The sequence below is a fragment of the Hemitrygon akajei genome, chromosome 5, assembly GCF_048418815.1.
Source record: "Hemitrygon akajei chromosome 5, sHemAka1.3, whole genome shotgun sequence".
Classification (NCBI taxonomy): domain Eukaryota; kingdom Metazoa; phylum Chordata; class Chondrichthyes; order Myliobatiformes; family Dasyatidae; genus Hemitrygon; species Hemitrygon akajei.
The window spans coordinates 36,441,446-36,585,624 of NC_133128.1; the positions used below are offsets into that span (position 1 = coordinate 36,441,446).

The 144,179-nt window shown below is 42.7% G+C and overlaps 1 protein-coding gene across 1 annotated transcript; it reads left to right on the forward strand.

The window, feature by feature from the left end:
- The first annotated feature begins 12,393 nt into the window (after positions 1–12,393).
- Positions 12,394–83,438, forward strand: LOC140727196 (NXPE family member 3-like). The gene is given in 15 exon segments (XM_073044464.1): positions 12,394–12,493; positions 18,336–18,413; positions 18,416–19,049; positions 21,132–21,205; positions 22,571–22,780; positions 42,948–43,496; positions 62,332–62,424; positions 66,856–67,080; positions 68,938–69,104; positions 75,279–75,440; positions 76,854–76,944; positions 77,268–77,309; positions 82,742–83,038; positions 83,137–83,205; positions 83,362–83,438. Coding segments are annotated over 15 exon segments (2,868 nt in total).
- Positions 83,439–144,179: the final 60,741 nt, after the last annotated feature.

Consider the following 144,179-nt stretch of genomic DNA (forward strand, 5'->3'; position numbering starts at 1 on the left):
TATCCACAACACCCCAACCTTTGTGTCATCAGCAGATTTACTAACCCATCCCTCCACTTCCTCATCCAGGTCATTTATAAAAATCATGAAGAGAAGGGGTACCATAGAACCATCGAACACTGCAGCACAGTACAGGCCCTTCAGCCCTCCATGTTGTGCTGACCCATATAATCTTTTAAAAAGTACTAAACCCACACTACCCCATAACCCTCCATTTTTCTTTCATCCATGTGCCTGTCCAACAGGCTCTTAAATACCCCTAATGTTTTAGCCTCCACCACCATCCCTGGCAAGTCATTCCAGGCACTCACAACACTCTGTGTAAAAAACTTACCCCTGATGTCTCCCCTAAACTTCCCTCCCTTAATTTTGTACATATGCCCTCTGGTGTTTGCTATTTGTGCCCTGGGAAACAGGTACTGACTATCTACCCTATCTATGCCTCTCATAATTTTGTAGACCTCTATCAAGTCCCCTCTCATTCTTTTACGCTCCAATGAAAAAAGTCCCAGCTCTGCTAACCTTGCTTCATATGACTTGTTCTCCAAACCAGGCAACATCCTGTAAATCTCCTCTGCACCTTCTCCATAGCTTCCACATCCTTCCTATAGTGAGGTGACCAGAATTGAACACAATACTCTAAGTGCAGTCTCACCAGAGATTTGTAGAATTACAACATGACCTCTCTACTCTTGAACTCAATCCCCCTGTTAATGAAGCCTAGCATCCCATAGGCCTTCTTAACTAGCCTATCAACCTGTGCAGTGACCTTGAGGGATGTATGGATTTGAACCCCAAAGTCCCTTTTTTCATCCACACTCTTAAGTAACTGACCATTAATCCTGTACTCAGTCTTCTGGTTTGTCCTTCCAAATTGCATCACCTCACAGTTGTCTGGTGTGAACTCCATCTGTCATTATTCTGCCCAACTTTACACCCTGTCTATATCCTCTTGTAACCTTCGACAACCTACAGCTCCATTCACAACTCCTCCAATCTTCGTGTCATCCGCAAACTTACTCACCCATCCTTCCACCTCTACATCCAGGTCATTTATAAAAATCACAAATAGCAGGGGTCCCAGAACAGATCCCTGCGGCACTCCACTAGTCACCAACTTCCAGGCAGAATACTTTCCTTCCACAACTACCCTCTGCTTTCTTCCCTTAAGCCAATTTTTTATCCAAATAACCAAGGTTCCACTTATCCCATGCCTCGTGACTTTCTGGATGAATCTCTCGTGAGGGACCTTGTCAAATGCTTTGCTGAAGTTCATGTAGAACACATCCACTGCTATACCCTCATCAATTTCTTTTGTTACCTCTTCAAAAAACTCAATCAGACTCGTGAGGCATGATCTTCCCTTCACAAAGCCATGTTGACTATCCATGAGTAGACTGTACTTCTCCAAATGCTCTATCCTTCAGAATCCTTTCCAGTAGTTTGCAGACCACCGATGTAAGACTCAATGGTCTATAGTTCCCAGGTTTCTCCCTATTACCTTTTTTAAACAAGGGAACTACATTTGCCATTCTCCAGTCCTCCGGCACTTCCCCTGTAGCCAAAGAGGATTCAAAGATAATAGGTAATGCTCCTGCGATCTCTTCTCTCAATTCCCACAACAACCTGGGGTGTATCATATCCGGCCCTGGGGATTTATCAAACTTAATGTTTTTAAGAAGATCCAGCACTTCTTCTTCCTTAATCTCCACACTGTCCAGCACACAGGCCCGCTCTACTTCAACCTCATCCTGATCATGATCCTTTTCACTTGTGAATACTGAATCAAAGTACCAGAATAGATCCCTGAGGCACACCACTGCTCACTGCCCTCCATGCAGAATATAGCCTGTCTACAACCACTTCTGTGGGCAGGCCATTTCTGGATCCACAAAGCATGGTCCCCTTGGATCCCATGCCTCCTTACTATCTCAATAAGCCTTGCATGGAGTACCTTATCAAATGCCTTACTGAAATCCATTTACACTACATCTACTGTTCTACCTTCATCAATGTGTTTAGTCACATCCTCAAAAAATTCAGTCAGGCTCGTAAGGCATGACCTGCCCTTGACAAAGCCATGCTGACTATTCCTAATCATATTATACCTCTCTAAACATTCATAAATCCTGCCTCTCATGATCTTTTCCATCAATTTACTAACCATTGAAGACTCACTGGTCTATAATTTTCTGGGCTATCTCTACTCCCTTTCTTGAATAAGGGAATAACATCTGCAACCCTCCAATACACTGGAACCTCTCCTGTCCCCATTGCTGATGCAAAAATCATTGCCGGAGGCTCAGCAATCTACTGTCTCACCTCCCACAGTAGCCTGGGCTACATCTTGTCCCATATTGGTGACTTATCCAACTTGAGGCTTCCAATAGCTCCAGCACATCCTGTTTCATAATGTCGAAATGCTCAAGCTTTTCAATCTGTTGTAAGTCATCGCTTCAATTGCCAGGATCCTTTCCTGTAGTGAATGCTGAAGCAGCTGATCTGAAAGCTTCTGGGGACAGAGTTCCTAGGTACCCATAATTAATGCTGGGAATTCTGACTCTGAGTACACAACCCCTCCAACTATTGACAGATCAGTTATGTGATGTGCTATGTGATGGTATCAATCTGGTCTGCAAGCTTCCTTTCTAAGCAAATTCCTTGTCTGGTTCGATCCAAGTTCAATTAGTACAACATCATTGACTTCCACTACATCTAGCCCAGTTCTGGGGGCCAGCATCCTGTGTTCGATAGACAGTGCTGTTTTATTTCGAAAGTAGTCCTTTTAACTTCAAACCAATTATTGCTTGATACTTACTTCAAAAACCAAAGACAGGTTCTTGTTTAAGACATGAAGCTGTACAATGAATATTGGTTAGAAATTTAACATACTCAGAACAACTCTTTGATCTCTAGAAGCTCACAGCTGCAAGGTTAGAAAGCTGAAGTTGGCAAAAAGGCTGACTGGCCCTGGACAGTGATTATACATCACAAAACAATGTCACTTTATATGCATACAGTCTATGTATATAACAGCACTTGTACATTATGTTTACCGGATTGTTTTTATTTTTATATATCATGTCTTTTAGTTTGTTATTTTTGTGTTCTTTATGTTTTTTATGCTGCATTAGATCCAGAGTAATGATCATTTCATTCTCCTTTACATTTGTGTACTCAGGAATGACACTAAACATTCTTGGATCTTAAATCTTCCGTCTGATGGAAGAGGGGAGAAGAGAAATTACTTGGGCTGTGTGGGGTCTTTGATAATGCTGGCTGCTTTACCGTGGCAGCAAAGTGTACAGAGAGAGTCAGTGGAGGGGAGGCTGGTTTATATGTTGTGCTGAGCTGCATCCACATCTCTGTAGCTTCTTGTTGTTATGGGCAGAGCAAATGCCCCATTGTGCATCCATATAGGATGTTTCTCGTGGGGTTAATTGATAAGGGCTGATGGGGATGTGTCAAATTCCTCTTGCTTCTTGAGGATATCAAGGAATTGTTGAGCTTTCTTGGCCATGGTGTCTACATGGTTGATTCAGGACAGGCCATTTGTGATATTCACTCTCTGGAATCTGAAACTCTCCACCCACTTGACACCACTGATATAGGTAGAACTTCGGTCACTTCCCCCTTCCTAAAGTCAATGACCAACTCTTTTGTTTTGCTGACACTACAGGAAAGATCATTGTCAGGACACCATGTCACTAAACACTATACCTCCTTCCTGTACTCCAACTCTTTGCTATTTGAGATACAACCCACTATGGTGGTATCATCTGCAAATTTGTCAATGAAGTTAGAAAAGAACCTGGCCATAGAGTCATGTATGCACAGGGAGTAAAATAAGGGGCTGAGGACACAACCTTAAGGAGCAACAGTGTTTAGAATAATTGTGGTAGAGATGTGTCTGCCTATCCTTACTAATTGCGGTCTGTTGGTCAGGAAGTCAAAGATCCATTTGCAGGGGTAAATGTTGACCCCAGAATTCAGAGTTTGCAGATGTGTTTGCTTGGAGTTATAGTACTGAAGGTGGAGCAGTAGTTAATAAGCTACAATCTGACAAAGGTGTTTTTATTGCCCAGATACTCCTGAGATGAATGTAGGATAGGAGATGTTATCCACTGTTAACCTGTGTTGGCAGTGGGTAAATTGTAATGGGTTGAGGTTGTAGGGAAAGCTTGACTTAATAAATACCATGACCAGCCTCTCAGAGCATCTATGATAGTGGATATTAGAATTACTGAGTGGTAGTTATTAAGCATATTGCCATGTATTTCTTGGACTCATGGTTGATAATGGCCTTCTTAAAGCAGATGGGAACAACAGAAAGAAGCAGGGAGAGGTTAAAAATGTTTGCAAATACCCCCACCAGCTGTCTGCACAGGATCTAAGTACACATCCAGGGACACCATCTGGGCCAAATGCTTTCCACAGGTTCACTCTCCAGGTGGCTAATCTAATACCTGCAATGGTGAATGTGGGTTCAGCAGCACTGTCAAGATGTGTGGTGACGTACTCATTCCCTTCTGTCCAAAACAAGCACAGAATGTGTTCTAAACACATCAGGAAGGGAAATGCTGTTGTCGGCAATGCTGTCCGATCTAATTTTGTTGCCTTTTAAGCATGTAAGCCCTGCCATAATTGACAGCTGTGTTGGAACTCAATTTTTGTCTGGTGCAGTTACTTGTCATCTTTAATAGCTTTTCAGAGGTCATATTTTGGTTTCTTGTAAAGGTCAGGTTTAGTTGATTTGAATGTGGCAGAGCTGAACTTTAGTAGGGTTGGATCTCCCAGTTCATTTGTGGATTTTGGTTTATCCTTTTTGGTACAATCCTTAACATGGTGTGTGAAGGAAGAGAAGCTGGTGCAGTTACTATTACAAGAGAGAAGGTGCTCAAAATGCTAAAAGACTTAAAGGTACATAAGTAACTCGGACCAGATGAACTGCACCCTAGGCCTCAAAAGCAGCATTAGAGATTGTTATGGCATTAGAAATGATCTTTCAAAAATCATTGGACTCTGGCATAGTGCCAGAGGATTGGAAAATTGCAAATGTCACTCTGCTCTTTAAGAAAGGGGGAAGGCAGCAGAAAGGAAATTATAGACCAGTTAGCCTGACCTCAGTAGTTGGGATGATGTTAGAGTCAATTGTCAAGGATGAGGTACTGGAGTACTTGGTGACACAGGACAAGATAAGACAAAGTCAGCATAGTTTCCTTCAGGGAAAATCCTGCCAGATGAACTAGATGGAATTCTTTGAGGAGATTACAAGTAGGATAGATAAAGGGGATGCAATGGATGTTGTATACTTCGACTTTCAGAAGGCCTTTGATAAGGTGCCACACATGAGGCTGCTTACCAAGTTAGGAGCCCATGGTATTATAGGGAAGTTACTAAGATGGGTAGAGCATTGGCTGATTAGAAGAAGGCAGTGAGTGGGAATAAAAGGACCCTTGTCTGGTTGGTTACCAGTGACTAGTGGTGTTCCACAGGGGTCGGTGTTGAGTCCACTTCTTTTTATGCCGTATATTCTGTATATAAATGATTTAGATGATGAAATAGAAGGCTTTGTTGCCAAGTTTGCAGATGATATGAAGATTTGTGGAGGGGCAGATAGTGTTGAGGAAACAGGCAGGATGCAGAAGGACTTAGACAGACTAGGAGAATGGACAAGGAAGTGGCAAATGAAATATAATGTTGGAAAATGTATGGTCGTGCCCTTTAGCAGTAGAAATAGATGCACAGACTATTTTCTAAATGGGGAGAAAATCCAAAAATCTGAGATGCAAGAGGCCTTGGGAGTCCTTGTGCAGAACACCCTAAAGATTAACCTGCAGCTTGTGTTAGTGGTGAGGAAGGCAAATGCAACATTAATATTCATTTCAAGAGCTCTAGAATACAAGAGTAGGGATGTGATGCTGAGGCTTTATAAGGCACTGGTGAGGCCTCACGAGTATTGTGAACAGTTTTGGGCTTCTTACCTTGGAAGAGATGTGCTGGCATTGGAGAGGGTCCAGAGGAGGTTCACAATGATTATTCCAGGATACGAGGAATGCTTGATGGCTCTGGGTCTGTACTCACTGGAATTTAGAAGGATGAGGGGTGATCTCATTGGAACCTTTCAAATGTTGAAAGGACTAGACAGAGTAGATGTGGAAAGGATGTTTTCATTGGTGGGAGAGTCTAGGACAAGAGGAAACAGCCTCAGGATAGAGAGCCACGTCCATTCTAAACAGAGATGCAAAGAAATTTCTTTGGCCAGAAGGTGGTGAATTTGTGGAATTTGTTTCCACGTGCAGCTGCAGAGGCCAGGTTGTTGGGTGTATTTAAGGCAGAGATTGATAGGTTCTTGATTGGACATAGCATCGAAGGTTGCGGGGAAATGGCATTGAGGACGAGAGGAAAAGGATCAGCTATGATTAAATGGTGGATCAGACTCGATGGGCCAAATGGCCTAATTCTGCTCCTATTTCTTAAGGTCTTAAGGACCGGTTATGCAACTATCTATGTTCTCCTCTGCACTTGGGCCCACCTGGTCTATGTCTCTCCTGGTAGTTCATTAGTTAACGGTACAGAAGATTTCCATAGCTTCCCCAGCCCAATGATAGATTGGCCTATTGTGCGGCTTGTGTGCTCCCATTATGTTGACAAGCTACTATGATGCCACTAGCAGGACCACGTGATCTACTGACTTTCTCACTTGTGGTGTTTCTAGTCTCACTGAAGCTGAAGTGGGTCCTGGTTTGTTAAAGGTTACTTTCATTGTAGTGTTCTTGCAACAGTTGATCAAAATGTGAATGGAGAGTGACCGTCTCCAGATGCGGTTCTGAGCTCAGTGTTTGAACAAGTCGAGGATACTCAGCAGCAAATGGAAGCAGGAATTCTCAGTGTTCCATACCATGTAACTGAGATGAGTAGTGTCCACCTACACTTCTTCATAGGATTCATCCCAAATGTGGTGCACCCCCTTTCCCACACCATACTGAGGTGTAGACTTGCGTTAGACACCTGGGCCAAATTGGTAAAATTAATTAATTAGATCAGCTGAGCCTCCTGAAAAACAACCATAGTTCTCAATCCATACAGGCGTTTGAGAAGACAAATGCTCACCTCATCCCTGCTAGGAATCCTTGGGCCCTATCTCAGCCTTTTCTTCTCTCTAAGCAAGGATCATCCATCTGAAGTCTTCCAGTCATTTGCTGGCCAAATGCTTTGTGATTTTAAAGGTCGGGTAACTATATCCTGCTAACCTTAGGAATATCTTGTTTGGCCACTGTCATGCTGTCGTCACCGATCATTTGAAATTAGGAGTATGTCCCTGGTGCCACTGCTAGTTGGCCAAATGCTAATACAGCTGCAGAGAGATAATATCAAACCAGTTCCTGGGATTACATCTAAGATAGAAAAACAGTGAGATTTGTTGACAAGATAATGCAAGTGCCTTTATGATGCAAAAGAGATTCAAAGCTTGAAAGGGAATACTGCAAATACAAACAACACACTCAAAATGCTGGTGGAGCACAGCAGGCCAGGCAGCATCTATAAGGACGAAGTATACCATACCAGCCGACTCACCAGTCCGGTGCTCCCGGCCTGGCCTTTTATATATTGGTGAGACTCGACGCAGACTGGGAGACCGTTTCGCTGAAAACCTATGCTCGGTCCGCCAGAGAAAGCAGGATCTCCCAGTGGCCACGCATTTTAATTCCACATCCCATTCCCACTCTGATGTATCTAACCATGGCCTCCTCTACCGTCAAAATGAATCCAAACTCAGGTTGGAGGAACAACACCGTATATACCGGCTGGGTAGCCTCCAACCTGATGGCATGAACATTCACTTCTCTAACTTCCGTTAATGCCCCTCCTCTCCTTCTTACCCCATCCCTGACATAATTAGTTGTTTGCCTGTTCTCCATCTCCCTCTGGTGCTTCCCACCCTCCCCCCACTTTCTTTCTCCCAAGGCCTCCCGTCCCATGATCCTTTCCCTTCTCCAGCTCTGTATCACTTTCGCCAATCACCTTTCCAGCTCTTGGCTTCATCCCACCCCCTCCGGTCTTTTCCTATCATTTCACATTTCCCCCTTCCCCCACTACTTTCAAATCTCTTACTGTCTTTCCTTTCAGTTAGTCCTGACGAAGGGTCTCGGCCCGAAACTTCGACAGTGTCTCTCCTTATAGATGCTGCCTGGCCTGCTGTGTTCCAACGGCATTTTGTGTGTGTTGTTTGAATTTACAGCATCTGCAGATTTCCTTGTGTTTGCACTGCAATTACAAACATACTTCTGGCTGTGACAACAAAGGATATGGAGACTTTGGAAAGGGTGGAGAAGAATTTCACCACAATGTTATCTGGACAAACTTGAAATGTTTACTCTGAAACGTCAGATTTTGAAGGGTGATCTGATAAAGGTTTTAGAAAAACATAAAAAGGATAGATAAGGTAGACACACCGAACTTTATCCACAGAATGGAAATGTCAATTTGTAAGCTTTAACATAAGGGGTAGGAAAGTTGAAAGGAGATTTGAGGGCGAGGTTTTCTATAAACAGAGTGGTAGGTGCCTGGAACGTGCTTCCAGAGGAGGTAGTGGAAGCAGATACAATAGCAATGCTTAAGAGGCATTTAGACAGATACAGAAGTAAGACAGAGATCAGAGGGATAGAGTACAAGAAAAGAGGATTAATTAACTGGCCCCATAGGCAGTGCAGACCTGATAAGTCTAAGGTGTGTTCCTGTATAGAGGAGAGGAGTTAACGACAAATTATAATTTGAACCGACGAAGTATGGCAGCCCAATCTTTGTTTGTGTTTTCTAGCTTAGTTATTTTTTGGTTTGGGGTTTTTCTTTCTCTTTTTTTCTTTTTATAATTTCTTTTTAATGGTTAATTACTAAGAGTCTGGGAGGTTAGACTCCATTTGCTACTTGGAATATGTGTTTTTACATCTTATTAAAGTATTCCTGATCTCTATGTTCCATTATCAATATTGATATGTTTGTTAATGGGAAACTTAATAAAAATATTAAAAAGAAAGAAAGGAAGGCAAATGCAATGTTAGCATTCATTTCAAGAGCTCTAAATATAAGAGCAGGGATGTGATGCTGAGGTTTTATAAGGCACTGGTGAGGCCTCACTTGAGTACTGTGAACAGTTTTGGGCTCCTCATCTTGGAAGAGATGTGCTGGCATTGGAGAGGGTCCAGAGGAGGTTCACAACGATTATTCCAGGATACGAGGAATGCTTGATGGCTCTGGGTCTGTACTCACTGAATTTTGAAGGATGAGGGGTGATCTCATTGAAAGCTTTCAAACGTTTGAAGGACTAGACAGATTAGATGTGGAAAGGATGTTTCCATTGGTGGGAGAGTCTAGGACAAGAGGACACAGCCTCAGGATAGAGAGGCACATCCATTGAAAACAGAGATGCAAAGAAATTTCTTTGGACAGAGGATGGTGAATTTGTGGAATTTGTTGCCACATGCAGCTGTGGAGGCCAGGTTGTTGGGTGTATTTAAGGCAGGGATTGATAGGTTCTTGATTGGATATAGCATCAAAGATTACGGGGAGAAGGCGGGGAAATGGCATTGAGGAGGAGAGAAAAAGGATTAGCTATGATTAAATGGCGGATGATACTCGATGGGCCAAATGGCCTAATTCTGCTCCTATTTCTTAAGGTCTTAAAAATCGGTTATGGAACTGTCTATGTCCTCTGCACTTGGGCCCATTTGACACAATATTTAGATAAGCCTACGAGAGGAGAGGCTGTACTTGATCTGGCATTTGGAAATGAACCTGGTTAGGTGTCAGATCTCTCAGTGGTAGAGCATTTTGAAGATAGTGATTATAATTCTATCTCCTTTAGCACAGCATTGGAGAGAGATAGGAACAGACAAGTTAGGAAAGCATTTAATTGGAAGTAACGAGCAATATGAGACTATCAGGAAAGAACTTGGAAGCATAAATTGGGAACAGGTGTTCTCTGGGAAATACATGGAAGAAACGTGGCAAATGTTCAGGGGATATTTGCGTAGAGTTCTGCACAGGTACGTTCCAATGAGACAGGGAAAGGATGGTAGGGTACAGGAACCGTAGTGTACAAAGGCTATTGTAAATCTTGTCAAGATGAAAAGAAGAGCTTACAAAAGGTTCAAAAAACTAGGCAATGATAGAGATCTAGAAGATTATAAGGCTAGCAGGAAGGAGCTTAAGAAAGAAATTAGGAGAGCCAGAAGGGGTCATAAGAAGGCCTTGGCGGACAGGATTAAGGAAAACCCCAAGACATTCTACAAGGATGTGAAGAGCAAGAGGACAAGATGTGAGAGAATAGGAGTGACAATCAAGAGTGACAGTGGAAAAGTGTGTATGGAACTGGAAGAGATAGTAGAGGTACTTAAAGAATACTTTGCTTCAGTATTCACTAAGGAAAAGAATCTTGGTGATTGTAGGGATGACTTACAGTGGACTGAAAAGCTTGAGCATGTAGGTATTAAGAAAGAGGATGTGCTGGAGCATTTGGAAAGCATCAAGTTGGATATGTCACCAGGACTTGATGAGATGTACCCCAGGCTACTGTGGGAGGCAAGGGAGGAGATTCCTGAGCCTCTGACGATGATCTTTGCATCATCAATGGGGATGGGAGAGGTTCCACAGGATTGGAGGGTTGCAGGTGTTGTTCTATTATTCAAGAAAGGGAGTAGTAATAGCCCAGGAAATTAAAGACCAGTGATTCGTACCTCAGTGGTAGGTAAGTTGATGGAGAAGATCCTGAGAGGCAAGATTTATGAACATTTGGAGAGGCATAATATGCTTAGGAATAGTCAGCATGGCTGTGTCAAAGGCAGGTTGTACCTTATGAGCCTGATTGAATTTTCTGAGGATGTGACTAAACACACTGATGAAGGTAGAGCAGTAGATGTAGTGTATATGGATTTCAGCTAGGCATTTGATAAGGTACCCCATGCAAGGCTTATTGAGAAAGTAAGGAGGCGTGGGATCCAAGGGGATCTTGCTTTGTGAATCCAGAACTGGCTTGCCCACAGGAGGCAAAGGGTGGTTGTAGATGGGTCATATTCTGCATGGAAGTCAGTGACCAATGCTGTGCCTCAGGGATCTGTCTTGGGACCCCTACTCTTTGTGATTTTTATACATGACCTGGAAAAGAAAGTGGAGGGATTGGTTAGTAAATTTGCTGATGACACAAAGATTGGGGGTGTTGTGAGTAATGTGGACGGCTGTCAGAGTTTACAGCGGGACATCAATAGGATGCACACTGGACTGAGAAGTGGCAGATGGAGATCAACCCAGATAAGTGTGAGGTGGTTTATTTTAGGAGGTCAAATATGATGGCAAAATATAGTATTAATGGTAAGACTCTTGGCAGTGTAGAGGATCAGAGGGATCTTGGTGTCCGAGTCCATAGGACACTCAAAGCTGCTGCACAAGTTGACTCTGTGGTTAAGAAAGCATACGTAGCTTTGGCCTGCATCAATTGTGGGATTGAATTTAGGAGCTGAGAGGTAATGTTGCAGCTGTATAGGACCCTGGTCAGACCCCACTTGGGGTACTGTGCTCAGTTCTGGTCACCTCACTATAGAAAGGATGTGGAAACCATAGAAAGGGTGCAGAGAAGATTTACAAGGACATTGCCTGAATTGGGGGCATGCCTTATGAGAATAGTTTGAGTGAACTTGGCCATTTTTCCTTGGAGCAACGGAGGATGAGAGGTGACCTGATAGAGGTGTATCAGGTGATGAGAGGCATTGATCGTGTGGATAGTCAGAGGCTTTTTCCCAGGGCTGAAATGGCTAGCACGAGAGGGCACAGTTTTAAGTTGCTTGGAAGTAGGTACAGAGGGGTAGGTTTTTTACGGAGAGAGTCGTGAGTGCATTGAATGGGCTGCCGGTGACAGTGATGGAGGCAGATATGATAGGGTCTTTTAAGAGACTCCTGGACAGGTACATGGAGCTTAGAAAAATAGAGGGCTATGGGTAACCCTAGGTAATTTCTAAGGTAAGGACATGTTCGGCACAGCTTTGTGGGCCGGAGGGCCTGTATTGTGCTGCAGGTTTTCTATGTTTCTATGTTTCTAAGCCTTGGTTAGTAAGTTTGCAGATGACACTAAAATGTGTGTTATCATGGATAGTGAAGATAGCTATTTAGAATTAGATGGTATCTTGGTCAGCTGGGTAAGCAGGCTGGGGAATGGCAAATGGTTTAGTTCAGATAGGTGAAAAATATTGTCTTTTGCAAGTACAAAGGAGGGGATGACTCTCACAATGAATGGTAAAGCCTTCAGGAGTGTAGTAGAACAAAGAGTCCTCGGATTACAAGTACATGATTCACTAAAAGCAGTATCTCAGGTGGGCAGGATGGTGAAAAAGAGCATTTAGCATGATAGCTTTCATTGGCTCGAACATTGAGTATGGAAGCCAGGATGTTATATTGCAGTTGTGTACTGTATTGCTGCCCCAAAATAAACTTCACAGCGTAGGTGAGTGATAAACATAGTTTTCATTCTGATTTGGAATAATGCTTTTAAATGTGGTCCCCCTGCTATAGGAGAGATGGTATTGATCTGAAAAGGGTGCAGGGAAGATGTACAAGGATGTTGTCAGGATTTGTGTGACTGACATAGAGAGAGCTTGAGCAGGCTAGGACTTTATTCTCTGAAGTGTAAAAGAATGTGGGGTGATCTTCCAGAGGTATATATAGTCATGAGGGCATAGAGAGGATGAATGCATATAATCTTTTACTCTAGGTTAGTGAATCAAGACATACAGGACATAGATTTAAGGAGAAAGGGTAACACACACAAAATGCTCGAGGAACTCAGCAGGCCAGGCAGCATCTATGAAAATAAAATACAGTCGGCGTTTCGGGCTGCGGCCCTTCAGCAGGTTTTGGGTGTCAGCCCAATGTGTCAACTGTATTTTTTCTCCATAGACACTGCCTGCCCTGCTATGTTCCTCCAGCATTTTGTGTGTGTTGCTTGGATTTCCAGCATCTGCAGATTTTCTCTTGTTTGTGATAGGAGAAAGGGTATCTAGGCTGAATTGATGTATCTGAGACAAAGTGCTTGCTTCCTTTTGTATGAGTCTGTTTCTGTGATCTTATTTTTACTACAGCCATCTATCCATCTACATCTCTTCCCTGTAATATGATGTTACATATATACTCTGAGATAACTTTCTAAGTTCAGTTCTTTCCTTCATTTTTGACCTTCTATCTTCCCATCTGGCAAGATTCTGAACAACTCCCTTAGGGTATTAAAATCCCTGCATTTTCTGAGGCTTCAATTTGGTAAGTTAAGAAGATGAACCTTATGTACAAATATAGTTATTTTACTAAAATATTCCTTTCTACAGTTTGGAGATGAAACAGATGGAACATGGAAGAAATATCCAGATCCAAAGTTTAAGCTGTTATGATCCCAGCCCCCTCCTTCCTGAGAATCGCAAGATCACTATTAATTCGGGTCTGGGACCCAGGAAATGAGAGCGAATCCTCAGAAAGGCAACACCACGGATTTTGACCATTGTTTCTTGGAGAAACCTTTGTCGATTGCGACCCTATGCTACGTGCCAGCTATCAGGGCTATGTGGACACCCTCGGGCAATGTGGGGTGGGGATTGTATCACCCACCTTGATTGACATCTACAACTCTGCAAGTCAAGATAAAAAGGGGCTGCAGGAGGCAGTCCCCTAGCGACGCACCAGAAGAAGACAACATCGCTCATCGCTCCCGTGATAACGGGAAGCTATTCAGAAGCCACGTGTGGTTCGTTTCCCCTTGCCTGGGGAACGGGTGGCTGATAACACCGAAAAGGACTTTGAACTAACAACGGGGAACCCACGTTCCCGATTCAACGGTTTGCGCCCAAAAGACTGGCAAGTTTCTTTTCTCACCAAAAATCTCTCTCTCTCCAACAATTGAAACCCAGCGGTCCCCAAATGGCTAAAAGCCTGCACGAACTTGAAAGACGTTTATCTTTCCATCGGACAATATTTTTACCCCTAGACAAAACGATAGAGCTACTTCTTATTGATGGTTATCACTATACCCGCGCTTTAGATTGAGTATTGACGACGTATATTATCTGAATGTTTGTATTAACCTTACTTTTGTGCCCCTTTATAAATAAAAACGTTTAAAAATAGCACCATCAGACTTCAACGGACCTCTCTATCTTTGCTGGTAAGTGACCCAGTTACGGGGTTCGTAACAACGTGGGGCCTCGTCTCGAGATTTGATACCAAATTGGAGGGCCAGTGAATCGGGCTTAAGTCCAAACGTGGGTCTGGTTGCGCGGGTAGCCAGACGGGAAACCAGCAAAGATGGACATGGAGAAAATTATGGGACACTCAACTCTGGGGGCGCTAGAGACGGCCACCAAATCAGACTTGGTAAATTTGGTGAAGGGGTTAAGCCTCACAGAGGTGAGGTCGTCAATGAAAAAGCGGGAGGTGCAAAAGGCCATAACTCAGTATTACATTGAGAAGAAGGTGTTTACAGCTGAGGATTTGGAAAATATCCCTGAAAAGGTACTAGCGATTGGGACGGATCAGTTAGAGTTGGAGAAATTAAGGTTGGAACATGAAATCAAAGTAAAGCAGCTGGAAGCAGCTGAAAAAGAGAAACAGAGGGCTGAGAGAGAAAGGGAGCAGGTGTTCCAACTAAAGGAGTTAGAGGTGAAACGGGATCATGAGCTCCAGCTAAAGGGGCTGGAAGCAGCTGAAAAAGAGAAAGAAAGAGCCGAGAAGGAGAGAGAGTATGAGGAGGCAGAGAAACAGAGGAAACATGACTTGGAGATGGAGAAGTTAAGGCAAGAGCGAAGAGATCAAGGGTCAGACCGAGAGGAGCGGTTTAATGTTAGTCGGGAGTTAAGGTTAGTACCTCCGTTCGAGGAGACGGATGTTGATAGTTATTTCTTGCTTTTTGAAAAGGTGGCAGTGAATCAGAAGTGGCCCAAAGAGCAGTGGGTGGCGTTGTTACAAAGTGTGTTAAAAGGGAAGGCACAACGAACATATGCGGCGTTGTCCATGGAGGAGGGGGAAGCGGAGAATTATCCCAAAGTAAAGGAGGCCATTCTCCGGAAGTATGAGCTAGTACCTGAAGCATATAGACAAAGGTTCAGAAATTTACAGAAAGGGTGGAATCAGACGTATACCAAGTTTGCCCATGAGAAGGGGGTGCTCTTGGACCGTTGGTGCACCGCAGAAACGGTGGGCGAGGATGGGCGTCTCAGGGAGTTATTTTTGATTGAGGAATTTAAAGGTTGTGTTCCGGAGGAGATCCGGATGTATTTGAATGAGAAGCCGAATAAGTCCATCTCAGAAATTGCTAGGTTCGCAGATGAATATGCCCTAACCCACAAGACAAAGTTTCCCTCGAATAAAAGTACCCCGAGAGACCGTGGGAACGATCGAGAAAGTCCGCCGGCTGAGGCAGAGGTCCCGCCGGGAGCTAGTGGTAAAATTGAGGAGGAGAGGCAAGACGGCAGGAGAGGTCCTGGCTTGACCTGTTTTAATTGTGGAAAGGTGGGTCATATTGCATCTAAGTGCTTTGCTCCGAGGAAGGAGCCAGAAAAGGGGAAAGCAGCGGTCCCTATTGGGTGTGCAGTGGTAATCAGAAAATCGACAAGAGAGCCCCGGGTTGGCAGAGTGCGAAAAGGGTCTGAGATTTGTCTCTCACACGGAACTGTGTCTTTGAGGGAGGGGGACCCACCAATTCCCGTACGGATTTGGAGAGACACGGGGGCAGAGCTATCATTGATTAGCAGTAAAGTGTTAAAGTTCGGACCTCAGACGGGAGAGGAAGCCCTGAGAGGCATAGGAAAATGGACCGAAGTGGTTCCTTTGCATAGGGTCCTTCTAGATTGTGAGTTGGTGTCGGGACCAGTGGAACTGGGGGTCCTGCCGGAGTTGCCGGGGGAAGGCGTGGACGTCCTTCTGGGTAACGACCTAGCGGGTGGGAAGATGGGTGCAGCCATGAAGCTGACAACCCAGCCTGCGAGGGTTGAGGCCCCGCCCTCAGATCCTAAGATCTATCCTGCATGCGCGGTCACTCGCAGCCTGTCAAGAGTGGCCGCTGAGACTGAGAGCAGTTTAAATTTGGCCTGTTTTGATTTGGCCGAGATGTCTTTACCGACCCTGTGCCACGAGGGTTTAGAGGGTGGTAAAACGAGGAGTAGTAAAGTGAAAGGGGGTAAGGGAGAGGAGATAGATCCTCCCTTAGCGAAGAGGAAGGTCCTAGAGGTAGGAAATAAAGATGAGAAACAGATGAAGCTGTTAAAAGGTCCAGGGTTCGACATGGATGATCTGTCTGGGTTGGCAGACCTGTTTGAAGAAGTTGAGAGTTCTAAAAGTGTTCCCGATAATGAGATGAGGGAAGTCCTAGATGAAAAGGATGCCATTACCTTGGAGAGGTCTGCTGGGTTGGCAGATGAGGTTGTTTCAGCCCGCGGGGTTGAATTTACTCCAGAAGGGAGTTGCCCAGAGAGTAGCTGGGAGGAGCAAGGGAATTTGGAGTTTGAAAAAGGTACGGGTATTGAAAGCCTGGAAGAGGTCAATGTCCCGTTTGAGTGTGTCCAAGACAGGGATGCACGTGGTCCTGAACCTAGTCATAGAGCTCAGAAAAGGTCTGAGGTATCTGATTCAGCTGAACGAGACGGCCGTCCTTTTGGGTCAGACAGACTGGGTTCAGTGAAGACAGGGTTAACCCTGGTAATTGTGGGAAGTGAGGGTTCCCAGGTGTTTGTACTCAAAGGGGTGGTGAAACTTAAAGCGGAACTCGAACATGGGGAGATAAATATTATTATTGAAAGGAACGGAAAGTTTGTAGTTCCCAAATCGAATGAAGAAATTTTAAACCCTGCAGATCGCTTACAGAGTAAGCCGGGAGCTGCCGGGGCCCCACACACTATTGTTATTCAAGGGTGTGGTGTGAAACAGCAGAATTTGAAATGCTGTTTGAACAAAGAGGGATCGCTTGCAGATCTTAAATTGAAAACTAATAGCAGGATTGTTCCTGAAGAGAAAACTAGCCACTTGCTTAAAAATAAAGAATTGGGTGGAAATGACCTAAGTCTGGGACACGGTGTTGATAAAATAACTCCTATGAACGAGGCAGACAGGAGTTTACCTCGCCAAACTACTCGAGTTCCTCCCGTAGGAACTCACCAGAAAAAAGGTGACGGTTAATGGGAGCGCCATCTTTAAATAGAAAAACAGGCTGTACGGAATTTTGACAAAGCATGTGAATAACAAAGACAACCCCCTTGGAACCTGCCTGTTAAGTTGAAATCTGATGCTACCAGCCTTTAGTCAGGTACAAGAGGGAAAAATATTAAAGGAAGTGCCACTGTAATCGTTAACTGTTTAGATGCTGAATTAAATGTATAACTGTATAGCTCTGTAGTGTAAAGAAAAGCTTGTGTATTGTGTTAGATGCTAAAATCCTGTAAGACTCTGTACGAATCAGTTTTTAACCACTGGTAAAAACGTTTTTAAGAGGGGAGGTGTTATGATCCCAGCCCCCTCCTTCCTGAGAATTGCAAGATCGCTATTAATTCGGGTCTGGGACCCAGGAAATGAGAGACAATCCTCAGAAAGACAACGCCATGGATTTTGACCATTGTTTCTTGGAGACACCTTTGTCGATTGCGACTCTATGCTACGTGCCAGCTATCAGGGCTACGTGGACACCCTCGGGCAATGTGGGGTGGGGATTGTATCACCCCACCTTGATTGACATCTACAACTCTGCAAGTTAAGATAAAAAGGGACTGCAGGAGGCAGTCCCCTAGCGACGCACCAGAAGGAGACACCTTCGCTCATCGCTCCCGTGATAACAGGAAGCTATTCGGAAGCCATGTGTGGTTCGTTTCCCCTTGCCTGGGGAACGGGTGGCTGATAACACCGAAAAGGACTTCGAACTAATAACGGGGAACCCACGTTCCCGATTCAATGGTTTGCGCCCAAAAGACTGGCAAGTTTCTTTTCTCACCAAAAATCTCTCTCTCTCCAACAATTGAAACCCAGCGGTCCCCAAACGGCTAAAAGCCTGCATGAACTTGAAAGACATTTATCTTTCCATCGGACAATATTTTTACTCCTAGACAAAACGATAGAGCTATTTCTTATTGATGATTATCACTATACCCGCGCTTTAGATTGAGTATTGACGACGTATATTATCTGAATGTTTGTATTAACCTTACTTTTGTGCCCCTTTATAAATAAAAACGTTTAAAATAGCACCATCAGTCTTCAACGGACCTCTCTATCTTTGCTGGTAAGTGACCCAGTTACGGGGTTCGTAACAAATCACACAGCAGAGCAGCTAAAGGAGGAAACTCCATCATCTTGGATTGACAGACTTTTAAAATGTGGCTATCAAATTCACAGCTTCACCCCGAAGAAAGATCCGAGGGTGTGGCTCTGATCAAAATGGTTGAATGGCCAAAGCCTCCCAGACCTAATGTGCCTTTTCAGAAAAGCAGTGACCCATCACATGCATATTTTGTTATTCTAAATTCTGGAAAGACTTTCTATGTTGGAGATCAGTTACAAGTGATGGTGCGTATGTACGATTTTGAAGGAAATCCGAAGCAATACAGGGGTGACTATCTCCAAGCCCGGATCCACACTCCAGAGTTGAAAGCCGGTTCAGCAGGAATGGTTATAGATCACCAAAATGGAACTTATCACATCAATTTTACCTTATTCTGGCCAGGAGAAGTCCACGTGTCTGTTTCTTTGGTTCATCCCAGTGAAGGGGTTCAAGCCCTTAAAAGAATATGGAAGGAAAACCCAGACAGAGTGTATTTTAAAAGCACTTTCAAGTCGGGGAATACCTTGCAGATCACTGTGTGTAATTTCTGTTTGTCTCAAACTAAACCACTCTGTAACTTTACTGATCTCAGGACTGGGGAGCGCTGGTTCTGTTACAGACCAGAGAAGCTTCCCTGCTCATCTCGTGTCAACCATGCGATGGCAGGTTATAACAAGAAACTCTTAATTGGAAAAGAATTGCATTATTTTCAAAGGTATGGAAATCATTCTCATTAGATACTGGCATTCATTTTCTTCACATCTATAAACTGATTTCATAAACTAATCAAATTAATTTCTTTAAAAGAGCAGTGTGATTCATCTCTGTAAGCTGAAGCCATGCATCTGGCTGAAATTCTCATTGAGCTTAAGGAATACAAGGGGTGGCAGGTGCTGTAGAGATATTGATCTGTCGCTGCTGATGCAGGGTCTCGGCCTGAAACGTAGACTAGCCCTCTGCCTCCACAAATGCTGCTTGGCATGCCCACATCCTCCAGCTGTTTAGTTTTTGCTTTCTTTTATCCCTTCTGAGGATGGGAGATTATTGTTGATCCGGAAGTATAAGCACTTAAATACGGGAAACCTCCAAAACTGTTGTGGTACTGGGCATAATATCACTCAGATCACGACAATCTGCCTACCACAAAATGTTGTAGATGGTCTGTAAAAACCAATTTCTATTGAAGCCTACTAATATCTGACCTGTTGCAAGATTCATGTGGTAATCCTGTAGTCTGGAACCCAAGCAAGACTTGGTTCCATTGCCAGCCTTTGGGCATTGGTGGTCAGGTTATTCGTAAATAGATGTGTCTTAGCAGAAGTACCCATGATGCCTTTCATCACTAGTGACAATTCACAGAATAAAAAACTGACAGTGTAGTAAATCACACACATGTGATTCTGCAGATGCTGGAAATCCAGAGTAACGCACACAGAATTCTGGGAGAACACAGCAGGTCAGGCAGCATCTATGGAGTGGAGTAAACAGTCATCATTTCAGGCTGAGTCCACCTATCAGGACTTCCTATCCCTGTCCAATGCCTTGGAAAAGCTCATGAAGTTGTGGTCACTGACTCTGAATTGTTTTCCCACTGAGAGATCTCCCACCTGACCAAATCTAGTATGGCCTCCTCTACCAGCCTGTCTATATAATATGCAAGCAGTCCTTTCTGGACACATCTGACAAATTCCACCTTATCTAAAACTTTTGCACTAAGGTGCTGTCAATTAATATTAGGAAAGTTGAAATCACCCATGACAACAACCATGCTACTTTTGCAATTTTCAAAAATCTCTCTCCTGATCTAGACTTAGTGTCTGTAGTGTTATTGGATGGCCTATGAATGCTCCTAGTAGAGTGATTGCTCCCTTCATATTCCTTACTTCCACCCACACTGACTCAGTGGACATCCTCCCTTTCTGCAGCTTTGAAACTATCCTTGATTAGCAATGCCATTCCCCATCTCTTTTACCTCCCTCCCTTTTGAAACAGCTAATTTCAGGAACATTCAGTAGCCATTTCTGACCTTTTGACAGCCAAGTCTCTGTAATGGCCTTAACATTGTAGCCCCATGTATTAATCCATGCTCTAAGTTCATTACCCTTGTTCCTCATATTTCTGTCACTAAAATAGACACATTTCAACCCATCCAACAGACTGCATTAATACCCTATTCTTAATACCCTATCCTTCTTCACAATCGCTCTGCACACTGAATCTACCTTTACAACAACTACCCGATCCTCGAACTTATCATTCAGGTTTCCATCCACCTACCAAACTCGCTTCAACCTGCTCCAACTGCTCTAGCAAACCTGTCTGCAAGGATATTGGTCCTCCTCGAGTTCAGAAGTAACCTTTCCTTTTCATACAGCTCACACCTTCCCCTGAAGAGAACCCATGATCCACAAGTCTGAAACCCTGTTCCCTACACTAGTTCTTCAGCCACATACTTATTTGCCAAATCATCCTACTTTTACCCTCACTGACACATGGCAGAGGCAGCAATCTAGAGATTCTCATCCTTGAGGTCCTGCTTTTCAAGTTCTTTCTTAGCTCCTCATATTATTTCTTCAGGACCTTATCCCTTTTCTTAGTTATGTCATTGGTACCAGAACTTCTGGCTTTCACCCACCCCCTTGAATTAACAATCAGTTGTTGCTGGCTCTGTCTTTAGGTGACAATATGCTCAAATGATAAACTATCCTCTTTTATCTCTATGCTTCCTACAAAATTAAACATTTATATGTCACATTTCATGGGTGCAGTAGATTAAGAAATAATAATATATTTTCAGTCAGAAAAATATCAAGAGGCCAATATTACCCAAAGATCAAGGTTATGTAATTGTAAAGCCTTCACCTCATTCAGGTAAGATAATACTAATATACTGACCTAACAAATTAGAGATTTGTGTACGAGGGATTATGTCAGGAATGTTGGGAGTAGTTCTTCCATGCTGAAGATTCTCTTATATCCTAAACTGAATTTAATACCTTACATAGATTTTTATTAATTTTAGGAACAGATTAGAAACAAATACTGTATTTTGTTTGTTTCAACATGAATTTACTTGGTTGTTCAATACAAATAGGATTGTGTTGATGAATTTGCTTTTCTTAATGTGGAAAATTCTCAAGTGCTTGAAGCTCCACATGTTATCCTGATCCTAATTTTTAATTTAAATAAGTTGTCTGAATATCTATGCTCTCTATGAAGTATGAAGGAATACTGCACTTTTGCAGATGCTATGCATTGAACTGGGGCTGGCTCTATCTCCTCAGGCAATTTTGACATCCCAAAGCATATGTTCAAAGAAGAGGAGGGGAATGGTTGTTCAGACACTTTCAGCCAGCATTACTCTGACAGATTGTCTGGTCATTATTAGAATACATTTGTTGGTCTTTGCCAAACTAACTCCCAAATTTCTCATTTTACAATGGTGATTGCACCCTTTTTAAAGTCCCTACATTGGCTTTAGATTGCTCTGAGAGACACTGAAGTGAACATGAAAGATGCATTTGAAATTCATGTCTTTTTTTTACTACATGGACATATCAAGCACAATTTTTAAGAGCTTGTTTACTTTCTATGTTATTGCATCTAAATCATTTCATTTCATTCCCCACATGTTGCTATTGCTTATATTCCTTCTGGGTAGCCCCCAACTTGATGGTATAAAGATCGAGGTCTCGAATCTCCAGTAATTGCTCCCCCTTCACCATTCCCATTTTCTGTTTCCACTTCTCACCTTCTCACCTTGTCTCCTTACCTGCTCATCATCTCCTTCTGATGCTCCTCCCCCTTACCTTTCTTCCATAGTCTTCTATAGTCTCCTATCAGAGCCCTTTATCTCGTTCACCAATCAACTTCCCAGCTCTTCATTGCACCCCTCCCCCTCTCCTGGCTTCACCCATCACCTACCACCATGTACTTCTTCCTCCCCCCTCCCCACTTTCTTACACTGACTTCTCCACTTCATTTCTAGTCCTGAAGAAGGGTCTCAGCCTGAAACGTAGACTGTTTACTCTTTTCCATAGAAGCTGCCTGGCCTGCTGAGTTCCTCCAGAATATTGTGTGTGTGTTGGTTTGGATTTCCAGCATCTGCAGATTTTCACATGATTTTCATTACTAATTTTCTGTCTAATATTCTCTTGAAATTTGACATTAATGCTTTTAAACAGTGGATTATAAATCAAAGGCATTGTACTTAAATTTCTCTCTCCTAATTTCTAGGCAAAAATCTCAGTGAATGTCTCCCTGGCAAGCCATTCCTTTCACCAGCTGGATTTTATTATCAGGATAAATGGATATCAAAGACCTGTGGACTTCAAAACTTTGACATGCCAGCAAATGTTATCAACTGTCTTCGTGGGAAAGTTGTTTATATTTTTGGAGATTCCACTATATGCCAGTGGTTTGAGTATTTGATACGTTTTGTACCAGGTCAGGATTCCCATTTCTCATTATTCATTGTAGTCTAATGCTTTAACCTTTATATTTACTCCAATTCATAATCAAGTCTGTGTTCTTCTCGAGCAACTTACACTTTCTTGCACATGAACATTTTATGCTTCTTGAGGATGAATAGCGTTACCATTTCTCCATAAAACACCTAAGCTGCAAGGACACGTAAAATCTCTGAATAATACAAAATAGGCAATAATACTTCCACACAGAAAAAAAACCTGACAAATATTATAATAAAATCCACCAGTTAAAGGTAGACAATTGGAAACTTTGGGTGTGCCTGCAAAGACAGCTCATCATGAACCCACCAATCTCAGACTTGCACACTGGGAGGAAACGCTGTAATAATTCATGGAATTCAAAGTGCTGACAATTATGAGGTATTTTTTCAATAAAAGAAATGTCTTCAGTTTGAGCTTCTCCAAGGACAACCATATTTTTTGCCTGTCCAAATTACATCAATAGATCTTATTTGGGTCTAGCCGGGTAATAGCTCCCAGAAATACTTACAAACATCTTAATATATGATCAGTTGAGAACAATGCTTGAAACAAGTCAATTATGTTCTGCTTTCTAAATATACCAACCACAATATCTGGGCTAACAGTAACAGAAAGTAGCAAAGCCTACAAAAAAGTAGTGGAAGTAGTGGATATGGCCCAGTCCATCACATGAAATGATTTTTCACCATTGAGCACATCTACACAGAGTGCTGTTGAGGGAAAGCAGCTTCCATCATCAAGGAACCCCACCATTCAGGTCATGCACTCTTTTCACTGCTGCCATCAGGAAGAAAATACAGGAGCCTCAGGACCCACACCAACAGGTTCTGAAACAGTTCTTACTCCTCAACTTGAGAGGATAACTTAACTCAACTTCATTCACCCCATCATGGAACAGGTCCCATAACCTCTGGACTCATTTTCAAGGCCTTTACATCTCATGTTCTCAATATTTACTTCTTCTTCTTCTTCTTCTTCTTCTTCTTCTTCTTCTTCTTCTTCTTCTTCTTCTTCTTCTTCTTCTTCTTCTTCTTATTATTATTTATTTTTGCTTTCATTTGTGTTTGCACTGTTTGTTGCCTTTTGTATATTGGTTATTTGTCCGTCCTGTTAGATGCAGCCTTTCATTGATTCTATTGTGTCTCTTGTAGAGGGGTTAGTGGTGGGATGCATTTCAAGAAGATAATCCATCTCACAGTTTTCCATAGCATGAAGCTGTGACCACCTGCACATGCATCAAGAACCTACATTGGAAAATAATGTATTTATTTATTTAGTGCCTTTCCTAAATAAATTCCATGAGAGCAAATTTCCTACTGTACCTCAAAATATTGAATTGTGATTCATAAAGTCTATAAAGACAAATTTACATTATTCAAATGGTTGTAACATGGAGGTCACCTGTGTACTTGGAATTAGAAGAAGGAAAAGTGGTACAAATCATGATTGAAAGCTCTTCATCAGAATGTACGCATCATTCATAACAAGTGATTCAGCAACAGAGATTTAACTAAATGGGAACCATCTAATAACTTTTACCGGAAGATGATTGTAAAATGATCATTGTTTTTAAATATTCTATGATGCTTAACTTTGAGAGGAGAGAGGCAAAATGTTAAAGATGGAAGAACTCAGAGGAATGGAATAAAGGCAGTAGTGGCGAAAATCAGAAAATAAAGTAAATTTAGTTTTGATGGAAAAAAAAAGTGGGAGGAAACGTTTTGGGTTGAAATGTCATGAAATCCTGATGTCTCCCACAGATGCTGCTCAGACCACTAAGTTCCCCCAGCAGATAGTTTGTTGGAAATGATAATGTAGGGTATTAAATAAATTAGGAAATTGGAGACAGGAAATTGTGACAAAGTCAATACAATAGGACTTCCGGTAAGATGGCGATTGCTTAGCTGCTCCGAACTTTTGTTCCGTTACGGTCGCTACCTTTGCACTAAATGTCTCCATTTTTTAAACCTTAATTAGGAACTTTTTCGGTATCTCTTACTTGCCTGTGAACACATCTAACTTACAATGTCTAGCAAGAGTTCTAAATCCGGGAGAAAGGAAGCTACAGCTCCCTCAGACGAGACCCGGGCTGCGCTCGGACAGCTCCAAGATGAAATTTTAAAGGAATTCAAAACAGCTTTCAAACAGTTGGAAGACAAACTGGATTGGACGATAAAGTGGACAAACATGCTGAACACTTATCTCACATCGATTCGACTTCTGAAGATTTAGAAAGCCATGTTCGATACCTGGAGACTCTCTGTTCCAGCTTAGAGGGAAAATGTAACAAACTCCTTTCCAAAATGGTGGATCTCGAAAATCGCAGCAGATGCTGCAATCTTAGAATTCTTGGATTACCAGAGGCCACCGAACAGGGATCAACAGTGAAGTTTTTCGCCAAGTTTCTCTGTGAGATATTCGGGAAAGATTTGCTTCCGAACCCGCCCGAGCTCGAACGGGCACACAGAGTTTACGTTCCCCCCGGAATTCTAGGCTCCCGCCCGCGACCAGTAATTTTGTGCTTCCTTCAATACCAGGTAAAACACAGTCTGATTGTGGAGGCATGTCGCAGGGGGTCTTTTACTTTCCAGGATACAACCATTCGCTTTGTGGAAGATTTTGCACCCCAGACCTTAAAGATGCGCGCTGAGTTTAAAGGCACAATGAAAGTGCTTTTTGATCATGGTTTTAAACCCTCTCTTCGTACTCCTGCTGATCTACGAATCAAGCTTAATACTGGAAAATACAAGTGGTTTAGATCAGCGAAGGAAGCTGAAGCATTTGTGGCAAGTCTTCCGGCTATCCAGTCATCTTCAGAACCCGATCAGACCTCCTAAAACGGTGGATAAGTACTTCTCGTAGTAAAATTACTTTTTCTGGACTCAGACTTTACGTGAGTCATTCAGACATTATTCATTGAAACTCTAAGGGCTGTTGACAATCTCTCCCTGGATTTGGTGTGTGTGTAATCTATTTTATTCTTGTATAACTTTATCTACAGAGTTCTACAACTGACTCTAACTTGTTTTGGAGGTTTGAAGTCTGTAGTGAAGGTCTCCCTGTTTGTTGGTTCACAGTTTAATTGCTGATTTATTTTTCCTTTTTTTATATTTATTTATTTATTTATTTATTTATTTATTTTCTTCACCCTTTTTTCTAATCTCTGAATTTTTTTCTCTCCTCTCTGTAAATGGTTGATAAATACTCGTCTTGAATTTATAATTTTCCCTTTCTTCTTTTTTTTAACCTTTTTTTCCCTTTCTCTTACTTTATTCTTCTATAATTTTTCGCAGGTAGGTTAGTTTTAGTTTTCTCCCGATTTTCTCGGTTTTAAGTTTTATATTTCTGCAGAAGGTGTTCTAATCTGTAGTTATGTTTTCTAGTGTGTAAACTAGTTACTATTTGCTATAGTATTTATATGGAACTGCTGTTAATGACACAGATCTGGAAGTTGTATTTGGGTTATTTTTTTTGGTAGAGCTAGCTACTTGTTTTGGTAGCCATCTAGTTTTGGGTTGGGTGGGTGGGGTGGGTTTTCCAGTTCCAACATCACTCACTGTATTTATTGTTTCTCTTTATTGCTCAGGACACGTATATGTTTTGATTTTATGAATCTATGTTTACATCTCTGCTCCCAGACTGCTAAAGTACTGCTTGACTTTTTATATGCCTGCTGCCTTTTATGCATTAGTAATTGATAATGGCTAGTGCACTTAAATTCGTGAGCTGGAATGTAAAGGGATTGAATCACCCTGTTAAAAAGAGGAATTTATTCTCACATATCAAACAACTCAAAGCTGACATTGCTTTCCTTCAAGAAACTCATATTCGTTGTATTGATAACTCCCGGCTTCTGTCAAAGTGGGCGGGTCAGCATTTTCATTCATCCTTTGCGCTAAAGCTAGGGGAGTCTCCATTCTTATTAACTCAAATATTCATTTTTAGCTCCATAATAAAACTTCTGATACAAATGGCCGTTTTATTATTGTTTCTGGTAAACTATATAACACTAAAGTTGCACTAGCAAACCTGTATGCCCCCAACTTTGATGATGTTAACTTTTTTGAACGGTTTTTTTCCTCACTACCAGACTTAAACTCATACTCTCTTACACTGGATGGTGACTTCAACTGTTGGTTGGATCCTAATCTGGATCGATCGTCCTCTGTTACCAGATCACCTACTAAATCTGCCTTAGCTATCCAATCGTTTCTCTCTAATTTTGGTATCTCTGATATATGGCGTTTCCTTCATCCTACGGAGAGAGATTATTCTTTTTTCTCACATGTTCACCATACCTTCGCTAGAATTGACTATTTCTTACTCGATAACCAACTTATTCCATTTGCCCACTCTTGTGACTATCAGAGTATACTGATTTCTGACCATGCCCTAATTACTCTCTCTCTGAACTTTCCTGGTCTCCCTCAGAGGAATAAACACTGGCGGTTTGATTCAACTTTATTATCAGATGATGATTTTTAAAAATTCATTAAGGATCAGATAACCTTTTATTTTAACACCAATACATCACCTGAAGTGCCATCCCAGATTGTCTGGGATGCCATGAAAGCATATCTAAGGGGTCAAATAATCTCTTACACAGCAAATCTCAACAGAAGATCCCATGCAGATCGACTAGACCTCATTAACCAGATTAAAGAATTGGATCAAATATATGCCCAAACTAAGAACCCTGAATTATACAAGAAGCGCGTTGAACTCCAAACTAAATTTAACCTTCTGTCCACTCAACCTATCGAATGCCAACTTCTCGAAAGCAAGAGTCGCTTTTACATTCATGGGGATAAGTCTGGTAAACTCCTAGCCAATCAGCTGAGGCGTTCCAAAGCCAAACAACATATTACAAAGATCTGGAAGGAGAACGGAGACTTTACATCGGATCAGTTAGAAATTAATGACGCATTTAAAAATTTCTATTCTCGGCTTTATTCCTCTGAACCTCTGAGTGACAATATCTCTGTTGATCAATTTTTACAGAATCTGAATATCCCCTCACTTTCATCTGATTTCAAAGCCAAACTCAATGCGCCTATATCATCAGAAGAAATATCTTTTGCAATTTCTGCACTGTCCTCAGGGAAATCTCCTGGACCTGATGGGTTCCCTGTAGAATTTTATAAATCATTCTCTTCACTTCTTTCTCCTCAGTTACTTTCAGTATTATCTGACTCATTTAATTACGGCAAATTGCCACCCTCTTTCAATGAGGCATCTATTATTCTTCTTTTAAAAAAGGGCAAAGACCCAACAGAGTGTTCCTCGTATAGGCCGATCTCTCTGCTCAATGTTGATGTAAAGATCTTAGCTAAAGTTTTGGCTCATAGACTAGAAACCGTTATTCCCTCCATTATCTCTGATGACCAAACAGGCTTTATTAAAAACCGTCTCTCTTTTTTTAACATCCAGCATTTATTCAATATCTTATACTCACCACCAACTGGGATTCCTGAATGTGTTATTTCCCTCGATGCGGAGAAAGCATTTGACCGTATAGAGTGGAACTACCTTTTTGCAGTCTTAGAAAAATTTGACCTCGGCCAAAGTTTCATCTCCTGGATCCAATTGCTGTACCTGTGTCCTACTGCTTCTGTTTTAACTAATTTTCAGAAATCCCAAGTATTTAATCTCAAACGTGACACCTGTCAGGGATACCCCTTAAGTCCCTTTCTCTTTGATTTGGCTATAGAACCTCTGGCGATAGCATTTCAAAACTGTCCTGAATTGACCGGGATTTGGAGAGGGGGTGTTGAGCATAAAGTTTCTCTCTATGCTGATGACTTATTACTCTTTCTCTCAAATCCGTCTACGTCCTTACCTCTGATGTTTTCACTTCTTGACCAGTTTAGCCAGATCTCTGGCTATAAACTTAATTTACATAAGTGAACTTTTCCCAATTAATAAAGAAGCACAAGAACTAACATTCCGTGATCTCCCTTTTAAAGTAGTCCATAATCAATTTACTTATCTTGGAATTACAGTCACAAGGAAGTTTAAAGATCTCTTTCATGAAAACTTTGCCAATCTTTCATATGCTATAAAACAGAATCTGGTACAATGGTCACCTCTATCTATGTCTTTGGTAGGTCGTATTAATGTTGTTAAAATGTATGTTCTCCCCAAATTTTTATACTTATTTCAATCTATCCCAATTTTTATTCCTAAATCTTTTTTTGATTCCTTAGACTCTATTATTTTGTCATATTTGTGGCAGAATAAGCATTCTAGAATTAATAAAATACATCTACAAAAATCTAAAAAAGAGGGTGGCATGGCTTTACCTAACTTTCGCTTATGTTATTGGGCAGCTAATATACGTTGTGCTACCTTTTGGTCTTTCTTCCACGGCCAACCCGAGTGCCCTAACTGGGTGGCAATGGAGTTGAGCTCCACTAAAGAATTATCTATCTCTGCACTCCCTAGTAGTCTGCCCAGATCAATAGCTAACCCTCTCGTTAGACATACTTTGCGTATACGGGCTCAGTTCAGGAAATGCTATGGCTTCCAGGGGTTTTCCATTTCCAGCCCTGTCGCACAAAATCACCTTTTCTTACCTACTACGTACGATTCAGCATTCCATGTTTGGTATAGGAAGGGGATTAGACATTTTGAAGATCTTTTCATTGATAATTGCTTCACCTCTTTTCAGCAGCTCTCTGTTAAGTTCAATCTGCCTAATGCTCATTTTTTCAGATATCTCCAAATCCGACACTTTATTGCTCCTTTAATTCCTAACTTTCCTGAAATGCCTGCGAAAAATGCTATGGACCTATTTCTTTCCATCAATCCACTAGGTAAAGGTTTAATATCAATTATCCGAGATAAACTAGCAGCCTTACGACGGGCCCCTGTGGATAAAATTAAAATGGCCTGGGAGCAGGATTTAAATATCTCCTTATCCGAGGAGAGCTGGGACTCAGTTCTCAAATCAGTTAACTCAACCTCTCTTTGTGCTCGCCATTGCCTTTTACAGTTTAAGATTGTTCATAGAGCCCATATGTCTAAATCCAAACTATCTCAATTCTACCCTAGCATTAGTCTGCTCTGTGATAAATGCAAGAGGGGCGTGGCCTCTCTCATCCATATGTACTGGTTCTGTCCTAGTTTGGAGAAATTCTGGAAGGATGTCTTCACTACGTTATCGTGTATTCTGAATCAGCGCCTAGAACCAAACCCCTTAATTGCTCTGTTTGGTTTTTAGGGCGAGACAGATTTATGTCTGGGTCCAACCAAATGCCGAATATTATCCTTTGCCTCTCTCCTGGCTAGACGCTTGATCCTCCTTAGATGGAGAGATGTTGCCCCGCCCACTCATGCGCAATGGCTTAACGACATTATGGCCTGCTTGGACCTCGAAAAAAATCATTATTCAGTTCTGAATTCGGATCTAAAGTTCCATAAGGTCTGGGGACCTTTTATCGAGTACTTTCATAACCTTCCTCTTGACTAAGGGTTTTGTTTTTTTTTTCTTCTTTTTTTCAGTCCCTTGCTTTCAGCTCCCTTTTTTTTTCTGGTAGCAGGCATTATTATCCTCTGTTGCTAAGTGTATTCACAGTCTGGGAGTTTGACTGTTCTGACTTATACTCTCTATATTGTGTTGTGGTTGGTCTGGAGTTGTTGTTGTTTTTTCTTGTGTTGTGGAGCTTGGGGAGGATCCTAAGCTTACTTGTCTCTAATTTAGCTGTTTTTTTGTTAATTTTCTTCCTTTGTAGTATATTGTTATTGTATGCTTAATTTTGCACTGTATTAATGTTTCTCATTGGGATTTGGGGTTTTTAATTTGTAAAATGTTTTGAAAAACTGATTAAAAAACTAATTAAAAAAGAATACAATAATCATAGGCAACTTTACATATAGACTAGATTTATCAAATTAACAATATAGTATAAGGATGAATTCATAGAGTATAGAACAGATGTCTTCCCACAGCAGTGCAATAAGGAGTCAGTGAAGGAACAGAAACTTTTAAATATACTGTAACACTAAGTATCTGGTGATTCAGTAAGCAGTTTTAATGCCCTGGTTAAGATTTCTACTGCTGTGCTTTGAGGTATTTCATTTTACTATTTATCTGTAAAACTAGTATGTCCTGCTGGTAGAATGTTTTGGTTTCAGCTAAAGACAAGGAGCCATATTGTTCAACTTAGGAATGTTGTGTCAGCCAATCAGGATGGTAGGATTGGGAAAAGGTTCTAGGGAGAGCTAGAATGAGAGAGATTTGTGATGGACAGTGATGGGGTTTGTGGTCTTTTGGCGGGAGATGCAGAGAAGAGAAGATCAGGAAGAGGTGATTGGAAGGAGTGTTTTGTGAGATGGAGTCCAAGATGGGAAGCTGTACTGGTGACTGATGATGAGAGTGCAGTGCTGTGAGTAATGGTTATACCCAGCTTTTGGAAGAGATGGGCGTCAATGGTCATGTGCACATTTAGATCTGTCTAACTGTAAAGGGCCCCTTAATTTTATTCTTTATTTTCTTTTTCTTAATAGCTGTTTGATAAAGCTGAAATTGGTAACATACTTTAATATTTTATGCTAGTGTGTGATTTGTCATTTCTTGGTGATGGTTAATTCTGTATGGGCAGTATTTATGCAGTATTTGCTCATGTCAGGGTTCTGTTAATCAGAATATCCCAACTTTCCTGTTTGGTTAGGCTCCAATCATACAGACTCTAGACTTATATTGTTATAAAGGTGGCCTCTTCACTGCTGACTCACATGGCAGTTAGCAGAGTTAGTTATCACACCAAATTTGTATATGAGCCCATTGAGAGGGTTACTTTTGTGGGAGCTTGTCCAGGATTCGGTAAATTACATGTGAATGTTGTTTAAGTATTGATTAAGTGGTTTGTGTATTTAAGCCTGTGTCAGTGAAAGTGATGAAGGTACTTTATTATGGATGCCACAGGAATTAAGGTATGTTGTGATTTGGAGAGATTATCCACAAATAATACTTGTGTTCTGAGCAGTGTGGATATTCAAAGTCCTGATGAACTGCTAATTAGAGTACGGAGTTCTGTAAGAGTATTGAGGAAAGTCACATTGGTTGAATGGCAGTTAGATCAATTGGCTGGTAAGAATATCATGTTAGTCCAGACTAGTAGTGACGTAACTGAAGTTGCACTGCCTGGAGAGGGCCATCCTTACTTTTAGTGAAGTGGCCATGTAGCTGAGGGTAAAAACGTTAAAGATGAATTGTAAGTTGCTGAGAGTGAAGACTTTAAAGAAAAGTTTATCTCGTTTCTGCAAAGTGAGAGAAAGAAGTTGTCTGATGTGAAAGGTGGAATAGGTTCTTCAGCAGCTGAATTAAATTCTGAGCTGGTTTCAACAATTACTATTGATAAATGCAACACATACCTGTGGAGACTCAAAGACCATAGGTTGAGAGTGTTTTCTGGAGTTAAGCCACACAGATGGGAGTTTTGCAGGATGGAGTGAAAAAGCTGCAAGCTGAGGTTTCTTGGTTGATGTCGGCTAGTGCTGCCACCAAGCATGACAAGTCCAATAAGAAAGTGAACCCACCAGTAGGATGTACTAAGCAGAGAGCTGCTGCTGACAGGGGCTCTGGGCAAGGGAAGCGACCAGTATTTTATGTTACCACTGTGGTGAGGATGGACATTTCAAGCAGGAGAGTAAAGGACAAAAAAACCTTTGGAAAATAACTTTAAAGTTGCTTAAACAGAAAAGGAAGTCAGAAAGCTTCGGAAAGACCCAGTAAGGGAACAACCTGGCACCTCGAAGAACGGGAGTGCCTCTAGTGTTAAAGCAATGTGCGCGTTTTCCACAGTGGGGAAATCAGAGGCAAGACTATGGCAGGATAGAGCTGTGGATCATTTGGGAGCTTCTGGTTGTGCTATTCCACAGGCATATTGCAACTTAACTGCTCTGGATACAAAGCAGTTGCCTGCCTTGATTCCTCTGGAATTGGCAGCAGCCCAACCCTTGTACAGTAAAGGTGCCATTTAGTCATCTGTTGCCAAAGCGGGTATGGCCCAACTTGAAAAGACAAAACACCCTACCAATGAGGGAATGGAGCAAGCTGGAGTTGAGGAACCAAGTTTTATACAGAGTCACATCTCCTCCAGATAATCCTTGGCGTTCCCAGTGGTTTCAGGTAAAGATACGGAGCCGTGTTGTTCAACTTAGGAATGGTTAGTCAGCCAATCAGGATGGTGGGATTGGGAGAAAGTTCTAGAGAGCTGGGCAGAGAGAGATTTATGACGGACAGTGGTGGGGTTCATGGTCTTTTTGTGGGAAATGCGGAAGAGAAAGTAAGGAAGAGGCTATTGCAAGGAGAGTTTCACGAGATGGAGTCCAAGATGGGAAGTTCTGTCAGTGACTAGTGATGAGAATTCAAAGCTGTGAGTAATGGCCATACCCAGCTTTTGAAGGAGATGAGCCTCCAATGGTCTTGTGCACATTTAGACTGGTCTAACTGGAATGGGGCCTATTATTTTTGTTCTTCCTTTTCTTTCTCTCATTATCTGTTTGATAAAGCTGAAATTGGTAAGTATACTTTCTTTATAATTTTATGGTGGTGTGTCATTTCTTGGTGATGGGTAATTCTGTAAGGGCAGCATTCACTCAAATCAAGGTTCCGTTAATTGGAACATCCCAACTTTCCTGTTTTGTTGAACCTCAAATCATACTGACTCTAGATGTATATTGTTATAAAGGTGGCCTTCTCACCACTGAGTCACATGGCTGTTTACAGAGTTAGCTACTGAGCCAGGTTTGCATCTGATCCTGGTGAGAGGGTTACACAATGATCATAATATAGAATTTTATATAAAGATCGAAAGTGATTGAACACAATTGGAAGCTGTCTTCTAGCTGAATATAGCAAACTGAACAGAGTCAAGGAAATGTTGGGAAAGGGCTTCACTGACTATTACAGGTTGTCCATGGCAAGAGAAAAAGAATAAAAACAAGCGACTTTGCAAATGCTGAATATTCAGAGCAACACACACAAATGGTTGGATGAACTAGCAGGTCTATGGAGGAGAAAGCAGTCGATATTTCAGGTTGAGTCTCTTTGTCAAGACTGCAATCGAAGGGAAGAAGCCTTTTTACTGAGAAAGAATTTGCTGCAATGTCTACTTAGGCTGCAAGTAAAGTATTATTTATAAAGAAACAATGGCTAACTTTAAAAAGAATCAGAAATAGCTGACAAGTAATATACAAATATTGAGACAAATAAGCTAGGACAGTGGTAAAGCTTTGGCATGTAAAGGTAATATCGATTCAAATGAAAAGTGTACCCTGCTGAAAAGCAGTAAGTCTGAAGACTGGGGACATTTCAGAAACCTGCAGAACAATACAGATGGAAAGAAAAAGAGTGTGAGGACTTCCATGGAAAAGTAAAAATGAAAAGATTATCCAAAATATGGCTCCTTTATAAATTGAGACACAAAATATTATACCAGGCATAATGGTGAACTGTAAGGAAGTTAAATAAATATCATGAAATAATGCAAGAGTAGACTCTTTTTCATGAATTCTACAGAGCCCCAATGAGACTTCATGTGGGAAATAGTGTGCGGAGGAAGAAGATACTTGTGTGAGATGGAGTTTAGTGAAGATTCACAATTGATTTCTGGGAGCTTGGATCTGTCATAATAAGAGAGATCATGTTGATTAAACCATTCTTTTCTGAGTTTAGTAGAATGCATGGCTATGTCATGGCAACACAGAAAATTCTTAGGGACAGTCAGGGTAATTTCAGTGGAGTGTCCATAACCAGAAGTTACTGTCTCAAAACATGGGGCTGGCCATTCAGGACTGAGATGAGAAAACATTTGGTCACCTGGCAGACAGTGAATCTTTGGTTCTCACAAATAGGTTACCCAGAAGAGCTGCAACTCCTCAGATGAAGTGTGTTTTCAAGAAAAAGACCATAAGACATAGGAGCAGAATGAGGCCATTTGGCTGCTAGTGTGCCTTTCCAATCATCTTTGGCCAGCTCCCCTCTCATGCCTCTTTCATCCTTCTACTCCACTGTAATACTGATACATTCGACTTTAGCTGCTCCCTCTCAAATAGCAGGACGAATTCTATCATATTATGATTACCTTTCTTCTGAGGGCTCCTCACCTTAAGCTCCCTAAGCAAATCCAGCTCATTACGCAACACTCAGTCCAGAACAACTGATCCCCTATTGGGCTCAATCACAAACTGCTCTAAAAGCCATCTTGTAGGTATTCTACAAATTGTCAGTTGTTGCTCCTTCTCACACCTTGGGCAGTATGTTTTGCCATTTCCATAAGACCATTAGACACAGGAGCAGAATCAGGCCATTTAGCTCATCGAGTCTGCTCCACCATTCAGTCATGGCTTATCCTTTACTTTTCCTTCTTCAGCCCCACTCCCCACATTCTCCGCATAACAATAGACAATAGGTGCAGAAGTAGACCATTCGGCCCTTCGAGCCTGCACCGTCATTCTGAGATCATGGTTGATCATCTACTATCAATACCCGGTTCCTGCCTTGTCCCCATATCCCTTGATTCCCCTATCCATAGGATACCTATCTAGCTCCTTTGATGCAGTGTCCAATCAAGAACCTATGAATCTCCATCTAAAATACACCCAGTGACCTGGTCTCTACAGCTGCCTGTGGTAATAAATTCCACAAATTCATCACCCTCTGGCTAAAGAAATTTCTCTGCATCTCTGCTTTAAGTAGACACCCCTCTATCTTGAGGCTGTGTTCTGTTGTCCAAGATTGCCCCACCATCAGACAAAATCCTTTCCACATCAACTTTATCTAGGCCTTTCAACATTCTTAAGGTTTCAGTGAGATGCCCCCTCATCCTTCTAAGTTCCAGCCAGTACAGACCCAGAGCTGTCAACCATTCCTCATATGTTAACACTTTCATTCCTGGAATCATTCTTGTGAAAACCCTCTTCAATACCCTCATTCCTTTTCTTAGATGTAGAGCCCAAATCAGTTCACAATACTCAAGGAGAGGCCTTGCCAGTGCCTTATAAAGCCTCAGCATCACATCCCTGCTCTTGTATTCTAGACCTCCTGAGATGAAAACCAAAAAAAGGATGCTTTCATCCCCACCCACTGCCAATGCTCTAACCATGCCAGCAACTTTCCGATAATACCATGGTTCCTAACATGGTAAGCAGCCTCATGTGTGGCACCTTTTTAAAGGCCTTCTGAAAGTCCAAATATACAACATCTACTGCATCCCCTATATCTATCCTACTCAAAGAATTCCAACAGATTCAACAGGCAATATTTTCCCTTAGGGAAAGCATGCTGATTTTGTCCTATCTTGTCCTGTGTCACCAAGTACTCCATCCCCTCATCCTTAACAATTGACTCGAACATCATCCCAACCACTGAGGTCAGGCTAACTGGTCTATAATTTCATTCCTGCTGCCTTTGTCCTTTCTTTAAGAGTGGAGTGACATTTGCAGTTTTACAGTCCTATGGCACCATGCAATAGTCCAATGATTTTTAAAGGTCATTACTCATGCCTCCACAATCTCTACCACTACCTCTTTCAGAACCCTAGAGTGCAGTTCATCTGGTCTAGGTGATTTATGTACCCTTAGGCCTTTCAGCTTTTTGAGCCGTCGTTGTCATGACTATCCCTCGAGGTCAAGGATGATGGTCTTCGTTCCATTGATCTATCGTGGCCCACAGAGTGAAGACACCTATGCGTGTATTTGTTTAATGTGTACTTGATGTTGCACTCCAAGGAGAACACGATACTTCACAGATCAACCAACTGATTCCAATGGCATGGAAACCACGACGATTGGAGCTGATGAGTTTGTTGCAGCCTTCATCTGCCTTCACAGCCATTGAGTTCGAAATAACATCATCAGTCTGTTCCAACGTTGAGGTCTTGTTCAGATTGTTCTTTTTCAGGGACCTCACCCTTGACCTTACCGCCATGGGTGACCCTACTAGGAGCGTAGCTCCAGTCGGCATCGCTCTCAGAATCTCAGGACCACACAAACTTCTCCACCACGACAAGGTGGCAATCCACGGAGAAGCTTTTTGAGCATCTTCCCCCTTGTAATAATAACTGCAATCACTTCTCTTCCTCACCCACTTCAACATTTGGCATACTGCTAGTGTCTTTCACAGTGAAGACGGATACAAAATACTCATTTAGTTCATCTGCCATCTCCTTGTCCCCCATTATTGTTTCTCCTGTCTCATTTTCTAGCAGTCCTATATCCACTCTCATCTTTCTTTTATTTTTTACGTACAGTGGCATGTAAAAGTTTGGGAACCCCTGGTCAAAATTTCTGTCACTGTGTATAGTTAAGTGAGCAGAAGATGAACTGATCTCCAAAAGTCATAAAGGTGAAACATTCTTTTCAACATTTTAAGCAAGATTAGTGTATTATTTTTGTTTTGTACAATTTTAGAGTGAAAAAACGGAAAGGAGCACCATGCAAAAGTTTGGGCACCCCAAGAGATTTGAGCTCTCAGATAACTTATACAAAGGTCTCAGACCTTAATTAGCTTGTTAGGGCTATGGCTTGTTCACAGTCATTGTTAGGAAAGGCCAGGTGATGCAAATTTCAAAGCTTTATAAATACCCTGACTCCTCAAACCTTTTCCCAAAAAGCAGCAGACATGGGCTCCTCTAAGCAGCTGCCTAGCACTCTGAAAATTAAAATAAATGATGCCCACAAAGCAGGAGAAGGCTATAAGAAGATAGCAAAGCTTTTCAGGTAGCCGTTTCCTCAGTTCGTAATGTAATTAAGAAATGACAGTTAACAGGAACGGTGGACATCAGGTTGAGGTCTGGAAAACCAAGAAAATTTTCAGAGAGAACTGCTCGTAGGAATGCTAGAAAGACAAATCAAAACCCTTGTTTGACTGCAAAAGACCTTCAGGAAGATTTAGCAGAATCTGGAGTGGTGGTGCCATGTTCTACTGTTATTTTGAAACTGTAAAAGATGGAAATAAAAAAAGTAATCTTGCTTAAAATATTAAAGAAATGTGTCATCTTTAACTTCATGCCTTTTGAAAATCAGGTCATCTTTTACTCACTTAACTATTCACAATAACAGAAATTTTGACCGGGGTGTCCAAACTTTACATGCCACTGTACTTGAAAAAACTTTTACTATCTACTTGATCTTGTTGTTAGCTTGCTTTCAGATTTCATCTTTTCCCTCCTGATAATTCTTTTAGTTGCTCTCCGAGGTTTTTAAAAGCTTCCCACTCCTCTATCTTCTGGCTAATTGTTGCTTTGTTGTATGCCCTCTCATTTGCTTTACTTCCCTTGCCAACCACAGTTGTACTATTTTGCCATTTCAGTATATCTTCATTTTTGAAATACATCTATCCTCTTCCTTCCTCATTTTCCCCAGAAACTCACACCATTGTTGCTCTGCTGTCATCCCTGCCAGCATCTCCTTCCAATTTACTTTGGCCAACTCCTCTCTCAAACCTCTGCCACTGAAATACTGTTATGTCAGACATTACTTACTCCCTATCAAATTTCAAGTTGAACACAATCATATTGTGATCATTGTCTCCCAGGGTTCTTTTACCTTAAGTTCCCTGAGCGCCACCAGTCCATTACATAACACCTAATCTAGTATAGCTGATCCCCTAGTAGGCTCAACAACAAACTGTTCTAAAAGGCCATCTCGTAGGCAATCAACAAACTCACTCTCTTGAGATCCATTACCAACCTGATTTTCCCAATCGACCTGCATGTTAAAATCTCTTATGACTATCATAACATTGCCCTTTTGACATACCTTTTTTATTTCTCATTGTAATCTGTGGTCCACATCCCATCTACTGATGGGGTTCTTTTACCTTTGCAGTTTCTTGACTCAACCCCCAAAGACTGAACATTTTCCAATCCTACATCACACCTTTCTTCCTCTTTGATGCCGTTCTTCATCAGCAGAGCCATGCACCCCCTCTACCTACCTTCCTATCCCTCTGATACAACGTGTAACCATGGACATTCTGCTCCTGACAACAACCATCCTTCAGCCATGACTCAGTGATGGCCACAACATTATACCTGACAATTTGTAAAAGTGCAACAAGATCATCCACTTTATTTCCTATACCGTATTTGCTACCCTTTTTGATTCTGCATCCCTCATGCACTGATACTCACACTACTGGCTCCAATTTTCTCCTATGATCTGCCTGCCTTTCCAGACAGTCTGACTGTATGCTATCTTTGTTATTTCACCATCCGTCCAATCCTGAGTCCCTTCACTCTGATTCCTATTCCCCTGCCAAATTAATTTAAACACTCCCCAACAGCTGTAACAAACCTGCCCATGAGTATATTGGTCCCCCGACCCTTCAGGTGCAACCCGTCCTGTTTGTACAGCTCATACCTCTCCCAGAAGAGATCCGAATGATCCAAGAATCTGAAGCCCTGCCCCTGCACCAGCTTCTCAGCCACACATTTATCTGTCAAATCATCCTGTTTCTACCCTCACTGGTGTGTGGCACAGGCAGCAATCCAGAAATTACTACCCTGGAGGTCCTGTTTCTCAGCCTTCTGCCTAGTACTCTAAATTCTCTCTTCCGGACCTCTTCTTTTCCTTCCTATGTCATTGGTACCAAGATATCTGGCTGCTCTCCCTCCCCCTCCAAAATGCAGTGGGTGCGATCCAAGATGTCCCTGACTCTGGCACCTGGGAGGCAACATAGCATCTGGGTGTCCCGTTCACATCCACAGAATCTTCTGACTGTTCCTCTGACTATTGAGTCCCCTCTCACTACCACTCCCCTCTTCACCCTCTTTGCCTTCTGCACCACAGACACATGCACAGACCCAGTAACCTGGTCTCCATGGCATTCCTCTGGGAGGTCATCCCCCAACACATTATCCAAAACAGTATACTTATTATTGAAGGTAATGACCACAGGGGTGCCCTACACTAGCTGCCTATTCACATTTCCATTTCTCCCAACAGTCACTCAGCTACCCAGCTCCTGCAACTTAGGGGTGACTACTTCCCTATAATGATCTCCTCGATTATCTCCTCACTCTCCCGTAAAAGCCGAAGGTCATCCAGCTGCTGCTTCAGATCCGTAACATGGTCTTCAAGCAGCTGCAGCTGGATGCACTTCACACAGATGTAGTTTCCTGGGAGACTCTGGGTCTCTCAGGACTCCAACATCCGGCATGAAGAACACACAACAACCATTTACTACACTCAGTACAGTAAGAGAAAAAAAGACTATGATGTTTAGATATGAGTGGATTTGGAGATGGTACTGGAAATAGGAATTGGGGTTACCCATGATTTTATTGGATGAGAAAACAATAATATAGAGTTAAATGGCCTACTCCTGCTCACTTTCTTATTTTACGAGTTTCCTTCCAGTGGCTTGGCTGGCTCTCTGCCTCTTCTGCCACAGCAGAACACTGCAACATGACAGGATCATTATTGCTCCAGGAGAGAAGCATTGACTTGCATGATGGTCTTCATATGGATCAAACATAGTGTGAACATTGAGGGGCTCATTGCAGGGAGGAGTACCTCTCAACACAACACACAGACAAATGGCCATTTTCAGTGAGATCAGTCAAAATCTTATTGAATGTCGGAGCAGACTCAAGGTGCCAAGTGGTTGAGTCCAGCTTTGATTTATTATGTTCTTTGTTTTGTTATGAGTGATGAACAGACCTGATGGACAATGGGGTGCAGAGTTAACCATTCCCAACCCCCCCCCCCGAGAACCACGAACTATTGCTGTTGCTATGCTGCTCATGAGAGAGAGAGATAAAGCCCAGGCAAGAACATTTGCTACAGATAAGAGGGGGAGAGAGACTGTTGATTTACTGTATTATGACTCTTCCTGGATTATTTACCTTCCACTACAAGGACTTTACTTTGCTCATTAACATTCCTCAGGAGATAGCAGGAGTGGCCTGATTTGATGGACACGGTCATTCAGAGTTGATGGATAGCTGAGACCCCGTGAGTGGGGATAAAAAGACAGGTCTAGAGAGACACCTTTCAGACACACCAGTGGACACTGACTGAGTGTTGGGAACCCACAGAAAGTTGGGGGCTTTGGAGACCGAACCAGGATATCGGTCAGTAAAGCTCACAGTGTTACAGCAGGGCTGGTGGGGACTTGTGTGAGTGTCCACTCATGCCAGAGTGACGAGTCCACCACAGAAGAACGGTCTAGCTGAAGACCAGAGGGGTCATAACTGAATGACCACAACAACACGACGGATTAAGAAAGAAATAGAAGGTTTGCCTGCTGTTGCTGTTACATCTCACTCTCTCTCTCTCCAACGATTTCAATACAACAACCATAACCACCTCAGCATTTATGAACTGAACTGAACTCTATACTTTCCTATGACAATTCATTTACCCCTAGACATCGATAGAGCTTGTTTATTATTGATTATTATTATTCCTACACTTTTAGGTTTATTACTGCTAACTTGTTTTATATGTATATTTGCATTTTTGATATTGTATTGTTCAGTTTACTAATAAACACCTTTAGTTTGGTACCACCAGACTCCAATGGATTCTTTCTCTGCTGGTCAGACACCCAGTTATGGGTACGTAACAGTTTCCTGCAGGGAAGACTTCACATCACAGGGTAAATGGTTTATGCAGCAGCCTGAAGAAATAAATTAACCAGTAACTGACCTGTAGGGAGTTGATTCCTTTAAATGGTACAGGTAGAGGTCCCTTCCTCCTGTTGAGCAAGTGTTGCTCTATATGTGGTTAAAGTTTAAGCCAGAACTTGAATTTCAATTGAACAGTGCTGTAATCATGCTGGTAAATGGCATGTTCTGCTAATTCAATAAACATACTTCCAGCAGACATTCATTGCTGCTCAACAACTTCAACCTGACTGCATCTTCAGCTGTTCTGCCTGGAAATAGTTATGCTCACTGCCTCTTCCATTCTGAGAATCTAAGACCTCTCAAAAGCAGATGTAAAAATCTGAATTTTACACGACAGAATTCCATGAGATGCAAGCAAAGTTCAGCATCAAATCATTGTATTATTTCAATGCACTAAATATTACCACAAACAGAAGGTAACAAATGGTTGAAATTATTTTGAATTTGGTTCCAATTAATTACTCACTAATGACGTCCTCTGTGAAAGTTACCATGGTTGATTAGTTTTTGACAATGTATTTCACTCCATAATTCATCCTAGCCATGTCTCATCCTTGGCAATCCAACCATAGCCAGAGTACTTACAACACTGTAGTTTCTCTTTAAATAACAACTATATAATTCTATAATCTTTCATATCGCTGTCATTGACCATCTTTGTCTTCAACACGAGGTACATTGGTGAAATTTTCTGAAGAGGTGACATGAAGTTTAACATCATGAAGACCAATGCTTTCAGCCTCTCCAGTACTGGACATAGAATGAAAAGTGTACACTACTGTGCAAAAGTCTTATGCATGTATATAAAGCTAGGGAGCCTAAGATTTTTGCACAAACAGACAGACAGACAAACAAACATACTTTATTGACCCCGAGGGAAATTGTGTTTCCTTACAGCCGCGCCAACTAAAAATATTGTAGAAATATAGCAATATAAAACCATAAATAATTAAATAATAATAAGTTAATCATGCCAAGTGGAAATAAGTCCAGGACCAGCCTATTTGCTCAGTGTGTCTGACACTCTGAGGGAGGAGTTGTAAAGTTTGATGGCCACAGGCTGGAATGACTTCCTATGAGGCTCAATGTTACATCTCGGTGGAATGAGTCTCTGGCTGAATGTACTCCTGTGCCCAACCAGTAGATTATGGAGTGGATGGGAGTCATTGTCCAAGATTGCATGCAACTTGGACAGCATCCTCTTTTCAGTACAGTATACGTTGTCTTTCCAGTTACTAAATAGCACTTACTACCACTGAGCTAATATAAAAATAAGTACTCTTATCGCAGCTCTCCAACCAACCTTCTGTGTTAAACAGTATACAATACTTTGCAGAAGTCCTAGGCACCCTAGGTATATATTTAAGCCTAAGACTTTTACACAGCACTGTAGCTCTAGTTTTACACATTGATCTTTGAAAGGTTATGCTGGTAAAATATTGTTTTAGTTGTCACTTAATAAATTATTACTCAGAATTGTTTAAATCATTTTCTCTTCAGGCCTCAGAAAGTTCGATCTGGGCCACTCATTGAAAACTGGACCCCATCTTGCTCTGGATGTGGACAACAAGATCAAGATAGATTATTTTGCGCATGGGAAACCAATACGCATCCAGCCCATATCGAGTCAGGACCTGCAATTCATTCCAAATAAATTGGATGACATTCAAGGAAGAAAGAACACAGTTATATCCTTCACTATCTGGTGTCATTTTAATACTTTTCCGGTGGAGCATTACATCCCATGACTACAGAACATTCGGAGGTCAATTCTACGCTTGCTGGGTAGAAGTCCTGATACAGTAATTGTAATAAAGACAGCCAATGTCCAGGCCCTTTCACAAGGGATTAGTCTCTATAATAGTGACTGGTTCTCCTTCCAGCTTGATTTAGTGATGAGAAGGATGTTTGAGGGCATCAATGTGGCATTTGTGGATGTATGGGAGATGACTATAGCCCACTATCTGCCACATGAACTACACCCCAAGGGAATCATCATCAAGAATGAAGTATCTGTGTTCCTTTCATATGTGTGTCCTTTGAAAAAGGGTTAAATGCTACCTGAACCTTTTTCATTCTGAGAATACTATATGTTTATAATTTGAATTCCAAGAACGATTTTTTAAAAAAAAATATGTCATACAGGTATTTTAAAATAATCAAAAAATTGTAAACTCTTCCCTTTCTGTTCTGATTTTAAAATTAATCATTTTCCACATTATGATCAGGACTTAGGTGAAACAATGGGAGTATGGGACATTGTGAATCTATTGGGAAAAAGTAGCTGAATCAAGTTAATACAGAATGGAATCAGAATCAGTTTAAGGTTTATTATAACTGAATCATGATGTGAAATTTATTGTTCTGTAGCAGCAGTACAGTGCAAAGACATTATTTTATAAATTACAAAATAAATAAGTATTGTAAAAAGAATAATGAGGTTATGATCAAAGACTGGATGAGCGTGGCTCTTTCGGCTTCTGTACAGTACTGGGTAAAAAATCTTAGGCACATATATATTGCTAACTTTGCACAGTACTGTATTTCTCAATGAGGAGCATTGTTAATCTGGCGGGAGCAAAACATGTCGGGAATGGCAAAGGTGGAGTCCCACAGGAGAGGTGTGGGACAGGTGGCAGAGAAGGAGTTCCGGGGGTGTTGGTGCTGGTGCAGACACACCCAGACCTGAGACACCAGGCAAAGTCATTTGATTCCAAACAATTGTTTTATTGATCATCATAAAATGTCTTTCTGGTGCTTCCTGCTCCCTCCCTTTTCCGTTCCCTTTTTTCCAACCACGATTCCCCTCTCCCTGTCACCTTCCCACTCTCAGTCCACAGTAGAGACCCATATCAGAATCAGGTTTATCAGCATTCACATGTGTTATGATTTTTTATGTGTGGCAGCAGTAGAGTGAAATACATGAAATTACTAGAGTACTGTATAAAAGTCTTAGGCACCCTAGCAATATATAAGACCATAAAACCAAAAGATATAGGGAAAGAATTAGGCCATTTTGCCCATTGAGTCTGATCTGTTATTTCAACATGACTGATTCATTTCCCTCTTAGCCCCAATCTCCTGCTTTTTCCTTTCCTTGTATCCCTTCATGCTCTGACTAATCAAGAATCTATCAACCTTTTCCTTAAATATACCCAAAAACTTGGCCTCCACAGCCACCTGTGGCAATGAACCACAAATTCACCACCCTGTGGCTAAAGAAATTCTTCTTCATCTCCATTCTAAAAGGAAGTTCCTCTATTCTGAGACTGTCCTCTTGTCTTGGACACCCCCATCATCCTCTTCACATCCACTCTATTGAGGCCTTTTAACATTCAATGAATTTCATAGAGATCCCCCATCATTCCTCTGAATTCCAGTGAGTACATGCACAAATCCATCAAAAGCTCCTCATACAATTGGCCTTTCAATCTAGGAATCATTTTGATGAATCTTTCTTGTATATCTTCTTTCTTATATAATGGGCAAGTTAATGCTCAAACAACAAAGACAAGGTTTTCTTTTCGCTTAAACAACTTTACTTTCATCGACAACTTCCAATAGGGGTGCCATCTTTTACCCTCTTCCACCCCACAATACACCAGACCCCCACACCCCCCCCACCCCTTTTCTTCTTTCCCCCTCGTGTGCATGCCCATAACAGGGAAAGTGCACATGCCTACTTAATACTTAGATAACCGAAATGAACAGAACTGAACAATCTCCTATCTTTTTTCGTATATTCATTTTTAAAAATTAAAAACAATTTAAAGACAATTTAAAAATAATTCAAATGTCCATTAGGACATGAGATCTAGTTCTAGCCCTTGATGTTGATACAATTCTTGAGGTGCCAAATGTCTTCACTAAGTGCCTTTAATGGCACAAGAGCTGGCTCTCCCTTCTTTGTGAAACGGTCAGCAAGTTTTCCTTTGTAGTTGACTATAGTGCGTGAGAGATTTTCTGTGTTTAGACAAGTTTCTTGATGCTGCTCATCTTTTGACAAATCCTCTTTTCTGTAACTGACTGGGTGGATTTGATGGTAAAGAGTATTTGTCTATGACACAAGTTATTTGTAGACCGTCCTTTGGTTCACCATGGAAAGGCTCAGAAGAGAGTGTGGCCAGATAAACAGTATTGTTACTACCTTCAGATTTTGCGAGGGTTTCTCCTGCCAGTGTACTACTGTCCTTACAACTCTTTCAATCCTTTTTGATTGTCAACAATCTTCCCTCTTCTCCCATCAGTACAATAAAATGTCCCCTTGAGTCCCTCCATCTGGAAGACTCCCAAGCAAGGCAGCACTGAAGACAACGAGCCTCAGTGAGCTATCTTTTCCAAGCTGTTGCAACTTCAAGACTACCTTTTCAGATTGAATTCTGCACATTATTTTGTTTGCCTCATGTGAAATTTGCACTGTGGCATTTTTGTGCTGGATGTCAAGTTGCAGGCATCAAAGATGATGTCAGGTCTGCTCTGACTTGCCGCCCAAGGAATCTGACCCATTTTTGACTTAAGTTGCTTAGCTTTAGCTTCAACGTATGGCACGTGAGGATTCCATGCGGATTGTATGAAATTTCCTTCTTGGTGCAGTTGTACTGTTCTTTCATAGCAAGGCTGTCTGTCCCCACATAGCATTTCATGTTCCTCATGTCCAACCTAAAAGGCTGACTTTAGCTGAGAGATACCTGTTGTGGCAAAGTTTTCTGAGCCTCCCCATATGAAGTTATCTATATGACAGGCAAGTACTCCAATCACATGACATTCTGAATCCCAACACTAAAAACCAGCTAGATCTACTTGTGGCATCCTTCCTCCTGTTTTCAACATTATTTCCTTGATCTTTTAATACAAGCAGAGTGACGAATCTGCTAGACCATATACACACTTTTTGAGTTTCCACAGTGTTCTTTCACTTCTGGCTTCACGTAGGGGTTGAATGTAAATATCATTTGACAGACCGTTCCCTATAAGAATGCAGATTCTATGTCCATGCAATGGGGTTGCCAATGCTTTTGATGTATCACTGAGAGAAGTACACGGAGAGACTCTGTTGCACATGTCTGTGAGTCTTTTCAGAGTTCTTTTATGTTCAGTTCCTCAAAACCACTAGCCACCAAGCTAGTGTAATTCCTGTTGGATTCACTATCAGGGTGCACACCCATCTTGTAGACATTGTCTTTTGAATCTGGTCTCCTCAAATACTCCATTACTTCTGAAACAACTGATTTCATCCTGTTTTGCAGATTCAAGCAACAGCTCATTAGTGCATGCAGTGCTGAAGTATGTTTCCCAACCTATTCACTCCCTGTAGGGCCCTCTAGAGTAGGTGGCCTGTCAACCAGTACAGTGGGAACATTACTGCAAGAACTGTATGCTATTGTTGTCTTTGTTTCAATGTTAAAGTTCTCTGCTGTATTTCTGTATTCAACATTGTTAAATTCACCGCTGTTATCACTAAATACTTTCCAAGTGGGCCTTGCACACTTGTCCAAGAATGGCTGAAGTTTTTTAAACTATATCTGAGCTCTCTTTGTGCTTACAATGCTACCAGCACTGAAACGTGTGAACTCATCAATGATGTGGAGATACTACACTCCCTGCTCCAGTTCATGTAGGTCTATGGCTCCTGTTTCATCGTATTCAGATGCTGGTGGCAGACCAACCTCAGACTTGATCTTTCCAAACTTTTGGCATGTCTGATAGCTTTAGAATGGAAACATGATCTGCATTTTTGTCCCCTGAACTCTTAAGCAGTTCCTGAAGTCCAGCTTGTGTGTGTCCAAACTGCTTGTGAAGTTTGAGAACAGTTTATATTTCTCATTTACGTTCATGTTTTCTGTGACAGTACTTCATTCTCACATTGATTCTCAGTAATGTCTTTATCTTGAATGATCACACAGTAATGTCCAGGGCTGGTGAGCTCAAGAGACACTGGTTGTTAAGTCTCTTCAGTTTGCCAGACCTGGCCATTACTTGTTTGCTCATTCTCCATACCCAGGATTGCCCCTGCTTTCTTTGGGGAGGATTTACTCAAGAATAATAGAATGTTCATTGTTACCACCTTTGTTTGGATGTAACATTTTGTCTGCCTTATTTTTGTGTGAATTTTCGCTCTTTCGCTGGAATGTATATTCTTTCCATCTCTAAATTTGAATGCTTTGATACTAAGTGTATCTGTGTTCAACAGTTTCTGCACTTCATTCTGGTTTAGTTCACTTACATAGTTTTCAAGCCATTTTTCTCCACACACTGTGCATGCGTATGCAGTATCAATATTAGTGACTCTATCATCAAAATCTCTGCCTCAGATTTCTCTGCATTAGTAAGTGATTCCTTTGTGATCTGGCACTCTTCTACATCTTCACATTTGCTATTTTCTTCAGCTAGCCTAAGTTGTCTATCCTGTGCAGAGAGTTTCTTGCCCAGTGGTAAATACTTTGATATACCACACATTTTGATCTTCTGCCGTACTTGTTTATTAGACTTGTGCCAGAATTAGAATGGCGCCCTTGTCTGGTCCCTCTGAGACCTACTCTTGCTATACTCTCGCTTCTATTGAGTGAAGTATGTCGTTTCCTGACTCAAACTAATTCTGACTGTTGTCTTGGCAGCCTTTTCTCCAAAAAAATCCTCTTCAATGCCGACTTCAGAGATAAAACTACAAGTTCTGTACATGCAGTTAACCCTTTCTGTCCATTATGTCTATGTATGCAGTATCCAACAATTTAAAAGGAACACAGTATCAGGAAGTTCCATTTATGTTTACACATGCAACTGGACTTCAGTTCAAAATCAATAATATAATCAGTCATATTTTTAGAATTGTCTCTGTAAGTTGTGTTGAAGTCTAGATATGACTCATAAATCTGATCCTTTCCTTGCTTCAAAAAAACATAGTCGAGTATATTTATTAGCATATTCATACCATCATCTTTGTTCAAGTCTTCCACCAAAATTCTCATCCTGGTCTCTTTTGTTCTTCCCAAAAGCAACAGCACAATGGTAAGGGCCTGCTTGTTCTTTTTGAGCTTCGTAACAAGAGTCCATATTCCAATTTCATTTCTCCAGCTTTCGAAAGGCTTGCTCTCTTCGAATTCTGGCAGGATCCTAGAATTGGAAACCATCCTCTGCTACCACTGTTAACACTCAAACAACAAAGACAAGGTTTTCTTTCACTTAAACAACTTACTGTCATCGACAACTATTGGGTTTTGACTATTGACTTTTATGACTTTTGGCTTGTTGTTATTGGGTAGTCTGGGTGTGTTAATGTCGAGTTACACAGTGTTGAAAAAACACTTAGAGCACATTATGCATGGAAGCATTCTGGGTACTTGTATAGTTTAAACTGTCCTTCAAAAATGTGTTAGATTTAGATCTCTCTCTCTCACACACACACACACACACACACACACACACACACACACACACACACACACACACACACACACACACACACACACACACACACACACACACACACACACACACACACACACACAGACACACACACCTCTGTCTTTGATATATTTTTACAGGAGAAATAATCTTTAACAAGTTACACAGCTGATAAACAGTTTCACAAGTTGAAGTATCTTTGTTTTGCCAACATTCATTCTGTGATCTGCTTGGTAGGATATCAAACAGTCCCCTCTGCTGGACAAACAGGATATAAGATAATACAACTGAAGCTTTTACCATTCTTTTATACTTTCCTTTTAAGTTTGAGCTCCCAAGTGAAACACTTGGAGTCATACAGGCACTTGTCATAGAAAGAGGTCCTTCTTCCTCTGGTCTATACTTACCCAGACTGGCCTGGATTTAGCCTTATCCCTCTAAACCATTCTTATCCATGTACTTGCCCAGGTCCCTATTAAATGTTGTTATTGTGCCTGCCCCGACCACTTCTTCTGGCAGCTCATTCCATAAACTGACTGCATTTCGGGTGAAAAAAAAGTTACACATCAGATTCCTATTAAATCTTTCCCCTTTCATTTTAAACACAAATCCTCCAGTTCTGGATTCCACAATTTCTTCAGGGTGTTAGGTTCTAATTTGAAGGATACGACGTCCAGGGTTCTGATCTCAGGATTGATACCCATAGACCATAAGACCATAAGACAAAGGAGCAGAAGTTGGCCATTCAGCACATCGAGTCTGCGCCGCCATTTCATCATGAGCTGATCCAATCTCCCCTTTAGTCCCATTCCCCCGTCCTCCTACCATAACCCTTGATGCCCCGACTACTCAGATACCTATCAATCTCTGCCTTAAATACATCCAATGACTTGACCTCCACAGCCGCCCATAGCAACAAATTCCATACATTCACCACCCTTTGGCTAAAAAAAATATTTCGCATCTCTGTTCTGAATGGGCACCCTGCAATCCTCAAGTCATGTCCTCTCGTACTAGACTCCCCCACCACGGGAAACAACTTTGCAACATCCACTCTGTCCATGCCTTTCAACATTCGAAATGTTTCTATGAGGTCCCCCCCTCATTCTTCTAAACTCCAAGGAGTACAGTCCTGCCCCAACCATACTACCCATGCTACCTATGGCCTGAAGTAGAAAGATAATACAGTTTAACATGTTGCTAAAGAGATAGTGCAGTCGTGAGGATCATTGGACTCTCTTCCTGGGAAGGTGGGACCTGTAGAGATGTTGCAGGCTGCACAGCAAACTGAAGGGTAACTAATATCCTTGCTGAAAGGTTTGCTAGTGTTGCTCCAGCGGGGCTGAAACTAGAGTTACAGGGGATCGGAACCAGAGTGCTGGAGCAGATAGTGAAGTGATTGTGAGAAAAGATGTTATTAAACCTATATGCAAAGGCAGGAATTAAAAAGTTAAGCATGGTGGGAATAATGTTCTGAGTTTCATTACAAGGAGTACTGTAGGTGAGGCAGATGAGCTTAGAGAAAGGATCAGCACACAAGATTGTGATATTGTAGACATTGGTGAGAATTGGTTGCAGGAGGGACAAGACTGTTTCAGGGTTCCATTGTTTACGATGTTACGATCTTGAAGTTCTATAAGATGTTGATAAAGCCTAATTTGGAGTATTGTGTGCAGTTCTAGTCACTAGGAGCAGCCTGTGGAATATTCCGTCAGTCCCCGGGGAGTTACCGTCCTAATGTATTTTAACAACTCCAATACCTCCTCTCCCTTAATATCAACATGCTCCAGAGCATCAGCCTCACTCATACTGTCCTCACCATCATCAAGTTCCCTCTCATTTGTGAATACTGAAGAGAAGTATTCATTGAGGACCTCACTCACTTCCACAGCCTCAAGGCACATCTTCCCAACTTTATCTCTAATCGGTCCTACCTTCACTCCTGTCATCCTTTTCTTCTTCACATAATTGAAGAATGCCTTGGGGTTTTCCCTTACCCTACTCACCAAGGCCTTCTCATGCCCCCTTCTTGCTCTTATCAGCCCCTTCTTAAGCTCCTTCCTTGCTACCCTATATTCCTCAATAGACCCATCTGATCCTTGCTTCCTAATCCTCATGTATGCTGCCTTCTTCCACCTGACTAGATTTTCCAACTCACTTGTCACCCATGGTTCCTTCACCCTACCATTCTTTATCTTCCACACCGAGACAAATTTATCCCTAACATGCTGCAAGAGATCCTTAAACATCGACCACATTTCCATAGTACATTACCCTGCAAAAACATCATCCCAATTCACACCCGCAAGTTCTAGCCTTATAGTCTCATAATTTGCCCTTCCCCAATTAAAATTTTTCCTGTCCTCTCTGATTCTATCCTTTTCCATGATAATGCTAAAGGCCAGGGAGCAGTGATCACTGTCCCCTAGATTCTCACCCACTGAGAGATCTGTGACCTGACCCGGTTCGTTACCTAATACTAGATCTAGTATGGCATTCCCCCTAGTTGGCCTGTCAACATACTGTGACAGGAATCCATCCTGGACACACTTAACAAACTCTGCCCCATCTAAACCCTTGGAACTTATCAGGTGCCAATTAATGTTAGGGAAGTTAAAGTCACCCATGATAACATCCCTGTTATTTTTGCACCTTTCCAAAATCTGCCTCCCAATCTGCTCCTCGGTATCTCTGCTGCTACCAAGGGGCCTATAGAATACCCCCAATAGAGTAACTGCTCCTTTCCTGTTCCTGACTTCCACCTATACTGACTCAAAAGAGGATCCTGCCTACTTTGCCCACCCTTTCTGTAGCTATATTAGTATCCCTGACCAGTAATGCCATTCCTCCTCCCCCTTTCCCCCCTCTCTATCCCTTTTAAAGCACTGAAATCCAGGAATATTGAGAATCCATTCCTGCCCTGGTGCCAGCCAAGTCTCTGTAATGGCCCCGACATCATAATTCCATGTATGTATCCAAGCTCTCAGTTCATCACCTTTATTCCTGATGCTTCTTGCATTGAAGTACACATACTTTAGCCCTTCTACCTTACTACCTTTATACCCTTTATTCTGCTTCTCTTTCTTCAAAGCCTCTCTATATGTTAGATCTGGCTTTACTCCATGCACTTCTTTCACTGCTCTATCGATCCGGGTCCCATTCCCCTCACAAATTAGTTTAAACCCTCCCGAACCATGCTAGCAAACCTACCAGCAAGGATATTGCTCCCCCTCGAGTTCAGGTGCAACCCATCCAATCTGTACAGGTCCCACCTTCCCCAGAAGAGATCCCAATGATCCAAAAATCTAAAATCCAGCCCCCTGCACCAACTCCTCAGCCACGCATTCAACTGCCATCTCCTCCAATTCTTACCATCACTATCACATAGTACCATCAGCAATCCCGAGAACACCACCCTTGAGGTCCTATTCTTCAGCCTTCTGCCTAATTCCCGAAACTCACACTTCAGGACCTCATCCCTCTTCCTGACTATGTTGTTTGTACAAACATGTATCACAACTTCTGGTAGCTTTCCCTCTCGTACCAGGATGTCATGCACCCGGTCAGAGACATCCCGGACCCTGGCACCCGGGAGGCAACAAACCATGCGGGTGTCCTTCTCACGTCCACAATATCTCCTGTCTGCTCCACTGACTATAGAGTATCCAATGACAACAGCTCTCCTCTTCTCCGTCCCATCCTTCTCCACCACAGGGTCAGACTCAGTGCCTGAGGCCCTGCCACTGTGGTTCACACCTGGTCGGTCGTCCCCACCAACAGTATCCAGGACAGTAAACTTATTATTCAGGGTAATGTCTACAGGGGTGCTCTGCACTACCTGTCTACTCACCTTCACTTTCCCCCCTCTGACTGTCACCCAACGACCTGCTTCCGGCAGCCTAGGTGTGACTACCTCCCTGTAGCTCTCATCTATGACTGCCTCATTCTCCCTTATGACTCGAAGGTCATCCAGCTGCTGCTCCAGATTCCTCACACGGTCTTCCAGATCGCCGAGCTGCAAGCACTTCTGGCAGATGTGGCTCTGCAGGAGAGGGGAGTTCCTCCAGGACTGCCATATCTCACAGTACAGGCACATCACCGTCTCAGGAGGCATTGTAAAGACTAACAGGGAACAAGCTTGTCCTCCACCTCTTCTCATTGAAGCCTCTCGAGTCAAAGCCCCAAAGTTCCACTCCTTCACTGACCCACTCACTCACTGGCCACTTCCCTTTGACATCATCTCTGTACCTACTCCCCAGCACCTTAAACCTGTGTCCTCTTGTGACAACCATTTCAGCCCTGGGAGAAAGCCTCTGACTATTCACATGATCAATGCCTCTCATCTTCTTATACATCTCTATCAGGTCACCTCTCGTCCTCTGTTGCTCCAAGGAGAAAAGGCCGAGTTCGCGCAACCTATTCTCATAAGGCATGCTCCCCTATCCAGGCAACATCCTTGTAAGTCTCCTCTGCTCCCTTTCTATGGCTTCCACATCCTTCCTATAGTGAGGCAACCAGAACTGAGCACAGTACTCCAAGTGGGGTCTAAGCAGGGTCCTATATAGCTGCAACATTACCTCTCAGCTCCTAAATTTAATTCCACAATTAATGAAGGCCAATACACTGTATGCTTTCTTAACTACAGCATCAACCTACGCAGCTGGTTTGAGTGTCCTATGGACTTGGACCCCAAGATCCCTCTGATCCTCCACACTGCCAAGAGTCTTACCATTAATACTATATTCTACCATCATATTTGACCGACGGAAATGAACCACCTCACACTTATCTGGGTTGAACTCCATCTGCCACTTCTCAGCCCAGTTTTGCATCCTGTCAATGTCCCGTTGTAACCTCTGACAGCCCTCCACCCTATCCACTACACCTCCAACCTTTGTGTCATTAGAAAACTTACTAACCCATCCCTTGACTTCCTCATCCAGGTCATTTATAAAAATCATGAAGAGCAAGGGTCCCAGAACAGATCCCTGAGGCACATCACTGGTCACCGACCTCCATGCAGAATATGACCCATCTATAACCACGCTTTGCTTTCTGTAGGCAAGCCAGTTCTGGATCCACAAAGCAATGTCCCCTTGGATCCCATGCCTCCTTATTTTCTCAATAAGCCTTGCATGGGGTACCCTATCAAATGCCTTGTTGAAATCCATATACACTCCATCTACTGCTCTACCTTCATCAATGTGTTTAGTCACATCCTCAAAGAATTCAATCGGGCTCGTAAGGCACGACCTGCCCTTGAGAAAGCCATGCTGACTATTCCTAATCATATTATACCTCCACAAATGCTCACATTTCCTACCTCTCAGTTTCTTCTCCATCAACTTACCAACCACTGAAGTAAGACTCACTGGTCTGTAATTTCCTGGGCTAGCTCTCCTCCCTTTCTTGAATAAATGAACAACATCCGCAACCCTCCAATCCTCTGGAACCTCTCCTGTCCCTATGATGATTCAAAGATCATCGCCAGAGACTCAGCAATTTCCTCCCTCACCTCCCACCATAGCCTGGCGTACATCTCATCCAGTCCCAGCGACTATCCAACTTGATGCTTTCCAAAAGCTCCAGAAACATCTTCTTTCTTAGTATCAACATGCTCAAGCTTTTCAGTCTGCTGCAAGTCTGCACTACAATCACCAAGATCCTTTTCCATAGTGAATACTGAAGTAAAGTATTCATTAAGTACCCCTGCTATTTCCTCCGGTTCCATACACACTTCCCACTGTCACACTTAATAGGTCCTATTCTTTCACGCCTTATCCTCTTGCTCTTCACATACTTGTAGAATGCCTTGGGGTTTTCCTTCATCCTGCCCACCAAGGATTTCTCATGGGTCCTTTTGTCTCTCCTAATTTCCTTTTTAAACTCCTTCCTGTTAGCCTTATAATCTTCTAGATCCCTAACATTACCTAGCTCTCTGAAACTTTTGTAAGCTTTTCTTTTCTTCTTGACTAGAATTATTACAGACTTTATAAGTCATGGTTCCTGTACTCTATCATAACTTCCCTGTCTCATTGGAACATACCAATGAAGAACACACAAATATCCCCTGATCATTTGCCACGTTTCTTCCGTATCTTTCCCTGAGAACATCTGTCCCTAATTTATGTTTCCAATTTTCTACCTGATAGTCTCATAATTCCCTTTATTCCAATTAAACACTTTTCTAACTTATCTGTTCCTATCTCTCTCCAATGCTTTTGTAAAGGAGATAGAATTGTGATCACTATCTTCAAAATGCTCTCCCACTGAGAGATCTGACACCTGACCAGGTTCATTTCCCAATACCAAATCAAGTACAGTCTCTCCACTTAGGCTTAATATGTAGGCTTATCTACATATTGTGTCAGGAAACCTTCCTGAACACACCTAACAAACTCTACCCCAACTAAACCCCTTGCTCTAGGGAGATGCCAATCAATATTTGGAAAACTAAAATCTCCCATCACGACAACTCTGTTATTATTACACCTTTCCAGGATCTGTTTCCCTATCTGCTCCTTGATTTCCCTGTTACTATTGGGCGTCCTATAAAAAAACATCCAGTAAAGTTATTGACTCCTTCCTGTTCCTAACTTCCACACACAGAGACTCCTTAGACTATCTCTCCATGGTGTCCAACTTTTCTGCAGCTGTGACACTATCTCTGATCAACAGTGCCATGCCCCCACCTCTTTTGCCTCCCTCCCTGTCCTTTCTGAAACATCTAAAACCCGGCACTTGAAGTAACCTTTCCTGTGCCTGAACCATCCAAGTCTCTAATGGTCACCACATCAGAGCTCCAAGTACTGATAGGCACTCTAAGCTCATCCGCTTTGTTCACAATACTCCTTGCATTAAAATAGACACATCTCAAACCGTCCATCTGAGCGCATCCTTTCTCTATCACCTGCCTATCCTCCCTCACACACTGTCTCCAAGCTTTCTCTATTTCTGAGCCAACCTCCTCTTCCCCAGTCTCTTCAGTTCGGTTCCTACCCCCCAATAACTCTAGTTTAAACTCTCCGCAGTAGGCTTAGCCAACCTCCCCGCCAGGATATTGGTCCCCTTCGGATTCAAGTGCAACACGTCCTTTTTGTACAGGTCACACCTGCTCCAAAAGAGGTCTCAATGATCCAGAAATCTGCATCCCTGCCTCCTGCTCCAACCACTCTGCCATGCATTTATCCTCCACCTCATTCTATTCCTATGCTCACTGTCGCATGGCACAGGCAGTAATCCCAAGATTACTACCTTTGCATTCCTGCTTCTCAACTTCCTTCTTAACTCCCTGTAGTCTTTTTTCAGGACCTCTTCCTTTACCCTGCCCATGTCATTGGTACCAATATGTACCACTACCTCTGGCTGTTCTCCCTCCCACTGTAGGGTATCTTGGATGTGATTTATAGGGAAAAAGTTATAGGGAAAAGTTGAATAGCTTTGGACTTTATTCCCTGGAGTGTAAAAGAATGAGGCCAGATTTGATAGTGGTATACAAAATTATGAGGGATATGGATAGCATAATTATAAACAGGGTATTTCCACCATGGTTGTGTGAGACTAGAACAAGAATTAGCACACACAAAATGCTGGAGGAACTCTACAGGTCAAGAAGCATCCATGGAAAAGAGTCTCGAAGAAGGGTATCAGCTTGAAACATCGACTGGCTATCCTCGACTGAAATCACCCTGGGTCCAAGGTTGAAGTCCAACAAGCCCAGTAAATATGAGTTCCACAAGCATAGAGAGTTGCACAGAGACAAGCAAACTCTTTGATCCTTTGTTCTAACACATTAACTCAGCCCAGCTTCTTTCATTCAAACAACATGTGTTCATTAACAGAATGTTCAGCATAGCCTTATAAATCCATAGTCACTTTAAAGGACACTGCTCATTCATTATTCACTATTTTTCTGGACACAATATTCCTTGGACTTAGAGAAAGACATACATTTTACATATAATCAATAAGCCCGAATCCAAAAAAAGAGTCCATCAAGTCAATTTGACAGGCGTTGAGAAAGAATGCATCAATTTAGCTCCCTACAGACATTTTGTCATTACCAAACATCCTCATTTTAATGAGGCCAGAGTCTAGGAAAGAATCCAGTGGCTATCAGCAACATTAGACATTAACAAACCTGCAGTGTTTACTTTGCAATGACACTCTACATGCTGCAAGTTCAGAAAGAGTTACATTTTATTTTGAACTGTTCAGACATTCATTCAATGTGTTACAAAATTAAATACAACACAGGAGGACATACAAGGATAGTGTCTGCACGGTTAGTGGTAGGGCACTGAGGATTGCAGTGCACAGAGTGATCTGGATACACTGATCTATAATTCCTTGATCATGGTGTCACAGGTAAATTGGGATATATATATATATATATATATATATATATATAAACAATTCTAGTATATTTGTCTTTGTAAATCAATGCATTGAGATATTATCTTGAAGTTGTATAAAATGTAGGTGAGGCCTAATTTGGAGTACTTTGTGCAGTTCTGGTCACCTGCCAACAGGAAATATATAAATAAAATTGAAAAAGTGCAGAGACAATTTGCAAGAAGTTTTCGAGGATTTAAGGATCTCAGTTAAAGCTTGATCAGATTAAGATTTTATTCCCTAGAACGTAGGAGAATGAGGGGAGATTTGATAGTGGTATACAAAATTATGAGGGGTATAGACAGGGTAAATATAAACAGGCTTTTTCCTCTGAGGTTGGGAGGGAGTAGAAATCATACTTTAAGGATGATTTTGTTCATGCCGATGAGGGTGGTGAGAGTGTGGATTGAGCTGTTACCAGAAGACCTAAATGTGGGTTTGATTGCAACACTTAAGAGAAGTTTGGATAAGTACATGGATGGGCAGGGTATGTATGGTTATGGCCCAGGAGCTGCTCGACAGGACTAGGAAGAATAATAGTTCAGCACATACTATTCAGCCAATGAGCATGTTCCAGTGCTATAGTGCTCTATGTGTATCTCGGTAGGTTCTAGTCAATAACTTCCAGTGAAGGATCATATTCTAGCTAACTAAAGTAGTTTGATTGCACCTACAGTATGATTTATATTTGGCTTGTTTTTATTGGGTAGTGTGGGTGTGTTAAAGCAGAATTGCACAGAAATGTTTGAGAATCACTGATATAGCACATTATGCATGGAGACATTCTATGTGCTTGTGTAGTATAAAATGTCCTTCAAAAATATGTTAGATTTAGATTCATACATTCAGTCTGAGCCAGAATTAGATCTTTTAAAACCCTCTCCTACTTGTCACTAATAATGGTTATGGCAAGTTATTTCATTGTACTGATATACACTTACAAAAACCAGTTAAATCATTTTTGTAACCAGCCTCTCTGTACTTCCAAAAAAAAATCATTTACTTCACCAAAAGATTGGAAAACTGTGGAATAATGATACATGCTCCTTGATATTTCTTGGTGACCTGGTCATATAACTAATTTTGTATGGCTGATATGGAAAGGGTGGTGTATGAGCTAACTGAAAGGTTGCACATGAATTTGGTGACCAAAATAGCAGGTGATTTATTAAAAATCTGGTGCACACCAGGAAACCAGTTAAAGATGATGTACCTGAGCATGAATTTGGTACAGTTTTTACATTCTCAGTTAACAAGATTACTTGTAAAACTATATTTTACTAACATAATGGTGGCTAGAGGGAGATTAATTAATAGGTAATCATTAATTAATTAATTATTAATTAATTAATAAGTATATTAATTATTAATTAATAGACCAGGTCCTAATTATAGAATAAAATTGTCCAGAAGACTGCACTCCTGGTCGTCACAAGTGGGTAATCACTTCCCCAGCTATAGGTTGACTCATAGAGCCTAATGGCCGAGGTAAGAATGACCTCATATAGCACTCTTTGGAACAGCGCAGTTGTCTTAGTCTATTACTAAAAGTGCTCCTCTGTTCAGCCAAGGTAACATGCAAAGGATGAGAAACATCGCCCAGATTTGCCAGGATTTTCCATAGGGTCGTTTGTTCTACCACAGCCTCCAGTCTTTCCAGTTTGACTCTTATAGCTAGCCTTTCTAATCAGTTTATTGAGCCTGTTGGCATTACCCATGTTGATGCCATTGCCCCAGCACACCACTGCATAGAAGATTGTACTGCCAACAACAGACTGGTAGAACATGTGAAGGAGAGGTCTGTACACTCCAAAGGACCTCAGTCTCCTCAGGAAGTAGAGGTGACTCTGGTCCTTCTTGTGCACAGCCTCGGTATTGGTGCTGCACTCAAGTCTGTCATCCAGGTGCACCCCGAAGTACTTGTAGGTCCTCACCACATCCATGAGCTCACCATCAATAGTAACAGAGAGCAGTGCAGGCTTAGTCTTCCTTACGTCCACACCCATCTCCTTTGTCTTACTGATGCTGAGCTGCAGTTGATTCAGCTTGCACCATTCAAGGAAGTACTCCACCAGAATTCATCCTCCTCCTCACCCTTTATACGCCCAACTACTGCTGAGTCATCCGAGAATTTCTGCAGATGAAATGACTCACTGTTGTATCTAAAGTTCAAAAGACTGCTAGCAGTTACAGAAAGTTGTAAAATTAATCAGGTCCACCTTGGGTACTTGCCTCTTTAGTATCCAAGACGTCTTCAAGGACCGGTGCCTCAGAAAGGAGGCGTCGTCCATCATTAAAGACATACCCTCTTCTCATTGTTACCATCATGGAGGAGGTACAGAAGCCTGAACGCACACACTCAGTGATTCAGAAACAGCTTCTTCCCCTCTGCCATACAATTCCTAAATTGAATCAATGAACACATCTCACTTTTATTATTGAAACGCAGCAGGCCAGGCAGCATCTATAGGGAGAAGCACTGTCGACGTTTCGGGCCGAGACCCTTCATCCCTATAGATGCTGCCTGGCCTGCTGTGTTGCACCAGCATTTTGTGTGTGTTGCTTGAATTTCCAGCATCTGCAGATTTCCTCGTGTTCACTTTTATTATTTCTGTTTTTGCACTTTTAAATTTAACTATTTAATATACATATGTAACAGCCATGTAAAAATTTCACTGCTATGTTGTAGGGGCTGTCTGCTTTCAGCTTATCAGGGTTTGATCTAAGATCGGGGGTTTTGTTGCTCAACTTAGGAATGTAGTGTCAGCCAGTCAGGATGGTGGAATTGGGAGAAGCCTCTAGAGAACACCTGGCAGAGAGGTTTCTGTCACAGACACTGGTGTGGCTTGAGGTCTTTTTGACGGGACCTGGGACAAGACAGGAGGGAAGGTGACTGAGGATGCCGTCCCTGTGGCACAAGTTGCTTTGTGCAGATGAATGGCCTCAAGGAGGAAGGTCCAGTACTCCTGTGGGGGAGCCCATTTATTCAAGATGGATTGTGAACAACATTCAGAAGGTGGTGTGTGTTTTCACGCAGCCCGTGGGTCCAGCGTCTGAGCAACAGACAACTTCAAGATGAGCTCTGACTCATGTGCACATTTGACTGTTTCATTATAATGGGCCCTTTTGTTTTGTTCTTTTCTTTAGTAGCTATTTGGTTATGCTAACGCTCTGAAATATACTTTCTTATAACTGTACGCGGTGTACAGTCTGTTATTTTTAGCCAAAGGGTGATTGCATGGGAGCAGCAAGTTACACAGTACTCACACAAATTGGGGTTTGGGTAAGCACGACATCCCAACCTGGCGGGACTCAGATCGTATCAACCCTGGACAAGGTAGATTTCCTTGCAGCTGAGTCCGGTGGTTGTTAGTGAGGGGCAAATGAGCCAGATCTCGAGAAATGCTCAGTAAAGAGGGGTTTCTCACACACACACACACACACAAGGCAGTTCACAGTTCTTTTTCTATATTATCATGTATTGGACTGTACTGCTGTCACTGTCATCACGGTTCGATATGGCCCAAGTGCAGAGTGAGAGACACTGAAGCAAGTCGATAGTTCACAGACTTTAATACAAACAGTGTTAAAAGGAAAATTAAACAATAAGCATTAGGCCAAAACAGGGCCATTAACTAAAACTCTCAAAGGAAAAGGAAGCCCACACTGAGGCTGAAAAGAATATCTAAACATTAAATGAATACCTCTAGTCTTCAGAATCAGTTGATTTGAAAGTCCAATATCTCAGGGAAGGCCGAATACAAACCGGAAGTGAAGCATTGCTATGCTCTGTCCAAATATCGACGATGACAAGAATGGAGTTAAATATTATCACAATTAAATAATAAATACCTGACACGTGCAAATTCACAGGCGTAATTGCCATATCTACTGTGCTGCCGAATCCGTGGTTGTGATATGCTGTTAACAAATTTCACAGCATATACCAGTGATAATAAATCTGATTTGAATTGCTATTCTGATTCTATTATAGCATGAAAGCATCCAAATCAGGATCAACATACAGCAAGGAAAATATGCGGTTGTGGGTAGCTGTTAACAAAGACAGGCTTCCCTATCCTACCCAGCCCCTATCTGATCCAGATACCTTGTCATTCTGAAAGCAAACATCGCTTGTTATTCTGACTGACGATAATTTCCTGTGTTTTTTAAAATTTCTGTAGTCTTCTGTCATGGCTGGATAAGTGGGCAGTGAGGTGAAGGGGAGGGATCTGTAGCAACAAGAATCTAATTTGTCCTAAATGGAAGAAAACAACCTCTGCAATGTTTGATTTGGGTGTAGAAGCCTGAAGGCACTCAGTCAGAGTTTCAGAAACAGCTTCTTCTCCTCTGCCATCCGATTCCTAAATGGACATTGAACCTTGAACACTACATCATTATTTTAATATATATTATTCTTGTTTTATTCCATGGGTGGAGGGTATGGAGATATCCTGAGATCCCCACTTGTCAAGGTCCCTCTCGCGGTTTCACCCATGTAGTCCAAAGGAAAGCTTATGAAGCAATACGTTTGGCACCAGCTTGGCCGCAGGAGCTGCCGGAAAGACTTTAGCCACTTTAGAGGTTCCACTCCAGATTTACTGTCTTGGTTTACTCCCATAGCCTTCGTCTTTCCTGAGGCTGTCCACAAGGCAATTGCATATATACGTGAATTTTTCAGTGAATATTATACTAATTATGGAACAGTTTCTTCTGTATTTTTCTAGAAATTCATACTTTCAGTGCAAGGTGTCATACTTTTGACATTATTTTTATGTTTGTGAAGTTCATAGCGAGTTCACTGCAATTATGTTGGTGGCTGTATAGATCACCCTTCCCCACACCCGGCTAATGCTGACAAGAAACTGCATGAGGTCTACAGTGCCATCAGTGACTTTCAAATAAAACTGGTGATTTTAACAATGCGAACCTAAAAACAGTTCTGCCTCAAGTCCACCAGCATGCTGATTTAGCTACCAGAGGTGAAGATGGACTACCTGGTTTACAGTACCATACTAGGTGATAGGAATCAGTCCTCCAACCCCACATTGGAATCTCAGATCACTGATCTGTAACGTTATCATTCTAGATGGCGCTGCGTACGGCGGTCGTGTTGCGAGCTCCGTTCCAACTTTACAGTATGCTGCTAATTTCTGTGATTTCATTCGCATTTCTTGCTCAGGTAGCTGATAGGCACATCAGATATCATAAACTGATTCTTCAAAATATCAGGAAGACGGCATTTACCAACCATGTGATGCCTTTTCTACACTGGGATCCCTGCTGGAGCGATCAATGGGAGGCTCAGTTGTTAGGACTGTATCACTGCCTGGTATGAGAACTGTACCTCCCTTCATCGCAGGGCTCTGCAGAGAGTGGTGCGGACAGCCCAGCGCATCTGTAGTTGTGAACTTCCCATGATTCAGGACATTTACAAAGACAGGTGTGTACAAAGTATCATAAAGGGAGCCAAGTCACCCCAAGTACAAACTGTTCCAGCTGCTACCACCCCGGAAACAGTACCGCAGCATAAAATCCAGGACTAACAGGCTCCGGGACAGCTTCTTCCACCAGCCCATCAGACTGATTAATTTATGCTGCTACAACTGTACTTCTCTGTTATATTAACTGTCCAGTTGTAATATTATTTATTATAAATTGCACATTGCACATTTAGATGATGTAAAGTCAAGGTTTTTACTCCTCTCGTATATGAAAGATGTAAGTTATAAAGTCAATTCAATTCTATTATTCCAGCAAAAAAAAACAGTGAACGAATGGGACAAACGAGTTCTAAAGGAGGTGAAAACCTGGCCTGAGGGTGCAGTCTCTGCACTGCAGGACTGCTTCAATAATATGAACTGGAGAATATTCGGGGAGCCTGTTACCTTTGGCAGCCTTGTTAACATCGAGGAATATCTGGATTCTGTGACCAGCTACATACATAGAGAAGTGTACTGAGGATTTTACTATCACAAAACGCACACGGGTGAGGGCAAATCAGAAAGCATGGCTTTCTGCAGGGGTCTGTTCATGGCTGAGGGATCGTGATGTTGCTTTTAGACTGGGAGATGCGTCATCTCTCACGGAAGCAAGAACTGTGCTTTCCCGCTCCATCAGGAAGGCAAAACGGGAGCATTCTAATAGAATTTACAACCACATCTGCAATACCAGAGTCTCGTGTGGCACGGGGCAGGGAATTCACAGGATTACGGACTACAAGTCTACTCTGCGCGCCAGTGACCAGGAGGTTTCACTCGCTGAAAGGCTGAGTGTCTTCCACGCCCGGTTTGATGTACAGAACAAAGTGCTGGCGAGGAAGACACCCCTTCCCCAGGGGAGCAGAGATTCTGTCCGGCTGAAGCTGACGTGAGGAAGACCCTGGCCAGAGTCAACCTTCGCAAAGCTGCGCGGCCGATAATATACCAGGTTGGGTTCTGAAATACTGCGCACCGCAGTTGACGGATATATTTCACATCTCTCTGAAAGAGTCCACTGTCCCCTCGGTTTTCAAAGCAGCAAGCATCATTCCAGCACCAAAGAAGAAGGCAGTAAACTGCTTAAATGGCCGTTCTCTAGTGGTATTAACAACAACCAGTATGAAATGCTTTGAGCGACTGGTCATGGAGCACATTGAAGCTTTTCTCCCGGCTACACTGGACCCTTACCCGTTCGCCTATTGCTCAATTTATCCCCTGATGATGCAGAAGCCTCTCCCCTCCTTTTGCCCTGTCCCACTTGCAAAATGGGGTCTCATATGCCAGACTGATGTTTATAGAATACAGTTCAGTGGTCAACACCATCATACCCCCAGAAATCGGTGGGGAAAATGCCTTCGCTGGTTCTCAGCACCTCACTCTGCAATTCGATACTGAACTTCTCCACAGTAAGACCACAGTCCATCCTTGTGGTCAGCGATGTTGCTTGTTCCTTTACGCTGAGAACTGGCGGCATTTCCCCAAGGCTGTGTGCTCAGCCCACTGCTGTTCACACTGCTGACGCGTGACTGTGTCACAGGATTCAGCTCAAAACCGTGTCATCAAGTTTGTGGATGCCGCAACGGTGGTTGGCCTCATCAAGAACGTTGACGGGGTGGAGTAGAGAGAGGAAGTAGAGCGGCTGGTGGATTGGTGCGAGAAGAATGACCAAATACTGAATATGGAGAAAACAAAATAAATCATTGTGGACTTCAGGAAGATGCAGATAATCCATCAACCTCTGTGAGTACATGGCTCCTCCGTGGAGAGATTTAAGTGCACCAAGTTGCTGAGTGTTCACATCATGGATTACCTCACCAAATCCCTCAATATTATTTAATTATTTGGTATGATTAACTTATTATTAACTTATAATGATTTAATTATTTGTGGTTTTATATTGCTATATTTCTACACTATTCTTGGTTGGCGCGGCTGTAAGGAAACCAAATTTCCCTCGGGATCAATAAAGTATGTCTGTCTGTCTGATATCACCTTCATACCATCGCAAGACTCTGGAAACTAAACCCCAATTCGCTCATTTCAGTATCAGGAGACTTCAACCATGTCTCTCTTTCAACAACCCTACCCACATTCCATCAGATTGTCGAGTGTTATACAGAGGAAATAAAACACCAGCTCCCTTGTATGCAAATCCTAAAGATGCATAGAGCACCACAACCCTCCAATAACTGAAATATCAGATCACATTCCGATTCTCTTCATACCCTTGTATAAGCCCGAAGTACACCAACTGCTACCTACTATCAAGGTAGTAAAGAAGTGGTCTGCAGTGGCAATCAAGGCCTTGAAGGGCTGCTTTGAGGTTGCTGACTGGAATGTGCTTTGTGAACCTTATCCGGAGGACACCAGAGGACATTAATGAACTTACTGGTTGCACTCCTGACTACATAAACTTCTGTTTGGATGCTGAAATACCATCAAGGTCTGTTTGCTGCTTCGCGAACAGCAAACCATGGGTCAGCAGTGATCTGAAGGCTTTTCTCAATCACAAAAAAGCCTTTCGATCAAAAGAGAATTGAAACATGTGCAGTGAGAGTTGAAGGAGAAGATTAAAGTGGCTAAAAATCAATACAGGAGAGAGCTGGAGAACACGCTTGGTCAGAGTAGCAAGGAAAATGTGTGGTGGTGGGTGGCTGTTAACAAAGACCAGGATTCCCATTCATGCCCTGCCCCTATCTGATCCACATACTTTGTCATACTGAAACCAAACATCGCTTGCTATTCTGATTGACGATAATTACCTGTTTTTTAAAAAAAATATCTGTAGTATTCTGTCATGGCTGGATAAGTGGGCAGTGAGGCGAAGTGGAGGGATCTGGTTCAGCAAGAGTCTAATTTGTCTTAAATGGAAACAAACAACCTCTACAGTATTTGATTTGGGTACAGAAGCCTGAAGACTCAGACTCAGTGATTCAGGAGCAGCTTCTTCCCCTCTGCTATCTGATTCCTAAATGGACATTGAACCTTGAACACCACTTCACTTTTTAAATATATATTATTTGTTTTTTTTTTTGCTTGATCTTTAATCTATTAAACATACGTGTACTGCAATTGATTTCCTTGCTTTTTATTTTTTTCTCTTCTTTATAATGTATTGCATTGCACTGCTGCTGCTAAGTTCACAAATTTTTCGACTCATGCTGGTGATAATAATCCTGATTCTGATTGTGAGAATTTATTTTTTTTGTAGCTTAACTTCCCTATGATTGTTTCTGTTTCTTTCTAATTGCCAATGTTTGGTTGGCATCCGTCTGTCTCAAAGGACAATGAGTGATAGTGATCATCATCACAAACCTGGGAGGAAGGTTAGGAAATACTGAGATCCCCACTCGTCAAGATCCCTCTCACCCGTGTAGTCCAAAGGAAACCTTATGAAGCAATACGTTTGGCACCAGCTTGGCCGCAGGAGCTGCCGGAAGGATGTTTAGCCACTTTAGGGGTTCCACTCCAGATTTACTGTCTTGGTTTACTCCCATAGTCTTCATCTCTCCTGAGGCTGTCCACAAGGCAATTGCATATATACGTGAATTTATCAGTGAATATTCAACTAATTATGGTACAACTGCTTCTGTATTTTTCTAGAAATTCATAGTTTCAGTGCAAGGTGTCACACTTTTGACATTTATTTTTGTGAAGTACGGGCTGTTTTATGTACAGAGGGAGTTCACTGCAATTATGTTGATAGCTGTATATATCACACTATCACAGTGCCCCCCCCCCCCCACCGCTAATGCGGACGCAGCACTGCATGAGGTCAACAGTGCCATTAATGACTATCAAAGAAAATTGGTGATTTTAACCATGCGAACCTAAAGACAGTTCTGCCTAAATTCAACCAGCATGTTGATTCAGCTACCACAGGTGAAAATACACCAGACCTGGTTTACACTAACATACTAGGTGATAGGAAATAGTCCCCCAACCCGACATTGGAATCTCAGATCACTGATCTGTAACGGTATCATTCAAGGTGGTGCTGCGTACGGCGATCGTATTGCGAGCCCCGTTCCTACTTTACAGTGTACGCTAATTTCTGCGAATTCCTTCGCATTTCTTGTTCAACTAGCTGATAGTCACATCAGATGTCATAATCTGACTCTTCTGAACATCAGGAAGACGGCATGTACCCACCATGTGTTGGCTTTTCTTCACTGGGATCCCTTCTTGCGAGATCAATGAGAGGATCAGTTATCACACCGCCACCATCTGGAAACGGCGTCGGAGGCGAGGGAGAATGGCCGGCGTCCTGGTGAGCTTGAGGTGGCGTGCTAAATGGCTGCCGCTCCCTACACTACTCCTGGCTAACGTTCACACCCTGGGCAATAACTTGTGCAAACGTAGAGCCAGAATCTCCCATCAGTGGGAAAATAAAACAATGTAACATTTTGTTCTTCGTGGAGACCTGACTGATGGATGAGATATCTGATCATGCTACGAGTCCTCTGTGTTCATTCTGTTCCGGGAGAGCAGGTCAAAAAACCTTTCTGCGGAGAGTAAAGGGGGTGGGGTACGTTTCATGGTCAATACTGCTTGGTGTGACCCTCAGAACGTGCATCTTTTGTTCCCTGGATCTGCAGTACTTTGTGCTTCTGTGTAGATAGACCTTTCTGGCTACCTAGGGAGTTCACAGCTGTTATTATCACAGCTGTGTATATTCCATCACATGCTGATACTGACGTGGGTCTCACGGAACTGTATAAGACCATCGGCATCCTGGAGACTGAACATCTGGAAGCTGCCTACATTGTCGCTGGAGACTTTAATTGAGCGTCACTGACTGAAGTCTCTCCGAAGTTTTGCCAGCATATCCAGGTGAGAACACGGGGAGATAGCATACTTGAGCACTGCTACTCTCCCTTCCACAATGCTTACAAAGCACTCCTCCACACACCGTTTGGAGAGTCGGATCACTCCTCCATCCGGCTGCTGCAGAAGTAGAGGCAGAAGTTGAAACAAGAGGCGGCCACAGTTAAAACCGTTCATTGTTGGTCCAACCAATTAGCCTCCATGCTACAGGACTGCTTTGATGACATCGACTGGAATGTCTTCCATGATGAGGATATCTCTGAGTTCACGGAGGGTTCACGAGTTTCATCCAGAAGTGCATCGAGGATGTTGTTCCCCAGAAATCAGTCAGGGTCCATCCAAACCAAAAACTCTGGATTAACATTTACGTGCGAGTGGCACTTATCGAACGACACGGAGCCTACATTGTCAGTGTTATGCCGTTGGCCCCCTCCTTTGTGAAAATCGCAAGAACTCTAGTTAAGGGGGGTCAACTGACCCAAGAGAGAGAGAGACGTGCGAAAGACCACGTTCCCCCAAGAAGCAGAATAAAAAGTGACTTTGACTATTGTCTCATGGAGACCACCTGAAAAGCCCTCGGGCAAAGTGGGCTGGTTGAGAGAGCGATCGCATTACCTGCAACTTGATTGACACCTGCGATCCCGTGAAGAAGTATAAAGGCGGGTCTGAGGGGAGGACCCTCAGACGCACCAAGGAGACACCAAGGAAGCATGATACCGATTCCCGTGGGAGCGGGAAGCCATTTTTTTTTAGGAGGCCACGTGCGTCAGATTCCGGATCGGGAATCTGTGGCTGAAGCCAAAGGAAAATCGCTTTTAGCTAACAACTGATTCCAGGGAATTGTTTCGCAAAGACAACGGGCAAGTGTTCTTTCTTTCACCAGTCCTCTCTCTCTCCAACACGTGAAATGCCAGCGGTTCCCAAACGGAAAAGACTGCAGATTTCTAAGTGACTTTAATATTCAATTGGACTCAGTATTACCCCTAGACAACTATAGAGCTTATTTCTGATTAATTATTATTACACCGGTGTTTTAGATTGAGTATTGACGACGTATATGATCTGAATGTTTGTATTAACCTTACGTTTGTGCCCCTTTTTGAATAAAACGTTTGAAAATAGTAGCATCAGACTCAGCTGATCCATCTATCTTTGCTGGTAAGTTACCTGGTTACGGGGTTTTCGTAACATCAGTAACCAACAGGAACTCAAGAAATGCAGCTACGATGTGCGCAAAGTCATCAAGGCAGTGAAACAACAATACAGGTACACGGTCAAGACACAACTCTCCACCAACAGCGCACACAGCTTATGGCAGGGCCTGAACAACATCGCAGTCTTCAAAGCTAAACACATTGGAGTTTCAAACACCATTGCCTCTTTCCCAGATGAGCTAAATCTCTTTTGTTCTCACTTCTATATTCCCAACGCTGAGCCCCTGCGGGGAGCCGCTGAAGACACCTGCAGTTTAACCATCTCTGAGGCTAAAGAACGCAGGTGCTACCAACGAGCAGACAGTCACAAGGCTATGAGATCAGACGGCATCCCAGGGCAGGTACTCAGGATGTTCGCGGCACAACTGGCAGATGTGTTTACAGACATTTTTAATCTCTCCGTCTCCCAGTGTAGAGTGCGCTCCTGCCTCGAAACTTCCACCATTGATCCTGTACCCTAAAAGAGCAAGGTATTATCTCTGAGCGCCTGGCGTACTGTTGCTCTCACCTCAATAATAAGCAAATGCTTTCAGCTTACATCTGCAGCAAGCTACAACCCACACTGGACTCCCTACAATTCAACATAACCGATCAACAGATGACACAATAGCTTTTTTTTCTTCTTCTTCGGTTGTCCTTCGGAATCCGATGACAACGTCCACTCCTTTAACGGTGAGACCTTTGTGACTATCCAGTCCTATCCTCGACCCACAAGTTCTACTGCAGGTGGGACATGTATATGTGATAGTGGTTCTAGTGATGGCAACCATGGCTGCATTTCTCCTCTCTTCTGCTGTCTTCTGGTTGTTCTTTCCATCTCCAGAATACGAACCCCAACCCTACAAAGCTGTCGCCAAGTGTTACGGTCGGCAGCAACATCCTCCAGGTCCTCGGGTCTGATCTTGCACTTCCTTAAAGCATTCTTCATCTGATCACTATAGCGATTCTTCGGCCCACCAGCTGAGCGTCAACAGTGATGTAGCTGACCGTGTCTGCGGGGTAGCCGACATGGGGGCATCCTTATCACGTGCCCCAGTCACTGCAGCTGAGGCTGGGTGATCATGGCCTCAATACTTCTGCATTTGGTCTTTACAAGTATTTCAGTGTGAGGCACCCGCTCACGCCAGGTAATTCCCAGGATGCGCTAAAGGCAGCTTATGTGGAAGAGCACCAGGGATAGGATGTACCGGCTATAGGTTACTTAGCTTCACAGCTATAAAGGAAGTTAGTGACACAGACTGCTTTGTATACAGTGACCTTTGTGGAGGGACGAAGGCTCCTGTTCTGAAAGACTCTACGCCGAAGTCACCCAAAGGCAGCTGATGCCTGTTTAATGCGGCTCTAGATGTTGTGTTCAATGTCGCTTTCCTCAGAGAGAATACTCCCCAGATATTTGAAAGATGGCACTACTGACAGCTTTTCATCAGCAACCGTCAAGGCAGATAGGGTAGGTGGGACAATGGTACTCCTTCCTCAGGAGAATGGGCTACAAGAGTACAGTCATCTGCATACTGCAGCTCCAGGACCCGTTCTCTATGGAGTTTGGTGGTTGTATGAAGACTCCTGATATTAAAGAGTTTCACATCTAATCTGACGTCCACTGCCACACCGCTGCAGTCTTCAATCTCGTTGTGGAGAAGCTTAGTAACATTCAAGATGAAGTTGTTAAAGAGCACTGGCGCTAGCACACACCCCTGCCTCAGCCCCATGCGTACAGCGAACGGCTCGGACTCTTGTCTTCCTATGGTCACCAAGCAGTCATCACATCGTGGAACTGGCGAAGGATGGTAACAAATTTATTGGGACAGCCCAACCTGAGGAGTACATCCCATAAGAGCTCTCTTTGCACAGTGTCGAATGCTTTGAGAGGTCGACAAAGACCATAAACAGGTCTTGATGCTGCTCGCGGTACTTTCCCTGAAGCTGCCGGGTAGTGACGATCATGTCGATCGTGCTCCTGTTCCTCCTAAACTCACACTGAGTCGGTGAAGTTGATGATGAGCCTCTAAAGCATCACCTTAGTATGGATCTTTTCAGCAACAGAAAGGACTGACATGCCCCTAGTATTGCCCCTACTATTTTCTCCCTTTTTCTTATAAATGACAACGATGTTGGCATTTCTCAATTGCTGTGTGATGTTCTCATCAGTCCAGGCCTTGGTGATGTACTGGTAGAGGTTAAAAGTACAATAGCTTCAGCTCTATATTCCATACTTACACATCTGTAGAAGAAGAATGCTTATGTGAGAATGCTGTTCTTGGACTGCAGTTCAGCACTCAACACCATAATTCCCTCTAGACTGCACAAGAAGCTCAGAGACCTCAGCCTTCACCCTGCCTTGGGCAGTTGGATCCGGGACTACCTGTCAGATTGCCAGCAGGTGTTAAGAGTGGACACCTTCAGCTCTGTCCCTCTGACTCTCAAAACAGTTGCCCCTCGGGGCTGTGTCCTAAGACCCATTCTTTACTCTATGTATACCAATGACAGTGACGCCACTCACAGCTCCAATCTGCTAATTAAATTTGCAGATGATACTACATTGCTTGTTCTGATCAGAATTAATAACAAGGCAGCCTGCAGAGAAGAAGTCATCACCCCGGCACAGCGGTGTCAAGAAAACAACCTCTCCCTCAATGTCGCAAAAACAAAGGAGCTGATTGTGGACTACAGGAGGAATGGAGACAGGCTAATTCCTATTGACATCAATGGATCTGGGGTTGAGAGGGTGAGCAGCTTTAAGTTCCTTGGTATACACATCACGGAGGATCTCGTGATTTGCACATACTGCTTGTGTGGTGAAATAAGGAGAACAGCACTTCTTTCAACTCAGGAATTTGAAGAAGTTTGGTACGGCCACCAAATTCTAATAACTTTCTGCAGCGACACAGTTGAGAGCATCCTGACATGGCTGCATCGCGGCCTTGTATGAGAACTGTACCTCCCTTAATCGAAGGACTCTGCAGAGAGTGGTGCGGAGCCCAGCACATCTGTAGTTGTGAACTTCCCATGATTCAGGACATTTACAAAGAGGGGTATGTAAAACTATCTTTGTGGACATATGACACCCCAACCACAAACTGTTCCAGCTGCAACCACCCTGGAAACAGTACCGCAGCATAAATCCAGGTCCAACAGGCTCCGGGACAGCTTCTTCCACCAGGCCATCAGACTGATTGATTTATGCTGATACAACTGTACTTCTCTGTTGTATTGACTGTCCTATTGCAATGCCATTTATTATAAATTGCACATTGCACATTTATATGGAGATGTAACATCAAGATTTTTACTCCTCTTGTATATGAAGGATATAAATAATACAGTCAATCCAATTCAATAATTCCAGCATGCAAACCAGTGATCAAATGGGTCAAACTAGTTCTAAAAGAGGTGAAAACCTGGAATGAGGGTGCAGTCTCTGCACTGCAGGACTATTTCGATAATTTGAACAGGAGAATATTCAGGTCGGCTGTTATCTATAGCAAACCTTATTAACATCGAAGAAAAAATGGATTCTGTGACCAGCTACATAGAGAAGTGTACTGAGGATTTTACCATCACAAAACGCACACGGGTGAGGGCAAATCAGAAATAATGGCTTTCTGCAGGGGTCTGTTCATGGCTGAGGGATTGGGATGTTGCTTTCAGACTGGGAGATGCGTCATCTCTCAGGAAAGCAAGAACTGTGTTTTCCCGCTCCATTAGGAAGGCAAATTGGGTGCATTCTCAGAGAACTTACAACCATTTCTGCAAAACCAGAGTCTCGTGTGGCAAGTAACAGGGAATTCACAGGATTACGGTCCAGAAGGCTACTCTGCGCGCCAGTGACCAGGATGTTTCACCCGCTGAAAGGCTGAGAGTCTACCACGCCCGGTTTGATGTACAGAACAAAGTGCTGGCGAGGAAGGCACCCCTTCCCCAGGGGAGCAGAGATTCTGGCCGGCTGAAACTGAGGTGAGGAAGACCCTGGCCAGAGTCAACCCTCGCAAACCTGCGGGGCCGATAATATACCAGGTTGGATTCTGAAAGACTGCGCACCGCTGTTAACGGATATATTTAAAATCTCTAAAACAATCCATTGTCCCCACGGTTTTCAAAGCAATAAGCATCATTCCAGTGCCAAAGAAGGAGACAGTGACCTGCCTAAATGACCGTCGTTCAGTGGCATTAACAACAACCAGTATGAAATGCTTTGACCGTCTGGTCACAGAGCACATTAAAGCTTTACTCCTGGCTACACTGGACCCTTACCTCTGACTCTGCCTCTGCCTCTGCCCTCCACTTGCCCTGTCCCACGTGGAAAAAGGTGTCTCATATGCCGGACTGCTCTTTATAGAATAGAGTTCAGTTGTTAACACCATCATACACCTGAAACCGGTGGGGAAACTGCCTTCGCTGGTTCTCAACACCTCCCTCTGCAATTAGATACTGAACTTCTCAACAGTTTGGCCACAGTCCGTTCTTGTTAGCCGCGATGTCGATTGTTCCTTTACGCTGAGTACTGGCGGCATTTTCCCAAGGCTGCGTACTCAGCACACTGCTGTTCACACTGCTGACGCGTGACTGTGTCACAGGATTCAGCTCAAACAATGTCATCAAGTTTGTGGATGCAGCAACAGTGGTTGGCCGCATCAAGAACGTTGACGGGGTGGAGTAGAGAGAGGAAGTATAGCAGCTGGTGGATTGGTGCGAGAGGAATGACTAAATCCTGAATATGGAGAAAATAAAATAAATCATTGTGGACTTCAGGAAGGTGCAGATAATCCATCCACCTCTGTGGGTACATGGCTCCTCCGTGGATAGAGTTAAGTGCACCAAGTTGCTGAGAGTTCACATCATGGATTACGTCACCAAATCCTTTAATATCACCTTCATACCATCGCAAGTCTCTGGAAACTAAACCCCAATGCGTTCATTGCAGTATCCGGAGACTTCAACCATGTCTCTGTTTCAACAACCCTACCCACATTCCATCAGATTGTCGAATGTTATTCAGGAGGAAATAAAACACCACCTCTCTTGTATGCAAATCCTAAAGATGCATAGAGCGCCACAACAGCCCCACCACCACCCCCCCCCCCCACCGCAGAAAGATCAGATCACATCCCGATTCTTTTCATGCCCTTGTCTAAGCCCGAAGTACTGCAAATGCAACCTACTATCAAGGTAGTAAATAAATGGTCTCCAGAGGCAATCAAGGCCTTGAAGGGCTACTTTCAGGTTGCTAACTGGAATGTGCTTTGTTAACCTTATCCGGAGGACACTAATGGACAGAAACGGACTAACTGATTGCATCCCTGGCTACATGAACTTCTCTGTGGACACTGAAATACCATCAAGGTCTGTTTGCTGCTTCCCCAACAACAAACCATGGGTCAGCAGTGATTTGAAGGCTCTTCTGAATCACAAAAAAGAGCATATAGATCAAGAGACAGGGAGGAATTGAAACGTGCAGGGTAAGTTGAAGGAGAAGATTAAAGTGACTAACAATCAATACAGGAGAGAGCTGGAGAACACGCTTAGACAGAGTAGCAAGAAAAAAGTGTGGTTGTGGTAGCTGTTAACAAAGACCAGCCTTCCCTTTCCCACTCAGCCCCTATCTGATACACATAACTTGAAATACTGAAACCAAATACCCCTTGTTATTCTGATTGACAATAATTTCCTGTTATTTTTCATTTCTGTAGTCTTCTGTCATGTCTGGAAAAGTGGGCAGTGAGGTGAAGAGAAAGGGAGGATCTGTGCCCGCAAGAGTCTAATTTCTCCTAAATAGAAGCAAACAACCTCTACAATGTTTGATGTGGGTACATAAGCCTGAAGGCACCGACTCTGCGATTCAGGAACAACTTCTTCCCCTCTGCCATCTGAGTCCTAAATGGACATTGAAACCTTGAACACTACCTCACTTTAAAAATATATATTATTTCTGTTTTTTGCATGATATTTCATCTATTAAATATGCGTGTCCTGTAATTGAGTTCCTTGTTTTCTGTTCTTTTTTCTCTTTTTTATTATGCTTTCTGTTGCACTGCGCTGCTTATTTAACAAATTTTAAGACTAATGCTGGTGATAATAGGCTTGATTCTGATTCAGAAACTTGATATTTTTCTTCTAACTTAACTTCCCCACGATTGCTTCTGTTTCTTTCTAATTGCATATGTTTGGTTGGCATCCGTCTGTCTCAAAGGAGAATGAGTGATGACGATCATCATCACAAGCCTGGGTGGAAGGTGTGGAGATCCTGAGATACCCAATCGACAAGGTCCCTCTCTCTCTGTCTCACCCGTGTAGCCCAAATGAAACCTTATGAAGCAATACGTTTGGCACCAGCTTGGCCGCAGGAGCTGCCGGAAGGATGTTTAGCCACTTTAGGGTTTCCACTCCAGATTTACTGTCTTGGTTTACTCCCATAGCTTTCGTCGCTCCCGAGGCTGCCGCAATGCAATTGCATATATACGTGAATTGTTAAGTGAATATTCCACTAATTATGATACAATTGCTTCTGTATTTTTCAGGAAATTCATACTTTCAGCGGAAGGTGTCACACTTTTGACATTTATTTTATTTTTATGAAGTACGGGCCGTTTTATGTACAGAGGGAGTTCACTGCAATTATGTTGGTAGCTGTAATTATCACCCTGCCTACCCCCGCTAATGCGGACGAGGCACTGCATGAGGTCTATAGTGTTCACTCCCTGACAATAATTTGTGCGAACTTAGAGCCAGAATCTCCCATCAGTGGGAAATAAAAGAGTGTAAAATGTTGTGCTTTGTGGAGACCTGACTGATGGATGAAATATCTAATCATGCCACGAGTCCCCTGGGTTCATCCTGTTCCGGGCAGCCAGGTCAACAAACATTTCTGGGAAGAGTAAAGGAGGTAGGGTATGTTTCATGGTCAATAATGCTGGGTGTGACCCTCAGAACAAGCGTGCCATCAAAACCTTTGTTCTCCGGATCTGCAGTACCTTGTGCTACTGTGTAGGCAGACATTTCTGGCTGCCTGGGGAGTTCACAGCTGTGTACATTCCACCACATGCTGATACAGATAGGCAGACAGACAGAGATATTTTATTGATCTCGACGGAAACTGGGTTTCTTTACAGTCGCACCAACCAAGAATAGTGTAGAAATACAGCAATACAGAACCATAAATAATTAAATAATAATAAGTAAATTATTCCAAGTGGAAATAAGTCCAGGACCAGCCTATTGGCTCAGGGTGTCTGACACTCCGAGGGGGGAGTTGTAAAGTTTGATGGCCATAGGCAGGAATGACTTTCTATGCCGTTCAGTGTTGCATTTGGTGGAAGGTGTCTCTAGTTGAACGTACTCCTGTGCCTAACCAGTACATTATGAAGTGGATGGGAGACATTGTCCAAGATGGCATGCAATTTGGACAGCATCCTCATTTCTGACATGGCTCTCACAGAACTGTATAAGACCAGCGGCAACCTGAAGACTGCACACCCGGAAGCTGGAATGTCTTCCATGATGAGGATGTCTCTGAATGCACGGAAGGGGTCAGGAGTTTCATCTAGACGTCCATCGAGGATGTTGTCCCCCAGAAATCGGTCAGGGTCTATCCAAACCAGAAACCCTGGATCAACATTTACGTTTGAGCAGCACTTATCGAACGACACAGAGCTTACATTGTCAGAAACCAACAGGAACTCAAGAAATGCAGCTACCATCTGCGCAAAGTCATCAAGGCATTGAAACAACAATACAGGGAGAAGATCCAGACACCACTCTCCACCAAGAGTACACGCAGCTTATGACAAGGTCTGCACAACATCACAGTCTTCAAAGCTAAACATATTGGAGTTTCAAACACCACTGCCTCTCACCCAGATGAGCTAAATCTCTTTTGTGTTCAATGAGATATTGCCAACGCTGAGTCCCAGTGTAGAGCCACTGAAGACACCTGCTGCTTGGTAATCTCTGAGGCTGATGTACGCAGGAGTATCCAACGTGTAGACAGTCACAACGTTATGGGATCAGACAGCATCCCAAGGCAGGTACTCAGGATGTTCGCGGCACAAATGGCAGATGTGTTTACAGACATTTTTATTCTCTCCGCCTCACAGAGTAGAGTGCGCTCCTGCCGCAAAACTTCCACCATTGCTCCTCTTCCTAAAAAAGAGCAAGATATTGTCTCTGAGCGTCTGGCGTACTGTGGTACTCACCTCAATAATAAGCAAATGCTTTCAGATTACATCTGCAGTATGCAACCACCCACACTGGACTCCCTGTAATTCAACAAAACTGATCAACAGATAACACAATAGCTTTCATCTTCTTCGGTTGTCCTTCGGAATCGGATGACGACGTCCACTCCTTTAACTGTGAGACCTTTGATGACTATCCAGTCTTATCCTCGACCCTCAAGTTCTATTGCAAGTGGGACATGTATATGTGGTAGTGGTGGTAGCGATGGCAACTATGGCGACATTTCTTCTGGCTGTCTTATTCTGTCTTCTGGTTGTTCTTTCCATTTCCAGAATACGAAATCCGTCGCTACACAGCTGTCGCCAAGTGTTACGGTCGGTAGCAACATCCTTCAGAACCTCGGGTCTGATCTTGCACTTCCTTAAAGCATTCTTCATCTGATTCTTATAGGGCTTCTCAGAGACCTCAACCTTCGCCCTGCCTTGGGCAGCTGGATCCGGGACTACCTGTCAGATTGCCAGCAGGTGGTAAGAGTGGGCTTGCTCATCTCTGCCCCTCTGACTCTCAAAACAGTTGCCCCTCAGGGCTGTGTCCTAAGCCCCATCCTTTACTCTCTGTATACCCATGACTGCGCTGCCACACACAGCTCCAATCTGCTAATTAAATTTGCAGATGATACTACATTGATTGGTCTTATCTCAATTAATAACGAGGCAGCCTACAGAGAAGTCATCACACTGACACAGTGATGTCAAGAAAACAGCCTCTCCCTCAAAGTCGCAAAAACAAAGGAGCTGATTGTGGACTACAGGAGGAATGGAGACAGGCTAATTCCTATTGACATCAATGGATCTGGGGTTGAGAGGGTGAGCAGCTTTAAGTTCCTTGGTATACACATCACGGAGGATCTCGTGATTTGCACATACTGGCTGTGTGGTGAAAAAAAGTACAACAGCACTTCTTTCAACTCCGGCATTTGAAGAAGTTTGGTATGCGTCCCCAAATTCTAAGAACTTTCCGCAGGGGTACAGTTGACAATATCTTGACATGGCTGTATCACTGACTGGTATGAGAACTGCACCTGCGTTACTCGCAGGACTCTGCGGAGAGTGGTGTGGAGAGCCCAGCGCATCTGTAGTTGTGACCGTAACATAATACAGGACATTTGGAAAGACAGGTGTGTAAAAAGTATCATTGGGGACGCAAGTCACCCCAACTACAAACTGTTCCAGCTGCTATCACCCCGGAAACAGTAGGGCATCATAAACTCCAGGACCAACAGGTTCCCGGACAGCTTCTTCCACCAGGCCATCAGAATGATTAATTCATGCTGATACAACTGTATTTCTCTGTTATATTGACTGTCCTGTTGTAGAATTATTTAATATAAACTGCACATTGCATATTTAGATGGAGATATAACGTCAAGATTTTTACTCCTCTTGTCGGTGAAGTATGTAAGTAATAAAGTCAACTCAGCATACAAACCAGTGATCAAATTGATCAAACTAATTCTAAAGGAGGTGAAAACCTGGCCTGAGGGTGCAGTCTCTGCACTGCAGGACTGCTTCGATAATGTCAACTGGAGAACATTCAGGGAGGCTGTTACCTTTGGCAACCCTGTTAACATCGAGGAATATGTGATTCTGTGACCAGCTACATACAGAAATGTACTGAGGATGTTGCCATCACAAAATACACACGGGTGAGCACAAATCAAAAACCATGGCTTCCTGCAGGGGTCTGTGCATGTCTGAGGGATCGTGATGTTGCTTTTAGACTGGGATATACGACATCTCTCAGGTAAGCAAGAACTGTGTTTTCCCGCTCCATCAGGAAGGCAAAATGGGAGAATTCTCAGAGAAATTACAACCACTTCTGCAATACCAGAGTCTCGTGTGGCACGTGGCAGGCAATTCACAGGATTACGGACTACAAGTCTACTCTGCGCGCCAATGACCAGGAAGTTTCACTCGCTGAAAGGCTGAGTGTCTTCCACGCCCGGTTTGATGTACAGAACAAAGTGCTGGCGAGGAAGGCACCCCTTCCCCAGGGGAGCAGAGATTCTGTCCGGCTGAAGTTGAGGTGAGGAAGACCCTGGCCAAAGTCAAACTTCGCAAAGCTGCGGGCCAATAATATACCAGGTTGGATTCTGAAAGACTGCACAATTTAAAATCTCTCTAAAACAATTCATTGTCCCCTCGGTTTTCAAAACAGCAAGCATCATTCCAGTGCCAAAGAAGGGGACAGCAACTTGCCTAAATGACCGTCGTTCAGTGGCATTAACAACAACCATTATGAAATGCTTTGACCGGCTGGTCACAGAACACATTAAAGCCTTTCTCCTGGCTACACTGGAACCTTACCTCTGCCTCTGCCTCTGCCCTGCACTTGCCCTGTCCCACTTGGAAAAAGCGGTCTCATATGCCAGACTGCTGATTATAGAATAGAGTTCAGTGGTCAACACGATCATACACCAGGAACCGGTGGGGCAACTGCCTTCGCTGTCTCAACACCTCCCTCTGCAATTAGATACTGAACTTCTCAACAGTATGGCCACAGTCCATCCTTGTGGGCAGCGATGTCGCTTGTCCCTTTACGCTGAGCACTGGCGGCATTTACCCAAGGCTGTGTGCTCAGCCCACTGCTGTTCACACTGCTGACGCGTGACTGTGTCATAGGATTCAGCTCAAACCATGTCATCAAGTTTGTGGATGCCGCAACGGTGCTTGGCCTCATCAAGAACGTTGACGGGGTGGAGTAGAGAGAGGAAGTTTAGCGGCTGGTGGATTGGTGCGAGAAGAATGACTAAATCCTGAATATGGAGAAAACATAATAAATCATTGTGGACTTCAGGAAGGTGCAGATAATCCATCCACCTCTGTGAGTAGATAGCTCCTCCGTGGAGAGAGTTAAGTGCACCAAGTTTCTGAGTGTTCACATCATGGATTACCTCACCAAATCCCTTAATATCACCTTCATACCATCGCAAGACTCTGGAAACTAAACCGCAATGCGTTCATTACAGTATCGGGTAACTTCAACCATGTCTCTCTTTCAACAACCCTACCCACATTCCATCAGATTGTTGAGTGTTATACAGGAGGAAATAAAACACCTCTTCACTTGTATGCAAATCCTAAAGATGCATAGAGCACCACAGCATTCACCCCCCCCCCCCCCACACCGTAGAAAGATCAGATCTCATTCCGGTTCTTTTCATGCCCTCGTCCAAGCCCGAAGTACTGCAAATGCAACCTACTATCAAGGTAGTAAATAAATGGTCTCCAGAGGTAAACAAGGCCTTGAGGGGCTACTTTCAGGTTGCTGACTGGAATGTGCTTTGTTAACTTTATCCGGAGGACACTAATGGACAGAAACGGACTTACTGATTGCATCCCTGGCTACATGAACTTCTCTATGGACACTGAAATACCATCAAGGTCTGCTTGCTGCTTACCCAACAACAAACCATGGGTCAGCAGTGATCTGAAGGCTCTTCTGAATCACAAAAGAAGAGCTTTTAGATCAAGAGACAGGGAGGAATTGAAACGTGCAGGGTAAGTTGAAGGAGAAGATAAAAATGGCTAACAATCAATACAGGAGAGAGCTGGAGACCACGCTTGGACAGAGTAGCAAGAAACATGTGTGGTTGTGGTAGCTGTTAACAAAGACCAGCCTTCCCTTTCCCACCCAGCCCCTATCTGATACACATACCTTGAAATACTAAAATCAAATATCCCTTGTTATTCTGATTGACAATAATTTCCTGTTATTTTTCATTTCTGTAGTCTTCCATCATGTCTGGATATGTAGGCAGTGAGGTGAAGAGGAAGGAAGGATCTGTGCCAGCAAGAATCTAATTTCTATTGCACTGCGCTGCTTATTTAACAAACTTCACAACTAATGCTGGTGATAATAAACCTGATTCTCATTCTGAGAATTGATACGATCATCATCACAACCCCGGGTGGAAGGTATGGAGATCCTGAGGTACCCAATCGACAAGATCCCACTCTCTCTGTCTCACCCGTGTAGTCCAAAGGAAACATTATGAAGCAATACGTTTGACACCAGCTTGGCCTCAGGAGCTGCCGGAAGGATGTTTAGCCACTTTAGGGGTTCCACTCCAGATTTACTGTCTTTGTTTACTCCCATAGCTTTCGTCGCTCCCGAGGCTGCCGCAATGCAATTGCATATATACGTGAATTATTAAGTAAATATTCTACTAATTATGGTATAATTGCTTCTGTATTTTTCAAGAAATTCATTATTTCAGTGGAAGGTGTCACACTTTTGACAATTCTTTCATTTTTATGAAGTACGGACTGTTTTATGTACAGAGGGAGTTCACTGCAATTATGTTGGTAGCTGTATATATCACACTGCACCCCCCCCCCCCCCGCTAATTCGGAGGAGGCACTGCATGAGGTCTATAGTGCCGTCAGTGGTGATTGTGACCATGCGAACCTAAACACAGTTCTGCCTAAATTCCACCTGCATGTTGATTTATCTACAAAACGTGAAAATACACTAGACCTGGTATACACTAACATACTAGGTGATGGGAAATAGTCCCCCAACCCCACATTGGAATCTCAGATCACTGATCTGTAACGTTATCATTCAAGATGGAGCTGCGTACGGCGGTCGTATTGTGAGCTCCGTTCCAACTTTACAGTGTACCGCTAATTTCTGCGATTTCCTTCGCATTTCTTGTTCAAGTAGCTGATAGTCAATCATGAACTGATTTTACTAAACATCAGGGAGACGGCACGTACTCACCATGTGATGCCTTTTCTACACAGGGATCCCCACTTGCGCGATCAATGGGAGGCTCAGTTATTACACCACCACCACCACCTTGGAATCAGCATCGGAGGCGAGGGAGAAGGGCCGGCGTCCTGGTGAAGTTGAGATGGCGTGCTAATTTGCTGCCACTCCCCAGCCGACTCCTGACTAACGTTAACTCCCTGGACAATAATTTGTGCAAACTGAGAGCCAGAATATCCCATCAGTGGGAAATAAAATAATGTAAAATTTTGTGCTTCGTGGAGGCCTGACTGATGGATGAGATATCTGATCAAGCCACGAGTCCTCTGGGTTCATCATGTTCCGGGCAACCAGGTCAACAAACATTTCTGGGAAGAGTGAAGAAAGTGGGGTATGTTTCCTGGTCAATAATGTTTGGTGTAACCCTCAGAACCTGCATGCCCTCAAATCGTTTCTTCCCTGGATCTGCAGTACCTTATGCTACTGTGTAGATAGACCTTTCAGGCTGCCTAGGGAGTTCTCGGCTGTTATTATCACAGCTGTGTACATTCCACAACATGCTGATACTGACATGTCTCTCACGGAACTGTATAAGACCAGCGGCACCCTGAAGACTGCACACCCGGAAGCTGGAATGTCTTCCATGATGAGGATGTCTCTGAATGCACAGAAGGGGTCAGGAGTTTCATCTAGGCGTCCATCGAGGATGTTGTCCCCCAGAAATCGGTCAGGGTCTATCCAAACCAGAAACCCTGGATCAACATTTACGTGTGAGCAGCACTTATCGAACGACACGGAGCCTACATTGTCAGAAACCAACAGGAACACAAGAAATACAGCTACGATCTGCGCAAAGTCATCAAGGCACTGAAACAATACAGGGACAAGATCCAGACACCACTCTCCACCAAGAGTACACGCAGCTTATGACAAGGTCTGCACAACATCACAGTCTTCAAAGCTAAACACATTGGAGTCTCAAACACCACTGCCTCTCACCCAGATGAGCTAAATCTCTTTTGTGCTCAATCAGATATTGCCTACGCTGAGCCCCAGTGTAGAGCCACTGAAGACACCTGCTGCTTGGTAATCTCTGAGGCTGATGTACGCAGGAGTATCCAACGTGTAGACAGTCACAACGCTATGGGATCAGACAGCATCCCAAGGCAGGTACTCAGGATGTTCGCGGCACAAATGGCAGACGTGTTTACAGACATTTTTATTCTCTCCGCCTCACAGAGTAGAGTGCGCTCCTGCCGTAAAACTTCCACCATTGCTCCTCTTCCTAAAAAAGAGCAAGGAATTGTCTCTGAGCGTCTGGCCTACTGTGGTACTCACCTCAATAATAAGCAAATGCTTTCAGATTACATCTGCAGCATGCAACCACCCACACTGGACTCCCTGCAACTCAACAAAACTGATCAACAGATGACACAATAGCTTTCATCTTCTTCGGTTGTCCTTCGGAATCCGAAGACGACGTCCACTCCTTTAACGGTGAGAACTTTGATGACTATACAGTCCTATTCTCGACCCACAAGTTCTATTGCAAGTGGGACATGTATATGTGGTAGTGGTGGTAGTGATGGCAACTATGGCGGCATTTCTCCTGGCTCTCTTATGCTGTCTTCTGGTTGTTCTTTCCATCTCCAGAATACGAAATCCGCCCCTACACAGCTCTCGCCAAGTGTTACGGTCGGCAGCAGGATCCTCCGGGTCCTCGGCTCTGATCGTCCACTTCCTTAAAGCATTCCTCATCTGACCCTTACACCGGTTCTTCGGCACTGCAGCTGAGCGTCGACCGTGATGTAGCTGGCCGTATAACACTCTACGGGATAGCCGACATGGAGACGCATCCTTAACACATGCCCCAGCAACTGCAGCTGACACTGGGTGATCATGGTCTCAATACTTCTGCAGTTGGTCTTTACAAGTATTTCAGTGTGAGGCACCCGCTCACGCCGGGTAATTCCCAGGATGCGCTGAAGGCAGCTTATGTGGAAGCGCACCAAGTATTTGACGTGACGTATGTAGGTTACCAAAGCTTCACAGCTATAAAGGAAGGCGGTGACACAGACCGCTTGATATACGGCGACCTTTCTGGAGGGACAATGGCTCCTGTTCTGAAAGACACTACGTTGAAGTCTCCCAAAGGCAGCTGATGCCTTTTTAATGCGGCTTTGATTGTCGTTGTCCTCAGAGAGAACGCTCCCCAGATATTCGAAAGATTTCACTACTGACAGCTTTTCGTCACCAACAGTGAAGGCAGGTAGGGTGGGTGGGACATAGAGCATAGAACAGTACAGCACATTGCAGGACCTTCGGCCCACAATGTTGTGCTGTCCCTCAAACCCTGCCATCCATATAACCCGCCACCTTAAATTCCTCCATATACCTGTCTATTAGTCTCTTAAACTTCACTAGTGTATCTGCCTAAACCACTGACTCAGGCAGTGCAATCCGCGCACCAACCACTCTCTGAGCGAAAAACCTTTCTGTAATATCCCCCATCAACTTCCCTCCCCTTACCTTAAATCCATGTCCTCTTGTACTGAGCAGTGGTGCCCTGGGGAAGAGGCGCTGGGTGTCCACTCTGTCTATTCCTCTTGATACCTTTTACACCTCTATCATGTCTCATCTCATTCTCCTTCTCTCCAAAGAGTAAAGCCCTAGCTCCCTTAATCTCTGATAATAATCCACTAGTCCTCCATTGGCAAACCAGTTCTGTCTTGGTGGTATTGCCAGTCAGCCCCATCCTGCTGTACGCTATCACCGCCACGGCAAGCACAGTCTGAAGATCCTGTGCAGTATGGGCCACAAGTGGGCCATACTGCAGCTCCAGGACCCGTTCTCTATGGCGTTTGGTGCTTGTGTGGAGCTTCCTGATATTAAAGCGGTTGCCATCTAATCTGACGTCCAGTGACATACCGCTGCTGTACTCAATCTCTTTGTGGTAACACACAAGCGGAAGATGTTAAAGAGAACTGCCGCTAGCACACACCCCTGCCTCACTCGTGAGCGTACAATGAGGGGCTCGGACTCTCGTCCTCCGACGGTCATCCGAGCAGTCATCCCATTGCGGAACTGGTGGAGCATGGTAACAAATTTATTGGGACAGCCGAACCTGAGGAGGACATCCCATAAGAGCTCTCTTTGTACAGTGTCGATTGCTTTCGTGAAGTCGACAAAGGCCATAAACAGGTCTTGATGTTGCTCCCGGCACTTTTCCTGAAGCTGCCGGGCAGTGAAGATCATGTCGATTGTGCTCCTGTTCTTCCTAAATCCACACTGCTATTCAGGCAGCATTGACTCGGTGATGTTGGTGATGAGCCTCTGAAGCATCACCTGAGCCAGGACCTTTCCAGCAACAGAAAGCAGTGATAAGCTCCTACTATTCCGCAGGAGCGCTGGCACCCTTGTTCCTATACATGACAACGATGTTTGCATTTCTCCATTGCTGTGGGATGTTCTCATCAGTCCAGGCCTTAGTGATGTACTGGTAGAGGTTAAAAGTACAATAGCTTCAGCTCTACACACCATATTTACACATCTGGAGAAGAAGAATGCTTATGTTAGAATGCTGTTCTTGGACTACAGTTCAGCATTCAACACCATAATTCCCTCTAGACTCCACATGAAGCTCAGAGACCTCAGCCTTCACCCTGCCTTGGGCAGCTGGATCCGGGACTACCTGTCAGATTGCCAGCAGGTGGTAAGAGTGGGCTCCCTCAACTCTGCCCCTCTGGCTCACAAATCAGTTGCCCCTCAGGGCTCTGTCGTAAGCCCCAGTCTTTACTTTCTGTATACCCACGACAGTTTCGCCACTCACAGCTCCAATCTGCAAATTAAATTTGCAGATGATACTACATTGATTGGTCTTATCTCAATTAATAACGAGGCAGCCTACGGAGAAGTCATCACCCCGACACAGTGGTGTCAAGAAAACAACCACTCCCTCAAAGTCACAAAAACAAAGGAGCTGATTGTGGATTACAGGAGGAATGGAGACAGGCTAATTCCTATTGACATCAATGGATCTGGGGCTGAGAGGGTGAACAGCTTTAAGTTCCCTGGTATACACATCACCGAGGATCTCGTGATTTACACATACTGGCTGTGTAGTGAAAAAAGTACAACAGCACTTCTTTCAACGCCGGCATTTGAAGAAGTTTGGTATGGGTCAACAAATTCTAAGAATTTTCTGCAGGGGCACAGTTGACAGTATCCTTAGATGGCTGTATCACTGCCTGGTATCAGAACTGTACCTCCCTTAATCACAGGACTCTGAAGAGAGTGGTGCGGAAAACCCAGCGCATCTGTAGTTGTGAACATTCCATAATACATGACATTTGGAAAGACAGGTGTGTAAAAAGTATCATTGGGGACGCAGGCCACCCCAAGTACAAACTGTTCCAGCTGCAATCACCCTGGAAACAGTAGGGCAGCATAATCTCCAAGCAGTTTTCAAAGCAGCAGGCATCATTCCAGTATCAAAGAAGGGGACAATAACCTGCCTAAATGACCTCACTATCGTTCAGTGGTATTAACAACAACCATTATGAAATGTTTTGACCAGCTGGTAATGGAGCATATTAAAACTTTTCTCCTGGCTACACTGGACCCTTACCTCTGACTCTGCCTCTGCCTCCGCCCTCCATTTGCCCTGTCCCACGTGGAAAAAGGAGTCTCATATGCCAGACTGCTGTTTATAGAATAGAGTTCAGTGGTCAACGCCATCATACACCGGAAACCGGTGGGGAAACTGCCTTCGCTGGTTCTCAACACCTCCCTCTGCAATTAGATATTGAACTTCTCCACAGTAAGGGCACAGTCCATTCTTGTGGGTAGCGATGTCGCTTGTTCCTTTGCGCTGAGCACTGGCGGCATTTCCCCAAGGCTGTGTGCTCAGCCCACTGCTGTTCACACTGCTGACGCGTGACTGTGTCACAGGATTCAGTTCAAACCGTGTCATCAAGTTTGTGGATGCCGCAACAGTGGTTCACCTCATCAAGAACGTTGACGGGATGGAGTAGATAGAGGAAGTAGAGCGGCTGGTGGATTGGTGCGAGATGACTAAATCCTGAATATGGAGAAAACAAAATAAATCATTCTGGACTTCAGGAAGATGCAGATAATCCATCAACCTCTGTGAGTACATGGCTCCACCGTGGATAGAGTTAAGTGCACCAAGTTCCTGAGTGTTCACATCATGGATTACGTCACCAAATCCTTTAATATCACCTTCATACCATCGCAAGACACTGGAATCTATACCACAATGCGTTCATTGCAGTATCGGGAGACTTCAACCATGTCTCTCTTTCAACAACCCTACCCACATTCCATCAGATTATCGAGTGTTATACAAGAGGAAATAAAACTCCTGCTCTCTTGTATACAAATACTGAAGATGCATAGAGCACCACATCCACCGCACCCCCCCCCCTCCGCCCACAAATGAAATATCAGATCACATTCCGGTTCTCTTCATACCCTTGTATAAGCCCGAAATACACCAACTGCTACCTACTATCAAGGTAGTAAAGAAATGGTCTCCAGTGGCAATCAAGGCCTTGAAGGGCTGCTTTGAGGTTGCTGTCTTGGTTTACTCCCCTAGCCTTCGACTCCCCCGAGGCTGTACACAAGGCAATTGCATATATACGTACATATCTCAGTGAATATTCTGCTAAATATGGTACAATTGCTTCTGTATTTTTCCAGAAATTCATAGTTTCAGTGGAAGGTGTCACACTTTTGACATTTATTTTATTTTTATGAAGTACGGGCTGTTTTATGTACAGAGGGAGTTCACTACAATTATGTTGATAGCTGTATATATCACCCTCCCCACCCCAACCCCAACACCACCGGTAATGCTGACAAGCCACTGCATCAGGTCTACAGTGCCATCAGAAACTTTCAAAGAAAACTGGTGATTTTAACGATGCGAACCGAAAGACAAGATAGATAGATAGATAGATAGATACTTTATTCATCCCCATGGGGAAATTCAACATTTTTTCCAATGTCCCATACACTTGTTGTAGCAAAAACTCATTACATACAATACTTAACTCAGTAATAATATGATATGCATCTAAATCACTAACTCAAAAAGCATTAAAAAGCTTTAAAAAAAAGTTCTTAAGTCCTGGCAGTTGAATTGTAAAGCCTAATGGCATTGGGGAGTATTGACCTCTTCATCCTGTCTGAGGAGCATTGCATGGACAGTAACCTGTCGCTGAAACTGCTTCTCTGTCTCTGGATGGTGCTATGTAGAGGATGTTCAGGGTTTTCCATAATTGACCGTAGCCTACTCAGCGCCCTTCGCTCAGCTACCGATGTTAAACTCTCCAGTACTTTGCCCACGACAGAGCCCGCCTTCCTTATCAGCTTATTAAGACGTGAGGCGTCCTTCTTCTTAATGCTTCCTCCCCAACACGCCACCACAAAGAAGAGGGCGCTCTCAACAACTGACCTATAGAACATCTTCAGCATCTCACTGCAGACATTGAATGACGCCAACCTTCTAAGGAAGTACAGTCGACTCTGTGCCTTCCTGCACAAGGCATCTGTGTTGGCAGTCCAGTCTAGCTTCTCGTCCAACTGTACTCCCAGATAATTCTGCCTAAATTCCACCAGCGTATTGATTTAGCTACCAGAGGTGAAAACACACTACCTGGTTTTCAGTACCATCCCAGGTGATAGGAAATAGTCCCACATCCCTACATTGGAATCTCAGATCACTGATCTGTGACGTTATCATTCAAGATGGCACTGCGTACGGCGGTCGTATTGCGAACTCCGTTCCTACTTTACAGTGTACCGCTAATTTCTGCGATTTCCTTGGCATTTCTTGTTCAGGTAGCTGATAGTCACATCAGAGATCATAAACTGACTCTTCTAAACATCAGGAAGACGGCATTTACCCACCATGTGATGCGTTTTCTGCACTCGGATCCCTGCTTGCTCGATCAATGGGAGGCTAAATTATTACACCGCCACCACCTTAGAATCGGGGTCAGAGGCGATGGAGAAGGGCCGGCGTCCTAGTGAGGTTGAGGTGGCGTGCTATTTGGCTGCCGCTCCCCAGCCTACCTCTGGATAACGTTCCCTCCCATGACAATAATTTGTGCAAACTGAGAGCCAGAATCTCCCATCAGTGGGAAATAAAAGTATGTAAAATTTTGTACTTCGCGGAGACCTGACTGATGGATGAGATATCTGATCAAGCCACGAGTCCTGTGGGTTCATCCTGTTCCGGACAACCAGGTCAAAAGACCTTTCTGTGAAGAGTAACGGAGGTGGGGTATGTTTCGTGGTCAATAATGCTTGGTGTGACCCTCAGAAGAAGTATGCCCTCGAATCTATTGTTCCCTGGATCTGCAGTACTTTCTGCTACTGTGTAGATGGACTTTTCTGGCTGCCTAGGGAGTACTCGGCTGTTATTATCACAGCTGTGTACATTCCACCACATGCTGAAACTGACATGGTTCACACGAACCTGTAGGAGACCATCAGAACCCTGGAGAAACATCAGAACACACGGAGGATGCCTTCATCGTCACCTGAGACTTTAATTGAGCGTCACTGACTGAAGTCTCTCCGATGTTTTGCAAACATATCCAGGTGAGAACACGGGGAGACAGCATACTGGAGCACTGCTACTCTCCCTTCCACAATGCTTACAAAGCACTCCTCCACACACCATTTGGAAAGTCGGATCACTCCTCGATCCGGCTGCTGCAGAAGTAGAGGCAGAAGCTGAAACAAGAGGCGGCCACAGTTAAAACCGTTCACTGTTGGTCCAACCAATTAGCCTCCATGCTACAGGACTGCTTTGATGACATCGACTGGAATGTCTTTCATGATGAGGATATCTCTGAGTTCACGGAGGGTTCACGAGTTTCATCCTGAAGTGCATCGAGGATGTTGTCCCCCAGAAATCGGTCAGGGTCTATCCAAACCAAAAGCTATGGTTTCAGATTTACGTGCGAGCAGCACTTATCGCACGACACGGAGCCTACATTGTCAGTAACCAACAGGAACTCAAGAAATGCAGCTACGATGTGCGCAAAGTCATCATGGCACTGAAACAACAATACAGGGACAAGATCCAGACACAACTCTCCAACAACAGCGCACGCAGCTTATGGCAGGGTCTGAACACCGTCGCAGACTTCAAACCTGAAGGAAGTGGCGTTTCAAAAACCATTGCCTCTTTGCGAGATTAGCTAAATCTCTTTTGTGCTCAATTCGATATTGCCAAAAGCTGAGCCCCCGAGGAGAGCCGCTGAAGACACCTGCAGCTGAGCCATCTCTAAGGCTGAAGCACGCAGGTGTTTCCAACGAGTAGACAGTCACAAGGTTATGGTATCAGACGGCATCCCAGGGCAGGTACTCAGGATGTTCGCCGCATAAATGGCAGATGGGTTTAGAGACATTTACAGTCCCTCCGTCTCCCACTGTAGAGTGCGATCCTGCTTCAAAACTTCCACCATTGACCCTTTAACTAAAAAAGAACAAGGTATTGTCTCTGTGCGTCTGGCTTACTGTTACATTCACCTCAATAATGAGCAAATGCTTTCAGATTACATCTGCAGCATGCTACGCCATGCTGGACTTCCTACAATTCAATAATTCAATACAACCGATCAACAAATGACATAATAACTGCTTCTTCTTCTTCTTCTTCTTCTTCTTCTTCTTCTTCTTCTTCTTCTTCTTCTTCTTCTTCTTCTTCTTCTTCTTCTTCTTCTTCTTCTTCTTCTTCTTCTTCTTCTTCTTCTTCTTCTTCTTCTTCTTCTTCTTCCCATCGGAATCCTATGACGACGTCCACTCATTTAACTGCGAGACATTTGATAAGGAATATGGCACTACTGACAGCTTTTCATCAACAACAGAGAAGTCAGGTAGGGTGGGTGGGACACTAGTACTCCATTGGCAAACCACTTCTGTCTTGGTGGTATTGACAGTCAGCCCCATCCTGCTGTACGCTCTCACCGCCACAGCAAGGACAGTCTGAAGATCCTCCGCAGTATGGGCCAAAAGTGGGCCATACTGCAGCTTCAGGAGCCGTTCTCTATGGCGTTTGGTGCTTGTGTGGAGCATCCTGATATTAAAGCGTTTGCCATCTAATCTGACGTCCAGTGACATACCGCTGCTGTACTCAATCTCATTGTGGTAACACACAAGCAGAAGATGTTAAAGAAACTGGCACTGGCACACACCCCCGCTTCAACCCTGTGTGTACAATAAAGGGCTCAGACTCTTGTCCTCCTATGGTCATCCGTCAACATGTCAGCTAAGATCCTTCATCAGAGCAGTCATCCCATTGTGGAACTGGCGGAGGATGGCAACAATTTTATTGGGACAGCCAAACCTGAGGAGTACATCCCATATGAGCTCTCCTTGCACAGTGTCGAATTCTTTGGAGATGTCGACAAAGGCCGAAAATAGGTCTTTATATGGCTCTGGGCACTTTTTCTGAAGTACCCGGTCTGTGAAGACCATGTCGATAGTGCTCCTGTTCTTCCTAAATCCACACTGCTATTCAGGCAGCATTGACTCGGTGATGTTGATGATGACCCCCTGAAGAATCACCTTAGCCAGGACCTTTCCAGCAGCAGAAAGGAGCGATATGCCCCTACTATTGCCACAGATGACCTTGTCACCGTTGTTCTTTTAAAGGACAACGATGTTTGCATCCAACGATGTGGGATGTTCTCATCAGTACAGGCCTTGGTGATGTACAGGTAGAGGTTAAAAGTACAATAACCACAGCTCTACACACCATACTTACACATCTGGAGAAGAAGAATGCTTATGTGAGAATGCTGTTCTTGGATTACAGTTCAGCATTCAACACCATAATTCCCTCTAGACTCCACATGAAGCTCAGAGACCTTAGCCTTCACCCTGCCTTGGGCAGCTGGATCCGAGACTACCTGTCAGATTGCCAGCAGGTGGTAAGAGTGGGCTTGCTCAACTCTGCCTCTCTGACTCTCAAATCAGTTGCCCCTCAGGGCTGTGTCCTAAGCCCCATCCTTTACTCTCTGTATACCCATGACTGTGTCGCCACTCACAGCTCCAATCTGCTAATTAAATTTTCAAATGATACTACATTGATTGGTCTTATCTTAATTAATAACGAGGCAGCCTACAGAGAAGAAGTGATTACCCTGAGACAACGGTGTCAAGAAAACAACCTCTCCCTCAAAGTCGCAAAAACAAAGGAGCTGATTATGGACTACAGGAGCAATAGAGACAGGCTAATTCCTATCGACATCAATGGATCTGGGGTTGAGAGTGTGAGCAGCTTTAAGTTCCTTGATATACACAACATCGAGGATCTCGTGATTTGCACATACTGGCTGTGTGGTAAAAAAAAAAGTACAACAGCACTTCTTTAACTCAGGCATTTGAAGAAGTTTGGTATGGGTCTCCAAATTCTAAGAACTTTCTGGAGGGGCACAGTTGACAGTATCCTGTCATCGCTGTATCACTGCCTGGTATCAGAACTGTACCTCCCTTAATCGCAGGGCTCTGCAGAGAGTGGTGCGGAGAGCCCAGCGCATCTGTAGTTGTGAACATCCCTTGATTTAGGCCATTTACAAATACAAGTCTGTAAAAAGTATCATTGGGGACCTAGGTCACAACAACCACAAACTGTTCTAGCTGCTACCACCCCGGAAACAGTACCGCAATATAAAATCGAAGACCAACAGGCTCTGGGACAGCTTCTCCACCAGGCCATGAGAATGATTAATTCATGCTGATACAATTGTATTTCTCTCTTATATTGACTGTCCTGTTGTAATATTATCTATAATAAATTCTACATTGCACAGTTATATGGAGATGTAACGTCAAGAGTTTTACTCCTCTTGTATATATAATACAGTCAATCCAATTCAATAATTCCAGCATGCAAACTAGTGGTCAAATGGGTCAAACTAGTTCTAAAGGAGGTGAAAACATGGACTGAGGGTGCAGTCTTTGCACTGCAGGACTGCTTCGATAATATCAACTGGAGAATATTCAGTTAGACTGTTACCTTTGGCAACCTGGTTAACATCAAGGAATATGTGATTCTGTGACCAGCTACATAGAAAAGTGTACTGAGAATGTTACCATCACAAAACACACACGGGTGAGCGCAAATCAAAAGCCATGGCTTACTGCAGGGGTCTGTGCATGGCTGAGGGATCGTGTTGTTGCTTTTAGACTGGGTTATGCCACATCTCTCATTGAAGGAAGAACTGTGCTTTACCGCTCCATCAGGAAGGCAAAATGGGAGCATTCTCAGAGAATTTATAACCACATCTGCAATACCAGAGTCTCGTGTGCAACATGTCAGGGAATTCACAGGATTACGGACTACATGTCTACTCTGCGCGCCAGTGTCCAGGAAGTTACACCCGCTGAAAGCCTGAGTGCCTTCCACACCTGGTTAGATGTACAGAACAAAGTGCTGGAGAGGATGACACCCCTTCCCCAGGGGAGCAGAGATTCTGTCCGGTTGAAGCTGAGGTGAGGAAGACCCTGGCCAGAGTCAACCCTCGCAAAGCTGCGGGGCCGATAATATACCAGGTTGGGTTCTGAAAGACTGCGCACCGCAGCTGACATCTCTCTAAAATAGTCCATTGTCCCCGCGGTTTTCAAAGCTTGTCGTTTCAGTGCCAAAGAAGGGAACAGTAACCTGCCTAAATGACCGTCGGTCAGTGGCATTAACATCAACCATTATGAAATGCTTTGACCGGCATGGAGCTTTAATGTCATGGAGCACACATTAAAGCTTTTCTCCTGGTTACACAGGACTCTTACCAATTCGCCTATCACTCAAATTGATCCCCTGATGATGCAATAGCCTCTCTCCGCCATTTTGTGCTGTCCGAGCTGGAAAATGGTGTCTTGTATGCCAGAATGCTGTTTATAGCCTTACATTCAGCGTTCAACATGATTATCACGGGTGATTTTAACCATGCAAACCGAAAGAGAGTTCGGCCTAATTTCCACCACCATGTTGATTTTGCTACCAGAGATGAAAATACACTCGATCTGGTTTACAGGAACATACCAAGTGATCGAAAACAGTCTCCCAATCCCCTAACTGTATCTCGGAACATTATCTCTAAATTCCACCACACAAACCAGTAGTCAAACAATTTCTAAAAGTGGTTGATGATATGAACTGAAGCATGTTCAGGGAGGCTGCCGGCTTTGGCAACAATTATCAAATGGAGGGATATATAGATTCTGTGACCAGCTGCATAGAGAAGTGTACGGAGGACGTTACCATCACGAAACACAAATAGCTGAGACCAAATCAGATATATTAAATATATCTCTGAAACAATGCATTGTCCCCTCAGTTTTCAAAGCCGCAAACATCATTCCAGTGTCGAAGAAGTAAAGAGGAGAAAGCTCTCTTTGCACAGTGCTGAATGCTTTGGAGAGGTTGACAAAGGCCATAAACAGGTCTTGACGTTGCTCATGGTACTTGTCCTGAAGCTGCCGGGCTGTGAATATCATGTCGATCCTGCTCCAGTTCTTCCTAAATCCACACTGCCATTCAGGCAGTATTGACTCGGTGAGGTTGATAATGAGCCTGTGAAGCATCACCTTAGCCAGGACGTTTCCAGCAAGAGAAAGGAGTGATATGCCCCTACTTTTGTCGCAGATGGGTTTGTCACACTTTTTCTTACAATGACAAAGAAATTTGCATTTCTCCATTGCTGTGGGATGTTCTCATCAGTCCAGGCCTTGGAGATGTACTGGTAGAGGTTAAAAGTACAATAGCTACTGCTCTACACATCGTACTTACAGATCTGGAGAAGAAGAATGCTTATGTGAGAATGCTGTTCTTGGACTACAGTTCAGCATTCAACACCATAATTCCCTCTAGATTCCACAAGAAGCTCAGAGACCTCAGCCTTCACCCTGCCTTGGGCAGCTGGATCCGGGACTACCTGTCAGATTGCCAGCAGGTGGTAAAAGTTGGCTTGCTCAACTCTGCCCCTCTGACTCTCAAAGCAGTTGCCCCTCAGGGCTGTGTCCTAAGCCCCATCCTTTACTCTCTGTATACCCATGACTCTATCGCCACTCACAGCTCCAATCTGCTAATTAAATTGCAGATGATACTACTTTAATTGGTCTGATCTCAATTAATAATGAGGCAGCCTACAGAGAAGAAGTTATCACCCTGACACAGCAGTGCCAAGAAAACAACCTCTCCGTCGATGTCGCAAAAACAAAGGAGTTGGTTGTGGACTACTGGAGGAATGGAGACAGGTTAATTCCTATTGATATCAGTGGATCTGGGGTTGAGAGGGTGAACAGCTTTAAGTTCCTTGGTATACACATCACCGAGGATCTCGTAATTTGCACATACTGGCTGTGTGGTGAAAAAAGTACAACAGCACTTCTTTCAACTCCGGCATTTGAAGAAGTTTGGTACGGGCCACAAAATTCTAAGAACTTTCTGCAGGGGCACAGTTGAGAAAATCCTGACATGGCTGTATCACTGCCTGGTATGAAACTGTACCTCCCTTAATCGCAGGGCTCTGCAGAGAGTGGTGCGGACAGCCCAACACATCTGTAGTTGTGAACGTCCCATGATTCATGACATTTACAAAGACAGGTGTGTAACAACTATCTTTGGGGACACATGTCACCCCAGCCACAAACTGTTCCAGCTACTACCACCGTGGAAACTGTACCGCAGCATAACATCCAGGTCCAACAGGCTCTGGGACAGCTTCTTCCACCAGGCCATCAGAATGATTAATTCATGCTGATACAACAATATTTCTCTGTTATATTGACTGTCCTGTTGTAATAGAATTTATTAAAAATTGCACATTGCACATTTAGAGGGAGATGTATCAAAGATTTTTACTCCTCTTGTATATGAAGGATGTAATTAATAAAGTCAACTCAATTCAATAATTCCAGCATACAAACCAGTGGTCAAATGGATCAAACTAATTCTAAAGGAGGTGAAAACGTGGCCTGTGGTTGCAGTCTCTGCACTGCAGGACTGCTTCGATAATATCAACTGGAGAATATTCAGTGAGGCTGTTACCTTTGGCAACCATGTTAACATCGAGGAATATGTGATTCTCTGACCAGGTACATACAGAAGTGTACTGAGGATACTACCATCACAAAACGCACATTGGTGAGCGCAAATTAAAAACCATGGTTTACTGCAGGGGTCTGTGCATGTCTGAGGGATCGTGTTGTTGCTGTTAGACTGGGTTATGTGACATCTCTCATTGAAGGAAGAATTGTGCTTTCCCGCTCCATCAGGAAGGCAAAATGGGAGCATTCTCAGAGAATTTACAACCACTTCTGCAATACCCGAGTCTTGTGTGGCACATGTCAGGGAATTCACAAGATTACGGACTACAAGTCTACTCTGCGCACCAGTGACCAGGAAGTTTCACTCACTGAAAGGCTGAGTGTCTTCCACGCCCGGTTAGATGTACAGACCAAAGTGCTGGAGAGGATGGCACCCCTGCCCCAGGGGAGCAGGGATTCTGTCCGTCTGAAGCTGAGGTGAGGAAGACCCTGTCCAGAGTTACCCCTCGCAAAGCTGCAGGCCGATTTCAGGTTGGGTTCAGAAACACTGCGCACCTCAGTTGATGGATATCGTTCACATCTCTCTGAAACAGACCATCGTCCCACGCTTTTCAAAGCAGCAAGCATCATTCCAAGCCAAAGAAGGAGACAATAACCTGCCCAAATGACTGTCCTCCAGTGGCATTATCAATTACTTTGACCGGCTGGTCATGGAGCACATTAAAGCTTTTCTCCTGGCTACACTGAACCCTTACAAGTTCGCCTATGGCTCAGATTGATCCCCTGAAAATGCAGTAGCCTCTGCCCTCCATTTGTCCTGTCCCACTTGGAAAATGGGGTCTCATATGCCAGACTGCTGATTACAGAATAGAGTTCAGTGGCCAGCACCCTCATACACCAGAAACCGGTGGGGAAACTGCCTTCGCTGGTTCTCAACACCCCACCCCCCTGCAATTAGATACTGAACGTCTCAACAGTAAGGGCACAGTCCATCCTTGTGGGCAGCAATGTCTCTTATTCCTTTAGGCTGAGCTCCGGCCGCATTTCCCCAAGGCTGTGTGCTCAGCCCACTGCTGTTCACACTGCTGACGCGTGACTGTGTCACAGGATTCAGCTCAAACCATGTCATCAAGTTTGTGGATGCCGCAACAGTGGTTGGCCTTATCAAGAACGTTGACGGGGTGGAGTAGAGAGAGGAAGTAGAGCGGCTGGTGGATTGGTGCGAGAAGAATGACTAAATCCTGAATATGGTGAAACAAAAAAAAACATTGTGGACTTTAGGAAGGTGCAGAAGGTGCAACCACCTCTGTGAGTACATGGCTCTTCCGTGGAGAGTGTTAAGTGCACCAAGTTTCTGAGAGTTCACATCATGGATTACCTCACGAAATCCTTTAATATCACCTTCATACCATCGCAAGACTCTGGAAACTAAACCCCAATGCGTTCATTGCAGTATCAGGAGACTTCAACCATGTCTCTCGTTCAACAACCCTACCCACATTCCATCAGATTGTTGAGTGTTATACAGGAGGAAATAAAACATCTGCTCTCTTGTATGCAATTCTAAAGATTCATAGAGCACCACAATCCTCCCATAACTGAAAAATCAGATCACATTCCGGTTCTCTTCATGCCTTTGTATAAGCCCGACAAACACCAATCGATTGTATCCAATGCTCACGGTGCGGCCTCCTCTACATCGGCGTAACTGAATGCAGATTGGGGGAGTGCTTCGGCAAGCACCTCCGCTCTGTCCACCACAACAGACAGGATCTCGTGGTTGCCACCCAACAACTTTGTTTCACATTCCCACTCGGATATGTCCATACAATGCTTCCTCTATTGCCAATGATGAGGCCAAACTCAGGTTGGAGGAGCAACGCCTCATATACCGTCTGGGTAGTCTCCAGCCCCTTGGTATGAACATCGAATTCTCCAACTTCTCGTAATTTCCTCCCTCTCCCTTTCCCCATACCAGTTTCACTCTGCCTCCTCCTCCACCTGTCAGCTTTCTCATGATTCTGCCTTCTTCTACTACACAGTGCTTTCCCCTTACATTCCTTCTTCACCTTTCCTGCCTATCCCCTCCCTGCTTCCCCTCCCCCACCCATTGATCTTTCAATTTGATTGGTTTTTCACCTGGCACCTAACAACCTTCTCCTTCTCACCCTCCCCAACCTTCTTTATAGGGCCCCTGCCCCCTCCCTCTTCAGTCCTGACAAAGGGGATCGGCCCAAAACGTTGACTGCTCATTTCCACGGATGCTGCCCGACCTGCTGTGTTCCTCCAGCGTGTTGTACGTGTTGCTTTGACCACAGCATCTGCAGTGTACTTTGTGTTTACAGTGTTTTGTACTGTGTGTGGGACTTGGGAAGAATGGGAAACTCATCTGCACCAGGTGCACTGAGTTGCAGCTTCTGGGAGAACGTATTAAGGAACTGGAGCTGCAGCTCGATGACCTTCGACCTATCAGGGAGAATGAGAAGATGATAGACAGGAGCTACAGGGAGGGAGCTACCCTTAGATTGCCGGAGACACGTAACTATGTGAGTATCAGGAGAAAGAGGGGAAATGCACAACCAGAGCAGAGTACATCTGTGGCCATTCTCCTCAGCATTCAGAGGGATGAGCAACCGGGGGGAGCAACAGTGACTGGATCTCTGGCACAGAGTATAGTGTTGTGGCACAGAAGAGCTGAGACGTGAAGAGGACTGCAGTGTTGATGGTGGATTCCTTAGTTACAGGATCAGAAATGACGTTCTGGTTGTATGTGGACGGGTCATATTCTGCATGGAGGTTGGTGACCAGTGGTGTGCCTCACGGATCTATTCTGGGACCCTTACTCTTCGTGATTTTTATAAATGACCTGGATGCGGAAGTGGAAGGATGGGTTAGTAAATTTGCTGATGACACAAGGGTTGGGGGCGTTGTGGATACTGTGGAGGGCTGTCAGAGGTTACAGAAGGACATTGATAGGATGCAAACTGAGCTGAGAAGTGGCAGATGGAGTTCAACCCAGATAAGTGTGAGGTGGTTCATTTGGGTAGGTCAAATATGATGACAGAATATAGTATTCATGGTAAGACTCTTGGCAGTGTGGAGAATCAGAGGGATCTTGGGGTCCGAGTCGATAGGACACTCAAAGCTGCTGAGTAGTTTGGCTCTGTGGTTAAGAAGGCATACGGTGCATTGGCCTTCAGCAATCGTGGGACTGAGTTTAGGAGCTGAGAGGTAATGTTGCAGTTATATAGGACCCTGGTCAGACCCCACTTGGAGTACTGTGCTCAGTTCTGTTCGCCTCACTACAGAAAGGATGTGGAATCCATAGAACGGGTGCAGAGGAGATTTACAAGGATGTTGCCTGGGATAGGGAGTATGCCTTATGATAATAGATTAAGTGAACTCGGCCTTTTTTCCTTGGAGCAACGGAGGATGAGAGATGACCTGATAGAGGTGAACAAGATGATGAGAGGCATTGATTGCCTGGATAGTCAGAGGTTTTTTTCCCAGGACTGAAATGGATAGCATGAGAGGGCACGGTTTTAAGGTGCTTGGAAGCAGGTACAGAGGAGCTGTCAGGGTTAAGTTTTTTTACTCAGAGAGTGGTGTTTGCGTGGAATGGGCTGCCGCCGATGGTGGTACAGGTGGATATGATAGTGTCTTTAAGAGACTCCTGGATAGGTACATGGAGCATAGAAAAATATATGTCTATGGGTATCCCTAGGTAATTTCTAAGGTAAGGAAATGTTTGGCACAGTTACATGGGCCAAATGGCCTGTATTGTGCTGCAGGTTTTCTATGTTCTATTAAAGATCATGCAAATTTAGCTAATGGTGTTTTGTAGAATCTGCCCTTTTAAAGTTTTTACCTGGGGCCTGAATGTTAGCATACATCCTTGGATCCATATTTTTGCACAGTATTATCGCTCTACTCTTTGTTCTAATGATTATCCAATGTATTTCCATCATGAGAACTAGCCTGCCCAGCATTCAGGACAGCTACAAGTAGCGAAACCTCAAAAAGGGCCACATCCGTAACATGCCCTCTTTCTATTGCTGCCATCAGGAAGGAGGTACAGGAGCATGTAGGCACACACTCAATGATTGAGGAATAGCTTTTACGCCTCTCCCATCAGATTTCTGAATGGGCATTAAATCCATGGACACTCCCTCAGTACTTCTTTTTCTCTTTTTGCACTATTTAGTTAATTTAATGTTTTAGATATATATTGAACGTAATTTACAATGTTTATTATTATGTATTGCAATGTACTGATACCAAATAACAACAAATTTGATAATAGAAATGCCAGTGAAATTAAACTTGATTCTGATCCCGATTCTATTTTCTTAAGTGTTTATCAATGGCAAGTGAATCAAAGTAAGAGTTTGTTTGCAAGATAACATTCCAAATCTCTTTTTGGTGATTTTATCTAACTTTATAACATGATATTGCCTTTGAGTATTGTGTACCTCGACCTCATTATATCTATTAATTCTTGTTAAATGTCCCAATACATGGCTTGGAAATTAATATATTTTTATTGTTTCCTTTGAATGCCTATGTACCAATAATACTTTTAAATATGTTGGTGTTTTCATTTTACCTTTTATCTCTGCTTTACAGTCTATGATATTATGTTAGTATCTTTATCGGCATTAATTGAAGTAGCCATGAATGCTGGTATTCCTTTTGTACTCTATTCACTCATACATATAAACAGTAGTATGATACCCAGAATTTTCTCTGGATCAAAAGGGGAAGATGCTGGCCATAAGGATTTAAAATATGGAAGAAAACATCAAACTCGAATGGATCAAGGACAGTACAAGTAGACAAACCTGGTGTATTTGTTCCTGCCATGCCCTTGAAGGAATGGAGGCTGCCATTCACTTCTATCCCCTCCATCAAGATGGTCCTAAAGCTGTCGGTTTCTTTCTCATTAAAAGAATCACTCAATTCCCTTCCATCACCTCCCTTCTCTGTCAGGCAGAACTTGCCCTCACACTCAACATTTTTTCCTTCAGCTCCTCACACTTTCTGCAGACTCAGGGGTAGCCATGGACACCTACATGGGCCCCAGTTATGTCTGCCACTTCATTGGCTAAATACAAGAGTCCATGTTCCAAACTTCCTCCTTAATGTTCTCCAATTCACCCTTCACTACATTGATGACTGCATTGACTATAAGACCGTAAGATACAGGAAAAGAATTAGGTCATTTGTCCCATCAAGTCTGCTCTAATATTTCATCATGGCTGATCCACTTCTCCGTCTCAGCCCCAATCTCCTGCCTTCTCCCTGTATCCCTTCATCACCCGACTAATCAGGAAGCTATCAACCTCAGCCTTAAATATACCCAATGGTGTGGCCTCCTCGATACTACAGTGGCATCAGCACTGGACTTTGGGACCAATGGGCCCAGTTCAAATTCGGTCTGCTCCTTTCATGCTTTCCATCCATGCTGGGTGGAGCTTCAAGCTAGCAATTCAGCCTGGCAAAAAACAGACAAATGCTAAGAAAACAGCAAAAACTACGACCCAATGCACCACAAGGCACCAGAAAGAAGAAGAACAATCTAACACCACCCCCAGCTGCTTGTGGCAACAAATTCCGCAGGTTCACAACTCTCTGGCTAAAGAGATTCCTGCTTGTCTCTTTTCTAAATGGATACCACTCTGTTCAGAAGCTGGGTCCTCTGGTCTTGGATATCACTACATCCGCTCTACTGAGACCTTTTAATATTCAAAATGTTTCTAAGAGGTCCCCACTCATTTCTCCGAATTCAAGTGAGCTCACGCCCTTAGCCATCAAATGCTCTTCATATGATAAGCATTTGAAAGCTCTCATATGTCAGCACATCCTTTCTTACATAAGGGGCCCAGAACTGCTTGCAATATTCCAAGTGAGGACTCACCAGTGTTTTATAAAGCCTAAACATTACATCCTTCCTTTCATATTCTACTTCTTTTGAAATGAATGCAAACAGCACATTTACCTTCCTCACCACACACTCAACCTGAAAATTAACTTTTAAGGAAACTTGTACAAGGACTCCCAAGTCCCATTGTACCTCACATTTTTAAATTTTCAATCCATTTAGAAAATAGTCTATGTTTTTATTTCTTCTACCAAAGTGCCTGACCATTCACTTCCTGACACTGTATTCGATATGATACTTCTTTGCCCATTCTCCTTATCTGTCTATATCCTTCTGTAGCCTCTCAACTTCCTCAAAATTACCTTCCCCTCCACTTATCTACATATCATCCACAAAGCTGCCAGAATGCCATCAATTCTGTTATCCAAGTCATTAACATGTAACGTAAAAAGAAGCCATCCCAAAACAGACCTTGCTAGAACACTGCTTGTCACCGGTAGCCAACCAAAAAAAGGCTCCTTATATTCACACTCTGCATCCTGCTGATCAGCCAAAGTTTTATCCCATGCATCCTGTAATACCATGGATTCTTAACTTGTTCAGTGGTCTCATGTGTGGCACCTTGTCAAAGGCCTTCTTAAAAATCCAAGTACACAACATCCACTAATTCTCCTTTCTTTATCCTGCTTGTTATTTCCTCAAAGAATTCCAACAGATTCCAACAAAAAACCTTATCGTATCTGACTCCACCACCATTGCCAGCAGCCCATTCCACACACTCACCACTCTCTGCGTAAAACACCTACCCCTGACATCTCCTCTGTACCTACCACCAAGCATCTTAAACCTGTGCCGTCTGGTGGCAGCCATTTCAGCCCTGGGAAAAAGCCTCTGACTATCCACATGATCAATGCCTGTCATCATCTTATACACCTCTATCAGGTCACCTCTCATCCTCCATTGCTCCTGTTACAAACCCCATAACTGGGTCACTTACCAGCAAAGATAGAGAGGTCCGTTGAAGTCTGATGGTACTATTTTTAAACGTTTTTATTTATAAGGGGGCACAAAAGTAAGGTTAATACAAACATTCAGATAATATACGTCGTCAATACTCAATCTAAAGTGCGGGTATAGTAATAATCATCAATAAGAAGTAGCTCTATCATTTTGTCTAGGGGTAAAAATATTGTCCGATGGAAATATAAGAGTCTTTCAAGTTCATGCAGGCTTTTAGGCTTTTGGGGGCCGCTGGGTTTCACTTGTTGGAGGGAGAGAGAGAGACTTTTGGTGAGAAAATAAACTTGCCAGTCTTTTGGACGCAAACCGTTGACTCGGGAACGTGGGTTCCCCGTTTTCAGTTCGAATCCTTTTCGGTGTTATCAGCCACCCGTTCCCCAGGCAAAGGGGAAACGAACCACACATGGCTTCCGAATAGCTTCCCGTTATCACGGGAGCGATGAGCAATGGTGTCTCCTGCTGGTGCATCGCTAGGGGACGGCCTCCTGCCACCCTTCTTTTATCTTGACTTGCAGAGTTGTTAATGTCAATCAAGGTGGGGTGATACAATCCCCACCCCACATTACCCGAGGGTGTGCACGTAGCCCTGATAGCTGGCACGTAGCATAGGGTCGCAATCCACAAAGGTGTCTCCAAGAAACAATGGTCAAAATCCGTTGCGTTGTCTTTCTGAGGATTCTCTCTCATTTCCTGGGTCCAAGACCCGAATTAATAGCGATCTTGCGATTCTCAGGAAGGAGGAGACTGGGATCATAACACCTCCCCTCTTAAAAACGTTTTTACCAGCGGTTAAAAACGGATTCGTACAGAGTCTTACAGGATTTTAGAATCTAACACAATACACAAGCTTTGCTTTTCACGACATAACTATACAGTTATACATTTAATTCAGCATCTAAACAGTTAACGATTACAGTGGCACTTCCTTTAATATTTTTCCTTCTTGTACCTGACTAAAGGCTGGTAGCATCAGATTTCAACTTAACAGGCAGGTTCCAAGGGGGTTGTCTTTGTTATTCACATGCTTTGTCAAAATCCCGTACAGCCGGTTTTTCTATTTAAAAATGGCGCCCCCATTAACCGTCACCTTTTTTTCTGGTGAGTTCCTACGGGAGGAACTCGAGTAGTTTGGCGAGGTAAACTCCCGCCCGCTTCATTCATAGGAGTTATTTTATCAACACCGTGTCCCAGACTTAGGTGATTTCCACCCAATTCTTTAGTTTTAAGCAAGTTGCTAGTTTTCTCTTCAGGAACCGGCGATCCCTGTTTGTTCAAACAGCATTTCAAATTCTGCTTTTTCACACCACACCCTTGAATAACAATAGTGTGTGGGGCCCCGGCATCTCCCGCTTTTTCATTGACGACCTCACCTCTGTGAGGCTTAACCCCCTTCGCCAAATTTACCAAGTCTGATTTGGTGGCCGTCTCTAGCACCCCCAGAGTTGCTGGTTTCCCGTCTGGCTACCCGCGTACAAGATCCAAGTTTTGACTTACAATCCCGATTCACTGGCCTCCCAATTTGGTGTCAAATCCTGAGACGAGAACCCCAATGTTGTTACGAACCCCGTAACTGGGTCACTTACCGGCAAAGATAGAGAGGTCCGTTGAAGTCTGATGGTACTATTTTTAAACGTTTTTATTTATAAAGGGGCACAAAAGTAAGGTTAATACAAACATTCAGATAATATATGTCGTCAATACTCAATCTAAAGCGCGGGTATAGTAATAATCATCAATAAGAAGTAGCTCTATCGTTTTGTCTAGGGGTAAAAATATTGTCCGATGGAAATATAAGAGTCTTTCAAGTTCATGCAGGCTTTTAGCCTTTTGGGGGCCGCTGGGTTTCACTTGTTGGAGAGAGAGAGATTTTTGGTGAGAAAATAAACTTGCCGGTCTTTTGGACGCAAACCGTTGACTCGGGAACGTGGGTTCCCCGTTGTCAGTTCGAAGTCCTTTTCGGTGTTATCAGCCACCCGTTCCCCAGGCAAAGGGGAAACGAATCACACGTGGCTTCCGAGTAGCTTCCCCTTATCACGGGAGCGATGAGCGATGGTGTCTCCTGCTGGTGCATCGCTAGGGGACGGCCTCCTGCCACCCTTCTTTTATCTTGACTTGCAGAGTTGTTGATGTCAATCAAGGTGGGGTGATACAATCCCCACCCCACATTACCCGAGGGTGTGCACGTAGCCCTGATAGCTGGCACGTAGCATAGGGTCGCAATCCACAAAGGTGTCTCCAAGAAACAATGGCCAAATCCGTTGCGTTGTCTTTCTGAGGATTCTCTCTCATTTCCTGGGTCCAAGACCCGAATTAATAGCGATCTTGCGATTCTCAGGAAGGAGGAGACTGGGATCATAACACCTCCCCTCTTAAAAACGTTTTTACCAGCGGTTAAAAACGGATTCGTACAGAGTCTTACAGGATTTTAGAATCTAACACAATACACAAGCTTTGCTTTTCACGACATAACTATACAGTTATACATTTAATTCAGCATCTAAACAGTTAACGATTACAGTGGCACTTCCTTTAATATTTTTCCTTCTTGTACCTGACTAAAGGCTGGTAGCATCAGATTTCAACTTAACAGGCAGGTTCCAAGGGGGTTGTCTTTGTTATTCACATGCTTTGTCAAAATCCCGTACAGCCGGTTTTTCTATTTAAAAATGGCGCCCCCATTAACCGTCACCTTTTTTTCTGGTGAGTTCCTACGGGAGGAACTCGAGTAGTTTGGCGAGGTAAACTCCCGCCCGCTTCATTCATAGGAGTTATTTTATCAACACCGTGTCCCAGACTTAGGTGATTTCCACCCAATTCTTTAGTTTTAAGCAAGTTGCTAGTTTTCTCTTCAGGAACCGGCGATCCCTGTTTGTTCAAACAGCATTTCAAATTCTGCTTTTTCACACCACACCCTTGAATAACAATAGTGTGTGGGGCCCCGGCATCTCCCGCTTTTTCATTGACGACCTCACCTCTGTGAGGCTTAACCCCCTTCGCCAAATTTACCAAGTCTGATTTGGTGGCCGTCTCTAGCACCCCCAGAGTTGCTGGTTTCCCGTCTGGCTACCCGCGTACAAGATCCAAGTTTTGACTTACAATCCCGATTCACTGGCCTCCCAATTTGGTGTCAAATCCTGAGACGAGAACCCCAATGTTGTTACGAACCCCGTAACTGGGTCACTTACCGGCAAAGATAGAGAGGTCCGTTGAAGTCTGATGGTACTATTTTTAAACGTTTTTATTTATAAAGGGGCACAAAAGTAAGGTTAATACAAACATTCAGATAATATACGTCGTCAATACTCAATCTAAAGCGCGGGTATAGTAATAATCATCAATAAGAAGTAGCTCTATCGTTTTGTCTAGGGGTAAAAATATTGTCCGATGGAAATATAAGAGTCTTTCAAGTTCATGCAGGCTTTTAGCCTTTTGGGGGCCGCTGGGTTTCACTTGTTGGAGAGAGAGAGATTTTTGGTGAGAAAATAAACTTGCCGGTCTTTTGGACGCAAACCGTTGACTCGGGAACGTGGGTTCCCCGTTGTCAGTTCGAAGTCCTTTTCGGTGTTATCAGCCACCCGTTCCCCAGGCAAAGGGGAAACGAATCACACGTGGCTTCCGAGTAGCTTCCCCTTATCACGGGAGCGATGAGCGATGGTGTCTCCTGCTGGTGCATCGCTAGGGGACGGCCTCCTGCCACCCTTCTTTTATCTTGACTTGCAGAGTTGTTGATGTCAATCAAGGTGGGGTGATACAATCCCCACCCCACATTACCCGAGGGTGTGCACGTAGCCCTGATAGCTGGCACGTAGCATAGGGTCGCAATCCACAAAGGTGTCTCCAAGAAACAATGGCCAAATCCGTTGCGTTGTCTTTCTGAGGATTCTCTCTCATTTCCTGGGTCCAAGACCCGAATTAATAGCGATCTTGCGATTCTCAGGAAGGAGGAGACTGGGATCATAACACCTCCCCTCTTAAAAACGTTTTTACCAGCGGTTAAAAACGGATTCGTACAGAGTCTTACAGGATTTTAGAATCTAACACAATACACAAGCTTTGCTTTTCACGACATAACTATACAGTTATACATTTAATTCAGCATCTAAACAGTTAACGATTACAGTGGCACTTCCTTTAATATTTTTCCTTCTTGTACCTGACTAAAGGCTGGTAGCATCAGATTTCAACTTAACAGGCAGGTTCCAAGGGGGTTGTCTTTGTTATTCACATGCTTTGTCAAAATCCCGTACAGCCGGTTTTTCTATTTAAAAATGGCGCCCCCATTAACCGTCACCTTTTTTTCTGGTGAGTTCCTACGGGAGGAACTCGAGTAGTTTGGCGAGGTAAACTCCCGCCCGCTTCATTCATAGGAGTTATTTTATCAACACCGTGTCCCAGACTTAGGTGATTTCCACCCAATTCTTTAGTTTTAAGCAAGTTGCTAGTTTTCTCTTCAGGAACCGGCGATCCCTGTTTGTTCAAACAGCATTTCAAATTCTGCTTTTTCACACCACACCCTTGAATAACAATAGTGTGTGGGGCCCCGGCATCTCCCGCTTTTTCATTGACGACCTCACCTCTGTGAGGCTTAACCCCCTTCGCCAAATTTACCAAGTCTGATTTGGTGGCCGTCTCTAGCACCCCCAGAGTTGCTGGTTTCCCGTCTGGCTACCCGCGTACAAGATCCAAGTTTTGACTTACAATCCCGATTCACTGGCCTCCCAATTTGGTGTCAAATCCTGAGACGAGAACCCCAATGTTGTTACGAACCCCGTAACTGGGTCACTTACCGGCAAAGATAGAGAGGTCCGTTGAAGTCTGATGGTACTATTTTTAAACGTTTTTATTTATAAAGGGGCACAAAAGTAAGGTTAATACAAACATTCAGATAATATACGTCGTCAATACTCAATCTAAAGCGCGGGTATAGTAATAATCATCAATAAGAAGTAGCTCTATCGTTTTGTCTAGGGGTAAAAATATTGTCCGATGGAAATATAAGAGTCTTTCAAGTTCATGCAGGCTTTTAGCCTTTTGGGGGCCGCTGGGTTTCACTTGTTGGAGAGAGAGAGATTTTTGGTGAGAAAATAAACTTGCCGGTCTTTTGGACGCAAACCGTTGACTCGGGAACGTGGGTTCCCCGTTGTCAGTTCGAAGTCCTTTTCGGTGTTATCAGCCACCCGTTCCCCAGGCAAAGGGGAAACGAATCACACGTGGCTTCCGAGTAGCTTCCCCTTATCACGGGAGCGATGAGCGATGGTGTCTCCTGCTGGTGCGTCGCTAGGGGACTGCCTCCTGCCACCCCTCTTTTATCTTGACTTGCAGAGTTGTAGATGTCAGTCAAGGTGGGGTGATACAATCCCCACCCCACATTGCCCGAGGGTGTGCATGTAGCCCTAATAGCTGGCACTTAGCATAGGGTCGCAATCCACAAAGGTGTCGCCAAGAAACAATGGTCAAAATCCGTTGCGTTGTCTTTCTGAGGATTCTCTCTCATTTCCTGGGTCCAAGACCCGAATTAATAGCGATCTTGCGATTCTCAGGAAGGAGGGGGCTGGGATCATAACACTCCAAAGAGAAAAGGCGGAGTTCACTCAACCTGTTTTCATAAGGCATCTTGTAGGCATTTCAACAAATTTCCTCTTATGATCTGACACCAGCCTGATTTTCCCAATCTCCTTGCATATTGTAGACCCCTATTACAACCGTGACATTACCCTTATTACATGCCCTTTGCAATCTCAGCCTACTATTTGTAGGCCTATATATGATTCTATAATGATTTTTTAGCCTCGCAGTTTCTTAAGTCCACTCACAAAGATTCGACATTCTGTGATCCTATGTTACCTCTTTCAAAAGATGTAATTTCATCTCTTAGCAATGAAGCCACATGACCGCATATGCCTCTCTGCCTGTCTTTTCCGTATAAACTACATCCTTTGATATCGTTCCCAACTATGACCTTCTTTCAATCACAACTCAGAGATGCCCATAATGTCATATGGACCAATCTCCAATTACACAAATTCATATACCTTATTCTGAATAGTACATGCAGTTAAATACAACACTTTCAGTCCTGTATTCTTCACCCTTTGGCATTTTGCCTCTGTGGTACAATTTAACTCTTTGCACTGTCTGCATTTGTACCCAGTCATTGGCTTGCCCTTCCTTAACATTCATATTACAACCATCACCTACTTGTAAACATGTTGACTGATCCTCAGCTCTATCATACTAGTTCCTATTCCCCTGCCATATTAGTTTAAACCACTTCCAACAGATTTAGCAAATCTGCCCACAAGAATATTGGTCCCCCTCAGATTTAAGTGTAACCCTTCCCTTTTGTACAGGCCACACCTGCCCAGAAGAGGTCCCAATGATCCAGAAATCTGAATCGCTACCCCCTGCTCCAGTTCTTCAGCCATAGATTTATCTGCCATCTCATTCTTTTCCTAACCTCACTGTCACGTCGCACAAACAGCAATCCTGAGGTTACTACCCTTGAGGTCCTGCTTCTCAGCTTCCTTCTTAGCTCCCTGTATTCTGTTTTCAAGAGCTCCTCCCTTTTTCTACCTATGTCGTTGGTACCAATATATACCATGTCTTCTAGCTGTTCACCCTCCCTTTCCAGGATATTGTGGACGCGTTCAGAAACATCGCGGACCCTGGCACCGAGGAGGCAAACTACCATCTGTGTTTCTTTTACGCGTCCACAGAATCGCTGATCTGTAAAGCCAAAAACCATGGTCTCATGTTCGACTCGACTCCTGATCAGGCACCCCGTAAGCAGATGTCAGAAATAGTGAGGTATATGGAAGTTGATCTTGAGAGGAAAATAGCCCGTGTTAGAGAGTCCTTCCTTGGTTTTATCCAGACAAGCTAGAAAGATGATGTGAGCTTGACTGAAGACATCTTGAAACAGCTAGAGAAGGACAAAATGGAGCTGCAAGATTGTCGGTCACAGTGCTATGACAATGCTGCTGTGATGGCTGGACACAGAAGTGGTGTCCACCTGGCAGTGTTTGTGAATTGCGACAATTACTCACAACTTGATGGGTGTACATGCAGCCAAGCAGGATACAATGATGGTCACGTTTTTTGGAACCATAAAAGCTCTCCGTGTTTTTCTCTCGTTCAACACAGTGCTGGGAAAAAACTCAAAAACGCCATGCCTGTGTTTGTAAGGACAGAAGCAGTGAAGCCCGTCAACAAGTAAGTTCTCCAGGACATGATAGACAATGAAAACGAGACCAGTGAAACAAGGAGTGACGCAAGGCATCTTACAACCGCATGTTGAGTTACGATTTTCTGATGTTCCTAGGATTTTGGAGCAGAGTATTCATTCGCATTGACCGTATTCAAACGAGGCTGCAGGATCCTAGCATGAAGTTCCAAGATACCGCCCTGGATTTGAAAGCCCTCCGAGATCATTTTTATGATGAAAGAGAAGTGTTGATCAGTGAGTCACTCGAAGAAGGGGCCGGTCTCGGTCAAGAATGGAATATTGAACTTGAAAGACTTCAGAGACGAAAGAAACGATTGGCTGATGAGAACTTGAGAGACGCTGAGTTAACAGCTAAGGAGGAAATGGAAAGAGTCATGAAGGGATCACCCGACTGTCTTCACAGAGAAATGGACGAAAGGTTCGCTCGTTTGCACGACACTGACGCCAAGTTTAGGTTCCTTTTCCAAGTCGAGGGATTGTGTTACGGCGCCGACAGTAACGACCAAAAGAAGTGCGAACATTTGGGTGAATTTTACAGCTCTGATGTCGATGGACAGCAGCTATATGAAGAAATTTTGGATTGCAGAATGTTGCTATCAAGGCGGGTCAGCGTGAAAATATCAAGACCTGAAGAGCTTCTTGAACTTATTGTTCATTATGGAGATGAGAGAGTTTCCCCCAATCTTCGCATTGCTATTCAGATAATGCTAACCATCGCAGAGTGTAGAAAGAGAAAAAACTGAAAGAAAACTGACTTTGATCACATCATAGACCAATTTGCATCAGTGAAAGCAAGAAAGGTGCAGTCATAATAAGTGCTATAATTTGTTAATTAAAAGATTAACCAGCTTGACTTGTACTTTTGAGCTGATATTATGGTAAAGTTATCTAAAAGATGGGTGTCAGATGTTCGGACGGGGACGCAATATCAGTGCTTGCCATAGGTGCTATTTTCCGTAGATACGCCCCTGCAGGTAAGGATAAGTACCAAGAGGGAGATCAAGGGAGTGTACAAAGGCAAGGTAGACTCGTAGGAGCGCTTCACCCCTCCCCCTCTCCTGGCTTCATTCAGCACCTGCCACCTTGTATTTCTTCTCCAACCACTCCCCCTCCCCATTCTTACACTGACTGCGCCCCTCCCTTTCCAGTCCTGATGAAGGGTCTCGGCCCGAAGCGTCCACTTTTTGCTTCTTTTTCCATAGATGCTGCCTAGCCTGTTGAGATTCTCCAGCATCTTGTGTGTGTTGCTTTGCATTCCCAGCATCTGCAGATTTTCTTGTGTTTGTTATAAAAACAGAACGGCAGTTCAGTGAGCGAAAACGCCTTGTTAATTAAAGAGATCAGTGAAGATTATCTAAACGGGTTCAAGCTGACAGGAAGGCTATAGTTACTCAACGCAGTACAGCAGTGTTGCGCAGAAGAGCATTTCCGAACACATCGAACCTTGGAGCGGGTTGGCCACAGCAGCGGAAGACCACACCTGGTTTCACTCCTGTGTCTAATAAAGTGCCTTTTGAAAAGAAAGGAATATCCAACAAAATGGATGACAGGAGAGAGCATCAGAATGTGGCGGCGTTCTTTGACAAGGAATGAGAGCATTTGTTTGCCGGGTCAATCACTTTATAATCACTATTGTGCCCAGCCCACGACGTATAAGGGCGCTAAATTGATCTGATATTTATTTTAAACCAAATATACGCTTAGTATTTTTTTTTTTATCTTTGGCAGCCCGTAATCTAAAATTACCCACAACAGACTCTAGAAATTCCGATCCTCCTCTCCCTACAACTAGAGAGCGTGAAAGGTTGTCCACTGATAATCGCAATTCCTGCTCCCCGTCTTCAAACCCCTTCAGTGCTCTGTCGCATCCTTTGTTGAAAGCAGTTGGGGAAATGCCGAGTTTGCCCTCTCGATCCCGAAAGCATTTGTCAAATAAAACAAGAAAATAAAAACCAACGAGCAGTTTCACACTAAGCAACACCCCCATCCCACAATCCCCTCTAGCGACAACGCCTTTCTAAGTCTGCAGTTTGTAAATTGTATGCCGCCACATTGCCGTCTTTCGATTTAAATTTCGCCAAACGAAACAAAGTTTTCAAAAACCATGCAGTGATATTTTGTAGCAATCTGACAAAATAGCCAATTTCAAAGTAGCGCAAACCATAAACGTAACAAGAATACATTTCCATCAAAGCAATTGGCTCAAAGTGATAGCAAAGAGGACTCTTTACCGCAGTGAATTTCGCATTTCCACGTTGATTCGTCCAGTTCTGTAAGGCTGCCAGGCTGTAAATTGTAACGACGCTGCCGTCGCCGCTTTATTTTTGCTAGTCTTTTCGTTCTCCCAATCCATCCAAGTGTTACTATATGAAATAAGAAGTGACCTTCGACGACAAGATCATCACGGAGGTATTTTGTTTCAACTTAATCTAGTTTTTGTTTTTTTTGTTATTATTGTTTGCTGTTGACAGTAACTTCTCAATGAAGCATCAAAGTACAATGAGACTTAGATATAGATCGAAACATAATTCTGTTTGAGAAAAGCCCTTCATGCGATATATGTTTTATTTCTTCTGCTTATACGATTGCTGCTGCAAGTAAGTTTTTCATTGCGCCTAAGCATACACATGCTTGTGCATAAGAGGGTAAATTCGAATTTAACTTTGATATATTCCGGTTAGACCGTGTATTACTGTCATCACCCTTCCAGACTTCCATCGTTCTGATTTTAATTTTTGGGTCGAAAACAAAATCAAAAGTATACATGACCTCGGTTTAGATTCGAGAAACACCTTTAGACAATAATAAGCCCATAAGGTATAGGAGCAGAATTAGATAATCGATTCTGTTCCGTCATTTTATTATGATTAATTCCATTTTCCTCTCAGCCCCAATCTCCTGCCTTCTCCCCGTTTTCCTCAATCCCTCGGTGAAATAAAATTTATTTTGTAAAGGAACAGAAATTGATTACTTTCTCACGTGTCTCATGTTCAGATATGGCCAATTTCTGTACTCTAAAGTTCTACCCCACGTACAACAAGCCATTTGAAAATAGGAGTGGGCTGTCAGCTTTGTGGAGGTAATCATCTCTTCCTAACACAAGCACTATTCCACTAGCGGAAGGCTCCGAGCATTATCTTGTCCTTTGCACTTCCTCTGTATTTTGTGAACTATTATGGGGTCAGTTCTCCGTCATTTCTCTCAATAATTCCACGGTCTTCGTCTCCCACCCTTCGGAATCCCTGGCTGCTGACTTCCACTCGGTCCTAAACCTCTGAAACCACGCTCGCGGACATCATTCACAGTTTTATAGACAGTGCCCTTGTAAGGTAAAACGGACTTTTAACCCCACAATTTACAGTACCTTGATTATCCATACACACGATCTTCTGACTGCGCTGCATTTCCGTTGTAACAGAGATACTCTATTCTGTACAGTATTCTGTTGTTACCTTTGCCTCCTGTTGCTTCAATGCACTGTTGTAATGAAATGACCTGCATGGATGGAAGGCAAAACAATGTTTTTTTTAAAAACTGTAAACACAAAATGCTGGCAGAACTCAGCAGGCCAGACAGCATTTATGGGAGGAGGTACTGACGACGTTTCGGGCCGAAACCCTTCATCAGGAGTGAAGTAACATGGGATGGTCGAGGGGGGATAAGAAGTGGGGGGAGGGATAAAGTAGAGAGCTGGGAAGTGATAGGCTGGAGGGAAATTGGCTAGGGTATATATGTCAAACTCAAGGCCCGCGGGCCAAATCCGGCCCGCGGTGGAATTATCTTTGGCCCGCGAGATAATATCTAATTACTATTAAAGCTGGCCCCAGTAATCGAAGCGCCTATGGCGTATGATATGGCTAATGCTGAGTTTATTCAGGTACCAGGTTTTCAGGGTTTTTAGTGTTTATTCGGCAGTCTTCTTCATAAGAAACGGAATTTGTAAAGTGAAACACATTGTAGTTATAGCAGAGACTGAGACACATGAGAGCAGGCTGAAAAAACGGAGGCAACGAAAGCTGCGTTCGCACGCGTCCGACTGATTCGGCCCGCATGAAGCTGCATTTTGCTCAATCCGGCCCGTGACCTAAAATGAGTTTGACACCCCTGTCCTAGGGCGTCCACCAACTGGAATATTCTTAATGGACATGTCTATGTATATTACACATCCCAATACAAAAAAAAAATGGGTCCTACACAATCAAATCAGCCGGTCATCTCTCCCCGGGTCCCACATCATTACTCCCGAAGCATTTACCCTGTTTTACCGAATTGGACTGTAAAATAATTTATTCCGGGATCAAACAGAAATAAAGACACAGACACCAGTGTACGGGTAATAATTGAATAGGTGATCACGTTGTCTTACGACTCCGACAATGTCAGGTTGTATCTTAAATTTATACAGTGAATTTTGGGCAATAGCCAACAGCCAAATATATTCAGTAAGCGACTTCAAGAAGCACTTGTTAGATATTAGACAGTCTACGAATGCTTCCGGTCGGTGCACAAAATTAGAACTGCACGTCTGCAGTCAGTTCCTCTTTTACTAAGACAGTGTTGGATAAAAGTTAACATTACCTCATTCTTGGTATGTGACCTTCGTGACCTCAATCTTCAGCTACTACAGCTTGGTAAAAGCATTTATTTTTTTCACATTCAGACAAAGTAACTTATCATGAGAACGTAGGATTTAGAAGCACAATTAGACCATTTGTCTCATTTAGTCTGTTCCACCATTTCATCGTGCCTGATCTAATATACTTCTCAGCCTCAATCCCCTCCCTTCTTCCAGTATTCCTTCAAGCCTTGACCAATCAAGAACCTCTGCCTTAAATATATTTAAAAAAAAGCTTTGGCCTCCACGGCCACCTGTGGCAAAGAATTCCACAGATTCACCACTCTCTGGCTAAAGTAATTTCTCCTCGTCTCTGTTCTAAAGGGACGCACCGCTCTTCTAAGTCTTTGTCCTCTGGTCTTCAACTCCCCCACCATAGAAAACATCCTCTCCACACCCATTCGACCAAGGTATTTAAATATTCAATAGATTTCAATGGGGTCACCCTTCTTCCTTCTAAACTCCCGTGAGTGCAGGCCTAGAGATATCAGGCACTTCTCATATGACGGCCTTCAATCTGGGAATCAGTTTTGTGAACCTCGTTTGAACCCTCTCCACTTTGAGCACAATCTTTCTAAGATAAGAGGACCAAAACTGTTCACAATACTCCGTGTGAGGCCTCAACGGTGTTTTATAATGTCTCAGCATCACAACTTTCCTTTTATATCCGAGTCCAAATGCTGACATGCATTTGCCCTCCTCACCACAGACTCAACCTGAGAAGTTTACATCATCGGCATAACATTGTGGACTGAGGGGCCGGGAATTTCTATGTTTAACCTGCAAGTTAACCATTAGGGAATCCGGCACAAGGGCTTTAAAGTCCCCTTGAATCTCCGATTTTTTTTTCTGTTTTCTCTCCATTTAGAAAATAGTCAACTATATTACTTTCTCCCAAAGTGCATGACCATGCATCTTTCAACACAGCAGTACATCTGCCATTACTTTGCCCTGTCCAAGCCCTTCTGTAGCCTGTCTACTTCCTCAAAACTACCTGCCCCTCCACTCACCCTCATACCGTCTGCAAACTGTGGAGCCACGTTCATGGAGCTGCATACACGGACAGTAAGATCCCTCTGCTCATCGACACTGTCTTGTCTTTAATCGTGTGCTATATCTTTCTATTTGTCCGGGTTGAACTCATCTGTCATTTCTCCAACCACATCTGCAAGGGATTTCAGCAGAGCAGCATTTGCGTTCGTTTCTAGGAAAAGATGAGGAAGGTGCAGAACATGTGTATTCCAAAAATGAAGAACTTCTCAGTACTCAAGAAGAATTCAACTTTGGCCGAAAAGGGAACTCAGAGCTCTTGTAAAAGCTAAAGAATGGGCTTACAAGAAAATAAAAATTAGTGGGAATCCAATCATCGGTTCGGCTCGCGGCTTCATCCGGGTGACGGTAGCCCCTGGCCCGAGAAACTTACGAAATCTCGTTTGGGTGGATGCTGTACGATGTTTAAAAACAGTACACAATATGAGAGCAAACGATTGAGCTTTAAATTTGTATTTTGACTATATGGTTAGTAAAGCAACATTAAAAAATAAGAAAGGGGCACATTCTTATGAAACAGTCTAATATGCCAACGTTGGAACTCACAGTGTCGTCCATTTGTTCCAGTCGACCTCTCCCGAGCGTAGGCGACCCTCGGACCCACTCTCCTCAGACCGCTCCGTCCAGAGGTCATAGAGACACAGAAACACAGAATGCCTAGATCACAGTACAGGCCCTTAGGCCGACAAACTGTGAGAACATGTCCTTACCTCCGAACCATCCAGCCCTTTCACAGAATGGACTTCCAAATTACCTGGGTTTACCAATAGCTCGCTATTTTCCTGCGCTCCATGTACCTGTCCAGGAGACTGCTAAATGTGCCTGTCGTATCGGGCTCCACCACTGTTTCCGGCAGCGCATTACGCGCACTCACCACTCTCCCCGGACAAAAAAAACCTCTGACATCCCCTCTGTACGTTCTTCTAAGCAGCTTAAAACTGTGTCCTCTCGTGCTATCCATTTCACCCCTGGGTAAAAAGGCCTCTGACTATCCACACGATCAATGCCTCTCATCATCTTATACACTTTATCAGGTCCTCTCTCATTCTCCGTCGCTCCAAGAAAAAATGGCCGAGTTTACTCAACTTATTCTCATAAGGCAGGCTCTCCAATCCAGGCAACATCCTTGTAAATCTCCTCTGTACCCTCCCCAAGTCTTTCCTGTAGTGAGGCGATCAGAACTGAGCAGTGTATTTCAGATGGGGTTTGACCAGGGTCCTATATAGCTGCAACATTACCTTTCGGCTCCTAAACTCAGTCTCACGCTTGATGAAGACCAATGCCTCATATGCTACCTTAACCACAGAGTCAACCTGTGCCGCAGCGTTGAGTGTCCTATAGACTCGGACCCCAAGATCCCTCTGACCCCCACACTGTCAACAGTATTACCATTAATACTATATTCTGTCTTCTTATTTTAACCTGCCAATATGAACAACCTCACACTTACCTGGGTTGAACTCCATCTGCCACTTCTCAGCCCACTTTCCCATCCTATGAATGTCCTGCAGTAAGCTCTGACAGACGACAAAATTGGGGGTATCTACAACAGCCCCAACCCTTCTATCATCCGAATTTTAAGAAACCACTCTTCCACATTCTCATCCAGGTCTTTTATAAAATCAGGAAGAGTAGGGGTCCTATAACAGATCCCTGAGGAACTCCACTGTTCACCGGCCTCCATGCAGAATATGACCCGTCCACAACCTCTCTTTGCCTTCTGTGGGCAAGCCAGTTCTGGATCCACAAAGCAAAGCCCCCTCGGGACCCATGCCTCCTTACCTTCTCAATAAGCGTTCCATGGGTAACTTATCAAATTCTCAGTGAAATCAATATACACTACATCTACTGCACTACCTTCATCAATTTTTTTTTAGTCACATCCCGATAAATATTCAATCAGTCTCGGAAGGCACGACCTGCCTTTCACAAAACCTTATGACATACTGATCAGTTTAATCGTATTATGCCTCTACAAATGTTCATAAATCCAGACTCTCAGGATCTTTTCCATCAACTTACCAACCACTGAAGTACTATTCATTGGTCTGTAAGTTCCTGGGCTATCTCTACTCCCTTTCCAAAATAAAGGAACAACATCCGCAACCCTCCAATCCTCCGGAATCTCTCCCGTCCCCATTGATGGTACAAATATCATCGCAGAGGCTCAGCAATCTCCTTGCTCGGATTGCACAGTAGCCTGGTCGTCCTTTCCTGGTGACCCATGCAACCTGATGCTTTCTAAAAGCGACAGATAATCGTCTTTATTAATATCTACATGGTCATGCTTTTCACTCCGCTCTATGTCACCCTGACAATCGGCAGAATCATTTACCCTAGTGAATACTGAAGAATTCTGATAGGGTTAATGATGAAGAATTACAATTTTCTGAGTCATTTCACTGCACGTGTACACAGCCACAAAAAGGTCTGTTTTTTAAACAAAACTATAAAAGTTTATTTACACAACCAATACACAAAGTACAAACATTAAGAATTTTGAACATAGAAATCTATAGCACATTACAGGCCCTTCGGCCCACAATGTTGTGTCGACCATGTAACCTACTCTAGTAACTGCCTAGAGTTTCCCTATCGCATAGCCCTCCGCTTTTCTAAGCTCCATGCACCTATCTAAGAGTCTCTTAAAAGACCCTATTATATCTGCTTCTACCACCGTTACTGGCAGTGCATTCCACGCACCCATCACTCTCTGACATCCCCCTGAATAAATTCAAATTAAAGCTGTCTTTAAAACAGTCTATAAAGTAGTAAATCCCCTGGGGTTGTGGGGGCACCGCTCTAGGAAATCCCCCATTGAAACCATTGTGACAGCATGCTCCCTCTCCAAGGACAGTCGGGCAAGAATGTATCCTTGGAAAAGAGGCAGGCAGTCAGCCCTGGCCGAGCCCTCGACTTTCCACCACTCGACCCAAGAATGGCCGTCTTGACCAGGTCCTGGAGCAAGCCCACCAGTAGATCCTCCTTGTGACCCAACCCCTACCGTAATGGGTGCCCGTATATAAGGAGTGCGGGGCAGAATTGCAACCAGAACCTAAGCAGCAGCTCCTTGAGATGCCCAGATGGGGGCTGCAACCTCTCACACTCCATCGCAGCATAGTACACTGACTCCTCACAACCACAGAATGGACAGGTGGACGAGGTGTCAGTGAACCTGCTTAAAAAACCTCTTGCATTGTACTGCCCTATGCAACACCCCACGTCCCAGTGTACAGGGGAAGGGCCCCTGCATAAAGAGATTTCCACTGGGGGCTTCACCACTGCCAGATGGTAAAAGAAACTGCTAAGATGAGCCTGGTCAGCAAACGAAGGCAAGGAAGTGAAAGGTGTGCAAGAGCAGCCTGTACAAGAAATGCTTTGGAGTGGCACAAAAGGGCATGGTGGGCATCCCCGTGAATGGTTGACGTTATGCGGGACCCTCTCCTGGGGCATGGGTCTGGCGAGACTTCTGGCCCATCAGGTGCTGGTGTAGTCGGAACCCCTCCATTTCCCCGAGCCCTCTCGACACCCACCTTGATAGGATGGGGACCGGTCCCTCTCGCAGCTCAAGCACCGTCCCCCATCAGCACAGGAGCACCCTGTCCGGATGAGACTAGAGCCCATGCCATCACCAGCTCTCGGTAAAAGCGGGGAAGTTCCGTCAAAGCGGTGCGGCCGATGCTGTCCGCTGGAAGGGAGTGTCCCCATTGGAGGGGCGTCGTCAGCACATGGTGTCTTGGAGGGTGGTCGCTATACAGGCATCTCTGAGGCAGACAGTCGCTGACTGGATGTGGACACACCAATGACTGACCGTTCTCCGCGATGGAAAGACTCTGGATCTCAGCAGAGACCCAGTGCCTCCCGTTGCTTCAGAAGAAGTCCACCAGCCTCTTCTGGGTCCTGGAGACTAAAGCTATGGGTGCGACTAAAGCATAGGTGTCAAACACAAGGCCCGCAGGCCATATCCGGCCCGGCATACAATTATATCCGGCCCGCGAGATCATTTTAAATAGATCTATTATTTTAATTATTAATGGCCCGGCGATACGAAGTGCTGATAACACACAAACTACAGATCCCATAATGCAGCGCAACAGCTGCCGATAGGCTACCCGGGAACACGCCCGCGTCAAGCGTCTGTTGCTGTATACAACGCTATTCTGAAGTCAAAGCTAACCCCTAACAATGGCGAAGAGAAAAGTTGATTCTGAACAAAAGAGTCTTTCAAAACCGATGAGTATATGTTTACTGACATTGCCGGTATACCCGTGTGTCTTATTTGTGGAGCTAATGTGGCTGACATAACAACACATCTCAGCGTTTTAAACCTTCAGCTCCAGGGACGTGACCGCACGATCACTGACATGTATGATGCAGTGAAGGCATTTCAAGTGAAGCTGCTCTTATGGGAGACACAAATGCACCAGTGCAACTTGCCTCATTTTCCCTGTTGCCAAGTAATGTTGAACCAGGTCGGCGCAATGATGTTCCCAAATGCGCACTTTGCTGATAAACTGAGCACACTTCGCACTGAGTTCGCACGGCGCTTTGGTGACTTTAAAGCACAAAAAATTAATTTTGAGCTGCTTCGCAACCCATTTACCTTCGATGTGGAAACCGCACCTGTACAGATTCAGATGGAGCTGATAGAGCTGCAGTGTAATGGGACACTAAAGGCAAAGTACGACACTGCAGGGCCCGTACAGTTTATTTGCTCCATTCCTGAAGCAATGCCTCAGCTCCGTCTACATGCGGCTCGAACCTTGTGCATGTTTGGTAGCACATATCTGTGTGAGAAGCTTTTCTCAGTGATGAAGATTAACAAAACATCACACAGGAGTCGTCTCACTGATGAGCACCTGCAGTCCATCCTGAGAATCTCCACAACACAGAACCTTACACAAAACCTAAACGAACTTATTGCCAAGAAAAGATGCCATGCATCCAGCTCTGACAAAATGGCTTAAGAGCAAAGAAAACTGAGTATTTTGATTTGTTGTTGTTTTAACTTTTGCTGAAAAGCACAAATTTTATTTATATTTTCAGGGTTTTTTTGCAGCATGCTCATATTTCTAACTTGTATAATACTGACAGGAGATATTTTTATGGAGAGCAAAATATTTAAGTTATTTAAAGGTTTAGTTTATTTTTTCTGGAATAATATTCCTGTGTTTTTATTCATATTTATGTTCAAAAAATGTTTAGTTTTAGTGTGGTCAATAAATGTTTATCCTGTTCGGCCCGTGACCTAAAGTGTGCTTTGAGTTTTGGCCCCATGTGCAATTGAGTTCGACACCTCTGGACTAAAGTAATCACAGGCACCATTTCTTTACAATGATAGCTACTTGTCAACGGGTTTTACATGGACTGGTGATCTAAGTGTCCCACCCCATTGCGTCTAGTCCGTGGCAGACTACTTAAAAAGGCAGCAATGGCTCCAGCAAAATTGAAAAGCCACTTAACTACAAATCACAGCAATATGACACATATAAGTGCTGAATATTTTAATGACAATTGGAATCTCAAAACAAACCGATTAAAGTTTTTAAAACTAAAGTTACAGTCAGTAAAAGGAAAAAATGAAGCAAGTTGTTTAGTAGCTTCAATACCAGTTCACTCAAGAATGTTGAAAAAAGTGTGAAAACCTGTACAAAGAGCACACTAATCTCTACTACAGACAGAAATCCGGTGACTTAACAGAGGAGGAGTTCACAACGGGGTGTTTGAGTTGAAAGGTGAATTGCAGGAGTACTTTTAAGAAAACAGTAGGCCAAATTTTGCTGAGTGCTTTGAAGATGAAGAATGGCTGCAGAAACTAGCCTACTAAGCAGACATTTTTCATCATATGAACCAGTTGAACAAGTCTCTGCAAGCCCCTGAAGTAAATGTTTTGACTTCAAGTGTCAAGATTCTTGGATTTAAAAGAAAATCAAATCTTTGGAAAAATCATGCTGCTCATGGAAATCCTGAAAATTTTCCACTACTGCTTGGGCTTGAGAGTGAGGAAGGATATCAAAGTCTCGAGTCTTATTGAAAACCACCTGGAAGAACAGCAGAACAAAATTGAACAGTTTTTCCTCCCTTTCAGCAGAAGTGTATGACTAGGTGAGGGACCTTTTCTCTGAATCTTCTGCTCAGCTTGAGAACTTGACATTGAGAGAAAGGAAGAAGTTTGTGAGATCGTGCACTCAAGATGAGATTTGCTGACCTGCCCCTGGTAAGTTCTGTGAAAGAAGAGCATCCTGCTACTCATAGGAAAGCAATGAACATTTTGCTGCAGTTTACAATGTCTTACATGTGTGAACAAGCCAACAAGTATCTAGTATCAAATGAGATGATAGCAATCATCTCATTGAAGGTGAACTCTGTGTGTGCTTATCTCAAGTTTAACCTGGAATTGAGAAATTTATCATGTTTGCCTTATGAGTTTTTAAAATTTATGAAGGGGAAAGAAAGAAATTGATTTCAAGAAAGGTAAACTAAGCTTAACTATCTGTTTCTTTTTTCAAGACGGGTTGGCTAAAAATTCACTCTCTACTCAAAAGAGCATTGACAATTATTTTTGGATTATCATATCTACAACTTAGTAATCACATTACGGTACCCTGAGCTGTAGATATAATCTTTTTAATGTAGGGGACTCCTGAGACATAAAATTTATTTCAGGGGTTCCTCCAGGGTAAAAAGGTTGAGAAAGGCTGCCCTAGACTATATGCTCCCGGAGCATCCTTGCATACAAAGGTTGATTGTCTATAAACAATGATCACAGTTGGCAATCAGGCTGCATTGCACTGTTTCCAGTTGCTGCATCATTATCTAAATGTGGACTTGTTGGCTGGTTACTGCAGAACAACAGCCAACAACTGGAAAGGAAACCATAAACTGTCTGTTCCATATGTTCTTCCTAAGAAATGTTGCTTATTCTGTCTAGAATTATACTAATCATCACCTCATACAGATTAAGTACTTTAATTTCCTTAATGAATACTTGTACTGATTCCTCCTTTGCCTTCTTGAGCATTTTAGCAACAATAAATCCCATTACTGCAACTACCACTCTTCAGTAATCTGTTCCCTTAGTCCCACTAGATCTATTGTATCACGTGTGGATCATCCAGCTGCACTTCTTATTCCTGCTATCTCTACTCGGCCATTTCCGGTCCTATTTGTCTTTGGGAACACATTTTTTTTCTGGCAACACCACATTAGACATGTGGAGGCTGTTTAAAGATCAGTTGCACAGTGAACAGGAAAGGTATGCTCCTGTTAGAAGGAAGAATGGGGATAGAAAGAATCTTGGATGTCCAGAGAAGTGATAAATTTATAAGTGATAAAAAGAAGTTAAAGGAAAAGTATGTAAAGCTTCAAAAATTAGGATCAAAGGAAGCATATGAGGAGTAAAAAGAAGGTAGAAGAGAAGAAAGAAGGGAACTAGGAAATCCAGGAGGGGCCATGAAAAGTCCTTGGCAACTAGGATCAAAGTGAATCCCAAGGCATTCTATACATAGATCAAGAGCAAGAGAATAAGAGCAAGGGAGCAGTAGTGATAAGGGGCAATGGTCAGAGTACCAGACAGGAGATTCTGTGAACATGAACAGGACACCCGGATGGTATGTGCGTCTCAGGTGTCAGGGTCAGGGACATCTCGGATTGTGTCCACAGCATTTTAGATTTTAGAGAGGGAGGGAGAGCAGCCAGACATTGAGTTCAAATGTCAAGACGTTATGTGCAAATTCTCTAGTTAGGACATTTCTGCAGTTTTGCATTCAGTTCTGCTGGCCCCACTATAGGAAGGATGTTGAGACTTTAGGGAGGGTGCAGAAGAGATTTACCAAGATGCTGTCTGGTTTAGAAAGCAAGTGCTATCACAGGAGGCTGGATAAACTTGTGTTGTTTTTTTCTGGAATGACTGAGGCTGAGGGGAGATCTGATAGAGGTTTGTAAGATTATGAGAGACATAGATGGAGTAGACAGAGAGTATCTGTTTCCCAGTGTTGAAATGTTTAATACCAGAGAGAATGCATTGTAAGTGACAGGGAGTAGGTTCAAAAGGATGTGAGAACATTAGAATATAGAAAGTTTTTGACAACATGCCATTTGGGCCAACAAAGCTTGCCAAATTCCTATTCACATAGTGTGTTGAAATAACTATCAAGTTTAGATTTGAAAGTCTCTTAAGGTACTAATCTAAACTACACAACTAGGTAGTTTGTTCCAAGTATCCACAACTTGATGTGTAAAGAAATGCTTCCTGATGGTGGTCTGAAATATCCCTTTAACCAGTCCCCAGCAATGGTCCTGTATCTTTGAAGATGGATAAATTTTGATGTAGCAGCTGGCATCCACTTTACTTATACCCTTAATCATCTGGAACACCTCTATCATGTTTCCTCTCATTTTGTGTCTAGTTAGGTTAAAAAGGTTTAATTCTTTCAATGTTTCTTCATATCTCATACCCTGCAGACCTGGAATGAGTCTAGTCACCCTTCCCTAGACTCTCTCCAGTGCCTTCTTATCCCTCATACAATGTGGAGACCAAAATTGTACACGGTATTCAAGGCATGGCCTCACAAGTGCATCACGCAGTTTAAGGAGAACGTCTCTTGACTTGAACTCAGCTGAGTGCATTATATAGGCCAACATTCTATTAGCCTTCCGAATCGCTTCTGTATGTTGTCTAGATGTTGATACTGATAATGCCCAAATGCCCAGGACACCCAAATTCTTTACATACAGTACACTTTCTAACTCAACATGCTCCATTGTATATTTATACTGTATCTAATATTTCTACCTCCTATATGTAATACTTCACATTAATTTAATTTCAATTTCATCTGCCATTTATCTGGCCATATCTGAATTTCGGTTAGATCTCACTGTATTGATTCTGCTCCCTGAATGCTATCAACCCACCCCTAATTTTTTTTTGTGATCGGCAAACTTTACTAATATGTTTGTTGTGTGCTTATCCAAATTATTCATTTAAATTAAAACCAACAGTGGTCCTGAACCAATCCTTGAAGAAGCCTCTTCCTGGTGTGAAAATGATCCTCTCACCATAGTTTATTGTTTTCCGTTTTTGAGCTAATTCTACACCCATTCACACACTTTACCTCCCTAACTCCTGTAATTTGAGTATTAACCGCTTGTAGGGGAACTTGTCAAATGCCTTTTGAAAGTACAAGTAGATGGTACCAACCTCTTTATTGTTATAATACTTAGTTGCCTCTTCATAGAACTCCAGCATATTAGTAAAACTTGATTTTCCCCTTTCTGAACCCATGCTGGTTTTCTGCTGACATGCCTGTTCTTATCAGCTGCTTTTCCTTCTCATTCTTTGTTATTGTTTCCATTTCCTTGCATGTGATACCCATTAAGCTTACTGGTCTATAGCTACCAGGGCCAGTACTGTCACCCTTGGGACAACGTTAGCCCATTTGCAGTTCTTAGGGATTTCACAAGTCTTCAATGGCTTTTGAAAAATACACATTAGGGGTTTATCTTTATAATCACAGACCTCTTTAAGTATCCTTGGATATTTGGTGTCTGGCCCTGGAGATTTATTAAGATTCAGCCTTTTCAGCTGAAGCAGGACCTCACTTTCTAAGAACTCTCAGTCACATAAAACAATCTTATTTTTCTGTACACTTACTGACATATTGCTAACATCTTTGCAGCTGAATACTTTACAAGATATGAGTTAAGTGCATCGCTGTGTCCTTCTCTGCATTATTTAACACCCCACTATTATTCCTAATACACTTCCTCCTTGACTTTACTTTTATTACTAAAGTATTTGAAAAATCTCTTAGAGTCAATCTTGGCATTATCAGCAATGTCCTTCTCAACCTGCCTTTGGCAATCCAAATATTCCTCTTGACTATCGCTCTCATATTTTCATAGTCCCTACAGTTAATACCATTATTATTTTTTCTGTATTCCTTCTATAGTATCTTCAATAATTTTGATGTATATCTTTATTCATCCATGTAGTTGATCTATTGTTTTTATGGCTTCTCATGACATTGGGTATGAACATTTCTTAAACTGCATACGTTACCTCTTTAAATCAACTCCACTGTTCCTCAACATCAAGCAGATTCTTCTAGTTTACCTCTGAAGTTTTCGCCAATCTGCATCAACTTTGCATTTCTGAAATTCAATTTAATGACTTTAGATTTTACTGATATACTCTCCCAAAGAAATTTGAGACTTACATGTTGTGATCACGTTCCCAAAGTCTCAACAATTTCCATACTCAAAATTCTATTTTGATTGTTACGGGATATCTAATCTGGACAGGCCTCTCCCCCCATGTTGGTGTCTTAACATTCTGGGTCAAAAAACATTCACTCAATAACTCAATGAATTCACGTTCCTGTAATCCGTTAGTCACCAGGTTCTCCCACTCAATATTTGGGAAATTAAAGTCTCCCATAAATATAACATCACCCTCAGAGCTTGCTTTATTTTAGTATTCTGATAGATTTGTTCATTAAATTCACTATCAAAATTAGGGATGCCTAGAATGCACTGCCTGGTATGGTGGCAGAAGCAAATACATTACAAGTTTTTATCAGAAGCAGAATCAGGTTTATTATTATCGGCATGTGATATGAAATTTGTTAACTTAGCAGCAGCAGCAGTTCAATGCAATACATAATCTGGCAGAGAGAAAAACATAATAATATTACATAAAATAAAACAAAATAATAAATAAATAAATAAATTACATATATTGAATAGAATTTTTAAAATGTGCAAAAACTGAATTACTGTATATTAAAGAAGTGAGGTAGTGTCCAAAGATTCAATGTCCATTTAGGAATCAGATGGCAGAGGGGAAGAAGCTGTTTCTGAATCACAGAGTTCGTGTCTTCGGGCTTCTGTACCTCTTACCTGATGGTAACAGTGAGAAAAGGACATGCCCTGGGTGCTGGAGGTCCTGAATAATGGACACTGCCTTTCTGAGACACCGCTCCCTGAAGATGTCCTAGGTACTTTGTACACTAGTGTCCAATATGGAGCTGATTAGATTTACAACTTTCTGCAGCTTCTTTCGGTCCTGTGCCATAGCCCCTCCATACTAGACAGTGATGCAGCCTGTCAGAATGCTCTCCACGGTACAACTATAGAAGTTTTGTTGTATTTGTTGACATACTAAATCACTTCAAACTCCTAATAAAGTATAGCCGCTGCCTTGCCTTCTTTATAACTACATCGATATGTTGGGACCAGGTAAGATCCTCAGAGGTGTTGACACCCAGGAACTTGAAGCTGCTCACTCTCTCCACTTCTGATCCCTCTATGCGGATTGGTATGTGTTCCTTCATCTTACCCTTCCTGAAGTCCACAATCAGCTCTTTCATCTTACTGATGTTGAGTGCAAGGTTGTTGCTGTGACAACGCTCCACTAGTTGGCATATCTCACTCCTGTGCACCCTTTTGTTGCCATCTGAGATTCTACCAACAATGGTTGTATCTTCAGTAAAATTATAGATGTTATTTGAGCTATGCCTAGCCACACAGTCATGAGAGGCACACGGATGTAGGACAATGGAGGGATATGGACACTGTGTAGGTAGAAGGGATCGGAGTTTGGGTGTTTTTGATTTGCTTTTCAGCTAGTTTGACACAGCATTGTGAGCCAAAGGTCCTTTTTCTGTGCTGTTCCCATTGGCAGCACAAGGAATAACTTCTTCACAGGTATAGAGTATCATTCAGTCACATCTGACTCTGTAAGTTTAAGCATCATTTGAATGTGACAGTGACAAGGAACAAGGGGTCATTCTGTCTTCTTTGAGTTAATAAACCCATGATTATCCACTACCTACATTAATATCCTCATTACAGGGTATCAGGCTGGTTAGAAGGAGATAAGTTAGATACAGATCAAGAAATGTTGCTTTCTACACGTTACCATGATGGGATCTGAAGTCACTGTGAGGCATAATAAATTGCATTTGTGTCTCCCTTTTTTAAAACTCCTGGGAGCCAACCCCAAACACTACAATTCCAGAATATCCAAGTAACATTTTCGGTTCTCACTGCACTATTTGCCCGATCATAAGCGTGGCTCCATCAGTGCAGATGGTTGTATTTCTAGCGTCACCTATGCCTGTCCATAATTTTGTTTCCCACTCCATTTATTCCAACTACCCAGTTCCTCCTAGACATTTGCCCCACTACTATTATGTGGTTCCATGCTCCACCTTTCTGTTCTTTCAGATTCCATCATCTGCAACCCTTTGTTCCCTCCATCTACTAACCCCTGGCTTTTGTTGCTACTTCACACAGAGACAAGGTTCCACCTCAGGACAGACCACATCCAGGTCTTGGCAGTTGATTCTCAGACTAGCAGACATCAGGCCTCCTAACTCCAGTCCCTGGTCCAGACTGAACTCTTCCTTGTTCCATCTACCTATCACTGCATCTCACCTAGATCCACCTATTCCCCTAGATCTTCCCCCATCTTTTCTCCTCATCTCTCTATACTGACGAACTTCCAGAGGTATTTCTGCAATCTTGTCATTATGTCCTGTGTCGTCTACATCTTAAACTCAGGTCGTTTTCTTCCCTTTCCTATCATTGTTGTTGCACCATCCTTGACCATCCTATGAATATTTGTCATTATTATCTAAAAGTCCATCTGGCCAGGAGTCTACAAGTTCCCTCTCTTAGGATCCTGCACCAACCTAATTTTCCCAATCTACGATCGTAGCATTGTCCTTTCGTCTCCAAACTATTCCTACTGTTACGGATTCAGCAACAATAAATATATGAGTGAGGCAGGGGTTTTTATAACAAATAACACGTTAATTAAACACTGAAAAACAAACCCCCAAAAGTAAACAAGCCACTCACGTAACCGGAAATCAGCTGCTGTGCGGCAGCTTAAACAGTTCTTAAAGCAATGAAGCTTAAACAGTTCTTAAAGCAATGTTGCAAAAATAGTTCTTCAAAGTAGTAATGCAAAAGTTCAAAATGCTTAGAGTCCATTTAAGGAGAGACTTTTTAAGATGATTTAAATTCTCTTTCACATCGTGTTGCTTCAGTTCCCAGTCGAACTACTTCCCACGAAGAATTTACGAAGATGGAAAATGAAACAGCTTAAAGGCACTGACCTTTCCTTTACCAAACTGTTCCCAATCCTTTCTGCTATTCACAGGGATTAACATGGGGACAGTCAACAAATTCCTTCCGAATGAGGATCAAACAAGGTCGAACCTGTTTCACTGTCGAAATTGACTTTCCTCGATCTTTTAACTCCCAAACTCCGATCTTCACTCTCCACTGATTCTCAACTAGCAGTATTATAAAGAAACTGCTGGCAATTACCTTTTAAACTTTCGGCATTAAATAAAACACCATCTTTCAACTAAACTGCATCATAACATTAAATCACGCAGTGGCATGAAGTCAACATGGCAAATCCAGCCACGAACTGCCCCTCCTGACAGGGAGGTGTCCTCCTTTTATACCCTGTAAAAAAAAACTGTCACATGACCTCTACTGGTGGGAAAATGACGTCACTCCACCATCACAAGACCATTACCTCAAGTCCAGTATATCTTCAACACCTGTCACGTGACAAGTACACCACTGTCACGTGTCACGGGTACGTAACACTACATATGCCATTGGTGCCAATGTGCATTAAGACTTCTGACTGCTCCTACTCCTCCTTTAGAATGCTGTGGACCCAATCCGAGACATCGCTGATCCTGGCACCTGGGAGGCAACATACCATCTGTGTGTCTCCATCACATTCACAGGATTTCATCTCTATTCTTTTAACTAGGGAATCACCTATCACTACTGCAGTCCTCTTCACCTCTCTTCTCTTCTGAGCCACAGCACCCGACTCAGTGCCAGAGACTCAGTCACTGTGGCTACCCCACCTGATAGGTCATCCCCCTTAACAGTATGCAAAGGATACTGTTCCACTAGGATTGTTACTGGAACCTCTGTTGTTTGTGATCTTAGATAAAAGAGTGGGATGAAAATTTAGATGGACAGATTAGTATGTTTACAAATGACAGACAAATTGACATTGTGGGTAGTGAAGAAGATTTTGAAAGGATGTAGTAGGATATACTATAGATCAGTTGCAGATATGGTTGGAGAAGTGCTGGAGTTTACCGAGTGAGACGTTACCTATTGGGATCAGGTGCAGACAGATTTACAAGAAGAGGTAGACAACAGCTTTGTGGGAGAAGCCAGAGAGCGGTAGTAGACAGTTGCCTCTCTGACCGGAGGCAGCGACTAGTGGAGTATCATAGAGTGCGATGCTAAGCCCCTTGTTGTTTGTCATCTATATCAATGATCTGGATGATAGTGTGGTTAACTGGATCAGTAAATTTACAGATCACACCAAGATTGGGGGTGTAGTGGACAGCGAGGAAGATTATCAGAGCTTGCATTGGCATCTGGACTGGCTGGAAAAATGGGCTGAAAAATAGCAGATGGAACTTAATGCAGACAAGTGCAAGGTGTTGCAGTTTGGAAGGACCTTACACAGTGAGTGGTAGGGCACTGAGGAGTGTGGTAGAATGAAGCGATCTGAGAATACAGGTGCATAATTAATTGAAAGTTGCGTCATAGTGTCACAGGTTGGATTGTAAGGAAAGCATTTGGCACACTGGCCTTCATAAATCAAAGTACTGAGTACAGCAGATGGGATGTTTTGTTGAAGTTGTATAAGGCATTGGTGAGGCCTAATTTGGAATATTGTATGCCATTTTGGTCACCTACCTACAAGAAATATGTAAATATGATTGACTGAGTACAGAGAAAATTTACAAGCACTTTGCTGGGACTAGAGGACTTGAGCTATAGGGAAGATTGAATAGGTTAGGACTTTATTCCTTGGAATGTAAAAGATTAAGGGGAGATTTGATTGAAGTATACAAAATTATGAATGGTATAGATGGGGTAAATGCAAGCAGGCTTTCTCTACTGAGGATGTGTGAGACTACGACCAGAGGGCATCAGTTAAGGGTGAAAGGTGAAAAGATTAAAGAGAACATGAGGGGAAACTTCTTCACTCAGAGGGTGGTGAGAGTGTCGAATGTGTTGCCAGTGCAAGTGGTGCATGCAAGCTCGATTTTAACATTTAAGAAAAGTTTGGATAGGTACATGGATGGTAGGGATATGGAGGGCTATGGTCCTGGTGCAGGTCGATGGGAGTTGAGAGTTTAAATGGTTTGGCACAGACTAGATGGACTGAATGGTCTGTTTTTGTTTGTACTTTTCTGTGACTGCATCATTCTAGATGGGATTAGTTTCATTTGGCATCATGGTCAGCAGAGATAGCCTAGGCTAAAGGACCTGTGCTGTACTGTTCTATGTATAACAATGAAATCTTAAAGGAAGTAAGAATGGACAAAGAAAGGACAGTTCAATGAGATGCTATTTTGCATCTGTCTTCAATGAAAATGATGCAAATAGCATCCCAGAAACAGCAATAAACTGGGAATGGAAATGAAAGGAAGAACACGGAAAATTACATGCACCAGAGCGGTGATTCAAAGCAAATTTTTGGATCATGATATGGCCAGTCCTCAGATACTGAGAACTAACATCCCAGGTCTTAGAAGAATTGTATATCTGATGTTTGATTTTATTTTTCTATTTTGACAAGATTTGGAAAAAGTTTATTGAGTTGGGAAACAGCAATTTTCTCTTCTTTTAATTGAAAAGCGAGATTAAAAAAAGGATGAGCAGCTTCAAATCTTGAGTGTCAACATCTCAGAGAATCAATTCTGGACCCACCCAACACATTGATGCAATTATAAAGAAAGCATCCCAGCAGTTCTACTTCATTAGGAGTCTGCAGAGATTGGGTATGTCACCAAAGGCTCTTGCAAATTTCTCGTAGATAGCATACAAAATGCCTGGTTGCATCACAGCCTGGTATGGAGCCCCCAATGCACAGGATCACAAGAAGCCACAGAAGGTTGCAGATTCAGCCAAATCCATCACAAACCATAAAATATCCACCATCAAGGATATCTTTAAGAGGCGGTGCCTCAAGAAGGGAGCATGCATCATTAAAGATCCCCATCCTTCAGGGCATGTTTGCTTGCCTTATTACCTTCAGGGAGGATGTACAGTAACCTGAAGAAACAAACTCAATGTTTTAAGAGCATCTTCTTCCCTCCTCCACCAGATTTCTGAACAATCCATAAACTCATGAACACCACCTCGCTATTCTCTTTTTGCATGACTTCCTTATTTATTAAAAACTATTAGTAATTTTTTAAAAATGCGCATCAGATTTCACAACATAGAGTATGCTAGTTTCAAAGGTGTCAAAGTACATTTAATATCAGAGAAATGTATAAAATATACATCCTGAAATGTTTTTCCTTCACAACCATTCACAAGAACAGAGGAGTGGCCCCAAAGAATAAATGACAGCTAAATGTTAGAGCCCAAAGTCCCCCACAGCTCCCCTCCTTCCCGCACGTAAGTGGCAGTAAGCAACAACCACACCTCCCTCCCACCAGCAAAAAAAAGTACCGGCACCTGCCACCGAACACTCAAGTGTGCAGCAAAAACAACAGCAAAGACACAGACTTGCAGCACCCAAAAGACTACACGTTTACCCAATATTCGACATTCCTCAGGTTCCAATAAGGGAGAAAGCGATGTCTCCGTTTCACAGCGAGAAGGAAGACATAATAAATAACAAAAGTCTGTTGCGTCGCTTTTTCCAAGCTCTGTGCCCAAAGATCTCCCAGCTCCCATGACACACTGGTCTGTCAGGACACTGACCTTCAATCCACCCATCTCCAGAACCTCGAGATCCCAAGCCTCTTAGGCCGTGCACTTGGCATGTCGGATAATGGCCAGTCGTGAAGCCCTGAGAGCAGGTTGCATTTCTGCAAAGAACCGAAGTCAGCGTGTGACTCCAGGTCAGGGTCTTCAAAAGAACCCTGAAAGGGAAAAATAGAGATATTAAAGATAGAAACGGAGCTGTATCCGAAGATGCAAGCAAAGGAGTCGCCGTTTAGTGCCGTTTAATGTTAACTTGATAGTGATTTCAAGTTAAAGATATTGTACCAGGGCACTCTTTGGAAAATTCAAAGCAGTGAAGCAAAGACAACATGGTGTGAAAAGGAAGATGTGTTTGATTGATTTATTGGAGTTATTTAAAATAAAATGTCCTCAGTTATGTATACTATACCTGGATTTTCCACAAATTATTTGATGAGGTGACACATCAAGAAAGTATAGGGCATCAGAATCACTTTACTGCCAGTATGTGAATCAAGCCAGAATTGATTTTGGTTCAGTGTTAAGCATAAAACACAGGACAATACCATAACAGACAACACAATAGCAACCAACAACTTACAACACAATAGTGCAGTCATGAGCAATCTGCAATTAGCAGAACAGTCATAACTACAAATGTCCACAAACTTAATTAAGTATACAATATTAACATATGAATGGACTCAATGATTATCAGCAGAACAAGGAAAGCAGGAAGGACCATATAACGGACATTGTACAGCTACAGTTAGGTTACTACACCTGAGTGACTTTTGTTTAGAAGCTTCAGGGATGATGTGCAGCCCTGGTGGTGGTTGATTTGCATTGTCTCTCTGATGGCAATTTGGTGAATAGGTGAGTGCAAGGGTGAGTAGAACTGGCAGTGATTTTTTCAGCTCTTCTCTTCACTCTGGTGATGAACAGGGCTTTTGATATCGATATCTTCTCCGCTGAGTGATCCTGTTGTAGGAGGTAACATATTGGTGTGAACGGTAGATTAACTGATTACTGGAAACATAAAGTTGACATGATTTTTAAAAAAAATAATATTAAGTGGAAAACCACAGATTGTGGCTGGAATCTCCTCCTTGTATAATTCTTAAGAAATGCTGGCATCAGTAATTGAAAAATAGGAGCTGTAAAAATAGGAGTGTGTACACCTGCAATGTCCAAGAATATCCAATGTTCTAGCAGATGTAGCAATTCAGGAGATAGGGAGTCATAGTTACAAAGTTGCATTGATCTAGAGAATAGATAGGGTGAGAGGGGAAAGTTAGAGTATGGGTAAATGATAAACATTCTGTAAGAGAAAAGCATAGAGTACAACTTTTAAAGCTAATCAGGAGATGAAGCTAGAGGTTATAAAAATAGTTATCATATGATTAAGCTTTTTACTTGGCATGCATCAGCCTTCAAAACAAAACATGTATTTAGGGTGTGAAGGGAAACATTTAAAAAAGACATAATGGACAACTTCATTTTGCAGAGGATGGTGAGTATATGGAATGCGACTGAGAAAGGTTCTTTTCTTTCTTTTTCAATATTTTTATTAATTTTCACATAGAATATATATGAGGATATATATATATATATATTATGAATCCAAAAAAAGATAAAATAGTACCGAATACATTATATTTAAATCACACTTGCAATCACAGTGCCCTATATTCATAATCAAACACATACATTAATTAAATTGTAATTTGAATTGTAATAATTTTATTATAAAAAAAAGAATCTAAACCCACTACCAAAGTCGAAGCTCTTTGGTAAAGAAAGAAAGACGGAAAAAACTCCTTATCACATAGTGATTTATGTTATTAGCCAACATCTGTACTTTAACACCAAACCAAAGGTTTTGAAAATAGTTCAAAAATGGTCCCCACAATGGTTGAAAGTCTTGGTTAGAATCAGAAATTGAACAACGGATCTTCTCTAAATTTAAGTATGACATAACATCATGTGACCATTGACCGTGAGTAGGTGGAGCAACATCCTTCCATTTAAGCAACACCACCTCCTCACTATAGGAGAAATAAAAGCCAATATATGCAATTCAGATGTCTCCAAAGTTATGCCTTTTTCTCCAACAATATCAAACAAGGCAGTCAAAGGATTAAGCTTAAAATTTACATTAAAAGGTACAGAAAAAGTCTGGAATACTTCCTTCCAGTATTTTTCAAGACTTGAGTATGTCCAAAACATATGGATTAGTGAAGCCTCTCCATTGTTACATCTATCACAATGGGGAGATATATCCGGATAAAATCAAGATAGCTTGTCTTTAGACATGTGGGCCCTGTGAACCACTTTAAATTGTAGGAGGGAGTGGCGAGCATATAGTGATGAAGTATTAACCAATTTAAAAATTTCATTCCAAGTCTCCTTAGAAATTGAAATCTGTAAATCTTGTTCCCAGGCATTTTCAGTTTTGGCTAAAGGAGCCTCTCTTATTCCCAACAATATACCATAAATATTGGATATTGAGTCATTATGAAAAGGTTTCAAATTAGAAATTACATTTAATAAGTTCTTATCAGGACTGATAGGAAATTGAGATTGCCAAAAGTCTCTAATTTGTAGATATCGAAAAAAGTGGGTTTTTGGTAAGTTATATTTAGTTGACAGTTGCTCAGACGAGAAGAGACTTCCTCCAACAAATAGATCCTGGAAGCATTTAATACCCAATCTATCCTATTCTTTTTTAAAAAAAAACGTTTTTTATTGTGTTTTCAAATAGTTACAGAATAAAAGTGTGTGAAAAAGAAAATATGTGTTACCCATCCCCCCTCCCCTTAACCCCTCCCCCCTAACATCCCTATAGAAAAAAAGAAGAAAGAAAGAAAGAAAGAAAGAAAGAAAGAAAGAAAGAAAGAAAGAAAGAAAGAAAGAAAGAAAGAAAGAAAAAAGGAATGCCTGGATATTGGAAGATCCCCATATGCTCCATGGAGTTCGTAATAACTTTAGTATATATATTTATTTATTTCCCCAAGTAACCAATTATTCCATCTTCGGAGCACCTATATATTTAATCCTATCTTTTGTAAATAAGGGCGCCAAATTTTCAAAGATGTTTCATATTTATCTCTTAAATTATAAGTAATTTTTTCAAGTGGAATACAGCCATAAGTTTCTTTCTTCCAACGATCTATACTTAAATATGTATCCAATTTCCAAGTAACTGCAATAGCTGTTTTGGCTACTGCCAATGCAATTTTTATGAATTCTTTCTGATATTTATTCAATTTGGATATCGGTTTTATCCCTTCAATATCACCTAGTAAAATTAATATTTTCTTTTTCAATCTTGTTATTAGTATTAAAAATATTATGAACAAAATACAAATAAAATATTAATAAAGGGATTACAAACATACAAATTCCCATTACACATGAAGGAATACATAAGCAATGAATACAGTATAAATAAGTTTTCCTGAAACATAAACCATATAGTATATATATGAACAAGGTAAATCTAGATATTTCATAATATATAATATATAAAAAAAGAAAAAAAATATATGAAAAGTTAACTAACCTACTAATCTAATATCTAAGTAAAAAAAAGAAGCAAAGAAAGAAAAAAAACTAAAAAAAAAGAGAAAAAAAAGGGCTGTTTATAGTATCTCACAAGCATACATAAACATCAATGTCGTCAACTCCGATCCTCTCAACATACATACGATTAAAGCTGAAAAAACCAATAAGCTTGGCACAGGGCCATTACATCATATGAAAATATTGAATAAATGGTCTCCATATCTTTTCAAATTTAATAGAAGTATCAAATACAGCACTTCTATTTTTTTCTAAATTTAGACATAACATAGTTTGAGAAAGCCAATGAAATACCGTGGGAGGATTAATTTCCTTCCAATTCAACAAAATAGATCTTCTAGCCATCAAAGTGAGAAAAGCAATCATTCGACAGGGGGAAGGAGATAAATGGAGTGAGTCCATCATCGGTAAACCAAAAATTGCAGTAATAGGATGGGGTTGTAAATCGATGTTCAGTACCGCCGAGATAATATCAAAAATATCTTTCCAATATTTTTCCAAAAGCGGACATGACCAGAACATATGAGTTAAAGACGCAATTTCTAATTGACATCTGTCACAAATAGGGTTTATATAAGAATAAAAATGAGCTAATTTATCCTTGGACATATGGGCCCTATGTACAACCTTAAATTGTATTAATGAATGTTTGGCACATATAGATGATGTATTAACTAATTGAAGAATTCTATCCCAATTCTCAATAGGAATAATAAGATTGAGCTCTCTTTCCCAATCATTTTTGGTCTTATCAAAGGGCACTGAACGTATCTTCATAATTATATTATAAAGTTTTGATATAAGCCCTTTTTGAAAAGGGTTTAATTCAAACAAACTCTCCAAAATATCTGAAGACACAAAATTTGGGAACGTAGGAAGTACCGTACTTAAAAAATGCCTAACCTGTAAGTATCTAAAAAAATGAAATCTAGGCAAATTATATTTATTAGATAATTGCTCAAAAGACATAAAACAGTTGTCCAAAAATAAGTCGGAAAATAAACCCTTAGTTTTCCAAGCCAAAAAAGCTTGATCTATAATTGAGGGGTGGAAAAAACAATTAGATACAACAGGACTATTTAAAACGAATTGAGTCAACCCGAAAAATTTCCGAATTTGAAACCATATACGTAAGGTATATTTAACTATCGGGTTGTCAATTTGATTCGGCAATTTAGAAAGAGCAAAAGGGAGAGATGTCCCTAAAATAGAACCCAGAGCATAACCAGGTACCGACTTAGTTTCCAAACTCACCCAATGAGGGCCAAAAGGACCATCCCATTCTTTCAACCAACATATCAAATATCTAATATTAACTGCCCAATAATAAAATCTGAAATTGGGTAATGCCAACCCACCTTCCTTCTTTGTCATCTGTAAGTATGTTTTACCTAACCTGGGATTTTTATTCTGCCATATATATGAGGAAATTTTTGAATCGACATTAGTAAAAAAGGATTTCGGAATAAAAATTGGTACCGCTTGAAAAATATATAAAAATTTAGGTAAAATAACCATCTTAATAGCATTAATCCTACCTATCAGAGATAAAGATAATGGTGACCACTTAGTAAACAAGCCTTTAATCTGATCAATTAAGGGTAGAAAATAAACCTAAATAATTCTTTATGGTTTTTTGTGATTTTAATCCCTAAGTAAGTAAAAGAGTCACAAAACTAATTTAAAAGGTAAAATACCATAGTTTGGGACCTGTCTATTCAAAGGAAACAATTCACTCTTATTAAGATTTAACTTATACCCAGAAAACTCACTAAATTGAGCCAACAATGATAAGACTGCTGGAATAGATTTCTCAGGGTTAGAGATGAATAATAATAAATCATCTGCGTACAAAGATACCTTATGAATATCTGTTCCATGATTAATACCCAAAATATCCTGTGATTCTCTGATGGCAATTGCCAAAGGTTCTAAAGCGATGTTAAATAGTAATGGACTAAGAGGACAACCTTGTCTAGTGCCCCGAAATAAACGAAAAAATGGAGATCTTTGATTATTAGTAAACGCCGAGGCTACTGGAGTTTGATAAATCAGTTTAATCCAAGAAATAAAGGTCGGACTGAAATTAAAATTCTCCAGCACATAAAATAAGTAAGGCCATTCAGCTCTATCAAATGCTTTCTCCGCATCTAATGAAATAACACATTCTGAAGTGTTATGTGAAGGAGTATAAACAATATTCAGTAATCTCCTAACATTGAAAAAAGAATAGCGATTTTTAATAAAACCGGTTTGATCTTCTGAAATAATTTGGGGTGATACCTTCTCCAGCCTGGAAGCCAGTAACTTGGAAAAGATCTTAGAATCCACATTCAATAAAGATATTGGTCTATAAGATGCACAATCAGTAGGGTCTTTATCTTTCTTCAGTATTAAGGAAATGGAAGCTCTATAAAAAGATTGTGGCAAATTCCCCAATCTAATAGCTTCTTCAAAAACCTTGCATAGCCAAGGAGAGAGAGTAGCAGAAAAACATTTAAAAAATTCTACTGTATACCCATCTGGACCTGGTGCTTTCCCAGAATTCATTGAGGAAATAACCCCTTTAATTTCCGCATCCGTGAACGGAGTATCTAATACTGAAAGATCATCAGATGATAATTTTGGAAAATTCAATTTCCCGAGAAAATGACACATGGTATTATGATCCTGAGGGAATTCAGATTGATACAGGGAGGTATAAAAGTCTTGAAAAGACTTATTTATCTCATCATGGTTAACTGTCAAATCCCCATTCTGCTGACGAACCTTAGTGATTTGACGTTTAACCCAAACATTCTTCAGCTGACTAGCTAACAGTTTTCCCGATTTATCACTATGTATATAGAAATCAGATCTGGTTTTCATTAATTGATTTTCAATCGGAGATGTAAGTAATAAACTATGTTCCATTCGAAGTTCAACCCTTTGTTTGTAAAGCTCCCTACTAGGAGTAGTCGAGTATTTCTTGTCAATCTCTTTAATTTTATCAACCAATAAAAGAGTTTCCTTCTTAATGCATTTTCTCAGACCAGCAGAGTAAGAGATAATCTGTCCACGTATATACGCTTTAAAGGTGTCCCAAAGTATTCCGCAAGAGATATCTTCCATGGAATTAGTTGAAAAGAAGAAATCAATCTGCTCCTTCATAAATTTAATAAAATCCGGCTCTTGCAATAAGGTAGAGTCAAATTGCCATTGTCTAGCACTTAAAGCTGTATGCGTAAAATTAATAGAAAGTTTTAATGGAGCATGGTCAGAAATAGCTATAATATCATAATTACAACCAATTACCGATGGAATAAAACAAGAGTCAATAAAAAAAATAATCAATTCTCGAATAGGATTGATAAACATGTGAGAAAAAAGAAAACTCTTTGTCATTAGGATGACGAAATCTCCAAATATCAAAAACTCCATTATCAGTCAAAAAGGAGTTAATACAAGTGGCCGACTTATTGGGTAAAGTCTCAATAGATGTAGATTTGTCCATCAAAGGATTTAGACAACAATTAAAGTCACCACCCATTATTAACTTATATTCATTTAAATTAGGTAAAGAAGTAAATAAGGACTTAAAAAAGTCAGGACAATCCACATTTGGAGCATAAACATTAATCATGGCAACCTTTTTATTACCGAGTAAACCCGTAATTAACAAAAATCTACCATTCGGATCCGAAAGGATATCATGTTGAACAAATGCAATAGAGGAGTCAATAAAAATTGAAACTCCCTTAACTTTGGCATTCGAATTCGAATGATACTGTTGACCCAGCCAAGACCTAAAAAAGCGATATTTGTCCTTCTTCCTCACATGAGTTTCTTGTACAAAAATGATATGAGCATTAAGTCTTTGGAATACTTTGAAAATCTTCTTTCGTTTAATCGGATGGTTTAAACCATTAGTATTCCAAGACACAAAGTTAATGGTTTGAGCCATGCTTCTAAAGTCATCCCTTTGGTATAGAAAGGGTTAACCATATTATAAACTCATGCACCCGGAAGAGGAACAAAAATAAAGAGTGGACCCGGAAGTGACAACATCGTAGACATATTTGTAGTTCAAGAACAGCCCGAGTGAAAAAACTAAAACAACTTGATAAGAGAAAAATAAAAAAGGAAAGCAGACCAACCCCCACCCCCACACGAAAAAGAAAAAAAGCCAAAATATGGCTAGAAAAAGGAAAAAAATGAGACTAATTCTACCCCCATATCAGCGGCAGACCACTCCGTGTTTAAAGGATATATGAAAAAAACCACCCCAACTTTAAGAATTATGTCGCAATACTAAAATCTACACTTCTTAATATGCTTAGTTGTAAAAAAAAAGAATATAATCACTAAAAGTTTATAAATCAGATTATAACCCAAACAAATCAAGAAATATTTAAACTATGATAAGCGATGCATTATAGGAAGAAGACGAAAAAAGAAACAATAACGCCATCTTAAGCAAAACCAAGAATATTTTGCAAAAAACCACTATCTTGATAATAAAAAAAATTCCCTTCGAAAGGTTAAAAATATACCTTCAAGGGAACAAAAATAATAGTCAAAAATATAGTATAGTGGTTAAAGTGTATAAGACAGAGCGATTAATATAACGAAAGCACACTTTAACTTAAATATGAAGTATAGGATAAACCTACACCAATAGCCAGAGACCAACACTGGTTTAAGGAATCGAAAACCATCTTTCACGATCAGAATCACTCATTTATTTGAGAGTAGTGTCTATATCAGTAGGGAAGTTCTCCTCCAAATACTTTTTCGCTTCGAAAGTAGAAAGGAAAACCTAGCGAGGAGCGTTCGGCGGGGAGATTCTGAGCTTTGCCGGGTATAAGAGCGCAGGTTTTAGATTTTTCTCATAACATTCAGACATCAGAGGTTTAAAAAGAAGCCTTTTTTTTCATAATTTCAGGACTAAAATCTTCCACCAAACGGAAATAGTAATTTCGAAATTTAATCATCCCAGCCCTTCGAGCCTCACGAATGAGTTGTTCTTTGTCGTGTACGTAGTGAAACCGGACAATTACCACCGGGGGTTTAGCTGAAGCACTCGATGAACGACTCCAAATTCTATGTGCTCGGTCAAGTACCGGGGGGTTCTCTGGAAAAACCGACGGAAACGCATCATTTAAAAATTGAGCAAAATATTTCGAAGGATCGCCTTTTTCTATGCCGTCTGGGAGACCAAGTATGCGTAGGTTCTGTCTTCGGGACCGATTCTCCAAATCGACACTCTTGGCTTTAAGGGTTTCCACCAGTTTAATGGTTGAAATTAAATCCTGTTGCAATTTTTCAATTGTCAAATCTCGTTTCCGAGCTTCTTCTTGCAGAGACGCGATAAGAACTTGCTGCTGGTTAATTACTGAATCCGTCTTAACCAGATAATCTTGAAAAGCCTTTATATCTTGTTTAAAAGCTTGATGTTGTTCATCAAATTTTCTATCCAAAACCTCCATAAGCAGTTCATAAGTTAACTCAGTGCGTTGCGGTTGAGCTTGCTTCTTTCCATTACCGTTCGGGTTACGCCCCGGTTCTCATCCTTTGGATCTAAGAGCCATTTCTGTTTGCATATCTTCAAAAATTCACAAAAAAATCTTAATGATAAGCCCGAGAAAGTAGCAAGAATCTTTTGGTGTAGTTAACAATAAGTTGAATAAGGGTGATCAAAGGTTAGAAAAAGTAAAGGTTATGGAGCGGATCTGAAACAGTGCTCACTCCATGAGCGTCTCCCGCTGACCTTCGTAAAAGTAATATTGGATTATGTGGAAGTTGTATTCCAATAATTTGTTCCAATAAAACTCTTAAATTTGTCCAAAAAGGTTGAATTTTAGAACAAGACCAAGTAGAATGTAAAAAAGTACCAATTTCTTGGTTACATCGGAAACACTGATCAGATAAATTTGGGTTTAATTTATTTATTTTTTGTGGTGTAATATATAATTGATGTAAAAAATTGTATTGCACTAATCTTAATCGGACGTTTATTGTATTTGTCATACGCTCAAGACATAGTCTTGACCAATTTTTTTCTTCAATTTTAATATTCAAATCACTTTCCCATTTTTGTTTTGACTTATGGACTCCTTGTTTAATTGCCTGTTTTTGAATCAGATTATACATACAAGAGATAAATTTATATCTAAATAAAATATTTAGGTATAAGAGTTGATAATGACATAAAGAACTTACACAAATTAAATTATTTACCACTATTGAAAAAAATTCAAGAAGATCTTGATAAATGGATGGTATTACCAATAACATTAGTAGGTAGAGTAAATACCATAAAAATGAATATATTCCCTAGATCTATCCTATTCTTTAAAAACTACATCGGTCATAAAAGGTTTAAAAAAAATTAGAGAAAATGGGACTAGAAAGAGAAAATCTTGATAAACCAAAGTATTTTCTAAATTGTAACCAGATCCTCAAAGTATGTCTGGCTACCAAATTGTCAGTTAGTTTATTTAAAGATAAAGGAAGGGAAAGGTTAAATGGTTTTTAAGAAAAACATGCTTGTCTGGGACTTGGAGGGATATGGGCCAAATGCAGAGTATTGGGAAAATATGAGTGGGCAGCATATTTAGCATGAACTCATGAGGCCAAAAGGATTGTATCCATGCTGTATTGATTTATGTCTCTATGACTCTGTGCCTCTGAGCTGAGAATGCAAATATCAACAGATAAGTATGATCTGAAAACCAGTTCAAATATTGAAGCATGCATATAGAAAGCACAGAACATTAAGAAAGTTTGCAGGAATGGTTCTGTTAATTAGAGCAATAGTGAGGGACAGCCATGTTTCATAAAGCAAAGAGATGTCCAGAAAAAAGAGATAGCATGGAAATGGGCCTTTCATGTATACATGTTCACATAGACCATTGATGATCAAATGGGATGAAGGATCGACATTGTTCATCATATATATTTGCATGTATTGGGCATTTGCTGCAGTATGTTAGTCAGGGTAGTGCTTTCCAGAGGGGTGTTTTTGGAAAAGGCAGACTGCTGGGTGGAGGGTGTCTGCAACTCCAGCCTTGAACTCCAGGCCGGGTCTTCAAATGCTGCGGTTGCAACTCCCGTCTCCCCTTCCCTCACCACCACTCTGCAATCCCCTCTCTCTCAGATCCCATTGTCAGCTCCTGAGCCCTCAGAGGCTCCATCTTCCTCTCACCCCAACCCTCCCCTCTCCACCGACACCACCATCCTCCCTCCCCCCTCTGATCCCATCTCTCATTCGTGCTGGGGCTTCACCATTCCCTCCGACCTTCAACTCTCTGACGCAGAGTGCTCTGTCCTCAGTAAGGGTCTCAGCTTTGTCCCCCTTCACCCACACCTCAGCGAGTTCCACGTAAGCCATGATGCCAAACTCTTCTGCCGCCGGTTCCATCTCTGAGCTTACTTCTTTGACAAGGACTCTCCTATCCCCACCGATGACCCCTTCTCCTGTCTTCAACCCTCCTCCTCTTCATGGACACCCTGCTCTGATCTTCTTCCTGCTCTGGATCTCTTTATTGCTAGTTGCTGACGGGACATCAACCATCTCGACTTCACCACACCGTGTTTCAATTCCAACCTCTCTCCTTCCGAACGCTCTGCTCTCCGCTCCCTCCGCACCAATCCCAACCTCGCTATAAAACCCACTGATAAGGGGGGAGCTGTTGTAGTCTGGCGTACTGACCTCTCCCTGGCTGAGGCACAGCAGCAACTCTCTGATACCTCTTATTTACCCCTTGATCATGATCCCACTAAGGAGCACCAGGCCACTGTCTCCTATACCATCACCAACCTTATCAGCTCTGGGGATCTCCCATCCACTGCCACCAACATCATAGTTCCCACACCCCGCACTTCCTGTTTCTACCTCCTACCAAAGATCCACAAATCTGCCTGTCCAGGTAGACCCATTGTCTCAGCTTGCTCCTGCCCCACCAAATTCATTTCTGCATATCTTGACACTGTTTTATCCCCCTTTGTTCAATCCCTTCCTACCTATGTTCATGACATTTCTCATGCTTTGAACTTTTTCAATGATTTTAAGTTCCCTGGCCCCCACTGCCTTATTTTCACCATGGACGCCCAGACCCTATATACCTCCATCTCCCACCAGGAAGGTCTCAAAGCTCTCCGCTTCTTTTTGGATCCCAGACCTAACCAATTCCCCCTACCACTACTCTCCTCTGTTTAGCGGAATTAGTTCTTACTCTCAATAATGTTTCCTTTGGCTCCTTCCA